Source organism: Tenrec ecaudatus, chromosome 3, assembly GCF_050624435.1.
Source record: "Tenrec ecaudatus isolate mTenEca1 chromosome 3, mTenEca1.hap1, whole genome shotgun sequence".
NCBI lineage: Eukaryota > Metazoa > Chordata > Mammalia > Afrosoricida > Tenrecidae > Tenrec > Tenrec ecaudatus.
The window spans coordinates 119,234,910-119,379,088 of record NC_134532.1 but is presented as its reverse complement, the minus strand read 5'-3'; the positions used below and the strand labels follow the sequence as shown (position 1 = coordinate 119,379,088).

The window sequence follows — 144,179 nt, the reverse complement described above, 5'->3', positions numbered from 1 at the left end:
TTTCTCACATCTTATATTTTAAAAATCCTAATTTAAAGATGATTTCAAAAATTATATTAATCAGTAGTTTCCCTTATTTTCATCAAAGTAAGTGGTAATCAGGTATTTTCTGATCCATTTCAACTGTGTACAGCCAGAAAAGCCAGTTGTTCATGCTGCCCTCTGCACCACAGAACAAAGCACTGCCCAAGCCCAAGCCATCCTCACAATGGCTCTTATGTTTGAACCAATTGTTGCAGCCACGGTTTCAATTCATGGTCTCAAGGGCCTTCCTCTTTTATTGCTGCCCCTCTTTCTACCAAGCATAATGCCCTTCTCTGGGGATTGGTCTCTCCTGATAACATGCTCAAAGTACAGGAAGCCACACCATCCTTGTCTCTAAGGAACATTCTGACTCGACTTCTTCCAACACAGTACCTTCAATGCTCTTTGTCAGCATGATCATTTAAATGCATAAATTCTTCTTCAATATTCCTTACTCAATGTCCAACTTCCACATACATATGAGGCAACTGAAAGTACCATTGTTGGGGTCAGACACACCTTAGTCCTCAAAATGACCTCTTTGCTTCTCAGTCCTTCAAATATCTGCCCAATGTAGCACATCCTTTGATCTCCTCCATGCCACTTCCATAGGCACTGATTGTGGATCCAAGCAAGATGGAAACCCTGACTGCTTCAACCTTCTATCATAATTTAGCTACTGATCCAGTTGTGAGGATTTTTATATTCTTTACATTAAGTTGAAATCCACACTGAACGCTGCAATCTTTGATCTTAATTGAAAAGTGAGTCAAGTCCTCTTTCCTTTCAACAAGCAAGATTGGATTATATGCATACCATAGGTGTTTTTAATAAGTCTCTTCCAACCCTGGTGCTGTGTTCTTCACATAATCCAGGTTGTCTGATTATTTGCTCAGCATACAGTTTGAAGAACAATGTTGAGAGTACAAGTAGGTACCACCCCAAAATTGAATTTTTTCCCAAAACCATGAATGTATTTGTTTGTTTGTTTGTTTGTTTGTTTTTACAAAACAACCTTATCACCTTTAAAGTACTCTCCATTATACTTAATACCTTTGTCAAATTTGTGATTCATTCTGGGAAACATTTTACAAACTCATCAGTTTGGATGACAGCACGTCCCTCATTTTTTCCTTCACCTATCCTATGTTGTCAATTTGCTGTCCTTCCATGACCCTCTTCACTCTCAGAAACAAAAAGAAGTCACATGAAGCGAGGTCAGGTGAGTCAGGTGTATGGGGCAAGAGAGGCATGCTGGTTTGATTTTTTTTTTTTTTTGCCAAAAACTGGAGCACTGAGATGGTTGTGTGAACAGGTGTATTGTTGTGATAGCAAAACCAGTCCCTGATCTGCCACAAACCAGGCTTTTTTTTGTCACACTATTACACAATATTTTCACAACCTCTAAATCAGCGGTTCTCAACCTGTGGGTAGGGACTCCTTTAGGGGTTGAGCAACCCTTCACAAGGGTCACTCAATTCATAACAGTAGCAGAATTACAGTTACAAAGTATCAATGAAAATAATTTTATGGTTGGGGGGTCACCACAACATGAGGAACATCTGTTAAAGGGTCACGGCATTAGGAAGGTTAAGAACTGCTGCTCTAAATAAAAAGTTTTATTAACAGTTTGACCTAGTGGACCAAATGCACTATGAGTCAATATTTTTATCTGCTTGGGAAGTTGACAAACATCCAGAACAAGGTTAGTCATTAACAAATTTTTCCTTTTTTGAAATGAGAAAAACACTCATACACTTGAGTTTTTCCCATAGTGCTGTCCTTGTAAAATATGTTCAACATCACAACAGTGTCTGCAGCATTTTTCCAGAGCAGGAAATGCAATCCGCCATTACAAAAAATGAGGTTCAAATGAAACTGCTTTTACAAAAATTCACTGTGACCAGAGAGAACCTTCCCAATCACTGAGTGCACTAACTCAGAGCAAGTTACTTCATGCTCATCACTATAAAAGAACTGCTCTTCCCAGCACAATTCCGTTTTTTTGTTGGGTACCCCCTAGTATACAAGCCTGACACACCCCTTTCCTGATTTTAAGCCATGCAGGATGCCCTTGTTCTGTTCTCACACCTGCCTCTTGATTTGTGTGCAAGTTCAAAATGAGCACAGTGTAGTGTTCTTGAATTCCTGTTCTTCTCGGGGGTATCCATAGTTCATTATGATCTACACACACAGTCAATCACCACTTGTCTGTTAGTTTGTCATACTGTGGTGGCTGTGTGTTGCTATGATTCTGGAAGACATATCACTGGTATTTCAAAAACCAGGAGAGTAACCCAATGTAAGCAGTTTTCAGCATAGTTTCCGGACGAAGAACGGACTACTAAGAAGTAATTGGCTATCCAACGTAGAAGAATTTGCCATTGAAAACTTTACAGAAAGCATCAAAATATTCTCAGATACTAGTGTGCAAATGCCTAGAATTAGAAAAACTGAAAGGAAGAATACAGTCAACATATCTTGAACTGAAAGTTCTAAGGAAATAAGGCAAGCCTTGATACACAATATTGAACTATTCTAAGGGGAAAATATTGAATGACCAAGGGAAGATGGAAAACATACACAGAGTCGCTGTAGCAAAAAGAAGGATTTGACATTCCATCATTTCAAGAGGTAACAAAGGAAAGCATTAGTCAAAACAAGGTCCAGAAATTGATGGAAAATCAATTGAAATGTGTCAAAAAGTTGATGAAGTGCTTGACCAACTGACTGGAAGAGAGCCATATTTGTACCAATTAAAAGGAAAGGTGACTGAACAGAATGTGCATATTATAGAACAATATTCTTGTTGCTACATGCAAGCAAATTTTTTTCTGAAGAATCATCCAGCAACAGTGACAGCATTATATTGATAAGGAGATTTAAAAGATTCAGGCTGGATTCTGGAGAGGACGTGGAACAAAAGATACCATTGCTAATGTCAGATGGATCACCATAGTATATGTATATATAGGCTATATGGGGAAAGCTAGGCATCTTCATAATTAATAGATGCCAAGTCATATTGCACAGTAAGGGATTTAGCATCCATCTATGAAACTCTAGGTTCAATGAGAATAGAGACCGGACATTTGCATCCTTAGTGCTAAAAACCAACTCTGTCATGGAATCAATGCTCATCCATAGTGACCCTACAGGACGGGCGAACTGCTCCTGCGAATTTGCAAGACTGCCCTTCTTTGTGGGAGCAGAAAGCCCCATCTTTCTCCCAAGGAGAGGCTGGTGGTTTCAAACTGCCTACCCTGAGGATCACAGCTCAATGAGTAACAGTATGCCACCAGGGCTCTTATTAGTGCTAAGAGAACCAAAAAAAATTTTTTTTAAATACATTTCTGAATTGAAATGAAATTAGAAGTACCATAATGTCCTAGTACTCACGACCGGCCTCCCTCAATAATTACTTTTATTTATGGTAATTACTTATTCTTCTTCTCTATACAGCTTAACTTTAGCCATTCCTAAAATCATATTTCCCAATTGAGTCAATCATAACTCACTTCAGTCTCGTATGTTAAAGGGTAGAACTCAACCATGGAGTTTCCTTGGCTATAATCTTTACAGCAAGCAGATCACTAGATCTTTCTTCCATGACTCCACCATGTGTGTTTGTACTACCAACTTGTAGGTTAGCAGTCCAACACAAGTTCAGGTGCCTTCAAAGTCAATACCCAAAACCAAACTGGTTGTCATTGAGTAGATTTTTTTGCTCATAACAACTCTCTTTAACCACCCCTGCCATTGAGTCATTTCTGAATCATAATGGTCCTATATAGGGTTTCTGAAGCTATAAATCTTTTGTGAGAAAATAGTTTCATCTTTTTCCTACATGGAAACTGGTGAATTTGCACTACTGACCTGGTAGTTAACAGGTCAGGTCATACAAGACTGCACCAGCACAGCCTCTTAACAAGCTCAGGACATAGACATATATTTATGATCATTCTTAGTAAAGCAGAGGTTTAAGAATTTCCCTGTGACTCTCGTAATAGCTTTATATGACCCTACCTGTCCGTCTCTGATCTGGCACAATTTTAAAATGAGTCACTTTTATTGCATTCAAGAGATAAAATGATGGTTTTTCAGAATTCCTAAGAAAGATTAATTTACCCTTCATTTTCTTTTCAAGGTGCTGGTAACAAAAAATGTGACAAAACAGGTCAAAAAACTTGATCATATTGACTGTGCTCTATAACCCAGTAATCTTACAAAACAAAATGGCAAGATGATCACAGGCCTTTGGTGACAAGACTTATTATATTAAAGAGCAATTTAGCAGGAGAGAATAGTTCATCTTGTTCGGTGAATGGAAAATGTCAGAATTTAATAGCCATCATTTTTATAGCATCTGTAGCCTACTATAAGGATTGTTGTTTTTTTTTTTAAGAGTTTAAATCCAGGTGATAATTTATTTTTATAGAAAATTGTTATATAAGTACTTAAAATTTTTAATTTTAAGGAACTGAACACACCCCTCCTCTGCCAAAACTATGCCTTTTCACTTTTGAAAAATTTGGTAAGGAATGGGGGGAGCAGAAAAGACTAAGAGGAATATGAGTATTAATAAGCAACTACTTCCTCCCTGCACTGATTCTGAATAGATTTTAGAGTCCAATTGTATCTGGAAGCAAAGAAATTTGCGTTAAATATATGGAAGATAATCCTTGATCTTGAAGAAAATAAAAGATTCTTTGAACTGGTTGTGAGCTTAGACGCAATCACAAGATCAATTCTTTAGAGCAGCCTAAAGTAACTTCTGCATGGTCAAATGGTAATGGGCGGTGCAAAGGCCAGGCCGACTCCAATCTCTAGAGACAGGAATAGAACAGGAAATGGTGCAAACTTCTACAGGATGATTAGGGCTTCTTACAGTACCTACACCCGATGATGTCATTTTTTACTTTCATAAAATCACCCAATCAATATTTTAAACAAGAGTAGAAATGAAAACTCATGAAGAAAAGAGGACAGTCAATGTGGACTGCAAGCTTATCACACAAACCCTCCAATCATTGATGCCTGAATGCCTGAAAACAAAGTCTTCATTCCCCACCGCATCGCCAGCTATGGCAGCTGAGGACACTACAAACTCCTCCAAAGCTCACCATCCCCATGATTTAAGAAGAGATAAGTATGCCTATTCATAAGGTTGAATTAAATTTTCCTAAGATTGTGTATGTAAAGTTTTCCTCAAGGACTTACAGTCACGAAATGTGTGAGTCTGGGTAGACTAGAGAAACAAATTCATAGCACTCATATGTGTATAAGAAAGAACTGTATATCAAAGAGTAATTGTATATTAAGAAAACATTCCAGCCCAGTCCAGATAAGTCCACAAGTACAATATTAGCCCATGTGTCTGATATTAGTCTGTAAATTCCTCTTCAGACTCATGTAACACATGTAATGATGCCAAATTCAGGAAGATCACAGACCGATGGGTGGAAAGTCTTGTGGATCCGTGGTGGTGGCGGCATCTCAGCACTGACATGGGTCTCCATCTGGCTCTTCCAGCTCCAAGGTCTGGCTCCATCAGTGTAGCTCCATGTGACTGGTCAACAGGAATGTGTTGCCAGGAGAGAGCATGTGTCCCACCTCCAGGGAGGAAGACAAGAGTTCCCAGAATCCTCAGGAGATGGCCATGCCCACACAGAGGCCTCATTAGCTATGACCTGATGGACAGGCTAGACTCCATCCCTTCCTCAAGTTGACAGTAGATTATGCAACTGCCACACTCTATACTCAAGAAATAATACTAACTATTATGATACTTAGAATCACGGTCTATATTCCATCTTACAAATAAGCACTTTTGACATTTTAGTGTGTCGTTTTTCATCTTGTTCTCCATGCATATGCTTGCACATATTTTATATAATACCAAGATCACACTATGGCTAATATTTAGAGTGTGCTTTTTAAAAAGCAATTGCCAGTATATTATGAGTATCTTTCTATCTAAATAAAGTTCCACAAAATCATTTGCAATGACTGCTCAATCATCTCTTTTATATCTCTAAAATCATGTGTTTAACTGATCTTCCTAGAGCTGAGCATTTAGGATGTGCCTAATTTCCAATGTTATTTTAAAGTGCTATGATAAATAACCTTGTACATAAATACTTCCATGTGGTTCTCATTAGATTAAGTTCCTAGATGTAAAATCACTGGGTCAAACAATGTATATTTGTATTTTCCCCCAGATTTTTAAACATATTTTGACAAATTTTCTTTGAGAAAAGTGTCCCACTGTGTATTATGATTTAACATTCAAAATAAAACTTTGAAAATATAACAGGAGTGACAAGCTGTTATACTGATGCAAAAGTATGATAAAAGCATTTTGAAGACTAATTGAAATCTTCTAATTGCTATTTTTCAGCTGAAGTATATTCTAGAGTAGAGACCAGGAACAAAGGTTTATAAGTCGAATCTGGCCATCATCAAGTTTTGTAGTCTGTACACTGAGAACCATTTTAATGATGAACATTTAATCTCTGGTGATACAGGTTACGATTTAATGATGCAAGGAACACTAATTTGAATTGCAATTAAGTGAAGTTTTATTTAATTCAATTCTCATTAGCTAATTCATATTACACAAATGTGTGCTCAATTATTTGTATAATATTTTAAATTTCATCCAAAAAATGGTCAGAGGACAGGTGGGCACATATGTTGACTGCTGAATGGTAGTCATGTGGAATTGGGGTGAGGTCCCCCAGAGAGGGAGGCAGGGAGGCGGCTGAGTCAAAAGGATGAGGCTTGCTGATGGGAGGGGCAGTCCAGGAGAGACCACAGGGAATGGTCAAGTGTGGGCGGACATAGGTGCTTGTCTGTGGAGAGGAGGGGAAGGAAAGCTGACTGCCAGGCAGATGAAGGAGAGACTGAGAATGCTCTTGATATCACCAGGTGGGAGGGACTTTAGTGATGTGTAGCAGGAGGCCCGAATTGACCTAGGTCATCGAGGGGGAGCCTGCAAACCCAGGCAGGGTGCCACAGAACCCTGGGACACAGAATCCTAGATCTTTGGGGTGCACATCGTGCTACAGAGGCTGCAACTATGAGACCCCCAAATGGGATCTCCACTGGGTAAGTTGGACGCCACCACAGACACACCTGTAACCCGAGGCTTTGAGCCAGAACACACACAGTGTCTGAGGGAGACGATGGCAGTGGTACCAAGAGCAGTGGACTGTTGGTTGGTGAACAAGCAAGTTCTTGGTACATCAATACGCTGTATTCTGTATTCAGATACTTATTTTCTATATCCCCATCATTATAAATTATTACATTTACATATATAGGTGTATGTGCATATATGTGTGTATGTTAAATTATTAAGGTAGCAGGCAGACTTTGGGCTTCTACTAAAATACTTCCTCAACACAAGAACACTTTGTTCAAATAACAGCACTCTCTGACACTCACCTTCCCAACACAATCACTGAAGACAAAATAAGTGCAAAAGCAAATGTGATGAAGAAAGCAGATGATGCCTGGCTATCAAAAGATTAAAAAGCATCTGGGGTCTTAAAGGCTTGAAGTTAAACAAGTGGCCATCTAGCAGGGAAGCAACAAAGTCCACATGGAAGAAGCACACCAGCCTGTGTAATCACAAGGTGTCCATGGGATCAGGTATCCATGGAATACCAAAAATAGACTTTGGGGTCAGGCCTTGGAAGCCCATCAAACTTGACCGGAAAACGCCCCTAAAGTCCAATAAACAATCCTTGAACTAACTACAAGCTTTTCTCTTTTGTTATTGTTGTTCTGTGGGTTTTCTTTGCTTTTATATCATTGGCTTTTTGTTGTTGTTGTTCCTGGTTTTTTGCTTTCTTTTGTTGCTTGGTTTTTCTCTATCTTGTTTTTGTGCATGTTATTATCACCACAGGTCTGTCTAAATAAGATTGGCTGGATAAACAATCTGAAGGAGAAAACAACAGGACCGACAGGGGGACATGGGAGAGAGAGAGGAGTGGGGAAAGGAAGCGGTGTTAACAAACCCAGGGACAAGGGAAAAACAAGTGATCCATATCGGTGGTGAGGAGGGTGTAGGAGACCTAGAAGGGCCTGATCAAGGGTAATGTTACTGAAAAGAATTACTGTAATTGAAATGAAGGCTGAACATGATAGTGGGGCAAGAGGAAAGTAAAAGGAAGTAGAGGAAAGAGCTAGGAGGCAAAGGGCATTTTTGGGGTCTAAATAAAGGCATGTACATATGTAAATATATTTATATATGAGGGTGGGGAAATAGATTTATGTGCATATATTTATAGGTTTAGTATTAAAGTAGCAGATGGACATTTGGCCACCACTCCAAGTACTCCCTCAATGCCCGAATAGTTTGTTCTTTTAAACTGGCATTCCATGATGCACACTTTCCCGACAAGATCGCTGAAGACAAAGGGGTGCATAAGCAAATGTTGTGATGAAAGCTGATGGTGCCTGACTATCAAAAGATATAGTATCTGCGGTCTTAAAGGCTTGAAGGCAAACAAGCAGCCATCCAGCTCAAAAGCAACAAAGGCCACATGGAAGAAGCACACCAGCCTGTGTGATCTGAGGTGTTGAAGGGATGAGGTATCAGGCATCAAAGAACAAAAAATCATATCATTATGAATGAGGGGGAGTGCAGAGTGGGAACCAAAATGCCATGTGTAGGCAACTGGACATCTCCTTACAGAAGGGTCATGGGGAGGAGACGAGCCAGTCAGCGTGCAGTGTAGCAACAATGAAATATACAACTTTCCTCTAGTCCCTAAATGCTTCCTCCCCACCTGCTATGATGATCCCAATTTTACCTTACAAATCTGGCTAGACCAGAGGATGTACCCTGCTACAGATAGGAACTGGAAACACAGGGAATACAGGACGGATGATCCCTTCTGGACCAGTGGTGAGAGTAGTGATACTGGGAGGGTGGAGGGAGGGTGGGGTAGAGAAGGGGAATCAATTACAGGGATCTACATGTAACCTCCTCTCTGGGGATTGGACAACAGAAAAGTTGGTGAAGGGAGACATCAGACAGTGTAAGATATAAAAAGAGGGTTCATGGGGGGTGTAGCAGGGATGGAGGGGAAAAATGAGGAGTTGATGCCAGGGGCTTACGTGGACATGAGGTGTTTTGAAAATAATGAGGGTAAGGGATGTACAAATGTGCTTTATGCAATCGATGTATTTATGGATTGTGATAAGCATCGAAGAGCCCCCAATAAAATGATTTTTAAAAAGAAAAAGAGAGCTGAAACCAAGGGCTCAAATAAAAAGAAAATGCTTTGAAAATGATGATGGCAACATATGTACATGAGTGCTTGACACAATGGATGGATGGATTGTTAAAAGAGTTGTAAGAGCCCCCAGTAAAATGATTTATTAAAATAAAAAAATTCGAATATGATGAGGAAAAAAGCAAAAATTATGAATACCCAATTTGTGGAGGTCTAAGGGGGATGGGGAGAGCCTAAAACCCATCTGCAAAATTTCTAGTCAGACTGAGCCACTGACAGATTCACTGTAACCAAGGCAAGCGTCTCGAACAGCCTTACTGTCAGGCAGAGACCATAGTAGTCTTGATTTTGCTTCATCGAACTCGTGGCCAGTTGACCTCCCTATAGACCCGACCTGAACTTGTTGTGGGTGCAAATATCTCTTACTGCTTCCATGACAGAAATTTGTTCCCTGACTTTTTGTGTGTTGTTGATATTTTCCTTCTTACTTTACTTGTACTTTTGTCTGTATACGATTATGTTGTTAACCTTACCACCTTAGTGCAATTTTGTGTGTTATTGTTTTGTGTCGGGTCTCCCAGCTATGAAGCACAAGAGGAGTGAATGCATAATAGTAATAATTAGTACAAGGGGATACAGGGAAAACAAGGGTAAAGGGTGATAGGGAATTTCAGGAGTAAGTAATGAAGAGGGTGGGGGAGGGGGCACTAGAACAGATTGTGGTTGCACAACTCACTTTAAGGCAACTTAACCATGGGGGGTGGGGGGCAGGTCCTCTAAAATTGATGTGAGACATGGCTAATGACTGACCAAAATAAAGGTAACTTGGTATCAGTAAGTTTTTTCTTTTCAGATGTAAACTAATCTGGAGTCACACAAACTATTTAGAATCTCGGAATAATGTATTGGCACAGCAACTGCAACAAGAGACTGAAACATAGCATTGTGCGGATGACAAGGGCTGGGCTGTATTCCCTTCTATTGTCCGCAGTGTCACCATCAGTCAGAACTCAGTTGACAGCACAGAACAACAGCAGCATTTACCGCTTGATGATTTTGAACAAGTCATATCCCCACGGTAAAGGAGGAAAAAGACCAAAGGTAAAACCTAATAGGCCTAGACCAGAATCTGTTGTCCTAACTTTCCCCGCACTTTTCTGAGCCATTTATTTAGAACAAGTTTACGGCAAAGCTATTTCTTCAGTCTGTTGCAAAATCTAATGGAATGGTTAGGAGGGGAAAACAAATCCAGGAAAAAAGATGGGCTGTTTTTTCCATTAACCGTGACTTGCTTGATGATTACACATTTCCAGAAGGTTTAACATAATTGCTTCTTCTCCTTCCTGAAGCTCATTTAGATATATCCTGACACAGTCCCACACAGCAAAGCTCTTCGACACAGCAATTCCAGTGTGGCAGAGAAATTCTTTCAAATAAACAAGAAAGAAAGCAGGCTGCTTTTTATGGGTTATGTGCTATGCAAAATTAATAGCAAAGTAACTTCTCAATTCTATAACAGGAACCCTGGGCACTAGAATTTAAGCTTTTATCAAGAGTTCATAACAAAGTTATCCTCATATCTGGGATCAGGTAAATCAATATAATGAGAATATAAATTTTAAAATTAGCAAATAATACCAACGGCAATTAAAATATTCAGTTTGTCGTGCTGTGGTGGCTTGTGTGTTGCTGTGATTCTGAAAGTTATGTCACTGGTATATTTCAAATGCCACCAAAATCACCCAAAATAACAGGTTTCAGCAGAGCTTCCAGACTCAGAACAGACAAGGAACAAAGACTAGGCTCCCCACTTCAAAGGAAGAGCTGCTGAAAGCATTGTGTGTAGCTTTGAAAAGTTGTCACTTACTGAGAGCCTAAACAAAGGAGGCGGAACACTGCCAAAGATAGTGCTAGAGGGCTGGCCCCTCAGGCCCAAAGTTAGTGAAATGTGAAGGCAGAGGAACTGAGTCCTTGGAAGGGAAGTGACATGGTGATATGAGTAGGGTAGAACCTATGGAAGAGTCGAGACTTCAGGATCTTAATTTGCTGATGGGCCATGACTCAAGATAAGAAGAAACAGCTGAAAAATTTTTTCTGATGATCAAAATTTGGAATGTGCACAGTCTAAATTTAGGAAAACTGAAAGTGGTCGAAAATGAAATGGGATGCATAAGATCAAAGTCCTAGACATTACTGAGCTAAAATAACTGGTATTTGCCATTTCAAATCAGAAAATCACATAGTTCACTGTGCTGGATATAGCACAATCAAGAATAATGGAGTGGCATTCATTGTCAAAAAGGATCTTGCTAAATCCATCATGAAGCACAATGCTGCCTTTGGTAGGAATATATCTAGCTGTCCTCAGGGAAATCCAATCAATGTAATTAGTGTTCAACTTTATGAACTAACCGCAAAAGCTAGTGAGGAGAAATTGAAGAATTCTACCAACAACTTAAGTTTGAAATTCATCAAACATGCAATCAAGATGCATTGATAATTATTGGCAATTGGAATGCAAAAGTTGGAAACAAAGAGGAAGGACAGTAGTTGGAAAATATGGATGTAATGGTAGGAATGACGTTGGTGATTGCATGATAGACATTTTGCAAAACCAATGACTTGTTCATAGCAAACGCCTTAAAAAAAAAAAAGGCAACTCTACAAATGGACTTTTCCAGATAGAATATACAGAAATCAAATTGCCTACATCTATGGGAAGAGATTCTGGAGAAGCTTCATATCAGCAGTGAAAATCAAACAAGCTTCCAACTGAGGAACAAACCATTAATTGCATATGCAAAATCAGGATAAAACTACAGAAAATTAAAACAAGTCCACAAGAGCCAATATGTAATCTTGACTCTATCTCACCTGAATTTCAAGAAAATCTCAAGAACACATTGGATGCATTGAGCACTAATAACAGAAGACCAGATGAACTGTGGGAGAACATCAAGACCATCATTCAGGAAGAAAGCAAAAAATCACTAAAACACAAGAAAAATGTAAAAGATCAAAGTTGGTACAAGAAGATACACTGAAACTTGCTCTTAATAGTAGAGTAGCTAAAGCAAATGGAAGAAAGACTGAAGTCAAAGAGCTGAATAGAAAATCTCAAAGGGAATACGGAGAAGACAGAGCTAAATATTATCATGAATATTGAATGATTCAGAAAGTGTCATGAGAAGATGGAAAGAATACACAGTCCTGTACCACAAAGAACTAGTTCACCATTTCAGGAGGTAGCAGATAATCAAGAATCAATGGTGCTGAAGGAAGTTAGAACCGTACTGAATGCATTAGACAGAAGCACGGCTCCACATACTGATAGACTACCAATTGAAATGTTTCAGAAAGTTGAAGAAGCCCTAGAAGCACTCAATCATCTATGCCAGGAAATTTGGAAGACAGCTACTTGGCCAACTGACTAGAAGAGATCCATGTTTGTGCATATTGCAAAGAAAGGCGACCCAAAAGAATGCTCAATCTATAAAACCATATCACTGAAATCACATGCAAGTAAAATTTTGCCTAATATCATCCAACGATGGTTGCAGCAGTACATTAACAGAGAACTGCCAGAAGTCCAAGCCAGATTCAGAAGAGAGATATCATTTCTGATATCAGATGGACCTTGCTCAAAGGAGAGAATTCCAGAACGATGTTTACTTGTGTTTCATTGACGCTTCCAAGACATTCCACTGAGTGGACCACAAGGAACTGTGAATAGCCTTGAGAAGAGTAGGAATTCCACAACACTGCCTTGCGCTCATACGAACTCGTGCATGGATCCAGGGGCAGTTGTGGGGGGAGGGAGGAATACTGTGGTTTAAAATCAGGAAATGTACTTGTCAGGGTTGAATCCACTCACCATACTTGTTCAAACTGTATGCTGAGGAAATCCTCAGTAGTTGGTTATAAAGAGAATGTGGCATAAGGAATGGAGGAAGACGTATTAACAACCTGAGATATGCAGATGATACAACCTTACTTGCTGAGAGTGCAGAGGACTTGAAGTACTTGCTGATGAAGATCAAGGATTGCAGCTCTCAGTGTGGATTGCAACTCAGTGTCAAGAACATCAAAATTTTCACAACTGGACCAATAGGTAACGTTATGATAAATGGAGAAACATTTGAAGTTGTCAAGGATTTTATCTTTCTTGGATCCATAATCAACGCTCATGGAAGTAGCAATCAAGCGAGCTGATGTAATATATGAGGAAAGGCTGATAAAGGCAGGACCTCTTTAGAGCAGTAAAGAATGAGGATGTTACTTTGAGAACTAAGCTGTGCCTAGAAGTAGAAGTGGAAGAGGAACAGGAGGAAAAAAGGCCTCAATGTAATGGATTGACATGGTTACTGTATTGATAGGCTCAGTCATAGGAACAATTGTGAGGATGGCATAGAACCACGCAGTGTTTCCTTCTATTGTCCATTGGTCTCCATGGACAGGAGCCAAGTTGACATAACCACAACATGCGCCATATCTAACAAGCAGGACGTTGTCAGACATAGTGCCAGAAGATGAGCCCCTTGGGTTGGAAGGCACTCAAACTATGACTGAGGAAGAGCTGCCATCTTTACCTCAGGGAAATCATAAAGACATGAATGCAGTAAAGCCTTCAGGAGTAAAGCCATTGGTACCTTGATTAACTGATGGGGCAGGGCTCAAAAGAAGAAACAGGTGCAAACATCAATTAATAATTAGAACTTGGAATGTACTTAATATACATATAGGAAAATTAGAAGTGATAAAAATGAAGTAAATGTATAAAAGTCAATATTCTAGATATTAGTGAAATAGAATGAATGCACTCATATTGGCCATTTTGAATCAGAGAGCCATATAATGAATTATGCTGGGAGTGACAAACTCAAGAGAAATGGAGTTTTCTAATGTCTTTCATACACTGAAGTTAACCTCCAAAGAAAGACTATCATGTACAATTTTTTCCTAAACTTTTCTGAACAGCAACCTTTGTTCCAAGAAAGATGTTAACATTTTGTAGAGCACCCATTTTCTATGGAACATAGTTTTATAATGTGTTAATAAAACTTTATTCTTCCATGGTATATAACCGGCAGAATATGTTGCTAAGAGAGTTTTATTGTATGTCTTGGATATGCACATCTATATATACTTACATGTAAAACAGTACTGCAAATCTTTTTTTTAAAAAAAAACAGGTCTCTTCTTTGCTAAGTTGTAATGTGATCCATATGCAGGACAATGAAAACTAGGAGTGCATTTCATTAACTCAAAGGATAGAATGGACTATAGGCAAAGGTGGGTACGTACGACTGCTGTCTGGTGAGAAATGTGATCATGTTCCTCAGAGATGCAAAGCATACCAAGACCCCCCCCCAAAAAATTTGGAACCAACTGTACTTTACAATAAAAGTAATCTTTGCAAAGGTGAAAGTAATGACAAATTCCAGACACCATTGTGATTTCAGATGCATTACAATTTCTCTGGAGCTTGCTTTCTCTAATATGAATTATGAAGACAATATCCTTTATCCCATCTACTGTGGGGACTTAATATGAAAAATAAATTATATTACACACAGAGAGAAGCTTTGATACCATTAAAAACAATCAAATCTATTGCCAACAAGTTGATTTCAGCTCACAGCAGTACAGTACATTTCCAAATTGAATTGCTTCGTAGGGTTTTCTTGGTTGTACGCTTTTACGGAAGGAGTTCTCGTGGTGTGATGGTTAAGCTCTCGGTTGTTAAGCAACGGGCCAGCAGTTCAACCCCTCAGAGGTTTCACTGGAAGAAAGACCTAGCTGTTTGTTCCCCAAAAGATTGCAGAGTGGTCCCCCTCACATCTGTGGGATCACTGTGAATTGAGTGGAAGGCACACAACAATAATGCTTAAGAAAGCAGATCACCAGGCTTTTCTGCTGAGAAAGTACTGGGTGGAACCAAATAATCAAGCTTTTGGTTAGCAACTAAGTGTAAAGCCTTTGTGCCACCCAGGAATCTGGTGAACCCATAGTGTAATGTAGATATAAGAACTGATGTTATTATTTTGGTAAGATTAAATCATATTTTTCTACCAAGATAGGCAATATAGGAAAAGGTATAGGGTGCATTTTGAGATTTTTTAGGTGAGTCTGAAGATACAAGCTACAAAGAAAAATTAGGAAATCTTCAAAGATGAACTGAAATCAAAGGAAAATTCTCTGTTAGGCAAGCTCAAGATGATAATTAACTAATTTGATGAATGCATCTAATGTGCACAGAAAGTCTACTGATCTTAATTGCTGAGTAGAAACCCTCAATATATCAAGATAAATGGTGTTTCAGTACTGATCTTTAAGGTACTATTGAGAAAGGAATCGGTAATGGCTGCTAGGTAGCTAGCACAGAAGAGCCCCTCTGAGAAACCAGAAAGAACCTAGCAGGCAAGGGGCCTTGCTTTTTGCATCCAGGCACTAGACATGAAAGCTAAGTGTACCAAGTTTTTTTGTTTTCTTGGATTTTGTTTGTTTGTTTGTTTGTTTGTTTTCCCTCTTTCTTTCCTGAGAAGGTCAGGACTCAGCAACCCAAACTGAGCATTTCTGACTCTCACCATTGGGTGGCATCCGTGGCTGCTTCAGAGTGCTCTACTGTCCTCCTCTAGTGGGAGTTGATCTGTCACAAGTCCCTACCCAGCTACACCCTGGGACTACCTGCTGGTCCCCAGGACTGCTGCATGAGGACGGTCTCTGTGAACAGCCTGGTGAACAGCCTGGTGAGGACTCTCTCACAGGTCAAATAATAAAACTTGCCACTTGTTAGATTTCTACCTTCCCTTCCCCTTCTTCCCCTCGGCACTCTTCCCCTCATGCTGCTTCTTCCCTCTCCCACCTGGTTTATGGGTCCCTGTTCCATGCGAGCCCCCAAAATTGGGAGCTCTCACCCAAACCAGGAGGATTATTTTTGCTCCTCAGCCTCTGAATTCTACTTTTATTTTATACCAAATTGGTCTCCCATATAAACTCATGTATAAGCCGAATTTTTCAGCACATTTTTATGCAGCTTTTTGTAGTAAAATTAGGTGCCTCGGCTGATATTCTGGTTGGTTTATACTCGAGTATACAGGTATATCCTTTTTTGGCTCCATGACTGCTCATCCCATGGCTCAACCCCCTTCGCTGGCAAACACAGGCAGACCATACCAACTCCAACCAGATTCCTTTCTTTCAGAGTTCACTGATATCTACTCCCCTATCACTGACTGGCAGCCTGAGCTACCGCAGAGCACAACAAGGCCACCCCAACCTACACAGGCAAGGCTCTCATCTTGCCAACTCTTGAGAACCCTGTGTAGATAGCATACTGCTGGGGAAGCCTGGAACAGACTCCCCCACTGGCCAGGGAAACCCAGGAATGTGAGGACACAGGACCACCCAGTGGTCCCATAACAGCAGAACTCCTTAACAACACCCATTGTGTCTGGGAGGCAGTCCTATCCAATACTCGGGTCTATGTTTGTTTGTTTCTAGGTTTTTGCATTCTATTTTTATTTTATTGCAAAGCAACCCACATCCCTTTTTGGCTCCCCAAACCTCTCTACACATGGCCCCAGCCCCCTGGGAACTGCATGCACCTCCCAGGCAGACATGGGCAAACCAAACCCACCCCTACCAGATTCCTTTATTTCAAGCAGGAGTTTACTAGCATCTCCTACCCCACACCTGATCAGCAAGCCTAGATGCTTCAGACCACACTTCTCCCTCTTCAAGGACATTACTATCCCAAACTCTGTCCAACTACACACAGCCAAATCCCTCACCTCACTGCCCTCTGGAAGTGCTAGGTAGATGGTGGAATACTTGGCCTGGCACAGACTCCCACATAACTGAAGCAAAGCCTGTTGCTACTAGGCCACCTTCTTCTATACTTACTCTATCTATTCTCCCTTGTTAACCCCCTCTCTGACCAGGTCTGCCCACCTGTAGGAAAAAAATGCTTTCCAAATAGACACAGGCAAAGCCAGTTCCCTAAGGGCACAGACTAATCTACGTGTATGCTCTCATAACAACAAAAAGTCTTAAATACATTCAATACAAGCCCCTATCTTTTTTTTCACCTTTCACTTTCCTCTCTTCTCTTGTGTCCCTTGCCTTCTCATGCTTCCCTTCTTTGCTAGCTTTCCTTTCTCTATCTCTTCCCTGCTTCAAATACATTATAAACAAACATGTATACAGATACACAACACACACACACACACCATGATTGTCTGGGTGGACTAGAGAAACATTCATGGACACTCATTTGTGTATAAGAAAAAGTTTTATATATAAGAGTAATTGTACATTAAGAAAACAACCCAGACCAGTCCAGATCAAGTCCATAAGCCAATTTTAGCCCATATCTCCTATACCAGTCTATAAAGTCCTCTTCAGCTTCATGAAATATATGCAATGACACCAAATACAAGAAGATCAAAGGCAAGTGGGTGAAAATTCTTGTAAATCCAGTGGCCTGGAAGCATCTCAGCGATGGCATGGATCTCCAGATAGCTCCTCCAGGTTCCAGGGCTCTGGCTGCATCAGTGTTGCTCCATCAGGCTTGTCATCAGTAACGTATCCCAGGGAGTGATGTGTGTCCCACCTACAGGGAGCTATTTATCTCCTTAGCTGCTCCAAATGAGGTCATCAAGCTGGGACTTGAATGAAAGGCCAAACTCCACCCCTTCACTCTTGTCTCAAATGGACAACAGATATGCAACTACTGCAGCACGCCCCTTGTTAATTTGACATTTCACACAAATCTTTAACCATATATGATTGTCAAGCAAACAATAATAGAATTATATCTGTCCTTAACAGGGTAAGACTAAAATGCATACAATTCAATATGTGCCACCCTCATTTAACATAAAACTCTATAAGTGAACAAAAAAATATCCTATGCCTACTAATTTCAGTTAAATGACACCTACATCTTAATCCTATAATCCTATGAATAGAGACCCCTCACTTATGAAAGTCTGTAAACCAGCCGCGTTTGCCTTTATCCACCCAATTTTGGGTATCCAATTTCTATACTGCCCACTTACATCAACCCAGTGCTCTGAGGAGACCATCACATTCTTTGATGTGAAGAATCTTGATTCCAGTTGGAACCTTGTGAACTTCACATCCATAAGCAAAGTCAAATCGGGATGGGCCATCGATAAAGTCAACAACATTATGTACCAATTCCCCGGCTCAAAAATTTTCTCATCTGGTCAGATTCTAGTCAACTCAATGTGGGCTGCCTCACTTAGCCTCACCAGGGTGCCAATTGGTCGCCTTGCCTTTAGACCATGACCCCATTACAAATTTTCAACAACTCTATCGCCCTTGTGCTAGGTCATGAACTTCAGACTAGTCAACCCACTCTTGTCTTCTCCTCTAGAGCCTTTATCCAGGTCCACAGGCGTCAGTGACCAGATTTAAGCTGTCTCTTTATTGCTGCCTTTATACCAACAAATGGATGCAGGTAGTCACCGAGAAAGCATTTCAGCCTGCACATAGGATTCCTTTAATGTTCAGTGCTAGAGAGGACTTTATTCCCTTACTTCATGCTCTCCACTTTTCTCACCTCTCTGTTCCGTTCCCTAATTCATTTTATTCCTACTATATTATTTCCAGCTGCCATTAACCCTGTCTCCAATTGCACCCAATCACCAACTACCCCCACACAACCCAGTAGCCCACACACCACTAACAAGAAAATGAAATCAAACAACTGAAAATCAACCAAGCCCAAAAGAAGACTCTGAAAAAGAGCCCCTGGAGCTAGCAGAACTATAATTTAAAAGAATGGACTTAAGGATCCTTCAAGAGCTCAGGGGAACACTCGTGAAAACAACTGTAAAAACTGAGAAGCTTTAAACCTCATGCTCATATGAATCCAAGAAAATAAACAATGAAATTACATAAATAACACACAGAGTAAATGACCTAAGAAACAGAAGATAGGAAAGTTGAATCTGTGAACTAAAAGACAATCACACTGACTACAGGTGATGAGAGAAATAATCAGTCAAAAAAGCATAGGAATTTTAAGGAAGCCTGAGAATGATGTGGAACTCTATGAAGAGAAACAAATTATATCTCATTTGGCTAGCAGTGAAAGAATAAAGGAGTATATATATGAAATAGTATGAGAATTTATGGAAGAAATTTTCCTTAATATTGCAAAGGAGGAAAAAATAACTATTCAAGAAGCTGAGAGAACCCCAATTATGATAGATACCAGAAGATAAACATTGAGACATATTAAAGTCAAATTATCTAAGTTAAAGGAAAATTAGAGAATTCTGAGGGTAGCTAGAGAAAAAAGAACAGTCACCTACATAGGAAAATCTATAAGGGTGAATTCAGATTTTGCAGCAGCAACTATACAGGCAAGAAAACAATGGAACGGCATACATAAAATTCTGGGGAAAACACCTACAATCCAAGAATTCTATATCCAGCAAAATTATCTATCAAATACAAGAGAGAAATAAGGGATTTCAAAAAAAAGAACAACTAAAAGATTCGTAACAACAAGGCCAGCATTACAGAATATATTAACTGATCACTCAGGACAAATAAATAGCAATGACAGAACACAAGTCTGAGAGCATCACAGAACCCTACGAATACAATGAAAACAGCATCCCGAACAACATAGCATTATAGGAGAAACAAACACACCAATTAACCCATACATGAATAATAATAATAAAGGGCAAAGGGATCATAAACAACTACAACAAAATGACAGCAACAGATGCACATTTATTAATAATACTGAATAACAATGACTAAATGCACTAATCAAAAGAGAGAGTAACTGAGATATTTTATTGTGCCAGCCTGGCCTATAAACACATGTGGAATTAATTGAAGGGCAGAGAGATAAATGGCTCAGTGAGCCTCGCCTTTCTTGTCTCTTGCTCTTTAATCATCGGACCAGTGTGCGGCTGGCTTGCTTTTCCTTTGCCTCAATTTACAAGTTACATTACATGTGGGACACCTAACCTGTGGACTATGTCGCTGTAATTTGAGGTTCCTTCAAGACCTGCTTCACCGCATAATTGGAATTTACATCTCTTGAGCTGGGGACTGACTGTTGGTGACCTGACTATTGGTGAACTGGCTGACTGTTGGTGACTTGCCTTGGTGTTTGGTGCCTGTGCCAGGATAGCCTGAATCTCTCTAAAGAGGACTACCTGGTGGCCCTCAAGAATTGAAGGACTGCCAGTGTCTCATAACTCTCTCACGGAAGTGAGTTGCACTGAGCCATTTGTACTGCTTTATAATTTAACTGTTCATTTCTTATGTTACATATCTACCTGCATATATATATATATATATATATATATATATATATATATATATATATATATATATATAATTATTAGCAATCTGGTTTGTCTCTCTAAAGAACCCTGTCTAACACAGTAACAAACTAGGAAAGCAATACCTTTCAATAGGCTACCTACAAGACACATATCTTAAGCTCAATGATTAAAACAGACTAAAATTTATAGTATGGTAAACAATCTACTAAGCAAACCAAAACAAAAAACAAAAAACAAAAAACCACAACATCAAATCAAGGCCAACTCATAGCAACTTTATTAGGCAAGATAGAACTACCCCTGTGAGTTTCCAGACTGTAACTTTTTAATTTAAACATTTTAATAGGGGCTCATACAACTCTTATCACAATCCATACATACATCAATTGTCAGACTGTAACTTTTTATATGAGTAGGAAATCCCATTTTTCTCCCATGAAGTGACCAGCGGTTTCAAACTACAGACCCTGCATATTGCAGGCCAAGAGAGGTATATTAATATTTGATAAAATAGACTTAAAAGCAAATAACATGAGAGAAAAGGAAAAAATGCTACATAATAATTGAGGCATCAATAGACTGGGAACATAGCTCCATAATTAATATAGATACACCAAATGAAAGACCCTCAGAATACATCGGCCAGGACTCCAGCAAGATGGTGACCGAGTAACACATACCAGAGGGACTCCATAGAAATCATCACAGGAGACCAACTGAGAGGGAAATTCCATGCTGCCAAGTCACAGGAGAAATACCATAAAGATAAGTAGCAAAGATCTACTAGGTATTGAGGAGTTGTGGGTTTTTCTTACCACTGTGGAGGCCAGCTAAGGCTTAACCTTAGCCCTGCCACAGTCTAAGCCAGAGCGGGGCATCTTTGGCTGACCCAAGGATTTTACTTCAACACGGCCACAGTGTGCTTCCGCCTCTGGACAGGGTTTAAACCCTTTAACCTCACAGCCAAGTAATCAGGTCTCAGTGATATCTGCACTTTTGGTTCTCTCTCTTCTCTCTTTCTCTTTCTCTTTCTCTTTCTCTCCAGAGTCTCAACAGGCTTGAGTTTGGGCTTTTTTTCTCTCCTCTTTCCTCTCTCATAAACCACTGCCAGCCTCCAGGTGACTCCCCTTAGTCTAGGGTAATTATGCCCACCCACCACCCAGTTGTGGGAGCTCTGCCTTACAGTTGTTGGCAGAGGATGGCAGGACTTTATTCCAAAATCCCAATGGTCTACACTGTGATGCACCAATAGGGGTCTGTCAGAAACTCCACACTGCATCTTTATCTACAACTGACACTTCTAGCACCATTGGATCAGCTGGATCATAAAGATGCAGTGTGGAATCTTTGGCAGACATATATTGGTGATTCACAGAATAGCCCATTGGGATTTTGGAATAAAGTCCTACCCTCCCTCTACAGACAGCTATTCCAATAAGAACAAAAACTGCTCCCTCCATGATGAAAGTGGTCCTATGTAATCAACCTTCCACCAAGTTGCTGGTTGATCGCCCCTAGAAATGGACCCATTTCTTGGACTCAGCAGTGGCAGTGGTCAAGTGAGTCGTGAGTTGAAGTCCATGTTGCTGTGCCAATGCATAATCTCCATCCCTGACATCATGCCCACTTTGTTCTTGAGCCCTTTGAGGAAAGAGGAAGATCAGTCTAATTTCTCCTTGGTAATCAGGATCAATTATACCACTCAGTACAGTGACACCCTTCCTGACGAGTTGATCCAAAGGCATTAGAAGCCCAAAGTGGCCCGAGGGCATTCTCAGCTGCCAGATGATTGGAATCCGTGCTGTGTTTCCAAGTGTGAGAGGTCCCAGGACCTCCAGGTCTGAAGTGCATACGGTTGCTTGGACAGGAAACAAAAATGCTGCAAGTGGATCACTAGGAGTAATAGTGAGACATGCCGTCCCTTACTAGCCCAGGGCCCTAAGGGAGACAACACTGGAGACTCAGGGCCGGGACTGGCCCAGACTGACCCTGTGACACCGAGGCAAACCACTAAAAGCATGCAGCAGAGCAACTGTGGGAGCAGAGCAGGGAGCCCCCGAGGGAGTACAAAGGACAAACCCTGGGGCCAAAGCATGGACCTGACTGAAAGACACGCCTAGAGATCCAAAATAAGACCTTGATCTATTTGCAGGTTTTCCTTTCTTTAAATTTTTTTCTTTTAATTGATTTATTCTTCTATGAGTAATTGGTTTCCTTTTTTGTTATCATAGCTGTGTTCTCACTAATCATCTATCATGTTATGGCTTGTTTTGGTACATATTATTATCTCTAAAGATCCATCTAGATAAGATAGACTGGATGAATAGTCTGGAGGAGAAAACAATGGGACCAATGGTTCCAGGGGGACATGGGAGAATGGGAGGTGGTAGTAAGGAGATGGCACCGACCAACCCAGTGACAGGGGAGCAACAAGTGATCAAAAATCAGTGGCAAGGAGGGTGTGAGAGGCGTGGTAGGGATTCAACAAGGGCAATGTAACCGAGAGAAATTACTGAAACCCAAATGAAGGCTAAGCAGGATAGTAGGACAAGAGGAAAGTAAACGGAAATAGAGGAAAGAACTAGGTGACAAAGGGTATTTATAGAGGTCTAAAGACTGGAATGTCCACATGTAAAAATACTTATATAAGAGTGTGGGGAAACAGATCAATGAACATTTTTATAGGGTTAGTATTAAGGCAGCTGATGGACATTGGGCCTCCACTCAGGCACTTAATTCACAAATACGTTGTTCCATTAAATTGGCATTCCAGGACGCACATCTTCGCAACACGTTTGCTGAATAAAAATGTGTGCATAAGCAAATATGGTGAAGAAAGCTGACAGTGCCCAGCTATCAAAAGATATAGCATCCGGGGTCTTAAAGGCTTGAAGATAAACAAGCGGCCATCTAGCTGAGAAGCATCCTAGCCCACATGGAAGAAGCACACCAGCCTGTGTGATCACAAGCTGTCGAAGGAATCAGGTATCAAGCATCAATGAACAAAAAATCATGTCATTGTAAATGTGGGGGAGTTCAGAGTGGAGACTCAAAGCCTATCGGTAGGCAACTGGACACCCCTTTCTGAAGGGTTGTGGGGCAGAGATGAGCCAAAGTGTAGGGTAGCAATGATGAAAAATATAACTTTCCTCTAGTTCTTAAATACTTCCTCCCCACTACTATCATGATCCCAATTCTACCTTACAAATCTGACTAGACCAGAGGATATACATTGGCATAGATAGCAACTGGAAACACAGGAAATCTAGGACAGATGACTCCTTCAGAACCAGTGGTGAGAGTAGTGATCCTGGAGGGTGGAGGAAATGTGTGGTAGAAAGGGGGAACCAATTACAAGAATCTATGTATAGCCACTTCCCTGGGGGATGGACAGCAGAGAGGAGGGAGGGAAGAGATGTTGGACAGTGTAACATATGACAAAATAATAATAATTTATGAATGATGAAGGGTTCATGAGGTAGGGAGAAGTGGGGAGGGAGGGAGGAAATGAGGAGCTGATATTAAGGGCTCAAGTAGATGGCAAATGTTTTAAGAATGATGATGGCAACCAATGTACAAATGTGCTTGACACAATGGATGTATGTATGGATTGTGATAAGAATTGTACGAGCCCCAAATAAAATGATTTTTTTAAAGGAAAAAAACCTGTGGTACATACATACAATGGAGTACTACACATTCCTAAAGAGTAGTGATGAACACGTGAAGCACATCGCTGCATGGGAAGAACTGGAGGAAATTATGCTAAGTGAAGTAAGCCAAGCACAAAACGACAAGTACCTCATGAGTCTGCTGAGGTAAGCTTAAAAATTCAAAAGAGGAATAGGGAAAAAGCTACTGTGTATATATATATATATATATATATATATATATATATATATATATATATATATATATATATATATATATATATATATATTCCTGGAGTGAGGTGGAAGGGGCCATACCCAATCCAGGAATATCTATGGGAGCTAACTAAAAAGAGGGGAAAAGTTGGGGGGGGGGGATGACATGGTTAGCAGGGGAACAGGACACTAACCCACCCAAGGGGAGTGTGTTGTTCACATCGTCACAGGAGAGGGAGTGGTCAGACTTCAACCCAGTGTGCCAAGACTAGAATGCAACTTATCGACATGAAGCAGGGAATCAATAGGGAGGTCTTAGGGGCCGGCCCCAATCCAAACTCTATGGATGGCCCCCCACCTCCCCCCAAAAGGATTCATTTCTGAGGACAGCACTAAAGCTATAGCTCAGGGAGAGGGACAACATCCGATCAGATCATGCACGTGAATACAAAGAGGGAAGGAGAGAGAGTGGAACACATTCTAAACCACCAAGCCCTGAGGATAGTATTCCTGCTCAGAGCAGCCAATGGACAGAGAGGTCCATAGGGCCAGCCCCACCACAAGACAAGATTTCCCTCACTGACCCATAGCATTTTGAGGGACAGCACTGGAGGCACAGTGTGGCAATTTTGCCTGACCTGACCCCAAGACACCAAGGCGAAACACTAAGGGTGTGCAACAGAACAGCAAGGCGAGCAAAGCAATGAAGTCCATGAAAAATGAAAAAGATAGAATTTGGGGCCAGGGCATGGCACACCATCAGTCTTGACCAGAAAACACTTCTAAAGGCCAACAAACATACCTTGAACTATTTTAGGCTTTTCTTTTTGTTGTTTTGTTTTGCTCTGTCTTGTTTTAGGACTTATTATTGTCACTGCATGTTTATCTAGATAAGATAAGCGTGATAAACAATGCAGAGGAGAAAACAATGGGGCCGACTGTTCCTGGGGGTTACAGAAAAGGGGGAGAAGCAGAAAAGAAAGTGGATGTTAACAAACCCAGGGCCAAGCAAATAATAAGTTATCTAAAATCGATGGTGAGGAAGGTGTAAGAAGCCTGGTAGGGCTTGATCAAGGGCAAAGTAACTGAGAGAAATTACTGACACCAAATGAAGGTTGAACATGATAGTGGGACAAGAGGAATGTAAAAGGAAATAGAGGAAAGAACTAGGAGGCAAATGGCATTTATAACAGTCTAAATACAGGCATGTACATATATAAATATATTTATATATAACAATAGGGAACTAGATCTATGTACATATGTTTATAGGTTTAGTATTAAGGTAGCAGATGGACATTGGGCCTCTACTCAAGTACTCCCTCAAGTCAAGAACACTTTTTTCTAATAGCCTGGCATTCTGTGATGCTCACCTCCACGATACAATCCCTGAAGACAAAATAGGTGCATGAACAAATGTGGCGAAGAAAGCTAACAGTGCCCAGCTATCAACAGATATAGCATCTGGGATCTTAAAAGCTTGACGATAAACAAGCAGCCATATAGCTCACAAGAAACAAAGGCCTCATGGAAGAAACACACCAGCCTGTGTGATAATGAGGTATCCAAAGGATCAGGTGTCCGACATCAGACTCAGAACAAAAAAATCGAATCATTGTGAATGACGGGGTGTGCAGAGTAGAGACCCATAGCCCATCTGTAGACAATTGTACATCTCCTTACAGAAGGCTCACAAGGAACAGACGAGCTAATCAGTGTGCAGTATAGCATCGATGAAACATGCAACAATCATTTGGGTTTTTTTTAATGCTTCCAATCCCCACTATCATAATTTCAATTCTACCTTACAAATCTGGATAGATCAGAGCATGTACACAGGTACAGATAAGAACTGGAATCAGGGAATCCAGGACAGATAAACCCCTCAGGACCAATATTGAGAGTATTAATAACAGGAGGGTGGAAAGGTGGAGGAGAAAGGGGCGACTGACCACAATGATGTATATATAACCACTATCCGAGGGGGACAGACAACAGAAAAGTGGGTGAAGGTAGACATCAGAGAGTATAAGACATGAAATAATAATAATTTATAAATTATCAAGGGTTCATGATGGAGGAAGGGTGGGGGGAGAGGAATATATGAAGAGCTGATATCAAGGACTCAAGTAGAAAGAAAATGCTTTGAAAATTATGATGGCAGCAAATGTACAAATGTGCTTGACACAATGGATTGTGATAAGAGTTGTAGATGCCCCCAATAAAATGATAAGGAAAATACATCAGCCAAATGCTCACAGAGTTGGGGAGAGAAATCAGCAGCTTGATAATAATTGTGGGGGACTTTAATACACCTCTCTCAAGGAAAGAGAGCTCATCAGGATGAAACTCAATAAAGAAATGGGAGACAAAAGATTCAAACAACTCGACTTCCTAGATATATACTGAGCACTCTAACAATAATGCAGATGTTCTTCTCCAGTGCACAGGGCACATACTCTCTGCTAGGCCACAAAGTAAGACTTAAGCCATTTTCTCATATCACAGTGCTACATAACTGAAAATCAACACTAAAAATAATGATTAAAATGCCCATTAGTTGAAGAAAGCATATAGAAACTGGTACAGACACACAATGAAATACTATGGATTCCTTAAAAAAAAAGTACTGAAACATCTCATGACATTGAGGGATCTGGAAATCATCATGCTGAGTGAAGTTAATCATCTAAATATTATGAGTGCACGATTAGAAGGCTAACAACAAAGAGCTATGTATACAAGGTCTAGTTCCCAGACAACATCGTTTCTTAATTTGCCACCCCTTCCCAAGCAACATGGCAGTGAACCTATCTAGTTCCCATAAATTATATGCCACCCCTCATTAAAACACCTAAAAACCTACCTCACCAGAGGTGACCTCACCACAAATGGGATCAACCCACATAGGAGATTGGGGAAAGAGAAGGAAACGACCAATTAATTCTTTCAATAGGGCAGTGTTCTACAGTAACCCCCAATTAAGGAAACGTCCCTAAAGAGCAATTAGTGAATTTCACTTGAACTTTAGATCAAGAGAAGGGGAGAGGTTTTGTTTGTATTGGAGAGGACAATGGTACCACAGGCCCTCTGTAAAAGAAAGAAGATGCTTTCTGATCCCTTCAAGAGTTAAAGAAACCCACAAGGGAAGTTCTACCCTGTCCCATCAGATTGCTGGGGGTCAGACAATGGCAGTGAGTTTGGGTGTTTTTCTGGAAAGCTTTCTTAGAAGACTCCAATCCAAGTATCACTGGATTTATTTCTCTGGAGAACCCTACATAATAGTAATATTCCTGATATACTTATATGTGCTTTCAAAAAAAGCAAATCCGATTAACTGTGGGACCTTAAAAAATAACAAATTAAAATTGTTGGTACATGTTAATGGTCCCTGTGAAGTTCAAACAGTTTGCATTCAACTACTGACCTGAAAGTTCATGGTTTGACCCAACCCAACACTTTAGGAAAACGTCTGGCAGTTTGTTTCCATAAAAATTATAGCCAAGAAAACTCTAAAGAGCAAATTACTCTGTAGTATGTGAGGTAGCCATGAGTATGACTCAACTCAACAGAACAAAACAACCATATAAATAACAACAATGTTGTGACCTTCCCATAAAATAGAAAGCATTCTCAATCCCAAATGCTAGTCAGAGGGGGGAAAAAAAGGTGTATAAAATAATATGAGTTAATGTCTAAACCCAAGGAGCCCTGGTGGCGCACAGGTGAAGCACTGGGCTGCTGGCAGAACGGTGGGCAGTTATCAAATAATAGCTGATCTGCCCCTAAAACCCTTTCCCTTTGAATATGTCTTTCCTTTCTCTAATCAAAACAAAAGAAAACGGATCATTTTAATTAATAAAGCTATATCTGAAAATAATCTTAGAGTCAATTTTCAGAGGAAATGACTTCTATTGCTAGTTTGGAATTCATTTTTATAACATACATAGGAGACATTTTAAAAGGAAAATTACTTTGAATAGATATGCAACTTTTTTTGAAAGTGGCAGAATAAGGGGTAAATGAAAGAAATAACTGTATTATAATTAAAAATAGCAGAAGCACTTAGTGGCTAAAACTTATTGATTGATTGACAACAGAGCAGTGCTAAAAACTACAGGTTTTATATTTAATAAAAAGTTCTCTGCTCAATATTATCTATTTTTATACTGCTCTTGAAATAGCAAAAGCAAGATCTGTACTGTGAAACCAGGTTAAAGGATGATCTAGTTTCTTTGCACCCTCAGAGTCCTTTTTAATAGTTTTTTTTCTTTTCTGTAACTTCCATAAGTTCTGTAAAAATAGCTCACAAGCTATTAATTTCAGTTGTGATAAAAAAAACAGATGAGGTAGTATCCTTACTCATTATTCTTCTGCAGAAGGAAAGGGGGAAAAAATCACCTTGAAAAATATTTTCCCTGAAAACCAGTTGATGAGTAAATAAGATCAGAACTCAGACACATTAGAATAATAATACTAAAGATTTGTGTGAGGAATCCCTCAAGTCCCTGATTTACCATGAAAATGGGAGCAGAACTACTGAATTAGAAGTATAAGCTGGAACCAAATACTTTATGTGAATAATCAAAGCAACCTGTCTCATGTGTACTTATGGCATTGACTACTTAACCACGGCATCCCCCAGAGTTAAATACATGGGAAAGCTATGAAATATTTACGTCATGTATACAGGTGGAAGAATGGTAGATCAGGTGAACAGAAGAATAGAGAGTCAGGTTCACTCAATCAATTCCAAGAGCAGAGCCAGTGTACAGACCCATGACCCCTTGAATGAAGAACCTGAAAGGACCCTGATACCTCAATGAAGGTTTATACTGCTAGTCTTTCTTCTAGCCTTCCCCAAAGGGGCCCGTAGCTTTTTACAGGAGTGACTGTTAATTTGGGGAAATGAAATAATCAAACTTTTCAGGGATTACTGGACACTGGCTCTGAACTAACATTAATTCCAGGAGACGCAAAATGTATCAAAGGCCTGCCAGTCATAGTGGGGCAGATGGAGCAAGTTATTGCTAGAGTTTGACCCCTACTCTGCCCCACTGTAGATCTAATGGGCCCTGGACCCATCCTGTGGTTATTTCCCCAGTTCCAGAATGCATCATTGGAATAGACATACTTAGTAACTGGCAGAACCCCCATATTGGATTCCTGAAAGGTGGAATAAGGGCTATCATGGTAGGAAAGGCCAAGTGGACACCATTAGAACTGCCATTACCTAGGAAAATAGTAAACCAAAAGCAGTACCACATTCCTGGAGATCGATGCCACCATCAAAGACTTGAAAGGTGCAGGGGTGGTGATTCCTACTACATCCCCATTTAACTCACCTATTTGGCTTGTAAGGAAGACAGATGGATCCTGGAGAATGACAGTGGATTATCGTAAACTTAACCAGGTGGTGACTCTAATTGCAGCTGCCGTTCCAAATATGATTACATTGCTTGAGCAAATTAATACTTCTCCTGGTACTTGGCATGCAACTATTGATCTATCCAATGCCTTCTTATCAATACCAGTCTCAAAGGGCCACCAGAAACAACTCTTCCCCAGGGGTACATCAACTCTTCTGCCCTGTGCCATAATTTAGTCTGGAGGGACCTTGATTACCTGTCTATTCTGCAAAATGTCACACTGGTCCATGATATTGATGACATTACTAATTGGACACACTAAAGAGATATGTATCAAAGACTCTAGATTCATTGGTACAACATCTGCATGCAAGAGGTTGGTAAATTAACCCAACAAAGTTTCTGGCACCCTCCATCTCAATAAAATGTGTAGGGGCCCAGTGGTGTGGACCATGTTGAGACATTTCTACTAAAGTAAAGAATAAACTATTGCATCTGCCCCACCCCAAGAACTAAACAGGAGGCACAATGCATAGTGGGCCTCTGCGGATTTGGGAGGCAACATATCCCTCACTTGGTTGTTCTATTTTGACCTATTTATCAAGTGACACGAAAGGCCTCCAATTTTGAGTGGGGCCCAGAACAAGGAAAGGCTCTGCAACAGGTTCAGGCTGCCGTGCAAGCTGCTTTGCCACTGGGACCACATGATGCAGCTGACCTGATGGTGCTAGAGGTGTAAGTTGTAGATAAAGATGCAGTGTGGAGTCTTTGGCAGGCCCCTATTGGTGAATCAAAGGGTAGACCGTTAGTATTTGGGAGTTAAGTCCTGCCATCCTCTGAAGACAATTACTGCCGCTTTGAAAAACAGCTGATGGCCTGTTACTTGACCATGGTGGAGACTGAACACCTCACCATGGACCACCATGTCACCATGAGACCTGAGCTGCCCATCATGAACTGGGTATTGTCTGACCCACAGGGTCATAAATTTGGATGTGCACAGCAACACTTCATTGTGAAATGGAAGCAGTATATATGAGATCAAGGGCCTGAAGGAACAAGTAAGCATGAAGAAGTAACCCAAATGTCCATAGTCTCCACTCCTGTCACAGTACTTTCCTTCTCCAGTCTGTATCTATGGCTTCCTTGGGAATTCCTTATGATAATTTAACTGAAGAACAGAAAACTTATGCTTGGTTTACGGATGGCGCCGCATGATATGCAGGTGCCACTCGTAAATGGACAGCAGCAGCACCTCAGGCCCTTTCTGGTATCTCCCTAAAGGACAGTGGTGAAGGGAAATCCTCCCAATGGGCAGAACTTTGAGCAGTGCACCTCGCCATTCAGTTTGTCTGCAAGGAGAAATGGCCAGATGTAAGACTGTATACTGATTCAACAATTGTGGCTAATGGCTTGGCCAGATGGTCAGGAAACTGGAAGGAACATGATTGGAAAATGGTGACACGGAGGTGTGGGAAAGAGGTATGTGAATAGATGTCTCTGAATGGACCAATAAAGTAAATTGTATCTCACGTGAACACTCACCAAAGGATTACCTCTGAAGAGGAGGACTTTAATAATCAAGTGAATAAGATGACATTCACTGTAGAGTATGCTCCTCCTCTTTCCTCTGCCACTCCTGTCATCGCCCAATGGGCACATGAACAAAGTGGACATGGTGGCAGGGATGGAGGTTATGCATGGGCACAGCAACAACGACTTCCTCTCACCTAGGCTCACTTGGCCACTGTCACTGCTCAGTGCCCCAACTGCCAGCCGCACAAACCAACATTAAGTCCAAGATATGGGACCATTCCTCAGGGAGATCAACTGGTAACTTGGTGGCAGGTTGATTACATAGAACCACATCCATCATGGAGGGGGCAGCCTTTTGTTCTTACTGGAAAAGACACCTATCTGGATATAGATTTTCCTTCCCTGCATACAAAACTGCAATTTGTGGACTACAGAATGCCTCATCCATGGGCATGGCATCCCACATAGCATTGCTTCAGATTAAGGAACTCACTTCACAGCAAATGCAGTGCAGCAATGGACCCATGTCCATGGAATCCACTGGTCGTATCATATTTTTCACCATCCTGAAGCAACTGGCTTGATAAAATGAAGAATGGGCTCCTAAAGACACAATTATGACGCCAACTAGGTGGCACACTTGTGGGGCTTGGACAATGTTCTCCAGGAGGTTGTGTACATTCTAAGCCAGTGGCCAATATATGGTACTGTGTCTTCAATATCCAGAATTCATGGTTCCAGGATCAAAGGGGTAGAAGCTGGAGGGCATCATTCACTATTACTCCTAGTGATCCACTTGCAGCATTTATGCTTCCTGCCCCAGCAACCCTGTGTTCCTCAGGTCTGGAGGTCCTGGTCCCGAAGGAAGGTATTCTCCCACCTGGAAACACAGCATGGATTCCACTGAACTGGCACCTGAGAATGCCCCCTGGCCACTTTGGGCTTCTAATGCCTTTGGATCAACAGGTTTTGGAAGGATGTCACTGCACTGAATGGTGTGATTGATCCTGATTACCAAGGAGAAATTGGACTGGTGCTACATAATGGGGGTAAAGAAGAATATGTCTGGAATCCAGGAGATCCCGTAGGCCATCTCTTAGTACTACCATGCCCTGTGATTAAAGTAAATGGTAAATTACAGCAACCCAATCATGACAGCACATCTAATGACCCAGACACCTCAGGAATGAAGGTCTGGGTCATCCCACCAGGGAAAAAAAGGCAGCGAGCTGAGTTCCTTGCCAAGGGCAAAGGTAATACAGAATGGATAGTAGAAGAAGGTAGTTCTATCTATCAGTTATGACCACATGATAAATTGCAAAAGTGAGGTTTGTGATTGTCAGCTTATTTTCTTTATATGTGCTTATTGGATATCCTTCCTTTGTTCATGTATGATGTATCAGATACAATTAGACTCAGTGTGTTTTCATTTATATGTATGATAGATGTTTGATGTTAAGTATTTTATGTCTGGAAATTATATATATAGCTAAAGAATTGTGTATAGGTGCCAAGTTGGCAAGGGGTGGATTGTGATAGGAAGGATTATTGTGCCAGCCTGGCAAATAAATACATGTGAGGTTAATCAGATTGCAGTTTATTTGAAGGGCAAAGAGATAAATGGCTCAGTGAACCTTTACTTTCTGTCTCTTGCTCTCTAATGATTGGGCCAGGGTGTGGCACCTTAGCTAATTCTCTGCCACAACTTGTGAGCTACACTACCTGTGGGACACCCAACCCGTGGACTGTGTCTCTATAATTTGATGTTCTTACAAGACCTGCTTCGCCACACTTCTGGTGTATTCATCACTTGAGCTAGGGACTGTAGAACCCTTTCATCTGGCTGACTGTTGGTGACTTGCCCTGCTGTTTGCTGCCTGTGGCTGGACTGCCTGTATTACTCTGCAAAATACTCAGCTATCTGCTTCCTTGACTTGTACCCAGCAGCCCCCCTGAACTAAAGGACTGCCGGTGTATTAACTGTCTCAGAGAAGTAAGTTTAACTGAGCCATTTGTACTGCTCTGTGGACTAATTAGCTGTATATACACACATACACACATATATACATATATAAAAAATCCTAAGTATCCTGATTTTGTTTCTCTAGAGAACCTTGTCTAACACAATGTTCTTCTCCAGAAAATTATCATTCTGATAACATGCCCAAAGTCTATGAGACAAAGTCTCCTTATACTCACTTCTGAGGAGCATTCTTGCTGCACTTCTGCCAAGACAGATTTTTTTTTTTTTGTTTCTCTGGGAGTTCAGCATCCTTTCACTAATCTTCATTAACCTATTTAAAATACTTAACATACTTCAAATACTTCAACATACTTCAAATGGGCCATAATATAGCTTGTGTCAGGCACACCTTAGTCCTCACAGTGACACTTTTTCGTTTTAACATTTTAGAGAGGATTTTTGCAGTAGATTTTGCCTGATGCAATGTGTCATTTGATTTCTTGATTATTGCTTCCATGAGCAATGATTGTGCATCTAAATAAAATAAAATCCCTGAAAATTTTAATCTTTTGTTGATTTATCATGGTGTTCTTTATTCATCCAGTTGTGAAGATTTTGTTTTCTTTTTGTGGGTTTGTATTCCATACTGAAGTATTCAACCTTCATCAGTAAGTACTTAAAGTTCTTTAACTTTAAGCAAGCAAGGTTGTGTCATTTGCATTTCTCTGGATGTTAGCAAGTCTTCCTCCACTCCTGCTACCACGGTCTTCTTCCTATAATGCAACTACTCTTATTAATTGCTCAATTTATAAATTGAATGGTGGTGTTGTTAGGTGCTGCCCAGAAATCTCTGACTTATTGCAGCCATGTGCACAACAGACCATCACAATACCTCACACTACGCCACACTCACAATTGCTGTGGTTTAAGACCACTGTTGCAGCCACTGTATCAGTGCATCTCCTGGAGGCACTTCCTCTTTTCACTGAGCCTACACATTACAATCATGATGTCTTTTTCCAGAAATGGGTCTCTCCTGATAACATGTCTAAAATATGTTATACAAAGCCACTGTATCTTTGTTTCTAAGACCATTCTGGCTCAACTTTGTCCTAGATGGATTTGTTCTCTGTGTAATCATGGTAATTTCATTCTTCTTTGCCAAAACTATAATTCAAATGCATCACTTCTGCTGTGATCTTTATTCATTGTACAGATTTCACCTGCATCTTAACCAAGTGAAAATACCACAACTTGGGTTGGGCACACAAGCTTATATCGCTGCTCTTTAATGCTTTAGTAAGTTTTTATGCAGCTGATTTGCAAACGTTATTGAAAAACAAGTATTTGTAATGAACACATGTTTACTCTTGAAAAATTATATCACGTGACCTCCAGCTTTATTTTTCTTACCATATGTCCACCCTTCCTCTTTATTCCAACTTTTACATTCCAATCACCAGTAATTATAAATGCATCTTGATACTATGCTTGGTCAACTTCAGACTGCAGGACTTAGCAGAATTCTTCAGTTTCCTCATCTTTTGTTTTGGTGGCTGGCACATGCATTTGAATAACAACGCTATTAATAGGTCTTCCTTTCAGGGGTATAAATATTATTTTATCATAGATAACATTGTACTTCAATAAAGATCTGGTAAACATTCTGTTTTCAATTAGTCATTCCTGGAAAAACAAACAATATGGTTTTCTGACTCAAAATGACCAATAAAAGTCCGATTCAGCTCACTAATGCCTAGGATTTAAAATCACGGACGCTGTGTGACAGGGTTTTATCTTCTCACCATATTTATTCAATCTATATGCTGAGAAAACCATCAGAAGCTGGCTTATATGAAGTTCAGTATAAGGTTTGGAAGAAGGCTTATTAAAAACCTTCAGTACGCAGATGACATAGCCTTGCCAGCTGGAACTGAGGAAGACTTGAGCCCCTTGCTGATGAAGGTCAAGGATTGCACCCTTCAGTATGGATGGAAACTCGATGTAAAGAACATAAAAATTCCCATAATTGGACCACTAGGTAACAATTGGTAGCATTCATCATGATAAATGGAGAAAAGATTCAAGTCAAGAATTTCATCTTACTTGGACCCACAATCAATAATCACGGGAGCAGCAGTCAAGAGACCCAAAGACACATTGCACTGGGTAAATCTGCTGTATCTGGGATCTTTAGGGTAATGAAAATCTAAGAGGTTACTTTGAGGACTAAGGTATGCAACCCAAGCCATGGCATTTTCAATTACCTCACATGAATGTGAAAGTTGGTCTTTGAATAAAGAAGACCAAACAAGAATGAATGCATTTGAATTATGGGGCTGGTGAAGAATATTGAAAGGAAAGATGATGGACAACTAAAAACCAGAAAAGTCTATGGACAAACAAATCTGTCTTGTAAGAAGTATGGCCAGAGTTTTCCTTTGGATGGCAAGACTGTGTCTCATGAACTGTGCTGGAAGGGATCAGTCCCTGGACATCATGCTTGGTAAAGTCTAAGGGCAATGAAAGAGAAGAAGGCCTTCAAAGAGCTGAATTGACACAGAAGCTGCACAAAGGTTCTCAAGCATAGAATCCATTGTGAGGATGGTGCAGGACATGCAGTACTCTGTTCTGTTGTGTCTAGGGTCTCTCTGGTTCAGAATTGACTTGATGGTACCTAACAACAACAATGCCTAAAATAGCAATCTTTGTGCATTCCATTTCATTTTTAATAACTTCCAATTTTCCTAGATTCATACATTATACATTTTATGGTCAACTTTCAATGGATGTTTACAGCTGCTTCTTCTATTTTTTATTATTATCCTAAAGGCAAATGAAACTCTTGAAAGCTTTACCCCATCCATGCAAAATTGTACATGTTGTCACCAGTGTCAATCCACCTCAGCAAGGGCTTTTCTCCTCTTCCCTGCCCCTCCGCTCAACCAAGTGCAATGTCCTTCTCCAGGGATATGTCTCTCCTGATAGCATGTCCAAAGTAAGACAAAAGCTCAACTTACTTGCTTCTAAGAACACTCTGGCCTTACTTATTCCAAGACAAATCTGTTTGTTATTTTGTCCGTCCATGGTACTTTCTTCTTCTTCTTTTTAAAATAATTTAATTGGGGACTCATACAACCCTTACCACAATCCATCCATCCACCCATTGTGTCAAGCACATTTTTACATTTCTTTCCATCATCATTTTCAAAACATAGTACTTCTACTTGAGTCCTTGGTATCAGCTGCTCATTCCCCCCTCCCCCACCCTCCCTTCCTCAGGAACCCTTGATAATTTATAAATTTTTATTATTTTTTCATGTCTTACACTGACCAATGTCTCTCCTCACCCACTTTGTCCACCCCCCTGAGAGGGGGTAGATCATTGTGATCGGTTCCCCCTTTCTTTCAATATTCAATACACTTGTATGTGTATATATGCATAGAAAGAAATTTATATCAAGAAATGACTTATATAGTTGTAGAAGTAGGTAAGTAGAGTTCAGCTTAAGTCTGTAAGTCAGATATAGACTGAATATTTGTTTGTCTAATGTAGACACAGAAGCTGAAGAACAGGAAGCAGGAAGAAAAAGCAAGAGGGCCACAAGCTGGTGAAAGTTGAGGTCAATGAATCAATGTCAATCAAATAAAGCACAGGCTGACAATCCACGAATGACTCCTGGGATCAGCAGGCAACACAACACGAGATGAAAGAGCTAGACAGGACCATATCCAGCAGAAGGTCAAGGGGCAAAGAAACTTGCATCTACTCAGGGTTTTTCTCTTATACCGAAGGTCACACTCCCAAGAAGGGGTCATCAGACTGCAACCTGAGTCATAGACCAGACTTCACTGCTACCTTCAGCCAAGTATGTCTAATTGACATAAACTCTAACAATGACAGTCTCTATGAAGCAGAATTGCCTCAGGGCCAACAGAATTGCCAACAATGCCATAACATCATATTAATAAATATTGTATGTGATTGTTATATATTTATATATATACACACAAATTAAGACCCTGATGTACATATTGCTCAGTAGCCAGCATTTATCAATAATATTAATTTTTTATTTCATATTCCCTTTCTCACTCTTATAGTGGTAGGAAATATATAAACTACAATGCTTTACCTTCAGTACAAATTTACAGTCTACTATTATCTTCTAATATCATAATTACAAGTGAGTTTCATTTGAAGTAAGTCGTAGGTAATCTCTTGGTCTGAGGTCAGGGGTTTGTTTTCATGTATGGATTAGACACGATTCACTAACACTAAAAGCAAATATACTAATACTGCTTCTTTGGTGACACAATGCTTAACTGACTTCTGCTCTACCCTCAACTGTAACTGTGTATTAATTTTTAAATCCTAAAGCATGTGGTTTGTAAATGGATGTGGTCAACAGTTGAAACACTAGCTTCATTTTTATTCAATTTAGCCATAAATTCAGTCTCCGTATGAGTTCTGTCTGACCATTAATTAACATTGTGCCCACTTTGTCCTCAAGCCAAGAGTGCTGAAGCATAGATTACATGAATTCCTGATCAAGCCAGAGGAGAGGGTTCTGGCCCGCAGGGAACTTGCCTTAGCGTGTCCCTAATGATTTTCACAAATATATCACCTAAGAGTTGGGATACTGGCAGATATGACAATGCTGAATGCCATGAAGTCACACATGACAACTAAGTAGCCAAATGGCCAAAAAGCCCCAGGATACATCCTGTAAGCTTTTCTAATCCTCAACTGTGTACATATCCCACTCATAGTCCTTTCCCAGTTTCTACCGTGCAGATTTTAAAGGTGATGAATTGATCTGCTGCCAATCATGGTGCTGTGATGGTCTCCTCTGCCTTGCATTGTCTATATATACAGCCCAGAGGTCATGCATTCTTTGAACACCAGGATAGCCTCTGCTGATTCACCTCATCCAGATGTTTTGCCTTTCGCTTGTCTTCATCCTATTTAAGGGTTACTAAAGGGATTTGTATAAATCACATTTGAACTTGGGGTCTGTTTTCCCCTAGAACTGCTGTCAAGTGTGTCTCCTCTATTTCTACCTTTCTGACCATGTGAGAACCCAATCCTAAGAATAACCAACTATCCTAGACCAAAAGGGCAGTATCAGAACAGAGGTCAGAAGAAAGACAAACAGAAACAAACCCAAGGGAAATGTGAGATGGGTGTTGATGCATCGAAGGGATGAAACTAAGGTCACAGTAGAAAATATGTTCAAATTGTTGACTGTGCACTGTAAACCTTCATTTAACATATATGAGTCATAATGCTATTGGTTATTTACTTGACTACATCCATACAGTGCCCTTGAAATCAGGGTTGATCTCTGATTTATCCTTGTAAGTTTAAAGATCGAGTATCAGTGGATAGGCAAGATATATTTTATAGCTTGTAATTCACTCATTCACAGAACAAGTTTAGATTTTGTTTGCTTTTTTCTCTCTCGTGTTCTGAAATAGTTAAGCTGATTTAAAAAGAGGCAAGGTTTGAATGGTTAATTTTTGAAGTATTCCTTGGTGGGGGGGGGAGAGAAATGCAATTATTCCAACAATAACCTGGATATTATGCTTAAGCATCAGTGAGGTATGCTCCTAAAAAAGCCTGGTGTCTACAAAAATCAAACAATAACTTGACAACCAGGTGATGGTTGCTAAGGAACTGCATTATGCTGTGAACACATGACATATGAAGCATGGCCTAGATTCATATCCTACATTAAATATCTTCCTTGGAGTTACCTAAAAAGTCTGATTTTGTATGACTTGTCAAGGTATATAAGTTACTCCCTCAGCTATCCTGTTCCTGATATTAAAAAAATCATATTGTTCTATACATAGAATGTTATTTCCATGCCTTCATCTATTCTGGACCTCAGGCTATCTAGATTACAGACAGAGCCTCCCATTGGCTTGAAAACATTTCAGTGATATCAAATGTTACTTCACACAGCGTCACCACTAAGGAGCAGTTCACTTCTGATGCACTGACAATGCTAAACACAAAAATTAAAATATCTGCAGTGCTTCTATGTATTCTCCAAGAGTTAAAAATGAATTGGAGATCAGCTGCAAGTTTTGATCCCAAAGTGGTGCAAAAGGGGACATGCTCAGCTACCAGCCAAAGACGGGGCACTATGAACTCATTCAGCGACCTCAGCAGACAGGCCTCCTGTTAGGCTTCACAAAGGTTGGAGACTTGAAAGCCCGATGAAGCAATCTGACCTTTCGCCTGTGGTGTCATCATGACTTGGAATTGACTCGTTGGCAACTAACAACAAAAACCGTGGCTCATAGTGATTATTTTGCTATTTTCTAACTAAGTTGACCCCAAACCTTTACAAAATGAGATGCAAAACATGCTGAAGGATTGTGCTACATTCAAGCATCAGGAATTGTGACTGAAATAAATTTGTCAATATTTACTTGCTGCATCAATTATAAATGTTTTATTTTATAACCTCCCCCCAATCAAATCAACAAAAGCCTCTTGCATCTCATCCAAAAAGGCGAAAACAAAGATAGTGCAACAACTCACAAAATTGAAAAACCCACAAAACAATAGAAGTGTACTCATTTCTATTGCCAAAGATTTGAACCACAACCAACACAATTCTTTCTTCACCCTAACCTCCATCCATATGGTCTACATCTCTCTGAGTCTCACTCGCATTTCCTCCAGTATTTTTCGTGTGTCAGAGATGTCACCATAGCATCCAAGAAGCAAGAACTGTGGCTTTCCATCTTCAATTTGCAGAGTTCTGTGGGGAAATGGATAGACTCCACCTGGAGGACTTTTCTAGCACACGGCACGGGGTAAATTAAGAGATGTGATTGGCACGCCCTCCAGACCAACCACTTCTCAGAGTACGGAGAAAGCTATTTAAATAAAAATGGCTGCCGTTATGATCATCAGATAGGCATTACGCTAACCTTGTTTAGCAATGGTTTTAACAGCAAGCAACCTCACTAGTTTGTCACTATGAAATTATAACAAAAATCTAATCTGTCTATTTAATGTCACCTCTAATACTCATTGTTATAAAATGTCTTAGATGTCTTCACCTTAAAACCCCACTAGAGCTCTATGATAGCATAGGAGATGGGTTTCTCATGCTTTCTTCGGGAAAAAAAAATCAGAGAAAGGTACATATCCGAAGTACTTTCCTCTCCATTCTAAGAGTTCTATAATCAGTGATTCCTAGTTCATTAACAATCTATTATTTAATTATAAGAGTAACAGCATTAATACTAACAAATATAATCACTCCCAAAAGAAACACGATGGTGAATTAAAGTTGCGTATTGCAAATACACAGAATCTCCCTGACCTATGTTTCTACGATGGAGTTCCTGGTTGTTATAAGCAGATATGCCTCATAAAAATGTACAGATGTGCTTTACACAATTGATGTATGTATGGATTGTGATGAGTTGTATGAGTCCCTAATAAAATGTTTTTTTAATGTATAGCATATTTTAAATTAAGGTGTGTGACCCAAAGTTATATCAATATGGAGAAAATGATCACAAGGCACAAGGTGATTGTTAAAGAAGAATTTATAGAAATATAGTCACACTCTCCACCTAGAAAATTATGCCTTTAGCATGATGGAACTATTTAAGTGTATGATATAGGAATTATATGTCAATAAAACTATTTTTAAAAGACAAAATGCAGACCATGCCTAGAAGAAAATAATATATGTCTGTTTCAAAAGCAAGTGAGGCATAAAACTTATGGAAGTATTTTCACACAGATAATTGGACACTTTAATCTATCCATAGACATTTTTTCTGTCAAAAGTGAGGTAAATCCACTGATAATTAGGGTTTTGGAATACCCTATTTTCTGTTGGAATCGTTACTCTTGAAAATGAAGCTGACCCAATTCCGTCCAGTTAACCTAACAACACTGAACACTGCTGATCATTTTTCAGCTTCTAATCACCTCCCATAAAACCAGTGAATCCTGGGTCCATTCTGACTCGTGACGACCACGAATCCCGGAGTAGACGTGTCCTCCAGACAGGACGCAGTGGCTGTGTTCTTACCTTCATGCTCATTTAGAACGTGTCCATAAATCAAAAGGCAATCTTTAACAGAACACAGGACATTACATAGCTTAAAATGAGGAAATCCATGTGCCCGGTTGTACCCTTTGACCATACTTATTCAATCTGGATGTACGCTGAGCAAATACCCTGAAGACTGTGAATACTCAAAGAGCATAGAACAGAGGACGCTTCACTAACCACTGCTTCTAACAGGTGACATGACCTTGCTTGCAGAAGTAACCCTGAAAACACTTATGAACAAAGATGGAATGATACCTCAGCACACAGGAGACTAAAAGCTACTTAACTTGACTAATAGACATCATGAAAAAAAGAAGATAATGTGAAATTGTCAAGAATCTCATGTTAGGTTTACCCACAACCAACTACCCTGGAAGCAGCAGTGAATGAACTAAACAACTTAATTTTGTTAAGCAGTCGGATGGGGTGCTACACTCTGCCTCCAAAGTCTATTTTTGGCATTCCCTGGGGATTTCATCACTCTGCTCCCTTGCTGCTCTATTGCTTGCTGCTATCTTAATGGTTGGTGGTTCAAATCCACTCAGAAGAAACTCTGAAATAAAGGCCGGGTAAGCTACTTTTTTTTGGGGGGGGGGGGAAATCAGCCTTTAAAAACCCAGTGGAACACCACAGGGGTGACCACAGTCAAAAGCCATTTGCCTATAACTTTTACAAATAAAGTTTGAACAAGCTTCAAATTTATCATACTATTACTTGGTAATCTCTCTGTACAAGAAAGCTTCAAAGGGTTTGTGGGAAAATGTAATTAAAAAATAATGGAATCTTCACCGCAATTGTAAGAGCCCCTCTTACCTATCCTAAGTAAATAAAGTTCAGATTTACCCTCAACAGCAGCCCATTTCATGACATACAAAAACCAGGTCGCAAAGAATATGACCAACTCCAACTTTTTTGTGTGTCAGTAGCTCTAATAACCCATAGAGAGAAGAGAAAGTTATATAATTGGTTTTCTCCGTTTATTTTTGTTCCAATTCGTGTTAATAGTATTTAGTCTGACAGTTGTAGGTGTATGTGTAGTATTAGGAGAGTTTTAAATCAAAGAAGACTAATTACCTAAAGACCATGGAATTGTCACACCAACCCTGAAAATCACTTCTCAGACATTTTTATGAGAAAGATAGCAACCCCTATATGTTTACAGGGTCCCTCTGAGTCCACAACAACTCAAATGCAGGGAGTTAAGTTCTTTCTATTGCACATGGGATCGTGAGGAGTCAGGAATGTCTCCACAGCACCTAACAACTTTATCAGGAGTCACTGGATGGCTAATATGTTCAACTGCTGGCCTGAGGATTGGAGGTTCAAGTCCACCCAGAGGCACTTCCAAAGGTCTGGAAATCTACTTTCAAGGGGAAAAATCAGCCATGGAAACCCCTATAGTGTATAGGTATACACTGTGATACGTTGAGTTGCTAAAATTCATAGTCCACTCCACAGAAACAAGATTTGGGGTTTTCTTCCCTGTGTGTGGTAAATTCTTGTCAAATATTAAATACAATGATATTGGATATTCTTGACCTTACCAAATTTCAACAGGAGGTTTTCATTTCCATATGATATGCTCAACAGTGCTACCTGGTTGACAATGATCGCAGTATGTAACTTGGAAATGTTAAACTACTAGAATAAATGTGTGTCTTGGAATTGCTAGAGCAACTATATGGTGCTTATCTTAGTTTACCTAAAATTTTGAAAATTAAATCAATGATCCAGGGATTAAACAGCAGACACTGCCCAGAAAGAATGCTAAGGAAAAGGCAATCTAACACAGATATTGCAACCACAATTGAATCAACTATCAGTGAGAAAGAAGCTGTCGTAACATTCACAAGCAAACCCAATGCCCAGTAACAGAAGCAGAAGATCCACTGTTTTGAACTCTCACTTAATTTGAACCCATACTCTAAAAAGGATTATGTGACCCTGTTCCGTACTTGCCCTCATGAAGTGATCACTGAAGACAGAGGTGCTATAACAAAGTGTGGTGAAGCCATAAGATGATGCCAAGCTATCAGAAAGAATAGCATCTGGGCTCCTAAAGGCTGATCTTAAAACAAGCAGCTATTTAAGTGTGGTGTCAACTAAGTCTATTTGAGGAAGCACACCAGCCTGTGTGATCAAAAGAGTGTTAACAATAAAATCCAATCTCAGAAAGGGAGTTGTATTAGACAGAGCTTACATTCAGAACACTTGGTTTGCAGAAGGTTCTGGATGACAGTGAAAACCCAAAGTATATTTATAGAGTCCCCACATGCACTAAGCTTCCAGTGAATGTACTCCATCTAAGCCCCAGACAGAAAGCACTGGAAAATGGATTACTGTTGATGTGCTTATGTTAAAATTTAACTACATTTTATTATGTTTTCCCTTTTGACCCAGTTTAACTTATGCTACTTTGTATTACTTCCGGCTAATTTTGAATTGAGATTTTTGTTATTAGTTATTGGATTTATTAAACAATTATTTATATATGACACTCAGGACAGCAAATCTGTGGTGGCAGTGACTAGATTAATAGTTTCTTAGGGTTATAATGGGGGACACTGGTGGGAAATGGAGAACTAACAATAATGGGCACAAAAATGAAGAAAATGTTCTAAAATTGATTGTGGTGAAGGATGTACAAATCACCGTAATCTATGTAAATCAATAAATCATATGATACATGAAGATTATGACAATAAAACTGTTCAATAACTGCCACAAAGTCCTTTTCCACTCTTAATGACCCTGTATGACAGAGTATAACTGCCCCTAGTATTTCCAAGACTATAACCCTTACAGAACCAGATTGCCACATCTTTCTCCCAGGGAGCAGCTGATGAATTTGAACTATCAACCTTTCCATTAATAGCTGAGCAATTTACCCACAGCACCACCAGGGCCCCTCAGAGTCCCATTAGTGCTCCAACCTAGTGAAGTTAATTATTACAGGGTCAAGAACCTTTTGTACTACGATGGACTTTAAGTAAACAAAGAAGGAGTCTGCCTACTGATAACAACCAAACCGAGACCCACAGGAAAATGCTGCAACCAGAGCATAGAAACTTGCCTGTCAGTTAACATCCCCCTGGCACAGACCATCAGTAAGGAGCTTTGTTAATACACCTACACTAATAATTGGGTAAACTCAGAGTGCTGTCTTTGTTCTTCTCAATTCATTAAAAAAACTTAACTCCCACTTAAAGAAATCCTTCTAGATGTGGCAAATCAGAAAGACTCAATTCAGGAATGTCTTCCTAACTGTCCAGAGATTTTATAATAATGATACTTAGGGATGATTTTATAATGGTCCAGTTTAGGTAAACTGAACAATTTTTATAGAAAATGAACCGTGGCTAGGTTATACCTACAAACTGGATCGGATTATCCTTCCTGAGGATGAACCAGTATTGCTTCCACATAATTACATAACCACACAGAATAATCGATATTGGTAATGGAAAGAAAATAAAATACTCATTAAAAATTAGAGATATAAAAATAAATAAATAAATAAATTAGAGATATTATGAGTATAAGCATCAGAAAACAGATGACTCTGGAAACTTCTGATAAATTATATATATATGTATATATATAATATTCTACTAGATAAACCAAGGGGACATAGGGGTTTCAGTGGTAGAATTCTTATCATCTCAATAGAACACCTTTCTCATGTTCCAGTGGGAGACCTGATTTGCATTCCTTGCCAATGGACCTCATGTGCAGCCACATCTGTCTGACAGCGGTTCATTGTATGTTGTGATGATGATGAATAAGTTTCAGCAGTGTTTCCAGCATAAGATGAACTGCGAAGAAAGGCTGGAAGATCTACTTTGAAACTTTAGCCAATGGACACCCTATGAATCACAATATCCAATCTGTAATGGGTCATAGGAATGATGTGGGACAGGGAAATCCTTCCTTCCACTGTCCATGGAGTAACCATTAGCAGGAGCCCACTCAGTAGTAGCTAACAACAAAAACAAGAGAGAAAATGAAAGAATACTAGCAAGACTACTTGTGGCAGATTAAATTAGTGTGTACTTCTTCACTCTCTCCCTTTCTTAGATGTCTACATTCATGTCCTTTGCCATGTGACTTTGCAGCAGCTCCCAATACAGTGCCTATAGGACCTACAACTGGAAGCAAAGTCACCCAGCAGAACCCAGGCTAGAGCAGCTGAACACCAATCATGAGAATAATACCCTGCTGTTGTGAGCCTCAAGCTTTTGGGGGTATTTTGCTATCCAGGAGCAGTAAATCAGCGTTTACTGATTCCTGATAGACTACTCAGTGCATGGCAGCTGTTACTGGGCATTGTTAAAGAATTAATGATGCAAGCACAAAACCAGATGCTTCCATATAGAATGCATTGAAGTCTTTCTGGATTTGTTACAATAACTTTCATTTCCAAAAATATAGAAAGCAACTATTTTCCCTTTCCGGAACAGGCTTACTGTTTGGAGAGAAACTGATGGAATCTCAAAGACTATGTGCTGTCTCCCTTCATGTTATCTACAACAAAGCTCACTCACATGGCTCAGATTTCAGCCAAACAATAGACAGGCGTACAGAGAGAACAGTAACACTCGTGAGGAATGCACACCTTACAATAAACAACCATGTGAGATCAAGAGATCAAAAGGGCAGTTTTCACCCAAGGGCAACACTTAGAAGGGCTAGGGAAAAAAGACTAAAGAGAAATATAAAACACAGACAGGAAGTAGGATCAGTGACATTACATGGAAGGTATTGCAATGAATGAGATGAAACCAAATGGGCATAAATTGTTTAATGCACCACTGATCATGTGCGCTGTAAGCCTTCTTCAATGCACAATAAAAGTTATTTTTACAAAATATTAAAGAATATTCAACTGGTGTAAGTATATTTTGACAGATAGGTTCACACTTTTTTCAAGTAAAAGGTATGCAGGAAAAATTGTAATTTAATCGTGATTTTCCATTCCCTCATTTTACTTACATCCATAGCCTCCAAAAATGTATCAAATGTTGTCTTGCTTCTCACATCTTCATGCTCTATTGCATGTTTACTCATTGTTGAAGGAAATGACCAGAAGGTAAACAAATAGCACGGGTAGCAAGAAGGACATGAGCAATCCACATACAGAGTCTGTCAGTTTGTTGTGCAGTCCTGAGTCTTGTGCTACTGTGAGGCAGGAAGCTAGATCACTGGTATCTCACAGGCCGGCAGGGTCAACCTAAGTGCATAGGATTAGGGGGTGCTTACAAACTCAGAAGAGACTAAAAAGAGGAGATAGGTGACCCCCTTCAAAGGACTTAGTCATTGAAAACCTCATGGACAGCATGGTTGGGACTGAAAGCTTCAAGCATAGAAGCAGAACATTATCAGCAAAAGGGTCAGAAGTGAGTCCATCAGGTTGGAAGGCCTTCTAAGAATGCTGCCTTCTCAAAACAGATCAAACGTAATGATGGGGATGGGACCACGCCTTTGGAAATCATCATTTGTTGAAGGGACATGACTCAAAATGAGAAGAAATGTTGCAGATATTATGAAAAAATGTAAATTGAAATGTATGAATCTAGGAAAATCAGAAGTCACCAAAAATGAATTGGAATGCATAAAGATTCTCTAGGCATTGGTGAGCTGAAATGGATAGATATTGGCCATTTAATCATAAAATAATGCAGTTTAGTATGCAAGGAAAGACAGATAAGAGAAACAACATTTCAGTCGTTGTCAAAAAGGCCATTTCAAGATCCATCTTGAGGTTCAATGCTGTCTGTGATAGAATTATATCTATGTGCACACAAGGAAAACCAGTCATATAATTACTATTCAAATTTATGCACCAACCCCTAAAGCTAGTGATGGATGCAGAAATGGAAGAAGTGTACCAATGTCTTCAGTCTGAAATTGATCAAACATGCAATCAAGATACATTGATCTCAATGGTTACTAGTATTAAGCCGTTGGAAACAAAAGGAAGGAATGGTAGCTGGAAATATGGACTTGGTGATATAAATGAAGCTCAAGATATCCTGGCAGAGTTTTTGCAAGACCAACTACATACTCATATCAAATACCCTTTCTCAACAACACAAAAGTTCATACACATGAACGTCTCAACTTGGGATACACATACATCAAATTGCCTACATCTGTTGGAAGAGATTTTGAAAAAGATCAATATCAGCAACTAAAATCAAGCCTAGGGACAACTGTGGAACAGACCTTTCATTAATGCCTCATTTGTAAATTCAAAGTGAAGGTGAAGAAAATGAAAATAAATACACCGTATCTAAAATATGATCTTAATTACACCCCACTTGAATTTGGAGGACACCACGTATATAATGAATGCTAATGAGCTGAACCGAAAATTTCAAAGGGCAGCTTGAGAAGACAAAATCAAATAACATAATGAAATGTGCAAAGATGTAGAATTAGAAAACCAAAAAGAAAGAACATGCTCAGTATCTCTGAAATTTAAAGAACTAAAGAAAAAAATTAAGACTCAAGTTACAATATTGAAAGATTCTATGGGCAAAGTATTGAATGATGCAGGAAGCATCAAGGAAATGTGGAAAAAATATAAAGGGTCACTGTACCCAAAAGCGCTAGTTGACATTCCACCATTTTAAGGGGTAGCACACGAACAAGAACCAATGGTGCTGAGAGAACAAGTTCAGGCTGCTCTGAAAGCAAGAGTCAAAAACATGAATCCAGAACATGATAGAATACCAATTGAAATGTTTCAACAAACTGATGAAGCATTGGAAGCGCTCACTTATTTATGCTAGAAAATTCAGAAGGCAACGCCTTGGCCAACTGACAGGAAGTGATCCCTATTTGTATCCATCACAGAGAAAGACTCCGCACAGAATGCTCAAATAATAGAGCAATGCCTTTGTTATCATATACAAGGACAATGTTGCTGAAAACCAGGGGACTGGCAGAGGTTCAGGCCAGACTCAGGACGTGGATAAGGGATATCACTGCTGATGTCAGGTAGATCTTGGCTGAAAGCAGAGAGTACCAGAAAGATGTTTGCATCTTATTGACGCTACAAAGCCTTTTGACTGTATGGGTCATAAACTCTGGGTAACCTTGAGGAGACTGGAAAAGCTAGAACAGTTCATTGTGCTCCTGCGGAACCTGCCCATGGGAGAAGAGGCAGTTTTGCCTGACAGAACAAAGAAATGCTGCGTGGTTTAAAATCCGAAGTGTGTGCCAGGATTGTTTCCTGTCACCATATTTTTTCGTCTGTATGATGTGAGGAAATAATCAGTTTGCACAACAGGAAGAGGCATCGAGATCGGAGGAAGGCTTATCAACAAACTGTCATACGCAGATGACACAACCTGGCTTCCTGAAAGTGAGGGGGGCCTGAAACACTTGCTGATGAAGATCAAGAATGGAAACCTTCAGGATAGATTACAAGTCCATTTAAAATTGGCAAAAATCCTAGCAAATGGGCCAACAAGGAAGTCATGGTAAACAGAGTCCAGTTGTCAAGGATTTCGTCGTATGGACTCAGCAGCGAAGGCATGAAACAATGCACTGCTTTGGGTAAACCTGCTTCACCGAACCTCTTTAAAGTGCTGAAAAGCAAGAACGCGACTTTGAGAACTAAGGTGCACCTGACGCATGCCATGGTATTTCCAGTCGCCTCTTCTGTGTGTAATAGTAGGACACTGAATAACAAAGACCCAAGAAGGATCACTCCATTTGAATTATGATGCTGAGAAATATATTAAAAGTTCTATCGTTCCGTTTACTAAATTTTGTGAATAATTATACATCTTTACAGTATTCACTTATTGAATAGCTTTGAAATAAACACATCATTAGTTTCCTATTTATCTCAAATAAAGAAACAAAATCAACAAGAAACTACATTGTCTGCCACCAAGTTCATTCTATCTCAGAGCAACCCAGGAGAATCGGGTAGAACTGGACCAGTGTATCCTTTTTATCAGAGTAGAAAGCCTGATCTACTGCGTAGTGGCTGGTGGTTTCAAACTGTTCACCTTGCAGTTAGCGGCCCAACTTGTCGTCCACTACACCACCCGGGCTCCTCATCATTCCCAGTATCTATGATAGGCATTCCAGAGAATACATAATACAGGAATAATAAATAACGCAAGTCATGATTTCAAAGGCATTTACTATTTGGTCAAAATATTTTTAATTGTCAGTCATAACACAAAATATACATGAACATACATGTTAAATGCTTATCAGATATCCATTACTGTCATGTGAAGCATTTCATGGCTCATGGGGCAATGTAATTCCTGAGATCATTTTTGGCTTTTACCCATTAGTTTCCTGATTACCAAATCTCTTTCCCTAATTTGGGATGATAAATTCAGGTTAGGATGTTCAAATTTAGACCAGGTTCCTGTATCTGCTGAGTTAACATAGGAACCACAGGGTCCAATACACAATCGGTCGTGTTGATGGTCCAGTAGTGGGTATCCTTTCATTCCTTGTAGAGAGAGTTGCCCTGAGCTGGAGCCAATCCCAAGGTGTCTAATAACAATTCCAAAAGATATAGTCCCAACTTCCCCACGCACAGTTATATCAAATAGGAAAAATGTAGACAGAACACACAATAAGCCTTTTATAAACTTCTCCCAATCCCCATAAGGAATGTATGCTGTCTAATTAATCAGTTCTGGGTACACAGCAACCCAGCTGTTGCTTTGCATTGATTGAAAACAACGAAAACAAAAACAACCTTTGCTAAATAATTGCGCTCATCTTTAAAAGTAGATTGCTTAAAAAGGCATTCCATTTCTTTCAACATACCACCATAGTCTACCCCTTTATAAATCAACTACATCCACCAGCGTGCCATCATATTTGCTACTTGCAATGACTGCAACCATCACGTAAGTGGAGAGGAACAAAGCCCTTTCTAGTAAAGTTTGCTGGAGGTCACACAAAGCCTCAGATGAAGTCTGAACTTAGTAGGACTTTAACATTTTATTGGCTCATACTTTTATCAGATGGTTTCCAAAACAATCCTGTGGATCTCTCACTGAAATGCATATAAAACAATAAAAGCGAAACCATGTTTCTCTCTTAGGTCCCTTATGGCCTGAAATCATTTGCATCTGTGCTGTATACCCTTAGTTCCTCGTACACAGCCTGATGAACTTGTCCTTGAAAGCATTAGAACACAGTCCTTCTCAATCAAATAGAACTCCTGGGAAACCACTTGGACCTGTGCTCCTATCTTGTGTTTTTCTCTGGCTTTTGATGTTGGTATAATTATCAAATGCATGTCCCTTGCTTCATAATGGTTTTTTAATAGTCTTTAGTGTAGCATTAGAAAAGTGGGCATTTACCAAAAGTCTGTATACCAACCACTTCAAACTGGAACTACAAACCTTTTGAAACACTTTCAACTACAAATAAAAATGTCATTGACCTAAAAGCAATCATTGTTTTTCTTTAGCTACAATTGAAAACAAAATTTTCTTTTAACTAAGTAGGACCAGTTTAACAATCCCTTTTGAGATGTTTTTGTTGATTAAAGGCCTCCGTTAACAGCACCAGGTTCCATTTCCTAATATTCCAATTCAATGTCCCCTGCAAACAAGGTGATGAGAAGAATGGCTATGAATCCAGTTAACATTCCAGCGTTCTGAATCATGAAGAAGGTGAAATCTGTTTTTCTCCCTGTTACTTTTTCTCTCAACATATCGTTCATCTCTGGAAACTAGAAGAAAGATAGATTATTAGATCACTGTTGCCATCTTGTGGTAGAACGTGAAATAGTCATTTATAGATTTCTGTGCAGGTAACTTGATCATTGATCTTAGATGTTAAATTTTTTAGCATAAAGAACACTTTGTTCTAACAAACTGGCATTCTGTGATGCTCACCCTCCCGGCACGATCACTGAAGACAAAATGGGTGCATAAGCAAATGTGGTGAAGAAAGCAGATGGTGCCTGGCTATCAAAAGTTATATCATCTGGGGTCTTTAAAGGCTTGAAGATAAGCAAGCAGTCGTCTAGCTCAGAAGCAACAAGCCCACATGGAAAAAGCACAACAGCCGGTGTGATTAAGAGATGTCATTGGGATTGGGTAACAGGAATCAGAAGATCCAAACAAACAAAAAAACCATATTGTTGAGTACCAGGGAGCAGAGACCCAAAGCCATGTAGACAATGGGACATCACCTCAAAGAGGGGTCACAGGGAAGGGATGAGTCAACAACCATGGTGCAATAAAGCACTGATGAAACACAATATTCTTCTGATTCCTTGAGGCTTCCTCAACACCCCCCGCCCCGCCCCATCATGACTCTAGTGTTGCCTTTCACTGTGGGGTAGACCAGAGCATGTGCACAGGTACAGATATGAGATAAGAGCTCACAACACATGGAATCCAGGAACAGGAATGGGAATACTGACACCAGAAGTGTTGAGGGAAGGTGGGGACAAGAGAGAAGGAAGGGGGAACTGATCACAATGGTCGACATCTAACCACACACACATCCTCCAGGGGGACAAACAACAGAAACTATGGGGGAAAGGAGACAGCAGTCAGGTAAGATATAAAAATGATACTAATTTGGGGTGGGAATCACATCACCATGAATGAGGGGGAGTGGGTGATGGGGACCCAATGCCCATCTGTAGACAGCTGGACATTCCTTCCAGAGGGGTAGTGGGGAGGAGATGAGTCACTCAGGGTTCAGTGTAGCAACAATGAAACTCAAAACCTTCCTGTAATTCTTGAACGCTTCCTCCCCTCCCAATTATCATGGTCCCAATTCTACCTTGTGGACCTGGTTATACCAGAGGATGTACAGCGGTGTAGTAGGGATCTGGAAACAGGGAATCTAGGATGGATGAACCCCTCAACACCAGCGGTAGGAGTGGCAACACCAGGAGGGAGGGGGGTGGAGAAAGGGAGAACCGATCTTGGAGATCTATGTGTAACCTCCTCTCTGGGAGATGGGCAATGGGAAGGTGGGTAAGGGGAGATGCCGGGCAGTGTAAGATAAGATAAAATAATTATTTATAAACTATTAAGGAAGCAGGGGGAAGGGCGGAGCGGGAAGGTAAGGGGAGGGGGAAAAAAGGAAATCGAGCTGATTCCAGGAACCCAAGTGGAAGGCGAATTTTGAGAATAACGAGTGCAACGAATGTATAAAGGGGCTTTGCTCAATTGATGTATGTATGGATTGTGATAAAAGTTGTATGAGCCCCAATAAAAAGATTCATTAATAAAAAATTTTAAATGATAATAATTTATAAGTTATCAAGTGGTCTCAGGGGATGGGGTGGGAAGAAGAGTTGATACCAAGGGTTCAGTAGAAAGTAAATATCTAAAAGGAATGATGGCAACATATGTAAAAATATGCTTGATACAATTGATTTATGGATTGTTAAAAGAGTTGTAAAAGCCCCCAATAAAATGATATTTTAATTAATATATATAAGCAAAGATAACATAATAAGGAAATCTATCCCTATCATCAATAAATTTGGTAGAGGAATATCTAAAAACAGTTGTTAATTGAATACTTTTTGAAATCATTATGTGTGTGATCTCTTCCATTTTATTCCTTTCTGCGTGTTCTACCCTCACAAAAACATTCAGTTTTTCAATATCTCATGTACTGGGATTGAAAATGGTCATTTTGTTAGAGTGACAGCAACTAAAACCCAAAGCCCTTTACCTAAAATCCACCTTTGCTCAGCAGAGAACGTCTCCTGGAAAGGCTGTGCGCAAAGACCTCTAAGTAACGCCTCTGCAAAATGCATTCTGAAAGTGTTTGCTCTATAGATTGAATTGCGCTGCACTTTGTTAATTATCTTAGAGCTTCGCCAAATCCACCGTCAATTCATGTGCCTGGCTTTAGGAAACTGTTGCTAGGACAAAATGAGTGAGGGATGTGCCGCCATTTTTAAAAGTGCACAACTGCTCTCCAGGTGCACAGCATCCTTTATTGTGGCTGCTTCCTCAGACTGGATAACCACAGCAGGTCCTGTCCTTTGTGAGAAAGAAATAGTGACTCTGCATAAAGATGGAATGAAACAGTGATTGTGCAGAAAACCAGCATGATAGCAGTGATTTGAACAAATAAAGTCCTTCCTCTCAGGACCGGCTTCACAGACAAATGGAGGGTGGCAGCCCCCAGCTGCAGCCAAGAATGAAGGTGCAGGAAATTGAGTCATTGAACTATGTATGTAGTACCTAGTCCATTCCAAATACAAAGGAAACCTCCTGTGATGTTCACGTTCTTTCACTTTCATACACCTTATATTTTCATGTTCCAGAAAACTGTCCATAAGTCAATTCTGTTGCTAATCTACAGGACCATTGATAGGACTTCATAACGCAGACACACACAAAGGACCATCAGATACAATACCTCTCTTACATACACACATACATTCAGATACAAGAAAGGATAGACGCCACACGGGCATAAACATAGATATAGATGTATAATCATCCAGATCAACTTTGCCCAGTTTTAATTTTACAAATGTGGTTTACCAGTTTTAGGTTAGCCCAAGAGGCCTCACTCTTTAGATGCTTTAAAAAATAATAACGTTCTATCTGCTCTTCTGAATGTGGTATCCTCACAAAAGGCAAGGGGAAATCCTTTAGAGACACATGGCCACAGAAGACAAGTGCATCGGCTGTTTAGATGTAGGAGACCTGGGTTGGAGTCCAGGTCAATGCACCTCGTGCATAAGCACCATCTAGGAGGTAGTCATGGACTGCATGTTGCTCTATACTGAGCAGATTTCAGCAGAGCCTTCAGCCGAACACGGAGTAGGAGAAAAATCCTAGTGGCGTTGGATCAAAAATTAGTCAATAAAACCCTATGGTCCTCAACAGTCTGATCTGTCATGGGGCTAACACAGGACTGGGTGGGGAGGGGTGGGGGTGGCTCCATTATAAATGGGATTCCTTTGAGTCAGGGGCTGGCTCAGAGGCTGCTGGCAACCAGACAATAGAAAATACGGTTTATCCTACCATCAGGCCAAAGGACTCACGGAAAAGTCTCTCTAATTCTACAAAAATCAATCATTTCTTCATGAATCAGTAAGAAAGTAGGCTAAGAAACCACAGAAAGTAATTTTTTAAACTACGCAGTGCAAACTACTCCAAAAAGGGTAACTATTGAACTGAGAATTTTTTTAATTACAAAAAAACAAAGACCCGGTACATTGTGAAAATCAGAATACTCCAGATGCGCCTGTCTAAGCTTTAAATTAAAGAGAAGTAAAAGCGTTTCATATCCTACCATGTCTGCCAGGGAAATGTAGAGGAACATGCCTCCAGCCAGTGCAAAGATGATATTGGGAGCAAAGTTGTTGCCCACCAAAATGCCAAAAGCCAGACCGAGGTAGCAGGAGCACGCAGAGAGGAAGTTGAACAGCAAAGCCTGCCGAGTGCTCATTCCCGCGTTGAGGAGGATCACAAAGTCGCCTGCGAGAAGAAGAAACTATCAGGTGAACTTTGTTCCGACTTTTCATGAGATCAATTATGACCATTTGAATCCCACAAGTGCTCCTTCACTGTCATACACCAGCAAGACTCGGAGAACTTGCCCCCTGAAGTACAAGAGGGCCTTTAATTAAATACTCGTAGACAGAGTGCAATTCAACGGTCATGGGCTGAGAGTCAGTAACTAGACGTGTCTCTTATTCCAAAGTCAACTGCCGCCTTCCATCTTCACAAGACTGCCCATCATCCGTGCCGGAAACTTGTCGTGCTAGGTGGCCTGCTGCTTTCACAAAAGGTGACCTGAACGCAATTCCTGAACATCTCATGGCCGTTTGTCTCTGGGCATCTGCCCGGCTGCTCCCACGGTGCCATCGGTGGCACAACCACCTGTGGTGCGTGGCGACCAGACTTCCTTTTCAAGTGCTGATCGTGGAGAGTCAAGTCATGGAGCACATACACGTGAGACACTCGTCTGTCATTTCAGTGACACTATTCAACCAGCAGGGGGAGGGACCGTAACAAAATGTTCCACAAACTTTCTGGAGCCCTCTCAAAACCCACTGCACTCAAGGCACGAAGCAGCGACTCTTACCCAGCTCGTGAGGAAACTCTTCGCAGAGGATCGCTATGGACGTGCTGAGTCCCTGAAGCAGAGACAAGGTAAAGGAGGCTCCGATCGCCAGGCCATCAATGAAGTTGTGGAGGGCATCACTAAGTGTGATCATCCAAGCAATTGTCCCTATTTCTGACAGCTTGGGTCCCTTCAAGCAGGTACATGAACTTGACTCCCTCTTTCCATCCTGTAAGACAGCAGAAAATTCATTAACATGATTATCACTTTCTTGAAGGATTAAGAGGTACAGAGAAGTTGGAGATGGTAAGAAAGACAAATAGCTGTCATTTAAGTCTTCCACAGTGGAACATATCCCTGAATGATGTATAACAGCAAAAAGCAACTATGGTAAGGAGAAAGGAAATCTAACCATTGATAACCCCAGTACAAGCCACTTATTGATAGTTTAATTATCCTTAAAAATATCTTATTTGAACAAAAATTCTTAGTATTCTCTTTCTAAAATGTATTAAATGTTAACCTAAAACTTACTTATTCAAAGAAATAATGTCTTTTCTATATTGAAGTTTTACTGGGAAATTCATATTGAAGGCATGGTGAAAAATTTTAATCTCTTCTATGCCATTGTGTACAAGTCCTGGTGGCCCAGTGGTTACACATGTGGTCTGCAAGTTTGGCAGTTTGAAACCACCAGCAGCTCCTTGGGAGAAACACAGGGCTTTCTACGCTCCTATATAGTCACAGTATGAAACTCACAAAGGCCTGTAAGGTTGCTATGAATCGGCATCTCCTAGATGGCAGTGAATTTGGCTTGGGTTTGGTATGCCATTGTGCATGCAATGTCCACCTTTCCCAGGCATCTGAGATTACTGAAAATACGAAGGCTTGGGTCAGGTGCAACTTTGCCCTCCAAGTCGCATCCTTGCTTTGCAAGACTATAGAGAGGGCTTGTGCAGCAGATCTACCCAATATGATGTTCCTCAGCTCCCCCGACTGCTCCTTCCATGACCATTGACTATAGATCCAAGCAAGATGAAATCCTTAACTTCAATCTTTCTCCATTTATCATGATTCCGTCGCAAACCTACTGGTTACGTTGTGAAGATGTTGGGCTTCTTTATAATAATTGGTAAGCCATATTAAGGGCTGAAATCCTTGATCTTCATCAGCAAGTGCTTCGAGTCCTCCTCACTTTCAGAAAGTGAGGTTGTATCATCTGCATATGCCAGGATATTAATAAGCCTTGCTCTAATCCTGATGCCACATTCTTCATATAATCCAGTTTTTCTAATGATTTTCTCAGCACACAGATTGAATAAATATGGTGAGAGGATACAACCCTGACACATAACTTTTTTAATTTTAACCATGCAGTATTCCCTGGTGCTATTTGGACAGTCACCTCTTTATCTACGCACAGGTTCCAAATGAGCAAAGTGAAGTGTTCTGGACTTCATCTTCCTCCCAAGTCTATCCATTTCAATATCACCTCACATGCATGTGAAAGAAGAATACTGACTTCAGAAGACAGAAGTAGAATGGGTGCTTTTGAATGATGCTCGAGAAGAATACTGAACGTACCAAGAACTGCCAAAAGAACAGACAAATGCATCCTGAAGGAGCCGAGGCTCCTGAGAAGCAAGGATGGGTGACGTTGTCTCACATATGTTGAACATGTTCTCAGCAGAGAACGTTCTTGGAAAAGAACATCAGACTTGATCAAGTAGAGGAACAGCTAAAAACAGGAAGCCCCTCCTCCACAAGATGAACTGACACAGTGGTTGCAACCCAGGATTCAACCTTAACAATTGTGAGAATGACGCAGGACAAGGCAATGTTCCATTACCCCGTACAAAGGATCACTAAGAGTCGGAACCAACTCAAAACCCCTAGCAACATACCATGGCATGGCTATAAACAAAGTATCTTCAATTTTTAAATGGAAACATATATTAAATGGTTATTTTATTTCTGAACAATTTATTAATTTCTCGATGTTTTATGGGTCCTGTGCTGTGTGTTTAGGCTACAACAACATGGTCCCAACTTATTCTATCTTTCAATGTTTGATTTAGCAAAATTCAAATGGATGATTAGAATAGACCTGTCTTTACACTAATCATTATTTCCACTTAAAAAGTAATAACAATCTTTAAAAAATCCAATAACAGATCCCTGTAGGAATTTAGAATCCACTAATATTTACAAAATTGTGGACAAATTTCCAACATATGTATATCCCAGAAAGGAGAGGAAAATATAAGTTAAGTTGAAGTCATTTAGCAGTTTGCAATTAATCAACTAGGGAACATTTTCTTCCTACTTTTCCTCCCCTCAACACTAGAGCCAATCAGCATAAAGAGGACAAGGCGGAGAAAGACAAACAGAGCAACAGGCAGGGGGAGCGCAGACAAAGAAACAAGCTGGATGTTCTTTAATGTAGATCATATGAGTCATAGCAAGGAAGTAGGGTAAAAGAGGTGATGGATAATTTTCTGCATGTCCAAGAGTGCCAAGGTAAATCTATAGAGACAGATAATTGTAGGTATAGCTGTGGACATGGGCTTCAGAAAAACCAAACTCGATGCCCTTGAGTCAATGCTGACGCACAGTGACTCCCTGTGGAATTTCTGAGACTATAACTGGTTATGAGAGTAGAGGGCCCAATCTTCCTCCCGCGGAGCTGCTGGTGGTTTCGAACTACCGACCATGTGGCGTGCAGCCCAGCGCATAACCACGACACCATTAGGGATCCCTATGCGGTTCAAACGATTCATGGAATTAAGATTATCTTTTAATTCCATTTTTTTCATGAACTTTTTGAAGTCCTCTCAAATACACAGCATTATCTATTGGACATCTTTTTGGTAAAAATGATAGTTATTCTTATAATTAAATGACAGTCAATGCCAATCATACCTGTTAAGTGTCATATACACAAAAATGCTGATCATCATTCTCTCTGGTAATACCATGATCATCTTTTTTCCCACCTTTTCCAAAATTTTTATTTATTTCCTTCTTGTTTTGTTTTGGTGGGTTTTTCCTCCCCCGCCCCTCCTTATTTATTATATTAGTGCACCAGAAACAACAGAATAAAATCATGGGGAAGCAGGTGAGGGAAGCGAACCTGTGAAGACATGGGAGTTATCTTTATGGAACCAAGTGATGCCAGAGAAGCAGGGGATTGGCAAGACTTGATTTGCAGCCTTCTTCCAAGAAAGTGCTTTGTCTCATTGAAATGACTCATTTTTGTTTATGTGTTTAATGGCTCTGGAAAGCAGCAGGAACACAGTCGAATGCTCTTCTGGACTAAGAGAGGGTGAGCTATGATTAGTGAAAAGGCATTTAGATTTATTCTCTTTATGCTTTATTGATCAGAAGGCAAAAGCAAACAACCATGGCAAAGATAAGTCCAATTTCACACGCCATGTGGCAAACAGAAAGAAATGTGCAAAAGGAAGGAAGAGTCCTGTTAAAATACAAGAAGTATTCAAGCAAAAATAAACAGTAGCAGTCCACCAAAAAAGATGTCAAAGATGGAACAATGAAATATAAATGTTAGTGAATAGATGTGTGTGCAAAGTATATGTAAATAACTATAAAATGCATGCCCACAGTGAGAAATTAATGTAATATAAAACAAAATAATAAAATGGGTCAAAGGGCTGCAAATTAATAGGGATATGACAAAGAACACAGAATTTGAAGACATACACGCTAAACTATTAGAGAGAACAAGCCTTAGCATTAGGTGAATCTGAGTTTGAAAAATGGCTCTTCCACTTAAGAGCTCTGTGCCTTTGAAAAAGTCACTAGGCATACCTGAGCTCCAGAGCCCACACATGTAAAATGGAGGTTGTAATAGTACCACCTTCACCGAACTGTTGAAGTAACTAAATAAGAGTATCATTATTATCCCATGAGTCTTATATCTTCAAACACTTTTAAATAACATAGCATCATGAAAAAGAGTATAAACAAAAGTGCCTACAGAAAAAGTTTTTATAGAAAATAATTATCAAATTCATCATCTTGGATCCTCAGGCCATCCACTACACATGTGCACATTCAAGCTACAAAAAATCTATGAAGGAAAACTATGACCTTGAGCAAATCCCATCAGAAATTAGAGACTAGATCAAGAGTAGATTTGATTCATAAATAACAATGCCCAGACAAGTTGTGTGATGACTTAAAAAATATTACACATGAAGTCATTAAAAAGGCAAGAAATAAAGTGTGATAGATATGTTGAGGGCCAGGATTCTCAGTGGGTTGGCAGTTAAGGCCTAGTGACGGACCCCCCATGATGTGCTCTCACACAATACAAGCAACTGCAAAATGGGATCTGTGTGAGTCTCCAAGCAGTTAAAGAAGATTGGGGTGGATGCAACCCCTTCCTTGAGTCACAGCCCCGATGCACCCCAAAGGCAGTTGCCTCAGAGGTGTGGGGCTACTTCTTGTAAAAGCAGATTCTTTGTTGCTTTTTGCTGGGACTAGATCTTGCATCTGGTTTATCTACCTCTAGTTCTTTGGATTTGAGCCAATGACCTTCCATATTGCCTGAAACCATCAGAAGCCTATCATCTGACCTGCCATCTGACATGCCAACCTTGAATCCATGTGCCTCTGTAGTCACCAGCTTGAATTACTGACCTTGGATTCATCTTCCCCTGCAGTCACTACCCTGTGGGATTCCTGTCCATCAGCTCGTGAAGTCAGGAGAAGCCTCAAGTTGAACATCTGACCAAAGGCTGGGCACCCACTGGGGCTCAGTCACAACTTGCCGACTTCTACACCAGTGTGAGTCTTTCCCTTGATATGAATTTGTATGCATGTGCCACTCTTTTTGCTTCTCTAAAGAAGCCAGTCTAACACAGAAAGACCAAAAGAGACATGAGAATAGACTTGTTCTTAAACACAGAAAAATTAAAGTGGATGAAAAGATGAAGTGAAAGAGCTGAACAAAAGATTTCAAAGGGCAGCTGAGAAGGCAGAGTAACATGTTATACTAAAATTGGCTATGATCTCTAGTCTGAAACCCCAAAGGAAAAAGTACCCAAGGGTAGTTCTCAAGCTCAAAGAACTGAAAACAATAAATAAAAACCACGAGCTTCCAGTTGTGATACTGAATGATTCTATTGGCGAAATATTTAATTATGCAAGAAGCAGCTAAAGAAAAAGAAAGGCATACAGTCACTGGACCAAATAAATAATTGGTGGACGCTCAATCACTTCAGGAGGCACACATGATCAAGAACTGGAGGTTCAGAAAGGAGAGGTCCAAGATGCACTGAAGATATTGGGGGGAGGGGAATCGAAATATAAATGAGGCCCAGGAGTTGACAGAATACAAATTTAAATTTTTCAACAAACAGATGCCACACTGGAGGCGGATACTTGTCTGTGCCAAGTCATTTGGAGGACAGTTACTGGTTAACCCAGTTTTTTTTGTCTAATCCTAAGAAAAATACCCCAACAGAATGCAGGGATTATTGAACAATATTATTAATATTTCATGTAATTAACATTTTGCCGAAGATAATTCAAAAACAGTTGCAGGAGTACATCAAGAGAATGTCCAGAAATTCAAGTCAAATTCAAAAGAGAACATATAAGATATATCATTGCTGATGTTATATGAATCTTAGCTGAAAGGAGAGAATACCAAAAATATGTTTACTTGATTATTCAAAGGCATTCGGCCATGTGTATCATGACAAATTACAGAAAACATCGAGAGGAATGGGTATTCCAGAGCACTTAATTGTACTCAAGCAGAACCTGTACATAAGCCAAGAGGCTTACCATCAAGGACTGTGTGCATCAAGGTCGTCTTTCTGTTTTTTCTACTTATTCAATCTATGTGCTGACCATATCATCTGAGAAGCTGGATTCTATTTGCAAAGAATGCAATCGAGTTTGCTGAATGTGAAAAGGGCCTGAAGTTCTGATTGTCGAAAATCAAAGGCTGAAGTCTTCAGTAGGGATTACAACTCAGTATGAAAGAAACAACAATCTCCACAATTGAACCAATAAGCAACATCGTGACACACAGAATATTGAATCTGTCAACTATTTCATTTTGTAGGCTCCACATTTAATGGTCCTAATAGCTGCAGTCAATAAACCAAACATAAGGGGAAATCCTTTGCAAATGATCTCCCAAAAGTGTTCAAGATCAAAGCTGCCACCTTGAAGACTAAGGTCTGCCAAACCCAAATCATATTTTCAGTGGGCCAGAAGTGATGTGAAACCTGAACAAATGAAGAAGGAAAACTGAAAAAGAATCGATGCCTTTGAATTAGGGTGCTGGCAAAGAAGATTGAATATACGGGGAACCGCCAGACGAACAAATAAAGATGTCTTGGAAGAAGTACATCCAGAACACCCCTAAAAAGTGAGCATGGGCAGACTTTGATGCACATGCTTGGGTCGTGTTATCAGGAGGATCCAAGACCTGGGGAGGGCGCTGTGCTTGGCAGAGGAGAGGGCAGCAGAGAGGAGGATGCCTCTCGGCAAGATGAAGGGACACAAGTAGCACGGTGGCTTCGACAATGGGCTCGGAAATTGCAACCACTGTGGGGATGGCACAGTGTTACCTTCTGTCGTACATGGAGTCAATATGAAGCCGACCTGACCAGGGGGTCTTTAACAACATCAATTGACAATATAGTAGGATAAAAGGAGGAGAAAATTAAATCTACAAAGAAAAAGCTTTGGAAAATCAGGGAGTATCAGAGAAGTGCAAAAGAACAATTAAGAACAAATTTAATAAGGATAGACAAGTTCAGGCATAAATATGTTCTTGGAGAAAGTCCAACTTCTGAAGCTCAACGTTGTATAAAAGAGCCAAGAGATTAATTAGTCAGAAAGAAAACCCTCTGTGAAAAGTATGAAACCCAAGTTAATAGGTTTATATGAATCATATAGTGGATGGGAATAAGAGGGAAGTAACTTTAAAGTAAAGTAAAGTTAGTAATGTAGTGTGTATGTATAGCCCTTCAAAGTTTTCAAAGCACCTCCAGCTGTTAACTTCTTCACTTTCTTTTGACCTTTACAATATCCTCATGAATGTGACAGGATGGAGGCTGGTATCTCAATTTTAGAAATGAGGCAAAGGACAACCCAAGAATACAAGTGATTGCTCAAAGTCACACAGAGGTGTTGGGGTTAGACTAAATTATTTACTGAGCACCTATTTTGAAGCAGGCTGGAACCATGCTAAGAATATATGAATATATAATAATCTTCATCTTGTTCAAATTCATACTCCAGAAAAGAATCTCTAAAATTCCAACTTCAGGTCTATGATAAATAATTCCCATTTGCCCACACAGAATAGTCTCCACCCCTTCTCCCCACTGATCTCTCCCTGAGGTTGTCCTGAGTGAATCACCTCTACAGGTTCCTTGTCCTCTGGTTTCCACTTGGAATTGACCTATGCCTCTGATCTCCCTTCACAGACTTCCTTCAGTCTTCTGTGACCTTCAAATGAAGGACATAGTTCCTCTCAACACAATTCTGTCCATTTGCCCTTCCTCCACTCTTTGGATTTAGGCGTGGCCACAGCTTTGACCTTCCCAGTTCCTGCTCCATGCACTGTCCCTAATAACTCTCTTATAATCAACTCACACCTTTTAAATGAACCCTCCTCAAATTAATTTAGGGTGCTACATCTAACACACTGTTATGAAATCCAAAATTTAGAAGTGCAAGTCTAGTCAGAGGTTCCTCAGGAGAAAGATCCGGTGTTCAACCTTCAAAACGTCCACAATGTGAAAACCTGTAGAACACAGTTCTGCTCGAACATACATAGAACAGCCACAAGTCGGGCTCAACCTGATAGCCCCTGGCTGCAAATTATGATCATTGGAATGTGCCTTCTGTTTTTTATTAGGATCCTACCAGATGCAACAATGATGTGGGAAGTGGCCATAGGACATAGACTCCGAAAATGGAATACTTTAATTGGTGTTCTCATATGGGATTTGGGCTACATGTAAAGTGGCCTGTATTTCTGAATGAAGCCCAGACCACAAAACAGCTCCAAAAGGTCCAGGCTGTGTTGCAAGCTTCCTTTGCACATGACTCTTTTGATCTATCAAAGTCAATTAAACTTCACAATTCCAAGGCAGATAATCTAGAGGCACCTCTGGCAAAACCTAATCAGAGAATCACAGCACAGCCTCCTAGGTATTTCAAGTAAAGCCACATCCTCTTCTGCATTTATTATCCTCTTTTCCAAAAGTAATTCCTGCTCCTGGGTAACCAGAGAGAGTAGTGTGAAGTGACTTTGGGATCTAGACAGACCAACATGAACTGGATGCCTGCATAACATAAAACTGATGTTCAAGGAAACATTACACTATTAAACAAAATAGCAGGTTAAACCCGAGTTAGCACATAAAATTAACCATCCCAGTGGCCACAGGGAACGCCTCATAAAATTGGAGGAAGAGAAGAACAAATTAAGATTAGATACCATGAAAGTCTAGATCCGCTACCATTGCAATGTCCCCATGCATCAAGGCCAGCCTTACTCTGCTCTTCACCTAAGAATGCATTGGCGTAGCAACATTAAAGAAAGCCGAGGCTGATGCTGAGTCCACCCCCCACCCCCAAAACCCACCATTGTCTAATGGGCTGGTGGGAAGGGAGACCAGATGGATTTGCGAGGCAGCAGGATGATTCTTACGTGGTAGTCTATTGAGTTCCTCCATCCATACATCTAGATTCCCAAATATATGTACATATTCTATGGCTTCCCTGTTTAGGTAATTCTGTTAGGGCTATCATTCATAGACTTAGTAAATCTGCTTTCTGACCAAAGTATCCTACGCAAACTGCCTTTGAACCATTTTTCATAAAAGAGAAATGATAAAACTGTTTGTATAGAATTTATTGGTCATATCATTGTCCTGCATGGATACAGCTACATGAATTTAATTGAAACATCCTGCGAAAGGTTCAGTCAAGGTAGAAGCCAAGAAATAAGACCTTAAGTGGTTGGATTTCTGTCTGAAGTATGTAGATATATGATTTCAATAAGCATCCAAATATATGGTATTATCTCTCTGCAGAAGGGTTACAGGTCTAGGAACCAAAAGATAGAGAGCTAAGGGTGCCCCATCTCAACTTTATACCTAATAATCCACTGGAAGGCTTCTGTTAATCTGTCTCCAAGACCATGGGCTTGGTGAGTTTGGCAGTCCTAATATCAGAAAATATATTGAAAATACCCCTGCAAACATAATAATAAGGGCATGGAATATATGAAGGATGGATTTTAGGAAATTTGAGTGGAAAAAAAGAAATGCATAAAGATTGGTATCCTTGGCATTATTGAACTGAAATGCTGTTATTGGCCATTTTTAATCATAGGGCTTATAATGACAACTTCAAGAAGAATGGTGTAACATTCATTGTCAAAGAAATTTTTTTTCAAAAAAAAGAAAATTTTTTTTCAAGAACAGCTTAAAGTGCAATGTTGTCTACAGTAGAACAATATTTATAGACCTATAAGGAAGACCAGTTACTACAACTATTTTTCAAATGTATGCACCAACCACTAAAGCCAGTGATGAAGAGACTGAAGAATTCGACCACTCATTCGCCCTAAAATTGATCAAACATGGGATCAGGATGCATTGATAATTACTGGTAACTGAAATGTGACATTTAGAAACAAAGAATAAGGAAGAGCAGTTGTGCAATATGGTGGGCAGAAATGAAGCTGGCGATGGCAGGAAAGAACCTTGCAAGACCGATGCCTTCTTCATGGAAAAGACCCTTTCCCAACAGCCAACGGCAACTCTACACCTGGACAAAGGAATGAATATCAAAGTAACTGTATCTGCTAGAAGAGCCAATAGAGAAATAATCAATATCGTTCACCAAAACGGGGACCAGCTATGAAACAGTTGTTCACATACACTTTCAGAAATGGAAAAAAGTTAATGAAAGCCAAAACACAACCTAAATTATATCATTCATGAATTTAGAGATGATCGTAAGTACAACGTTGTCACATTAACTACTAATGCCCAAAGACAAGATGAGACTTGCTCTTGAATGAAGAGTGTCTACAGCAAATGGAAGGAATAATGAAGTAAAATGGCAGAACACACAATCTCAAAGGTAGCGCAAAGTCAAAGTAAAGCATGATAAGGAAATGTACAAAGATCTGGAGCTAGAAACAAAATGGGAAGACTCTCTCTAAGTGAAAGAACTGAAGAAATCATTAAACCTCCAATTGAACTACTGAAGGGTTTATGGATAGATGTCGAATGACAAAAGAAATATTTTAAAAGGTGGAAGGAAAACAGAGTCTTTGGACCAAAAAGGTTTGGTCATTGTTCCATCACATCAAGAGATACCATATGATAAGAATCAGTGACATTGAAGGACACAGTCAAAGCTGCATGGAAGTCATCAATGACAAACCAGGCTCCATTTCACTTAATCTCAGCCCTAATCTAAGAATAATTAATTTCTGTGATGTGTCCCTAATTGATAGCTGACCTCATGAAAAGATCAGTGAAGATATGGGTGCTATAGCAAAGTATGATGAAGAAATTAGATGATGTCCAGTTATCAGAAAGAATATCACATGGAGTCTTAAAGTCTTGTCTTAAAACAATGGTTTTCAACCTGTGGGTCACAACCCCTCTGGGGGTCAAATGACCATTTCACAGGGGTCGTTTGATTGATAACAGTAGCAAAATTATAGTTATGAAGTAGCAGCAAAAATAATTTTTTAGTTGGACGGGTCACTACAACATGAGGAATTATATTAAAGAGTCACAGCGTTAGGAAGGTTGAGAACCACTGTTCTAAAACAAGTAGCCATCTAAGGTAGATGTCAACTAAGTCCACACAAAAGAATTGTAAATAATAAAATCAAAGACCAGAGGAGGGAATGGCATTAGAATTTATACTCTGAGCAACCATTTGCAGAGATCATGGGTGACAGTGAAAGCCCCAAATCCATTTGCAGGGTTCCCATGTGGATTAATCCTCCAGGGAATTTCCTCTGACAATTGAGAACGGCAAGGGATGCGGATAGCTTGCTCTCAGAGTCCTTTAGAAAGTGGGTTATTGTAGATGTCGTCTGGTTAAAAGTTAACATCTTGTCATTCAAGCTCCCTTTTGATCCATTTTAAATTTGCTGCGATTTTTTAATGTTTTCTCCTTTTTTCCTATTGCTTTTCTATAATTTTTCTAGTTTACTTTGTTACCAGTGGTGAGGCTTTTTGGTTTTGTTCTTGTCTTTGTTTTCTGTGTATGAAATCCAGGATAGGTGAATCTATAGAGACAGTTCCTGGATTAGTAGTTACTTAGGGGGGTGCCGGGGAGGTTGGGGGATATGGCAGTTACCTAATCCCCTGTCAATTTAATGCCAAGAGGTGTTGTCTAGCCGGTCAACCAGATCACAGCTAATGGTGCTAATGTGTGGACATGGACTTTTCCTAAGGACATACAGTCTCTCTGCTTGGAATTCCTGTTGACAAGCCACATAGAGCCAAGCTGATGGAGCCAGAGCCCTGGAGCTGGAGGAGCCATATGGAGACCCATGCAAGCACTGAGATGCTTCCACAAGATTTTTCACCCACTGGCCTGTGATCTTCCTGTTTTCAGCATCATTGCATTTGCTGTGCGAGTCTGTAGAAGAATGTATGGAATAATATCAGGCATATGGGCTAATATCGGACTTATAGGATAATATTGAACTTAGGAACTTGATCTGGTCTGGGCCAGGATGTTTTCTTAATATGCAATTCCATTGGATATAAAACTCTCTGACACATATGTGAATGTCAATGAATTTATTTCTCTAGTCTACCTGAACTGACACAGGGGAGGAATGTGAAGCTAATAACGATGAGTAAAAAAAAATGAGAAAATGTTTTAAAATCAGTTGTAGTCATGATTGCACAACTATTTTAATATTATTGAAATATTTCATTATATGATATGTCAATAAAAATTTTAAAGACTCCAAGAATTGATGGAATACCAATTGAAAAATCACAACAAACTGATTTGAAAGACAGCTTTCTGTCCAATTGACTGTGCATCTACTTCAAACTAAGGTGATCTAGCAGAACTAAAAATTATTAAACAATATAATTAATATCACATGCAAGTAAATTTTGATAATTTAAAAATTCATGCAACAGTACATCAACAAAGAGCTGCTATAAATTCAAGGTAGATTTCAAAGAGGATGAGGAACAAGAAATACAATTTCTCATGTCTGATGGTCCTTGGCTAAATGTAGAAAATACAAGAAAGATGTTTTCATGTATTTTATTGGCTATGAATAGGCCGTGGACTGTACGGATCATAAAAAACTATGGCTAATGTTGTGAAGAATGGAAATTCCAGAAGACGGTATTGTACTCATGCAGAACCTGTACATAGACAGCAGTTCAAACAGAACAAGAAGAAGCTATATGATTTAAGTCAAGAAAAGTGTCCAAAAGGATTTTGTCTTTTCACCATAATTCTTTAATCTGTATGCTGAGCAAATAATCCAAGAATCTAGAATATATGAAGGAAACACACAGTATCAAGATTAGAGGAAGTCTCGTTAGCACCCTGAAAGACTCAGACAAAACAACCCAACCTGGATGAAAGTGAAGAGGATGCTGAAGCACTTACTGATGAAGAACAAAGACTACACCCTCCAGTTTGGACTATGGCTCAAAGGGAAGAAAACCCAAAGCTTCACTGTGGAACCAAGAGACTTTGCGATAAACAGAGCAAAGATTGATTTTGTCCAAGGTTTCACTCTGCTTGAATTCAAAATCAACAGTCACAGAAGCAGCAGTCAAAAATATCAAATATTATATTTCATTGGACAAATCCACTGCACAAGGCCTATTTATAGCATTATAGACCAAAGATATCATTAGAAGACTAACGTGTGCCTGACCCAAGCCGGGCTATTTTCCATCACCTCATCTGCATGTGAAAGCTGTACGGGGAAGAAAGAAAACTGGAGAAAACTAGATGCATTAGAATTATAGTTTTAAAGAGGAATATTGGAAATATCATGAACTGTTGGAAGGACACGCACATGCATCTTGGAGAAAGCACAGACAGAATTCTCCTTGTAAGTGCAGATGTTGAGATTTGACCTCGTGTATTAGTGGCAAACTATCAGGACAAATCAGTCTGGGGAAAGGACGTCATGCTTGGTGACGTCGAGAGTCAGCGAAAAAGAGGGGAGACCCTAACTGAGACAGACCGACATCATGGCTGTGAAAACAGGCAGTCATGAAGCTCTAATAGTGATCAGGGCGTGGGGCGGCCAATGTTTTGCTCTGTTGTATATAGGGTCATTATGAATGGGCACAACACCTAACAATAACAATGATAAACGTAACACACAGGACTAAATCGATATAAGAGGATTGTAAAGAAGCAAAGTCGCTCTACAGATGTAAAATTGTATTATGCTTTGCTTTTATGGATATATTTTCTGGTGATTCCAATGATTATATATGGTGATTCTTGATTCTTCACTTTAGCCATGAAAAGACATTTTCTGCTCACAATGAAAAAAACTCTGTAACCATCTGAGAGCAGCAAAATTAGTTTTATTTTAGTGCGCATGACTAGACATGATTTAAATGTATTTAGTTTCTACTCATTTGGTTTTAGAAAAATCCCATACGTATTCCCCAAACTCTTTCTGCTAATGAAAGTAACCATTAGCAGGAAAATAACAACTTCCAGAAACCTTGAAAATCATTTCCTTTCTCGCCAACCCTCTGCGGAATGTGAATAAAGTTGTTTTGGTCTTTGGAAGCTGGAATAATTACCTTTTATTTTCAGAATGGGACTACATTATTTTACTGCCTTAAAAAAACAATAATTTAAAGCAGTGGTTCTCAACTTTCCTAATGCCACGACCGTTTAATACAGCTCCTCATGTTGTGGTGACCCCCCAACCATAAAATTATTTTTGTTGCTACTTTATCACTGTCATTTTGCTACTACTATGAATCAGGCGACCCCTGTGAAAGGGTTGTTCGGCCCCCAAAGGGGCCACGACCCACAGGTTGAGAATGGCTGATTTAAAGGAAACCTGAGAGATTTGCAAGAAAGGAGCTACTATTTTGCCAGCAAAATTTTAAATATACACTAATTAAATATTTACAGTTTCCTAATGGACTGTTTACACCACTCTGAAAGGTTGTCACCGCTTCCTCCAGTTGAGGCTAGCATCTGTGCATTTGTGCATCCGTGCATTCATGCATTCGTGCATTAGTACACTGGGAAAACAGGCTATAATGTACTCCTGGAGTCACACAACTCTCATGGCTACTCTCCCACACACTGCCACGGAGTTGATTCCACATCATAGCAACTATTAGCAAAGAAGACAGCTTCACCTTTTGTCCTGGGGCAGCTCCTTGGTCTAAAACACTGACTTTGTGGTCAGCAGCCCAGTCATTACCCGACAGCACCCCCCAGGACTCGTTAGGTAAGGAGAGGCCCCAGGAATTTGGTGAAGATTAAATTTGAATTGAAGAAATTGATTTCCAGGATGTGAAAAAGCAGTATTCTCCACAGATAAGAGTATCTACATTTCTTCCTTACTTTTTCTTTCTTTCTTTTCTTTTTTTTGATATTAGGGCTTTCAGAATAATTCAGACGAGGAAACAAGCTGGATGGGGTGGATGGAGGATGGAGGAACTGTTCTCAAGCAATATCCATCTATTATGCACTTCCTATTTGAGATGAACTGTGTCAAGATCTGAACAACTACAAAGAGAATATCCAATGGCCACCAAACACATGAAAAGATGTTCAATGTCGTTAGCTACCAGAGTAATGTAAATCACAACCACCATGAGTAACCACTGAATTCCACCTGCATAGCTAAGGTAAAATGAACAGAAAATAGCACATGTGAGCGAGGATGTGGCAAAACTGGAACCCATATCCATTGCTGGAAGGACGGCCACGTGACACATCTGTGACGGAAAACAATGTGGTCATTCCTCAAAAAACTGGAATTGCAACTACCATATAACAGCACTTCCACTGGTTCTGCTCGCAAAAGTCTTGAAACCCAAGACTCGTATAAGCACCAGTATTTTCTGTAGCACTACGCACAATCGCCAGGAGGGGAAACAACCTATAGTAGTCATATTCTCTGTTGTCAATCTGATACTTAAGATTGAAGGGGTGCAGTTTACCTGTCAATAAGGTCACAGCTTGATGACCTCATTTGGAGGCAGTAAGGAGATAAAATGGCTCCCTAGGTGGGACACACACTGACTCCCTGTGACACGTTCTTGTTGAGAAGACACATGGAGCTACGCTAAAGCCCTGGAGTTGAAGGAGCCAAGTAGAGACCCCTGCTAATGCTGAGATGCTGCTACTGCCACTGGATCCACAAGACCTTCCGTCCACTGGCCTGTGATCTTCCTGCACCTGGCGTTATAGCACATACTTTGTGAGTCTGAAGAGGAAATTATAGATTAGTATCAGACATATGGGCTAATATCTGACTTATGTACTTGATCTGGACCGGGCTGGGATGTTTTTCTCAATATTCAATTGCTCTTGTATATATTATACAGCTCTTTCTTATACGTATATGAGTCTCCCTGAATTTGTTTCTCTAGTCTACCCTGACTAACACACAACCTGTGTCCACCAACAGATAGAATAAACAAAAGTGATACTGACCTACAAGAAAACACTACTCAATAAGTAGAAGAAAGGAAGTCTTGATGTATACTACAGCACCGAGCAAACTTGACAGTGCTGTGATGAATAAAATAAAGCAATCACAAAAAGGTAAATATTGTATAATCTCCCTTATATAAAAGATAAGAAACAGAGAATATGGGCCAAGTTTTGCCTTGTTTTGCTTTACTTTTGTGGTTACCAGGGGCAGGAAGGAAGAAGGTGACAGTAATTTTTTTTAAATCTCATTCGTTACGGGCTCAGTTGCATAGTCAATAATTGCAAGCACTGTCAGTAAGCAGTATAGTGGGCTGTACATGGTGAGACTGTTGAACTGGGATAGGTTTTACTGTGTAAATTCATAACAACAAAATGAAGAAGAATTGGACAGAAGATGTACGTCCAATGGAGTACAGGCTGTGGATTAATCCTGCTTGATCATGGGCAGGTAAGATCTAGAAACATTAGCCTTTGAGGGTTAGGAGCTTGGAGAAAGTGTTACGAGCTAAGGATGATTGAGGGAAGAGAACAAGGAGTGTCAGTAGAATCGGGTGACAGAGTTGGCCATTAGAACCCTAATAGAGGTGGCAAGACATAGGCAGTCTGCCAACAGAGAAGAAAGGTGGCAACCGACATATGAATAATAAACTATTCTCTTCGAGGAGGCAGCCAGCACCATGGTCTGTACTTAAGTCATGCAGGAAAACAGAGACCATCTCTACTTTGTATGAGGATGTGCTGTGTGGGGTTACAGAGAGAACCAGGGTATGGTCATCTTAACCCCTCTGCAGGTGTCACTGTGACCTTCTGAGTATTTGTTGACTAGTTTACGAATATATGTTTCACAGTAGGAAACTGAGCAGCAAGGGTACAGAGAAGTAATCATAACAACGACAGCTCGAATCGCATGTCCTCACAGCACACTCTGGATGCTCCTGGCAGTCTTCTAAGCATTTCACATCTGTCACATAACTTAATTCTTACAACAACCCTGTATGGGTGTAACTCCAATATGGGGAAGTGAGAAAACTTCAGAGTAGAGAGAATATAAAGGCCTTGCCTGCCTGAAACCATGTTCCAGAAAGAAACAGAACAGAATTTAAATTGCACAGCATAATCAACTACATGACAAGACCTGCTATGAGCATCCATCAGTTGTAAGAAAATTAGGGTGCAATGTGACCCCTTCCTCAGATCACAACCCAGAGCTGTGGAAAGGGAGCTTTCTCAGGGGTGTGTCCTATGTCCTATGTCGGGACTCTGTGGGAAAGCTTGCTTGCTTTTTGCTGGGTCTGTACATGGCTCGCCTATTTCTGGAAATATTGTTCCAAAATGGATGAAAAATGTTCTCACATCAGTTAATTCCAGTGAAGCATGCAGCCTGATGACATATGATTTCAAATTCTATTCATAGAATTAGCATGCGAGGACATGATTTTATCTGAGGTTATGCTATTTGGGTGATCAAGGATAGCCTCTTTGAGGAACACACATGTGGCATGTGACAGGTGATCTTTAGATAGATGGTGAATGGATTAATGAAAGAATATATGCCTGAATAACATCTTCCTGTCCTTTAATTACCTTCACTGGTTTGACTTATGGGTCAAAATGTCATACTGAGCACAAAACATTAATTCAAAAGAGGCATCATCCAAATCTGATTTAAAATAATCATTATTGGGAGCGGGGAGGGAGGGGGAAAAGAAAAGGAGGACCTGATGCAAAGGGCTTAAGTGGAGAGCAAATGCTTTGAAAATAATTAGGGCAAAGAATGTACGGATGTGCTTTATACAATTGATGTATGTATATGTGTGGATTGTGATAAGAGTTGTATGACCCCCTAATAAAATGTAAAAAAAATGATTAGGGCAAAGAATGCACAGATGTGCTTTACACAATTAATGTATGTATATGTATGGATTGTGATAAGAGCTGTATGAGCCCCTAATAAAATGTTTTTAAAAAAAGAACTCCCAATAAAAGTATTTCATTTTAAAAATGAAAAAAAAATAAAATAATCATTATTTTATATCAATATTATACAACTGATGTGTTGGTCAGCGTAAGAAATATTAAAGTAATTCAGAAAACAATATTAGCTATTTCTAATAAAAATCCTAGCTTCCCTGTAAAAGTTTGTTCAAGTTCTTTCCAAATGTAAAGCATTCTCTAGACTTGAGTGTTTGGTTTTCAAGCTAGAAATATATTAATAATCATGCTCACATCAGTTCTTCTGACATGTGTTTTATACCCTAGAAGGTCTAGTAAAGTCACATTCATGTTTCTCTGATATTCCTAAGTAGAAGATGATTCAAAAAAATTAAATCTGTCCTTTTTTTCTTTGAATAGTCTGATACGTGATGACAGAAATGAGAAGCAAATGATAGTCCAAACACTTTTACAAATAATTGGCTCACGTATTTATCTTTCCTTCCTACTGAGAACTCAAACTAACATTATTTCTAAATTAACTAGGTCACTGATTAGTATGGTGAACAAAGTTCAAGACAGGAGAAAATCACCATTTAATTAAAATAAATGAGGAGTCATTCATTTAAGTAAATTGAGATCCCAGGGAAGGGATTAAAAGCCCTTCTCTTCAAAGCAGACATACAGTAAAATTAAGTTTTACCATCCAATCACTGATCTCTATTCTCATCCGAAGATACAGCTAGTAAGAGTGAGCAATTAATTTGGCCTTCGTATCCTTAACTCCTTTTCTTTAGTTCACTAACAATTAAGTATTAATAGTGATACAAGCGATGGTTGTGACCTCAACTGCATAAGACATACTCTGTGGGTATAAAAATAAATGAATACAGATAGGTGGTTCTGTGAGACAATCTGCCTATATTCTTAATACATTTGTGTCAAACTCAAAAAGCATTTTGGCAAGACACCATATCATTTTCGAGATGTTTTTCAACTTTTTGGTCTTTCTTGTTTAGGATCTGTATTCTGGGTTTTAGTAAAACAAAGAAAACATAGAATACTGTATGGGATAAATTCTGCCGCCCATGTGCATCTCTCTAGGGTAGGTATTTCATTTATTACAACTATAAAACACGTCATGCTTTGACAAATTCTCCATCATGCATTCCACCGAATCACAATTACTTACCAAGTCTTGGTCCAGAATTCCGAAACTGCAGAATGTAGCATTTGAAAGATAAAGCACTATATAAGTATTTTTAAAAGAGCAAATAACAGAAGCCAAGGGAAATAAAAGAGGCCTATTTTGCCAAGGGCCATAATCATGTCATGGCCGTTTATAAAACAAAATGGGGGGAAAAGATGAATCCAAACCTTCAAATGCTGACATGGAAGACACAGCAGCAAGAGACCCTATTTATAAAAAGTTCCATTATGTTTGCGGCTGTGCAACAGGACTTTCTACAAAATAAGACGAAACGACCCGTCCTAATGCTCAGAATAATTCACTTGAACCTCCGATGTTTTCCCCCTCTTTTTGCAAGAGAAAAATGTGTTGACATTTCAGTTTTTTGTATCAATCAGCATGCATAACCGAGCAACACAGCAATTCTTCATTATACTAATGGGGAAAAATTAACTTGACATCAAGCCTAATTGAGTAAAACCTCACTAATTCTTCTAAATTGAGATCAGTCCTGCTTGATTAGTGGAAGCAATTTACAACAGAAAATGTTTAGATAAATGCACTTTTGTTGTTTTCAGGCACTCCCACTAACCAACTGGGCTCCAGCAACAAGCCCACTGTGCGCTAAAGATCCCAGAAAAACTACCACAGCGTATGGATACAATTAATTGAGCTTACCGGTTATGGAACAGCCGTTTGGTATTTCCTTATGTAATACGAAACTCAGGTGCTACATCATCTACAAATTGTTTCAACATTTTATATATGCCTCCCAAGAAACTCTGCAGGCGTGTCAATAAGCAGCTTTCTCGTTGTGTGTAAAAGTATAGATAATGCAATATCTGCCCATTCTATATTGGTCACGTGCAGTTCTAGGAAACTGAGCACAGCAATCATATGACACAGCCGTCACCAATACCCATTCTCTGAGCAAAATTAGGTGGCACACGTTTACTTACTATGACAAATTAATAGAATCAAAATTAATAAGATTTAACCCTTCAGACAATCCTCAACTCCATCCTCAAGTTGTAGTCACACCTACCTGTTAAAAATAAGAACTGATTATATAACTATTCCAATAGAAAGGTTGTGGCATATAAATGGAATAAGCATGGTCTTGAGATGCAAGATCCTAGGAAGAAGTTTGTTACTTCAATGATCTGAGTCTCGGTTTACTGATCTGTAAATCGATCCATATCTATTTTTATAAGGCTGTTGTAGAAATTGTTTAGATCTAAGTGCCTAGCACTGTGCTCTCTATTCTTGTACATACCACCTCCCCCCGCCCCCCCAGCATTTACAGATTTCCCTGCATCTGAGAATGTTAGATGGGAGGCAGTAGAAGAGCTTCCATAGATTCGTGAGGCTCATTTGAATTATACACAAAACTTGGTGGGTTTCTCTATTCTTCTGGTGCAAAGTCAATAGGTTCCATCAAAGGGTTTCCTAAGGAAGATAATTAAGAATGATTGCTTTATAGGGATTCGTCCCTTAAATTTTTCCAAATTGGAACTGGCCAAATGTTTAAAAATAGTCATCACAAGTATCCTTTTCCAAGAGTTAGATGAGTGATTAGGTTGCTGTTTCACTTAGTCTTATTTACCTAGCAACTTCCTGTCATTCTTAACAACCTACACAGGCAAGGAAGGTCAAGCTAGACTCTCGATAGGGAGAAGATAAAGCAAGGAGCAGGTGAAGGGTAAAGTACTGAGAGGAGGAGGGTACATTGATTAGTCGTTTAAATTAATAAATAGGTAGATGATCTGAAATGTAAATCCTCATCTACTTTACAATGAAAAGTAAAAGCATTAACCTGTGTAAACTCATCTGAGAGTAAAGCACCCACAATCACTTTGCCTGTATCATCTCCCTCCCCGTCTTTGACACATTTTTGCCACCGCAGTAGCTTGATCACGCTCTTGGCTACAGTGGCCCATCACACTGTACCACAACTACTTTTTTACATGTCTACAAGGGGCGGGGTGGTTAAATACTTGGCTGCTAATTGAAAGCTTGGTGATGTGAATCCACCCAGACTCTAGTGACTAAAGACCTAATGATCTGCTTCTGTTATGAGAATAGCCTAAAAACCAGTCACTGCTTCTACAGAGTAACCTAGCTTGGATTTCACATATAGAAAAGCAATAAATAAAAACCCTGCAATAATAACTAGCAAGAATAATAAAGTGAAACATTTAAAACCTCAATTGAAAAGAAAATAGAAAAATTAACAAAAAAATTTAAATGGATAAGGAAGATCTAAGGGTAGCATGCTAAATTTTAACATAATTGCATCTGCAATAATCCGCTTTCCAAAGAATTCTGCATATTAACAAGTCTACTCACATCCTTGGTGCGTGGTCAGTGGGAATTCCCCAGGAGTTTAATCCACATGTATTTCCCCTCCACGTTTTTTTAATTGAAACAACTTTAAATTGGGTCAAAGGGAGATAAGATGATTTCACATGTTGACCTAACTATTTCTGCCATAATTGACATGATAATTCTGTCTGGTAACAGACTATTCGCACCCCTCAACTGTGAATAAGAGGGGTTCACCAGAGGCTAAATCTATGTGTGGACCCAACAAATGGATTTAGGGCTTCCACTGTCATCCAGAACCTTCTGCAAACTAGAGGTTAACAATTTAAGCTCTGATCCCATTCCCTCCTTCAGGTATGTTATTTACAATCCTTGGATCACTCAGACTGGTGTGCTTCTTCCATGTGGACTTCGTTAGATGGATGCTTGTTCGAAAACAAGTCTCACTTAAATGAATGCTTGTTTGAAAACAAGTCTTTAAGACCCCAGATGCTATACTTTCTGATAGCCAAGAAACATGTAGTTTCATAAACACAAATTGTTCTTGCACTGGGGCTAAATTAAGAGCAAGTCCAAAATCTATTCACGCACAATACCTCTTTTCTGAAGTAGATAACCGGGGATTTCTTCAAAGTTATCTTTGGGTAAATTCAAACCATCGACCTTTTAATTAAACAAGCACTTAACTGTTTGGCCACACAGAAGCTCCAATACCAAACAGAACCTCTTTCTAATTAACATTTAGACGTCTCATCTTGCCCTCGGATGTCCAATAATCAGGGCGGTTTCTTCCAATCCCTCTTCCTTGAAAGTTCTTTCAAAAGTTCTTCCCACAACTCAATAGCTGTCCGCCATCAAATAAGCTCGCTCTTGTGAAAGATGATCTATTACTCTCATCAGTTTATCTGTGCATGGGCAACGCAAACCAAGACAGCTCTTCTCAGGGTGGCTCCATTCACGCTGGAAACCACATGCGCTTGTTGTGTTGGTAACTCTTTTCTATTCACAGCTAGAAACAGGGCACCCGCCCATCCGCCTTCGCCCAGATCCTGCCAGGCCAACTTAGCCTCCTTTTCTTTCAGTGACACGGTGACACCCATTGTCTAGATGACGGACTTTAACCACCAAAATCTCCTCTAATTTGGGATTTTCTTCTACGGGGAAAGTGGACCCACCTCAAAATTCAAGCCGACTGCCTTCATAGTCTTTATTCAAATGTGTCATTAGATTTGTTTCTTCAAAACTTCCATGGAAGCTTCATTCCCCTCATCCACCTCTAGAAGCTTGTATCAATGTAACTCTGTCAGTGGTTCTCAACCTGTGGGCCACGACCCCTTTGGGGGTCGAACGACCCTTTCACAGGGGTCGCCCGATTCATAATAGTATCAAAATTACAATTATGAAGTAGAAACAAAGATCATTTGTGATTGGGGAGTCACCACCACATGAGGCTGAGAACCACTGCTAAGTTATAAATGCTCCTGCTCTGAGTTCATCTCCTTCCGAATCTTGAAAGTGCGCTCCCCATGCCTTCCCAGGAAATTCACTGGGTCAAATGGCTTCCTTTTTCTAGTTAAGACATGCTTCTCGGTCGGATACAAGACTCGACAGCTTCTCACCAGGTTTTCTGCTCTTTCATGAGAGGCTCGACATTCTGCCATTGAAACAGAGACCTCTGTGGCTGGTGGTTCTTGCTCTCACTCCCCTCACTCCATCAGTTCTTAAGAACACCAGGTGATGGTTGATGGTGGTCACAGTCATAGCACTCAATATTTACTGAGGATTCATTCCTCTTAAGACACCGCTCAAGTTAATCCTCATAATAATCCTATCTGGTAAATACTTTTTTTTACCAATTCAAACATTGAGAGTGAATTTTAGAGAAGCAAAATTAACCAGATTAGTTCTTAACCTTTTTATACTTGGATCCATTTGACTCAAGTTGATTTGACAAACTTATGCTTCTTTAATTTTCATGTCATTCATCAATTAATCCCCAATGAATAAGACTACAAATTAGAAATGACAAAATTTTTGAGAAAAAAATCTATTTTTCATTTAGTCTTTTGCTCCTCCTAAAGATTCTCAATCCTAAAAGTAGGCAAATTGACCAAGCATAGCTTGCTTATTCTTGGTTAGCGTGTAAGGGGGAAAATGTCAGTCAGAGGTTGCATGGAGGGATCCCCCTAGCTAATGCTGGATACCATGAAATTGTAAGGAAGGTTCAGCGGCAGGCAGTGCGTCCTCCTGTTATAAACATATTCACTATGAGTCGGAACCAACTCAATGGCACCTGACAAAAACAAAAATGCTGAATATTAAATGTTCCTTAATCTGATTTAATGTATCTATTATTTCAAAAAAAACTCAATCAAACACACTTCTGAATTTTGAAAAATTCACATCAAAGTTAGAAATAAGGCAAAATACCAGCAATAATTAGTTCTCTTCAGTATTGTTCTGTTTGTCAATGCAACAAGGTAAGAAAATAAATGTTACGAAAAACAGAAAGGTAGAAAAAATGTGCTTCATTCTTTGAATTCTACATAGAGAATCCAAATGAGTAATCCAACTATAAGCTATATTAAGAGAGTTCAGCAAACTTCAAGATACAAAATCAATAGGCTGAAATCGATGTACTCCTACCCAGCAGTAATAACAAGAAAACATGATTAAGATAAAGACATCATTTATAATAGCTTCAAAACAAAAACATAATTAGGAATAAATTTAATAGAATATGTTCAAGATGTTTGCATAGACATTATAAAACTAAGACAATCCAAAATATAATCAAATTGGCAGCTGAGCCCTCAATTATTCTGCGTATTAAATGCACTACCAATCAAAATCTCAGCAGTAATAGCCATAGAGAAGAACAAAGACAAATGTGAATGAAAAAATAATTTTAAAACAAGATAAGATTGGTCTAAGGAGAGTCAGCGTTTGTCAAACATTAAGATAGTGTTGTATTTGGACAGATTTTTTTAAGAGCAAATTAAAGGTAGCAAAAAACCTAGCTAGAGCTTTGTGGTAGTTACATAATCTGGTGTCAATCTGGTACTTGAGAGGATTAAGAGTGAAGGGTGGAGTCTAGTGTGTCAATTGGATCATATCCAATGAGGCCTCTGTAAGGGCCTTCTCCTGAGAATTCTGGGAAATCCAGTATTTCCTCTTTAGAAGCAGGAGACACCTCTCCCTCTCTGCTCACTCCCTGGGAGACATTGCAGCTGACAAGGCACATGGAACTATGCTAGTGTCCTGAGCTGGAGAAGCTACATGGACCTACCTTGATGCAACCAGATCTCTGAAGCCAGAGAAGCCATGTTGAGACCCCTGCCAGCGCTGAGACACTTACAACACCACTGAATCCAAAGACTTTCTACCCACTGGCCTGTGACTGTCCTGCATTCGGCATCATTTAATGTGTTTCGTGAGTCTGAAGAAGACTTTATAGATTGGTATCAGACCTATGAGGTTATATCAGACCTATGGGCTTGGACTGGACTGGGTTGGGATGCTTTCTTAATGTACAATTATCCTTTATCTAAAACTCTCTGTTACACACATATGCGTGTTTGTGAATTTGTTTCTCTAGTCCATCAAGACTAACACACGATTCATTGATGCATAGAAACTTAAAACATGCAAAAGTGAAATCCTCTATAAAATAAGGACAACAAATTTTCCTTACAGAAAATAACTGAATCCCTAACATATAATGCATGCAAAAATAAATTCCCAGTGCAAAACAAAACTCTGAAGAACACATAGAATAATATCCTTTTGAAAACAGGCATGATTTCTTAATAAGACACAGAAAATATAGGTTAAGAAAATATTGATGCATTTGACTACATGAAAGTTAAAACCACTTTAAGATAAAAGATACTATAAACATCACAAAAAGATACTTCATGGACTTGCAGAACACATCTGTGTGTTGTTTAATTAATAATAAAAAGAAGCATTCAGAATAAATAGGACTTCCACAAATCAAAAGGAAAAAAAAGAAATCAAGACAAATGTGCAAAATATCTAACAAGAAATGAATAAAAACAAGCTTGTGACCACTCATCATATAAACAGATATTATAACTTCCTGGTAAACAGAAACATAAAAAGCAAATAATAAAAAGATACCATTTCATATTCATGGAGAAAATGTAAATGAAGAAAGTATAAGTAAGTTTAATAGTTTGGATAGAAATGTGTTGGTAAAATTACATCTGTAACTACTTCATGGCCCCTTCTCAGAGTTCCAGCTATATATCCCAACCTTTCTCACCAGAAGTTTAGTAAGACAATTGCTCCAAAGTCCTTACAATATCCATTATACATAATTGATTAGTTAATCTTCTGTCTATGCTAAATGGCAACATATGACCCATTAAAGAAAAAAGAAAATAGTCATTCAAGTTGCTGTCTGTGAAATTTATTTGTCTCACAGAACTCCAGTTAAGAAAAGCTCTAGATCAATATTTGGAACCTGAAATTACAGCTTACCCAGAGGCATTTAGAAATGCAAAAGTAATGGGTGTTTTTTAGCTGTTATTAATGACCCAAATGGTGCTCCTGACAGATTGTACACCAGGAGTCATAAATGCTTAATATCCTCCTATGCCCTGGACAAAGAATTGATCTACCCAAGATGCCCGTGGCACCTGGCCTCAGCCTTAGCGAACTCGGACACCAGCACGAAGAGCAGAATGTCAATGGAGCACTGTTTGTAACAGTAAAAAGCTGGAAAGAAATCAAGTAGCATTATCCAGGGAAATGGATAAAAACATGGTAAATCCATGCAGGTAATCTAAACGAATGTCAACTGCAAGTAGTAAAATATGGACCCCCAAAAAGTAAGTTGCATAATAAAAGGTCCACTATAATAATTTTTTAAAGGCTCAGAACTGCAGGATAATTTACTGTGTGTGAGTACATAGGTAAATCATGTTAAAAGAAATATGAATCGCTATGGTTGAGTGAAATTCTTGAGGACACTGATGAGGTATAGCCAAACAATGAGTGGCTACACAGCATGGAAAATGGGGGAGCTACTAGAAGAGCAACATACATGAATCTACAAGCAAAATGATACGTGAATGAAACTTGACCCAAGTTCTTTCTGGGAAAACTATGCTACCCTGTGATAATTCATGGTGGTAATTAACGTTTGTGGGGAAAAGACATAATCACTGGGAGTGGGGGAAACAGGGAAGGAGAAACAAAGGGGAAACCTCAGAAGTGTGGGCTATATTCTTTGAAAAAAATGTACCATATACTTTGAAATACAGTATCTACTGTGAAAAATCCACAGAGGCATATCATAATGCCATTTGTGTACTTTTCTGCATTCAGTTTTGTCTCAATCAAAAAGTCCACTTAGAATGTAATCGCTGTTCCCACAATTCCCTCTTTCTACTACTCACTTGAATATTCCCCCACAGAACCCAGCTCAGCTCCTCAGAGGCATTTTTCGTCACTCTTGTCTTCTTTCTAAACCCCAGCAGACCAATTCTAGCCAAGAGCCATCCATACTCATTTAAACTTTTATCAAGTTCAACTTTCGTTCTTCTTTACTACCAACAGAAAACAAACTCTCTCTTTTCTCCCTTTCCTGGTGTTTCTGTAAAACAAGTTAGTAACAAAGATGTTTTGGGAGTCTTACTCAGTCTTACAAAAGGCTTCTGTCCACTTCAAGTGGGGCACTGAGAACGGCCATTTAAAGATCCTTCAGTAATCGAAACGTGGGAGAGACGCCAGTCAGAATTTCTTCGATTAAATCCTGACTGATGTTTTTAAGGTAGTTCTTTACTCAACATAAATTAAATATGAGCAAGGTGATCCACAAATGGCAAAGAAAGGCCTCATCTGCTTTGAATTCTATCCCATAACTCAGTTTCCCAATATTGAAATTCTGTTTGCATAGGTCTAACAGCACATAACACTGGATTAAAAATTATAAACTTCCACAAAAATATCCACCTTTTCCATACTGCATTTCTATATGAAGTTTCAGGCTCCAGTTCCATCTAAGAACAGCAAAAGTAGTTTGGAAAGGAGGGATCCCCTTTCAGGCCAGTTCCTTTGGCACAGCGCAAGACTCGGTTCCAGATCCGACTTCCCATCGGAGATGGGAACTAGCTCGGCGGTGTGATCTCTTCACTGTGCTCCAGCTCATCATGCCGATGACCATGTTCACATTGTGTGACATGTAATTTTTCATAGTGATAATCTCAATAACATTTCCAAAATCAGATTTTAAAAGTCACAGCAGTAACTGCAACCTTGAGTTCACCATTAAGAGATTTTTATGAGACCCAATTATTTCAATGTATTCAATTCTTTTGATTATTTTAATTATGCATGACAATACATTTATACATAATTAAAACTTTAGTATTTCAATGGCCTTTCAGATGAACTGACCGTGTCCAGTTGTGACAGAGCCAGCTGGCTGTACTGGGTGCAAAGTTGAACAGCTAACTGTTAAAAGAATCAGTGGTGCAAGACTGATGATATCATCATTTCAATGGCAAACTGAATGGGGCTTTACAGTTCTGTACCGTTGACGGAGAGCAAATGTTTCAACTTCTCTTAGTCTCTCTGGCAGATGGTAAATGGCAGGCTTGCAGGTATTTACATTAGAAGGCTGTCTTTATTACCAAATGGCTCACACGCATTAAAGATTAAGTTTTCATTTCTTGGAAAACTAGGGAAATGGTTTTCAAAGGAGTAAGGGCATATCAAAAAGATGAGAAAGCATGAAATTCTATTGTATTTATTTTCATTATACTATTGTAAAATATTGGGAAAATATACAAACATGTACAAAAGCCTATTTTTGTTTAATATTTTTAAAATATTTTTCTTAATAATGATGAACATAATGAAGCCTATGGATTTGGAGGTTATCCCAAGAGAAACGAAAGTCTAAACAATGTTTAAGGGTTCAATGAGGTCACTGGAATAAAATTTTAAAAGAGAAAAGAAATTTCATATTTTTTACAAAAGGAGTCATTAATATTTATCACATGCTTACAATGTGTCAGACACAATAGTATGTACTCGACCCAAATTAAATTAATTTTCACAAAATTTCAGAAAGGATGGATTTTTCACTCTTCATTTAACATATGAGCAAACAAAGGCTCAGGGATGTGTTTTAATTTTCTTAAAATCACACAATTAGCATGTTTTATTGTTATGACATGAACAATAGCTTTTGAGACTCGTAAGTTCTAGCTTTTTCCTCCACCCAGAGCTCCTGCCATGACGGAAAGAATTTCAGAGAAAATACTAGAAAAGTGTCAGCTAAATGTCAGTGGAATAAGGGTAGTATTATGCAGCTGAAACAACCTGATGAAAATCTTAAATGGAAGGGAATGCGATCAAATAAAAAAATCTGCCTTAATATTTCTACATTTTAACTTAGCATTTTGCCTAAAATACAGAAATCCCCCAGGGTCTGGGAAAATAAAAGAAGGATGGGCATTGGGAATATAACAGCATGCCTAGAAAAACCATGTATGTCATTCCAGAAAGAATTTTTGGAGAATAGGCTAATGTTTTTAAAATAATATGTCAGTAAGTACTGGGCAGGTGTTCAGGTGGCAGAGGGAGAACATGAAGATGAGGGAGCACGTGCAGAGAGCAGGCAGTGTGCTTGAACTGTTGTCAGCATGGCCCCGGGAGCCGGAGTGCCGAGGCATCAGTCTGACTCAGTGCCTGTGTGGTGTTGGGTAAGTGACTTCTTTGTCTATCCTCTCTGCAGTGAAGATGAAAATCATACATGCATCTGAGGGTTGTTGCTATAGGATTAAATGAATTAGTAAGTACAAAGCACTTAAGATCATGTCTGAGGCATAGCTGAGTGTTTGCCAGTCTTGGGACAAGCTAGGCAATGTAGGGATGGGGATGTTTTAAAAAGAAGCTGAGGGATGTCCAGGTCAGGAAAAAAGAAAATACCGTATATACACAAATATAAGCCAACCCGAGTATAAGCTGAGGTACCTAATTATTACCTGGGAAAACAGAAAAAAACTGATTGTCTCAAGTATAAGCCTAGGGTGGAAAATTCAGAAGCTAGTGGTGAGTTTCAATAATCAAAACAAATGAAAATAATATTACTAAAGATTGAGACATCAGTGGGGTAATGTATTTAAATATTCATTTTAAATAAAAACATAAATAAAAGGACAAGTCATTTAACATTAGTAAACCAGCACAGTAAGTGGAAAACCGGTTCAACAAAAACAATAAGGTATCAACAATGATACCTTAAGAGTACTATTCCCTGAGCTCAATCAGCAACCAAGCTAAAATGTAAAGAGTTAAAATCCTTCAAAACTGGATTCCTCATCATCATCTGTGTCCCAATGCAGAGCTTCAGCTGATGTGAGGTCATCACAGATGCTGTCCTCACTGAGATCGCCATCATCACCATCACTGCTGTCATTTTCATACAAAGTGCAGTCTTCACTGCCATCCATAGCATTACTAATACTACATTTCTGAAAGGCATGTCGCACCATGTCTTCTGGGATGTCTTCCCATGCATCTCGAACTCACTTTGCTATGAACTCTATGTCAGGCTTCATGAGATTTCCTCCTTTTCTTAGTCGGGCTTGACCAGATGACATCCATTCATGCCACATCCTTCACATGCGGTCTTTAAAAGGCTTTTTCAAACATACATCCAGAGGCTGCAGTACAGAAGTAAGCCCACCTGGAATAACGGCTAAAGTAACCTTACTAGATTTTGCCAATTTTTTTTTTTATGTCATCCGATAGGTGGGCTCTGAACATATCCCAAACAAGTAACGATGGCTTTTTCTTTAAGGCTGCTCATAGTCGTCGGTTCCAAATTTCTTCCAGCCATTTTTTTTATTCCATCTTCATCCATCTAGCCTTTAACATGTACATGCACAGTAATTCTTGATGGGAAATTGATCTTTTTAGGCAAGGTCTTTCTTTTAAAAATAATGACAGGACACAGCTTAGTTCTACTAGCCAAACATGATAGAACAACTGTAAAGTGTTTTTTTTTCCCCATTCCCTGTGGTTTTGAGAAAAATGGCTTTTTCTCCTAAACTTGCCATAGTTCTGTTGCTTGGAAGATCAAAAGTCATGGCAGTTTCTTCCATATTCCCAATATTTGCCAGATCATAACTATAAATCCTTCTTTGTTTTATAATAAATGACTGGAATGACATGATTTCTCTTCAAGGTCTTGTGACAATTTCTGGAAAATCTTTGTTCTTTGTCGCAAACATAGTAGGTCAAATTTATTCATGAAGCGGTTACACCATCCTGCTGACCCAGCAAATTTTTCAGTGCCTGGTGCTTTATATTTGTCATCCTTAGTCATATGCTGAAAAACTGGGGTTCGGTTTACACAGGGGTCAGTGGTACCCCAGCGAGGTGTAACATCTCACAGGTGATTGCCATTTCTCCACTGTTCATTCAAAGCCCCACTGACACTGCAGGGCTTTGAATGTTTGTTTACTCACATCCAACCAATCAGAGCCGTCCTATGATGTGTACGGCTCCAGTTCGCAGAAGCACCTGTAGTGATTCCCTTATGCCGACAGCTGAACTGGTAAGGATGTGTCTGTGGCTTCGCTCTGTCTCTCCCCTCTGATCTCTGTGTTAATTCACACCCTGCATCCCCTGCCCACATGGACTCCCCCCACCCCTCTCTGCTAACACGTTGCGGGGGGGCGGGCGGCGGCATTACCATAAAAGTTCTTTTTCAAAGTCTTGTTTTTTTATCCTATTAGAAATGGATACTTTTGAACCAAAACAAAAATGCCGCGGTCATATGAGGCTGGTTTCAAAATGAAGGTTGTGTCAAGAGCAGAGGAGAGCAATAATAGTATTGCAAGCAGGGAATTCTGTGTTGATGAAAAGCAAGTGAGGGAATGGTGGAAAATGAAGGCTGACTTGGAACAGATTCCAAAAGCTAAAAAAGCTCGTCGTGGTTTAATGTCTTTTTATGGGACTCTAGAGATTGAATTGCATAAATGGGCTATGGAGTGTCATCAAAATGGTTATCGTGTAACAAGCATGGTGATCATAATGAAATGATAAGCTGAATTCACAGTGGATTCAAGTACCCACTTTCATGATATGAATTCACAGACTAGAGCCTGACAGAATGGCCTGTAGGCGGCGGGGTGGGGGGCTGGGGGGGTGGGGGGTTCACTGATATACAGTTTATTCCGAATCATAGGAACCTAAAGGGCAGGGTAGAACTGCCTCCTGAGGGTTTCTGAAACTGTAATAATTCTTTATAGGAGTAGAAAAGTCTCATCTTTCCCCAGTGGAGTCACTGATGGTTTCAAACTGCTGACCTTGAGGTTAGCAGTCCAATGTGCAACCCACTGCACCACCAGTGTTGAGGATATCTCACCAACAACCAAAACATCAAGACATACCCAGAATTCCTCTACAGGGTTATCTAGCTACCTGGTCTGCCTTCATTTAAGCCAGCTTTTCTATATGCACTAATCAATCAAGATCAATAAAAGCCACTTCTCATATAAATTTATTTCTTCTATAGTTTAAAAGCACTTGTTAATGAACAGCATAAAGTGAAATAACTTATTTCTGTTTTTAAATATTTTGATGTTCATAAATGATATGATTTAAAATTTCAAATAATCCTTTGCTGAAATATAGCAAAGTGGACACATGTACTTATTTCTGCTCCCCACTGCAATTCCCTAAAATAAAGGAATAAAAAAAGCCATAAAGTCACAGGCCCACAAAGGAAGATACATAACACCACAAGTACAAAATGCACGAGCAGTGACAGGGCAGCAAAGAGGGATTTCTTTCAGAAGATAGAGACGAAGGAGACCCGCCTACCCTGACGGACACAGGGGTGAAATCCCAGGAAAGACACTATGGAAGACCTGAGCGTGCTTACAGATGTGGGAAAAGGAGGGCTCTAGAAAAATAAAAGGGGACTGGAAGAAGGATGGGGAAGACTAGCGCATTGCAAACGTGTTCAGGAGCGACAGGGGTCAAATACCTCCACCGGTGAAGGTAAACAGTAGGCCTACATTTTTGTGAAGAAACAAAGCCATTGCAACTCGAGAGAACAAGTCAAATTCAGGATCCCTGTTCCCAAGCACCCTTGCTGGTGATGACTAGGTGTTTACTCTTGGGAGGAATCAAACCTGAGCGACCCACTATTGAGAGCCACCGCGGTCAAGGGCAATACTGAAGATAAGTGGCCAGGTAGTTCTCCCTTCTCATATACAGGAAGGTATTAAAGAAAACAACCACAGGGGGCGGGGGGAGGGGAGGAGAATTAACCCCACTAAAAGCTTCCCAATAATTTTTTGAAATTCAATTTTTGTAAAAACTAATAATTACTTTCCAATTTCTCTGAAAAATATGGTATATTTTGTTTATGTTTTGGAAAAGCAGAAATGTCTTTTTGTCCCCAATGCCTAGAACATTGTAAAATTAACTACTGTATGACAACTTACTGAATAAATGAAGTATATTTCAAATCTGTTAGATTACCATCGGGACCCAAGCACTTCAAAATGTTATCTTTATATTTGTGGATTTATCACTTTGTATCTGTCACTAACCAAGTAATTCTCCCCAAATTAATGCAACTTAATTCCACTTCAGTATACCTCAATATTAAAGGGTAAAATTAACAAGTCAATCTCTCTTACTAGGAAAATAAGCATATCACTTTATTTTTATTAGATAATGTTTCTAAATGGAATTCTTAAATGCAAACACGGAGATTTCATTTAGAAAAAAAGAGACAGGTCTTACACCACTGGAAAAAAAATTAGCTAGATGGTCCCTCTAGTGGTCATGAAGAACTAACACAGGTCCCAAACTCAAGAGAGAGAGAGAGAGAGAGAGAGAGAAAACTTTATATGTTTAAGGATTCAAGACCATCTTTCTAAAGCTGTGGGCTTGGGGGCAAGGTGCAAAGGGCAGCAGATAGAGACCTCCAAGCTTCATAATACTGAGTAAGTACTGAATGATCCGCATGTCAACACAGAAACAGTGAGAAAAGAACAAGGGGGTGCGGTAAGTCTTACCTAGAGGCAATAACTGGAGAAAGGCATCCGGGTGGCGTAGGAGGTTAGGAATTGGGTACAAACCATTAGGCTCAGCCGTTCAAACCCACTAGCTACTACATGATAGAAAGATGAGCCTTCTCACTCTCATATAAAGGTTTACAGGAAACACACCTGGGCAGATCTACTCAGCCCTGCAGGGTTGCTATGAGTCCGAATCCACTAGGTGGCAGTGAGTTTACATGAATGACCTTTTCTCACCACTCAATTCCTTGCTGGCCCTTTGAGAAACCTTTGCTGAACAACCAATCAAAAAAACAAAACAAAAACCTCTATGTCATTCTCACCTTGTTTTATTTTCATGGACGTATTTACTGCTACCTGGTAGCTTCGTGTCTCACTTTTTTCTATTGTCTGTCTCTGCTAGATATACCAAAAGATCCATAGTGTTTGCTTCTGAATTCTCTTTGCCAAGGATCAAGTCAGCATACAGCAGGTACTCAATAAATATTGACATTGGGCACCTATCTGGAGAGACCAATCCCTGAAGAGGGAAATTGCGCTTGGTAAAACGGAGGGTCAGTGAAGGAGAGGAAAACCCTCCACGTGATGATGACATTGTGACTGCAACGGTGCATTGAAGCTTCACAGCGATTGGGAGGATGGCGCAGGGTGGGGCAGTGTTTCATTCAGCTGTGCATACAGTTGCTATGAGCCGTTGCCAGCTTGAGGACACCACCAAGAGCAATAAGTCTGTATTGAATGCAATAATAAAAGCCTACACTCCAGCGCGACTGCAGGAAGTGGAGTAAGAATGGATTCTAGATTGACACACATTCATCTTTTGTCATGATATAGACTGTACACATGTCTTCTCGCCATAGCAAATCTAGAATCTGAAGAGTGATTCATTAATGTTTAAATCTGCAACACAATTGATTAGCACTCCTTGAATCACTAGTCCCCAAATTAAACCACAATTTTCCCATTATCTATTATTTAACTAAATTTTGCATAAGGCGATGAAAATCTTGTTATACAATTTAAGGACAATTTTTAATTTATATCTAACTATGTCCTTGCATTAAGTTATAGCATCAGAAAACAATGGCTTTTGACCAAGATTTCTTCAACATTGACCAAATATTTATCATGTCAGTGCCATTATATGTCTCTAATAAAGCAATGCCATGAAGAATACAATTCAGCAAAGTATGGAAGGGCACAGATGACCTTGGTGAAATCTAAGCTTCACTACTTAGAAATGATGTGTCCTTAGGTTGATAATTGAAGCTGTCCAACCCACAATCTTCTAATTAGAACTGTAATACTCCCTAATGAATTATGCAGATCAAAAGAAGCAATTTATCTCAAGTCTTTAATACATGATGATTATTTTTAAAACATAGCTAAAATTATTTATTTGAACATTTCTACATTTTTGCACACTATTGACTGAAAGCATCATTTAGTATATTCTAAAAAAAAGAAATTCCTTAATCAATTGTGAAGAATTATATGACCACTTAAATTTTCTTTCCAGAAAGAAACCCAAGTCACAATCATTAATTATAATAACATCTTTTCCGCTTTTCCCCTAAAAGCTAGCTTTCCTTTGGAATTTACATACTTTTTCTCTTTTATAATGTTTACCTCTATAATGTATAATTCTGCCATTTACCAGAACAGTGTCCAGTAGCCTTGTAGAAGCCATTTGACATTTAAAGTTTCTTTTTTTTCCCATCTGTTAAATGGGTATTGTTGTAAACACTAAAGCCACTCATCCCAGTATCGCTTTTTAAGTAACCACGCCTCTGCTCCATCTGTAAGGAGCCTGGTGCTTCGGGGCCACGTGTTTGCCTGTGAACTGCAGATGGAGGATGAGGTTTTCTGCTCAGGCAAAGATGTACAAGCTCAGAACCCGCAAAGCAGCCATTCTACCCAGTCCTGGGGGACCGCTAGGAGTCAGAATCAACTCTATGGCAGTGGGAAGGAGAATCCTTTGAGAGTCATAAAAGGGACCCAATCTTCTAAACATTTATGAATTATCTTTGGTCTGGAAAAAAACATTTCAAAGGAATTTCTGGTTTAGTACTGAGTGAGTCTGTTCATTTTTTTCCAGGGACAGAACATGTACAACATAAATCTCAGGAGTTGCTGTTAGTACTGATTCTGCTGATGGCATGAGTGGTCCAGAGGGGGAGAAAGAGGGAAGAGAAGTTCTTGAGAGAAGAGAAGACCCAGTCTCAATAGCGGTATTGATTGTGTGGTCTTGCTCTTTCAGTCTGCTGTTCCCATCAGACACTCGCGATCCTTCTAATAAGGCCATGTTTGATAAATAATTTGATTTCCACCACAGCACCAAACTAGTTCTAATATGAAGAAAACAATTCCTACTTTAAGTAGTTGTTATTAAAATATGAAGTAAAATCATTAAATGACTAGCATATTAAACTCAAAAAATGAAACCCATTACCCTCAAGTTAATTCTGATTCATAAGGACCCCAGAGAATAGAATAAGCGTTCTGAGGCTGTAATCTTCATGGAAGCAGACTGGGACAAATGTCTTCTGTGGAATTGCAGCCGACAGTTGGAAATCACCAAACTTTTGGTTAGCACCCAAGTGTTTTAACTAGTGAGTCACCAGGTCTCCTCCAGGCATATTAACTGATAGATTGCATTTGCTGTGGGAAAATGTATCTATTAAAATCATTTTGGAGATGGGAATACAATTTCTAAATCTGTTAATGGGCACAGTTCGGGTGGCCTGAAAAATCTCCTTTCTCTTTGAAGTTTCAAAATCACCTAAAGGGCTTCTTTGGTTGTGAATGTCGAAAGACTTGCAATAGATGAGAAATGTTATGAGTTAATTCTGCTATATAGCACTGCATAATTTTGAGATATTCTTCAATAGTTAAACATCCTGAGAAAGTAGTGAAGCTCCAGGCCCAGAGAGACACAATTTCTTGCTTAAAGTACACATACAGGAGGGAAAGCAGGAAATTATGCCCATTTTGTGCCATTTACCATATTTACTGAAGTATAATAGAACCTGAATATCAACCAAGGCACCTAATTTTACCACACAAAAAAAAACACACTAAAAATGTGCTGAAAACCGCGACTTATGCACAAGTAGATATGGGGTACCCCAAATATCCAAGAATAAATCTGATGTATGTACGTATACATACATGTATTTAATGTGAAAAATATTGCTTTGGCTGCATTTGTAGGATTTTATACGGTACAGAAAGCCTGGTGTGGTCATGGGTTAAGTGTTTGGCTACTAACCAGAAGGTGAGCACTTCAAACCGACTGGACCGTCCGCGGGAGAAATAAGGGGCTGTGTGTTCCTGTCCACAATTCGAGCTCCAAAAATCCAAAGGAGCTATTCTAGTCTTGCCTACGAAGTCGCTACGAGTCAGAAATGTACTCGCTGGCAGTGGGGTTTCCACAGTGGAGAACATGTAGTATAGTTTAACAAAAGTGACACCAGCATACCTGTAGAGATACTATATTGACAGTATCGAAATGGATGTGTCCATTAGGCTCTGTGACAGCAGGATTTGCATAGCATGTCACACCGTTGATGGCAGGTAATGCTTTGGGTTGATGATTTTTTTCTTGAGAAGGACCAAAGTCGTCATTTGCAAAGTGAGTATGATCGTTCTACATGGGAGGGAGAAAGCAGGGGTTATAGAAGTAAAAAATAACATATGATTAGCAGAGATAAGACAATATAATTTACTCCTTTTTATTTGGGAGAGGAAAGTGTTATGCTTATTCGATATATGCCACCTTTTTATACTTATGAAATTTCTCTTCTTTTGAGTATATTGTCACTTAATAGCATCTGTTGATTCCTCTTTCTTATTAGGTTAATTATATGAAAGAATAAAGATTATGCATATCTATCATTTGATACTAAATACTTGTCGAAATCTATACTGTAGTCAAATAATTTTCTTATACTTGTCAGTTCAAGGAGGATTCAAAAAGTTCATGGAAAAATGTCACTTTTTAATGTGGAATACTTTTATTATGAGTTAGGAAGGTTTACAAAGCTTATACAGTTTTTGCATTCCATTGTTCCACAAAGTTCTTGAAGCTCCCTCATATATTGAGTCATTTCTTCCTCCTCCAACTCACAAATCTAATAACTGTACCATTCACATAGCCTAGACTAAAATCTGGGCCTCTATGTGCCCACACAAAGTCACTCTTGTTTGTAAAATTTCAAACAAAGTAAGTCTACTTACTTGGCCATATGTCTTCAGTAACATCTTAAGCATTCTCTCAACAAAGAAAAATATGTAAAACCCACCAAACACAGCAGCTGCTTTTTCAACATAGTTGTCAACTTTGGGATTGAATCCAAATGCCTACGGAAAGAAACAATGGTAATTCGGGTAAAACCAGACGACTTAACTTGATTACTGGAAAATCATACCATATGTTCTCGGTGTCCATTTTTACCAAAGCCCTCACCCCATCTTCATATCCTAGTAATATTAAGTTTACTTGCCAGAATCACAAAACAACAACTCTGAACTTTGAAGACTGTAAGGAAGAGCCAGGGGCCCTACAGAGAAAGTCTCATGAAACTAAGCCACAAAAGGACGTCCTAACCAAGTGCACAGGGTTAGGAAAGGAGAAGGCATGAGACAGGCAACATGGGACAGAAGGAGAATAAGTGGTGGCAGCTATCGTGAGGGTATTGCAATGATGAGTTGAAGCAAAATGTGTAGGAAAGATTGTCAAATTGTTGATCTGTTCTGTACACCTTCCCCTAATTCACCGTGAAAATGTAAGTAAAGGCTCTTCTAGTGTCCTAGGGATGGCACCGGGAGGGATGTTGCAGGAAAAAACAAACTTGCAACAGCAAATGAACACCACTCATTCCCATCTTCAGAAGATGGGATTCGATCTAGGTAATGAAGAGAAATAAGGTGGAAATGACTCACTTTCTCTAAAAGTAATGTACTGGCCTGTCATTTCCTGGATCAGTATTTTTACATAAATATGACACGCCATTGGGATAGCTGTTTGCCCAAGACGGGTCCTCTTATATCTAGTTGATCCTGGTACGTCCTAAAGAGATCAAGGACGGCACTCGAGAATAAAAAAAGGAGACTGGACTGATCTCACACACACAAACACACACATACACACACACACACTCACTATAAAAAGGAACTAATCCATTTTTATAAGGGCAAATGGGCTAGAGATGGAGTTTGGGGTTATAAAGAGATGAGATGTTTCTCGTGGACAAGGAAAAAGACCTAATATAACTAAGACTAATATCCACTATCGCACCCACTCTAAGGCTCCCCTTAGGGCAGCATCCAGAGAAAGCATGCCTAGGTTCTTGTTCCATGTCTGCTTCTGGTCAGACCTCATGGCCAAATATCCATGCAGTGCAAAAACGGCATAAAATGTTTCTATCACATATATCAGAAAGCTTCAAAAAGTTGGTGGAAAAATCTCATCGTCTTTTCATTTTGTTTTTCCATGAACTTTTTGAAAGCCTCTTCTATTAAACATAAATTATGAAATAAAATGAAACAACACAAAGGAAAAACTTTTACCAAAGGAAGAGAAAGAATTCTGCATGGAAATTTGAGAATTATTATAGAGTGTGGATTTTTAGTATTTATGTAATTCTCTGTTCACATCTATGACTCCTTAATTATCATAAAAAGGCAAAAGCACATCCACAAATGCTTTTGAACAGAGTTCTTATTTTCCTGATAGACATTTGCAACAAAATAATCAACCTCAAAACAGTAGCAGTAGGCTTTCCAGTCTATGAACGGCATCCGTTTAAGTGGCCTACAAATCCCATATGAGAAAGATACACACACATATGTGATTGAATACATGAAATTATATTAAATGCAGTATATTCATGAGTACATGGTACAGACTACATGTTTTTATATCAGAAAGCACGTGTTATAGCCTCCATCTTGATTACTGGATAATTACACGATTATAAACAAGTCACCTAACCACCAGGACTTGAATTTCTCTTCTCTAAAAGTAAGGGCTTGACGTGAGCGAGTGTTCTTTGTGGTCCTTTCTGCATGACATAAGAAGGGCCCTGCCTAAGAAAGTGGAGGCCCACTCTAGCAGACAACTGTGGAGCCTGAACGACATTGTATTTGTAATTCTCTAAAACCTGTGAGATGAGGTAGGGCTCCCATTTTGACATTCTATTTCACTCCTGGCTCAGGGGATGTCTCCATGTGTGGGTGTCCGCATAGTCCCCTCGGAGGCTTCTCCTATCAATGTCTCATTCTCCTCAGCAGCATCTTTCCCGCTCTTTGTGCCTCACCCACTCGCCTTCCTCTGTTTCCACTCCTCCCTAAGAAGCCAACAGCTGAGAAGCCCACAGCTGAGATTTTGAATAAAACACACATGTGATTTGCTGATTAATTGAGGAGTGGACTGTAGTCAATGTCAGATCATTAACGTGTTTTATCAAAGCAAAAATAAAACTGAGTTACTGTTTATTTTTTGGACCTAAATTGATTGTTCCCCACCCACCCCCAACAAAGAAAAGAAAAGGTGTCTCAATCATTCTTTAATCGATTCCCCAGCCTTTTAGAGTGGCAGTCAATTCATGAGGCGATTCTTGTGGTATAGAATCAGTAAAATTGACATTGTGTTGTCTTCAGGAAATAGATAGTGAAAAACTGTGTGTAGAAAAATTAAATGTGCCAAATGCAAAGCAGAATAAAGTTTTAAGGCTCTCGGTGGCGACCCAGCGCTGTCTGAGCACGTACTGCGGCCGGCCTTCTAGAATGTTAAATTTGTCTCCAACACTGACATCTGCAGCAGCTTGGGACAAGCTCTTAAATGGGCGGTGATTCAGCATTCTCTTATTCAAAACACTATAAACCAGGTCATAAAATGCTATGAGAATTATGGAGGCTGAAAATGTACTCAAACGTTTAGACAGAAAAAGAGTTATGACTATTATTATTCACACAAAATAACACCCTTACCTCGGGAATAAGTTGGAAAATCGCATTTGAAAACAGGGTCCCGATAGCCAGCCCCACAAAGTAGGTCAAAACCTTAGGGAAATAAGGTTTCTTTATCAATGGCGTCAAGACCAATCCGAGGAGAGATGCCAAATTAATAATCGTCACTGACAGGAATCCATAGCCCCAAACTGTGCCGGGAAGAAAAATAGAATAGACATCAGTCAGCACTGATTACTCCTTACTGTACATTAATCCTTACTGTACATTACTCCTTACTATACATTACTCCTTACTGTACATTGAACTTGTACACAAATCCTCATTGCACATTAAACGTGACACAAAAGTCTTCCTCAAACAACAGTCTTCTCCAGGAAAATCATAAAGCAAAGGAAGAATATGAATATTGCATAGTAAAAGCATCACAAGAAATACCTGAGCTTTAATCAATCTTAATCATCATTGTGGAATCAGGACATGATAACTAAAAGAGATTTTGGAGAAAAATCTAGAATCTCGACCAGCCATCTTCAGCCACAGGTTCCAAACTATAGTCACCTACCTAGAGTCCTCTTAGCTCAAGGCCTGGTTTAAAGCTCTGTCTACCAGAGGAATATAGAGACAGGGCTAGTTTCTACCGCGTGGCATGATGTTTGGATGGTAGAGGTAAAGATGGGGAAGGATGAGTTATCTTCAAGTTGGCCAGAGCTGCTTACACGGAGCTTGTCATAAGCACTTCGCTGCAGGCACCAGCATCCAGCACTTCCTAGGGAGGGGCAGCCACTTAGCCCCCCGTTGAGACCTCAGCCCAAGGCAATGAACACGCCAGAAGTGAGCATGTGTGGGAAGGAAGAAGCAGTTCATACTGTGGGGCCCAAGCTAAGGGAGAGGGCAGCCTGGTGACAGCGGAACCTTTTACCTCTCTATTCCCCGAGCCTGGCCCTCAATAGCTACTCAATAGAGGTTGCTTTGAATGAAGTGAATGATTTCTGTCCTACGGTTGACAGCAGTGCTATGTGGGGCCGGTGGCCTTGGCGCTCCGTTTGCCCCTCACTATCAGGAACGCCTGCATTCAGTAGTTGCCATCGGTGGATACCAACTGATGTCAACACCATGTGTGTTAAAGTAGAATGTGCTTCAACGGGTTTTCAACGGCTGATTTTTCAGAAGTAGGTTGGCAGGTCTTTCTTCTGTGGAAACGAGAGGCAATCTTGAGCTTCGAGTCTTTTGGTTAACAGACAGGCACATTAATTATTTGCACCACTCAGGAACTCCCTCGGTATCATATAGAGGGGTTGATGTAAGGATGAGATGGACATGCAAATGGAACTGACTGTTGGACTCTTGGACATCTGCCTATAGCATGGTGCAGGCGGACATCCAATGTGGCCTCTGGGATTGTGCAATAACCATGTGGTTTTGCCTATGGCCCTGCACACTGGGCACAAAGTACAATATGGAAGATTAGAAATCTGACTCTGCATTCCCACGGCTTTCAAATGCCCTGGAAATGTTTTCAAAATTAAAGTCACTTAACAATACCACCTAATCATGGACTATCCAGTGATATCTAACACACAGTGAGTGTTTGCCAGGTATTCGGGCATATAATTAATGGGTATGGATTCATTTGATCCACACAAAAACCCTTAAGAGGTAGGAATGATTTTTCCCTCCTTCCTACACTTGAGGAAATCAGAGGCTATGGAGTGTAAATGGGGTCACAAAGACAGCTGGACTTTGAATCCGGGACTTCTGGCTCCAGTGCCCACGCTCTTCAGCAACATGATTTATGACTTCTGTGGAGTTGACCTGACCGCAAACACAGGCCCAAGACACTCAACAAAACTGTGGACACTTTATCCTGAATTGTACTTCATGAGTACCAAGTTGCTCTTATCTGAGTCTGCCTACAAATAAACATAGCAAGTTCTCATAAAACACAGGATGTGAACTAATCTATAGTTCCTGACAAGGAGTTTATGACTGAGGAGCTGCTGGGAAACCCAAGCACCAACCCAGAGTAGCATATGCTAAGAACCCAAGGAAAAGCACAGATAACTTTTACTATGAAATCCCCCAGTCATCACAACCCCAACCGAGTCTTTATCGTCGCCCGACACCTTCCTATCAGCTCCAAACTCCTGACCCTACCCTACAAAGTCATCCTGCAGTCCACCTCCCCTGTATTTATCAGGACCTGTTCACCAGAACAATGCTACCCAGCCTCTCAACCTTTCAACCCCTCCTCTTCCCCCATTGGGGATCCACATGTGGTTTCTTGTTTAATTCTTGTTGCAAGTGTATTGTTCATGAAGATTAAAACTAGCAAAAGGCATCAGTGATGAACACACCACACAATCGCTAAAGTTTAGATGCAAGAAAATGCAAATATGATGCTAGCTATATTTTCATAAGGAGTCCGGGTGGAGTCGTGGCTTAGGCCTTGGACTGTTAGCCACAAAGTAAGCCATTCAAAACCAACTGCACCTTTGCAGGAGACGTTCTTCTCCTGTTGATTGACAATCCTGTCCTATAGAGGCACGATCAATCAGCATTGACTTAGTGGTAGAGAATTGGGCGTGAGTGATATTTTCACAATTTTTTTATAAAATCACAAATGAGCTGAAAGAATTAAACTATTTTTAAAGAAAGATATATAGTGAATAGCTCTTGTACAATACTTCTTGATATGACTGAACTACTGAATGGTACGGTACCTGGATTATGTCCTAATAAAAGGGTTTTTTTCCTTTATTTGGATTTTTGTTGTGTTTTTTTAATAGTAAGTGCACCATGATATGAATTTAGTTCGTTTAGTTGCTATAAAGTGTAACAAACCAAAAACTAGCAGTCAGGAGCCCAGGGCTTTTCCCCCAAATCCAGTATCTTTCCTATAAGCAGTCTCTATCTCTCGGAAGCTTGCATTTATTTATATCTTTAGCTGTATTGAGGAATTGGAAAATATGATCTCAGAGGAAGTACCAAACTATATTATAATTATACATATTTTAATTAAATTGTATTTTGTGACCTCTTGTATTTTAAAAAAGGCTAGACAGCCTTGAGAACTTCATTTACTATCCATTTTTTTCAGACATCAATGTGAGTTACACATCTGAAAGGCAACTCCATAATCATAGACTCTAAAGTTCCTGTGACATAAGACTGCTCCCTCCTCCCACTGAAACATCAAGGTAAATGTTTTCCTGAAATCTGTACCATGATTCCTTTAGATTGTTTTGATTTTGATTTTCAGTTGCCATGAATGGACTCAAAAGTGACTCTATCAAATGAATACTTATACCAAAAACCCAGCGCTTTTAATTATTTTCAAAAATCATATCCTTACGGAGAAAAATAGGTTTACATGGGTTGAGAGCATGAAATAAAACTGTTAACACATTTGTCATAAGAGCACAAAAGTGTGTTTTTCCTACTCTATGCCAGGCTGTTTGAGGCACTTAAATATATTAACCTATTTGATAATCTCACTCCTTATGTAAGAAGGTTATACTATCATCCATCTTTTACACGGAGACATCTAAAACACAGTAAAAAAAGTCTTCGATCCCTACTATATATCTTAAGAGTCACTTTTGTCTTTATCAGGCCTCCTTGGTGATGTCACTGAGTGGAGACCACACTAGATGACACTGTGAGCGACCGCGAGGCATAGTATATAGAGGAATTTACAAAAGTTATGTGAACTGCTTTTAAAAAAATTTGGCATTTTATTAAAAATATCCCTGTATGGAATTATAATGTCAAGATGTGTTCATAAGCTCAGCTTACATTTACATATACCTGTAAGGCATGAGCGCCACACTAATTTACTTTCTGAGCCTTCTAAGGTGCTTTGGTCACAGCGGTCATTGTTACGCAACTACAATGATGCTTTGAATCGCCTGGTTTCATTTGCACAGTGCTACTGGCATATGCTATAATTTTTGTTGCTGTCGATGTTTTTATAGTTGCTGCTGTCAAATATTACCGACAGTGTTGTAGTGATTAGTATTTGTGAACTTATGTCAATATCTTTTTCATAATAAAACAATTATTAAGCAAAAAAAGAGAAATTGTAAAGTTACTAAATATTGTAATTCACTGTAGGAAAGTTTTTCAAACTGACTTTGCTATCATTCATATAATGCAAGAAATATTACATTTAATCTATTTTCCATTGCATCTATCACCTCTTATTTAAGAATTGGCATTAATAATAAACATTTCCAAGGATTTGCGGCGGCCTGTTAGTGGAGGAGCTTCAAGGAGGGATGAGAGACACCACAAGGTAGCCATGAGGCAACACCAAACCTTAGAATGCCGCAGGGTCTTCTGTCCAAATACTTGGTGTCTTACTGGTATTTTTTAAAAATCATTTTATTGGGGGCTCATACAATTCTTATCACAATCCATACATACATCCATTGTGTCAAGAACATATGTACATTTGTTGCCATTATCATTCTCAAAACATTTGCCTTCTACTTGAGCCCTTAATATCGGCTGCTCATTTCCCCCCTCCCTCCCATCTCCCCCCCACCTCATGAACCCTTCGTCAATCATAAATTATTATTATTTTGTCATACGTTACACTGTCCGATGTCTCCCCCCTCCTTCTTCTCTGCTGCCCATCCCCCAGGGAGGAGGCTATACCTAGATTATTGTAATCAGTTCCCCCTTTCTATCCCACATTCTCTCCACCCTCCAGGCATCGCCACTCTCACCACTGGTCCTGAAGGAGTCATCTGTCCTGGATTACCTGTGTTTCCAGTTGCTATCTGTACCTATGTACATCCTCTGGTCTAGTCAGATTTGTAAAGTAGAATTGGGATCATTATAGTGGGGGGCGGGGTAAGCATTTAAGAGCTAGAGAAAAGTTATATGTTTCGTCGTTGCTACCCTGCACCCTGATTGACTCATCTCCTCCCCACAACTCTTCAGTAAGGGGGTGTCCAGTTGCCTACCAATGGGCTTTGAGTCTCCACTCTGCGTTCACACTCATTTACAATGATATAGTTTTTTGATGCTTGATACCTGATCCCTTCAACAGTTCATGGTCACACAGGCTGGTGTGTTTCTTTCATGTGGGCTTTGTTGCTTCTGAACTAGATGGCCACTTGTTTATCTTCGAACTTTTAGGACCCCAGACGCTATATCTTTTGATAGCCGGCACCATCAGCTTTCTTCACCACATTTGCTTATGCACGCGTTTGTCTTCATTGATCGTATCAGGGAGGTGGGCACCCATTGATATGATTTTTAGTTCTTTGATGTCTGATAACTGGTCTCTTCTACACCTCGTGGTCAGACAGGCTGGTGTGCTTCTTCCATGTGGGCTTGATGCTTCTCAGCTAGATGGCCACTTGTTTACCTTCAAGCCTTTAAGACCCCAGATGCTATATCTTTTGATAGCTGGGCACCATTAGTTTTCTTCACCACATTTGCTTATGCACACGTTTGTCTTCATTGTATCGTATATGATCGTATCAGGAAGGTGGGCATCCTCTGATAAGATTTTTAGTTCTTTGATGTATTAAATTTAGAGTTGTTGACATTCCCGTTTTATGACTTTGCAGTGTTGACCCTAGAATTCTCTCCAACATTTCCTGCTTATCAGTTCTGTGTTTCCACTGCCCAAAGCCCACCTACTTCCACCTCTTAAGTCACATTTAGTTCCTGAGTAAATTGGACACATAGGGATAAAACCCAATTTGAGTGTCAATAATTAACCAGTACAGAGTCAAGCTGCTTTTTTCTTAAGCCCCATTTCCTGAACTCAGAATTATGTATATGTTAGATATATTTTATATAAAAGGCCCAGTGTGACAAGATGCCTTACGTGCACTACCAGAACCCAGTAATTTAATCATATTATGAACCTTTTGTTTGTTGTTGTTAGTTGCTGTGAGTCAACTTCCACTCATTGCAACCTTGTATATAAGAGACTGAAACATTCTCTGCCCAGTACTGTCTGGGTGTGTTTGAGGCTATTGTTACAATTAATATGTCAACGGTATGAGAGACATCATGTGTCTACCTATAAGAAAGGTACTACTGTAATAGCCAGGCTAGTGAAAAATCTCCTGCAGAAAGAGGACAAGTCACATGTCCTACATATCTAGGAAATGACCAGCTGTGTTTGGACACAGGTAGTTGATGTCAGAATCTATGTTTTCACTATCTTTGGTTATTAGCAAATGTTAATATACGTCACCAGTCGCTAAGTTGAGTTTTTAATATAAAACATATCATCGTTAAGTAGTTATAGAAATCTCAACATATTCTCATTTAATACACACACTGGAAAGTATTTTCTTAAACCACTAGCCTGGAAAGTAATTCCATTCACTAAAATGGATACTTACATGTATCATATTGTCCTTGGTGTTTTTCCTTCTCTGCACATATTAATAAGGAATATAAAGGAGAACACAAAATCTGAAATTGAAATCGCCTCCTTTGGTGAAAATGACCTTAACATTTATGTGGCTTGGTTTCTTAACTCATAGAAGTGTATGAAGTTAATACAAGGGGGGCCCAGAAAGCTCATGGAAGAATCCTTTTTGATTATCTTTCAATTCCATTTTTCAACAAACTTTTAAAGTCTCATATATGTAAAGTATTCGGAAGAGTGCCTGGTATATTAAAATGCATAATAAGCACTGACTGATATCATTGTTATTTTTGCTGATATATATGTATGTTTGTATATATTCATATATACACAAAGGAATCCAAAAGTGTGTACAGTGGCCACTTCCTTTCCTGGCCTCTCCCTTTGCTTCTTTATTTATATTCTCGTCAGAAACTTAACCCATAAATCCATTCAGTGGGATGACATCTATTCAGCCTCAATCTCTCATCTGAGCTCCAAATATGTACGTTACTACTCCCCACCTGACCCCACTGATGTATCTATGTCAATCACTGACTGCCTCAAAAATGCTACTCCTGGTCTTCCCTTTCTCCTTTCCAGCCGGCAAACCGCTCCCCTCCAATCTTCTCTATCTCAGCAACCATCTACCTGCTTTCTCTTGCTCAAACCTTGACACATCCCTTCTTCCCCCAATCCAATCCAGAGGCAACTTCAGCATTCCCTCCAAAAAATTACCCTGCGCCTAATCACATCTCCCCAATTCAGTCCCTCCCATCTTAATCCAACTCACTAACATTTCTAGCCTTAACCTTAGCAAAAATTTCTTGACCAATGTCTTTGCACCTTACCCCATGCCCTATTAAAATCTATTCTTCAAAGCATATATAGAGACATATATAAACAAATCAAAACCTAGAGTAGCTTCATACCATATTTAGAATAAAATCCAGTTAACCCTTCCTACACTCTAGAGCTCACCTCCCCACACCATCCTTCCTGCCCATTCTCTTCACACACAGGCCTTCTGGCTTTGCATACCCAGACCAAGCCCATTCCTAAACTTATGAGGACATATTTACTCCCCCCACCCCAAAGCACGAAATAAAACCTTTTTTTTTTTTTTACAAAATAGCATTATCACCATCAAAATATTCTCCATTGCACTTAATACATTTTTCAAATCTGCGATCACATTGTTGGAAACATTTTCAAGCTCATTGATTTGGATGGCTGACAGCACTTGCCTCTTGTTTTTTCCTCACCGCTTCTACGTCATTAAATCGCTGTCCCCATGTGCCACAAATCAGGCCTTTTGGGGTGTCACACACTGTTACGCAATCTTTTCAGAATCTTTAAGTAGAAAGCTTAACAGTCTGGCCTCGTGGAACAAACTCCAACATTTTTTACCGTTCTGGAACTTGATGAACATCCAGATTGAGGTTTGTCATCAATCAATATTTTGCCTTTTTTTGAAATGAGAAAACCACTTGTACCCTTGTGTTTTTCCCACAGCACTGTCTTGTAAGCTGTCTTCAACATCACAACAGTTTCTGGGGCGTTTTGCCCCAAGCAGGAAACAAATTTTCACCGAGCTACTCGCCCATCACACAAAAAGCGAGGTTCCAGCGAAACTGCTTTTACGAAAACGTTCACTGTGACCAGAGAGAACCTTCCCAGGTGAGGCCCAGGGTCGCTCTAACTCAGAGGGACTTGCTCACGCTCCCTCAAGGGGAAAATGCGTATCACATGCCACGAGAGCTCCGCACCTGCACCATGCCAGGATCTTATGGTTTTCTCTCAGCCAAGAATGTTCCTGCCATTCTCCTTTCCCTCAATCAGAATCCTGCTCAAATGCTGTCAGCAGAAAGGCGCTCTTTGACCTGTCTATAGCCATGCTAAGCCAGCACCTTCTAGCACACTGGAGCTCTATTAACATTTACTTGTTTGTTACAATGTTTATTGTCTCTCTTCTCTGCTACATTGTAAATCCTCAAAGCAGAAGGAATTTCTTCTTATTTCTTAATGAATACCGAATGCATAGGCAATTGATTGCCATGTAATTCAATGAAAATATGATACATAAAATATCCATGTGAGTTAAGTTAATTTCAGTACTCATCCATGCAAACATGCATAACTAGCAAACAGGCCCCTTAAGCAACAACTGGTTTATTTCATTGTGAAAAGTATACTTCTCCAGGTTTACATACATATGAATTTTATACCAAACACAGGCTTGTTTTCTTACTTTTTTTTTCCTCATTTTTTAAAAAATTTTTTACATTTTATTAGGGGCTCATACAACTCTTATCACAATCCATACATATACATATACATACATCAATTGTATAAAGCACATCCGTACATTCTTTGCCCTAATCATTTTCTTTCTTTTTTTTTAAAAATCTTTTTATTGGGGCTCATAAGGCTCTTATCACAATCTGTGCATACATCAAATGAGCAAAGCACCCTTATACATTCGTTGCACTCGTCACTCTCATAATTCACCTTCCACTTGGGTTCCTGGAATCAGCTCGGTTTCCCTTTTTTTTCCCCCATCCCCCTCCCTCCCCGATCCCACCCCTGGTCCCTTGATAGTTTATAAATAATTATTATATCTTATCTTACACTCCCCGGCGTCTCCCCTCACCCGCCTCCCCCTTGACAATCTCCCAGAGAGGAGGTTACACATAGATCTCCGAGATCGGTTCTCCCTTTCTACATGCCCTTCCCTCCTGGTGTCGCCTCTCCCACCGCTGGTGTTGAAGGGTTCGTCTGTCCTAGATTCCCTGTGCCTCCAGGGACATTACATTTTAATGTCTTACTGTAAAGGCACTAACATCTAAGGAAAGGAACATGTGTTTCATTCTGTTGTGTCTCAGGTTGCTATGAGTCAGGGTTTCGTTCTGTTGTGTACCGGGTTGCTGTGGGTCAGAATCAGATTAATGACAGCCAGCAACAGCACCTTAATAATTACACTTAATAAGTTTGGGGATTTTCTTTAAATTATGAAAATTGAAGCAATTCAATGTTTTAAGATTTACTCTACCAATATGTTGTTTCTTGACAAACCCACTGATAATTATAATTTTAAATACTATGATAAGAAAAGGTTAATATAGGTTAAATGATCAATTATGAGCCAAATGTTTAATGTGCAATCAATATGAACACCATAATGTGTATAGTATTTAAAATCAGGAATTAAATTTTATTTACATTTCCAAGGTATTGCAAATATAATTTTGATTCTTCAAATGAGAAAGGGCATAATTTCTAAAGCTTCAGTGGTTTCTGATAGTTCTTATTCCAAATACTTTCAGAATATAAATATTTTTAACCAGAAATTCTGGTAACTTCATGGTTATACATTGGTCAGCAATTTGAAACCGTGAAGCTCTCCACTGCCATAGTAAAGACTTAGCGTCTCAGAAACGGCCCTCCTGTCCTACAAGGTCAATCTGAGTCTCAATCAACTAGATGGCAATGAGTTTGGTTGATTGTTTGTTTGTTTAATCTATATAGACTAATTCAAATCAGAAAAAGAGACATGCTAGGTTCACTTCAATCTGAGCAATAAAATTTTCAATCAAATAGGAGGGGGGAAATAACTCAACATACCTTCTGAAAGACCTGGTTTTGTTTGGTGCTTCAGCCTAGCCTCACAAGGGTGAAAGCTCAATTGCTGTAAGACTGCTGGACAGATGATAGAGAAATTAGAGCTGGTTATCTGGGTAGAATTTGAAAAGCCATGAAGGATGAAGATGTCTTCAGCAGATAAACACTGAAAGAATAAACAAAGTAAAATAAAAATGTTAATATCATTAATATCCAAGCAAAAACTGTTAGAAAAGACTATTGTATCTTAACAAACATCATTTAATTTTTATACAAAAATCCACGACATTAAAATATATGGGCCTCTATTTTAGCAAATAGTGAATCTGGAGAAGTCTCCAGTCTGCAACCTAACCTATTGACTTGGGACCTGCCAGCCTTCATAACTACATGATCATTTCCTTGGAACAAATTGGTAGTCCAAGGCCACCAGTCACTCCCTGGGAGAACGATCAAGCAACCTACCTCCAGAAAGATTACAGCCTATAAACCCAGTTGGGCAGTTCTATACTGTCCTATAGGGTCCCTGCAAAGCAGAATCATCTTGACAGCAATGAGTTTGTTGTTGTTGTTGCTGCTCCTCCTGCTGTTGTTAATGGTAGTCTATTACCTTAGCTATGAATTGTGTTGATAATTCCAAAGTTGATGATCATGGTTTCAAAATGTAAAAAGGAAAAATATACTATTGCCTTCTAATTGATTCTGATTCCTGGCAACCCCAATAGTAGAAAAGAAATACCATTGCCTTCAATTAGTTTTTAATCATTTTATTGGGGGATCTTACAGCTCTTATAACATTCCATACATCAATTGTATCCAGCATATTTATACATATATTTCCATCAACATTTCAAAAACATTTTCTACTTGAGCCCTTGGTATAAGCTCCTCTTTTTTTCTCCTCCCCCCCACACCCTCCCACCCTTGTGAATCCTTGATCAATTATATATTGTTATTATTATTTTCATATCTTACACTGTCCATTGTCTCCCTTCACCCACATTTCTGTTATTCATCCCCTTTGGGGGGAGGGGACAATATATCCAATCTTGTGATGGATTCCACCTTTCTCTCCCTTTCCCCTCCATGGCCATTCCCCTATCCTCATGATAGTGCTGCTCCCACCATTGTCCCTGAGGGGTTTTTCTTTCCTGAATTCCATGTGTTCAGAGCTCTTATCTGCACCAAGGTGTGTTCTCCAGTTTAGCCAGACTTCTAAGGTAGAACTGGGTCATGATAGTGGGGGTGGGAGGGTGGGGGAGGAAGTATTCAGGAACTAGAGGAATGATGTGTGATTCATCGGTGCTACACTACACCTTCATCAAATCATCCTTTCCTTATAACCCTTCTGTGGAGGGATATCCAATTGTCTACAGATGTGCTTTGGGTCTCCACTCCAACCCTTCTCGTTCGCATAGATATAGTTGTTTGTTTGTTTGTTTCGGATCTTTTGATACCTGATACCTGATCCCATTGACACCTCATGATCACACAGCCTAGTGTGTTTCTTTCATGTGGGCTTATTTACTTCCCTGCTAGATGGCTGCTTGTTTGACTTCAAGCCTTTAAGTCCCCAGATGTTATATCTTTTGATAGCCGAGCACCAGCCACTCTCTTCACCACATTTGCTTATACACCCATTATGTCTTTGACAATTATGTTGGGAAGGTGATTATCAAAGAGTGTCAGGTTACCAGAACAAAGTGTTCCTGTGTTAAGGGAGACCTTAAGTAGAGGCCCAAAAGCCTTCTGCTATCATTGTACTTAACATATAAATATATGTACATTGGCCTCTATCCCTTTCACTATATATTTACATATATACATGCCTATAGCTATACTCTATAAATAGCTTTTTCCTCCCATTTCTTTTCTCTATTTCCTTTCACCTTCCTTTTCTCTCACTATCATGCTCATCCTCCATTTGCCTCTCAGTATTTCCTCTCAGATACATTACACTGGCTCAAACCCCATCAGGCCTTATACACCCTCCTCACTAATCTTAGATTTCTAATTGTTCCCTTATGTCTGAGTTTGTTGGATCTCCACTTCCCTTCCCTGTCCCCTACTTACCCATGTCATGTCCCCCTGGAACTGTCAGTCCCATTGTATTTTCCTCAGGATTGTTCATCCTGCCTGTCTTATATAGATAGACATAGGTCTACTGCCTTCAAATTGATTCTGATCCCTGGTGTACTGGACTGGATATGTGCTCCACTGGGTTTTCAGTGGCTGGCTTCCAGAAATAGATCACCAGCCTTTCTCCTTCAGTGTATATGGGCAGACTCAAACCTCTACCCTTAAAGTTAGCAGCCAATCATGCTGACCACCCAGAGATAAACAATTTTGGCTTCAGGAGATCATTACTGCCAATAAAGGTGAAAAGAACATAAGACACACCAAGATGTATGCAGATGTCAAAAACAAATATGACAACCTTAGGGAAAATGAATATGCAAGACCTGTTCCTAATGCCTAACCACAAACCTAAAAACACAATTTCCTATTGAACCTACTCCCTTTGGGGTTCAGGGTAATGAGTGCTATGTTCCACCAGAAGGAGGGAGCAGCAGACACAGTGGCCTGTGGGCAGTATTTCTTCAGGCCTGCCATAAAGGATAAGAAAGTAATGGAGAGAGAAAACAGGTCTCTATAAAACAGAGACGAGAAGGTGGGTATAGGTATCCATCACCATAAATCCACCGAGGAGCATAATTGCTATGATCAAAAATTGCGCGGCGGATTTGGGTTGCCTGCCCATCACCTGATTCCAAGAAGAAATAGGTATAATAGTCCCAAGGCAAAGCATTACTCTTGCCTGTAAGAAAGGCTTAACCTACTTGGACTTTAAGTTCCTCCAACTGAAAAATTGAAGGTAAAGAGCAGGATGCCTGGATTATTTCCAAAGTCTTCTCCAAATGTGTCATTCTAAGACTTGCTAAAAGTTGATGACGCTTCTGCAGTTCTTATCAGACTCAAGCTGTGTGGCCCATTAGCAACTCATGAGATCTCTTTAATAAACCACAGAAAAAATGTTTATGAAGTACATTAAAATATAACAGAAATTCTAGAGGGCACTGCATCTAGAATAGATCGAACTTTATAAACATACTTGCACATATATGAAATGACCCCATGTAAAATGTCTTTCTCTATATAAAGCCAGTCAAGAGTTGGAACAATCCTTCGGCAGAGTAAAGACACTGTTCTACAAAGAGGCGGAGGAATGAAGGGGGTGGGAGGCAGTGTGGTCAAAAGAGCAAATAATCAGTACTAACGACAGCACTGCGTCCAGTCCTGGCTGAACTGCGCAACGTGGGTGTGGAGCAGGAGGCTGTGGCTGCGCAGGCACCACCGCCCCACACCAGGAAGAGCACACAAGTGAAGAAGGAACAAAATGCAGGCCCTCGCTTTCTGCTCAGAGGAAGCGAATGGAATACTAACTCATTCCCAGACCTAACTCACCGTCATGGCGTTGATTCCCGACTGCAGACATGAATTGAATTAATGGTAGGCCTGCTTTATCTAAGTGATCTATGAAGAACTGCCTATTTTTGCTTCAAACATTCTTTATTTTAATTATCCCTTGACTTAACACCCTTGAACCTGAAACAAAAGGCCGTTGTTGAAGAAAGGGCGGTGTTTCCCACATGGGGACAAAATGGATGAGAGCCCGGTGCCTCAAGAGTGAGAGTCACGAGGGAACCGGTTCAACCACTACCCCAGGAAGTCCAACCACCGGACAAGAGGTCTCCCTCACCTCGACTGCAAACAATGGACCAGCAGGAGCACCAAGTGCTTCTTGGAAATGACTTCAGGGTGCTGACACTGACACTGGAGTAGGTGCCTGCATGGGACTCAGCGTCCTCCCCAGCTCTCTCACAAGAGAGCAGGAGCAGGTTTTTCCTCTTTGCCTCTGTTTGATTTCCACTACGTTCTTTCTTCCTCAAGGGTGGCATCTGAGGCTCGCTGTGGCCTTTTGAGCTTTCGTGCTGTCAGACTTCTCTCCAGCCTGCAGATCCCTAACATTAAGGGGATTGTCTCTTTTTCTAAAGACTTCTTGCTAAACGTTGAGTTAAACTCCTGTTTGCTACTTATTTTCTTGCTGTAGTAAGGTCATCTCAAATGGCCTTTCTATACATCTCTGAAAGGAAGGTAGTAGTAGAGATAAGAAAGCACAAACGCACTCGATAAATAAGATACCAAATTGTTTTAGCAAGCAGCGCCACTTATGTCTTCTGCTGCCTCTCCGGCTCTTTGCTACCTCAGCAGTTCTGACTAGCTAGGTTTCTCTGCTTCTTTTTGGTTATGTTTGTGCAAATGCTGGAGAGTAGTATAAGGAGAGAACAGGCAGACGATTGGGTAACTTAGGAAAGTTCTTCTCTCAGCAGTTTCGTACAGTTGAAGCCTGTTTATAATCAGTGTCAAAGTTCATGACAAGATGTGAAAGCAGACACCTTGGATGCCATGCGTGAGCATGTAAGTATGCTAAACAGTGTCATCAAGTCGATTCCCACTCGCGGGGATCCCGCCTATTGTAGAGCAGAAATGGATTCCATAGGGCTGTTAGGGCTGCCACCTTTCAGAAGAAACCAATCCATCCTTTCATCTAAGGCACACAGGGGTGGCTTCAAACGGCCAACCTTTTGGTTAGAAGTCGTGTGCTTAACCAGCTGTGTTACATAATGCCTCCTGGGATGACACTACCCAACACTGGTCTGTTTCCTCCACTCAACAGATATTTACTGGCCACAAAAATCCTGGCATGAGGGCTTGGTGCCCCAACAGTCTGGGCTCAAAAACACTCCTGAAGGTCAACAAACATTCCTTGAACTAACTACAAGCTTTTCTTTCTTGTTGTATTTGGTCTTCTTTTTTTGTCATTGGTTTGTTGTGGCGGTGGTTATTTTGTTGTATATTGTTGCTTGGTTTTGATCTGTCTTATCTTTGTGGATGTTATTATCTCCACAGGTCTGAAAACAATGGGAGCGACAGTTCCGAGGAGACATGGGAGATGGGGAGGTGGGGGAAAAGGTAGTGGTGTTAATGAACCCAGGGACAAGGGAACAAGTGATCCAAATAGGTGGTGAGGAGGGTGTAGGAAGCCTGGTCGGGCGTGATCAAGGGTAATGTAACCAAGAGGAATTACTGAAACTCAAATGAAGACTGAGCATGATGGTGGGACAAGAGGAAAGTCAAAGGAAATAGAGGAAAGAGCTAGGAGGCAAAGGGAATTTATAGAGGTCTAAATAAAGCAAGTACATATGCAAATATATTTATATATGAGGAGGGGGAAATAGATCTATGCGTATGTATTTATAGGTTTAGTATTAAGGTAGCAGATGGACATTGGGCCTCCACTCAAGTACTCCCTCAATGCAAGAATACTTTGTTCTATTAAATTGGCATTCTATGATGCTCACCTTCCTGACACAATTTCTGAAGACAAAGAGGGTTAATAAGAAAATGTGGTCAAGAAAGCTGATGGTGCCCGACTATCAAAAGATATAGCGCCTGGGGTCTTAAAGGCATGAACGTGAACAAGCGGCCATCTAGCTCAGAAGCAACAAAGCCCATATGGAATAAGCACACCAGTCTGTGCAATCACAAGGTGCAGAAGGGATCAGATATCAGGCATTATCAGAACAAAAAAATAATATCATTGTGAATGAGGGGGTGGAGTGAGGAGTGGAGACCAAAAGCCCATTTGTAGGCCACTGGATATCCCCTTACAGAAGAGTCTCGGGGAGGAGATGAGCCAGTCAGTGTACGATGTATCAACAATGAAATATACAACTTTCCTCTAGTTCCTAAATGATTCCTCCCCGCCCACTATCATGATCCCAAATCAACCTTACAAATCTGGCTAGACCAGAGGATGTACACTGATACAGACAGAACTAGAAACACAGGGAATCCAGGGTGGATGATCCCTTCAGGATCCGTGGTGAGAGTGGCGGTACTGGGAGGGTGGAGGATGGGTGGGTTGGAAAGGGGGAACTGCTCACAAGGATCTACATATAACCTCCTCCATGGGGAACGGACAACAGAAAAGTGGGTGAAGGGAGACGTCAGACAGTACAAGGTATGACAAAATAATAATTTATAAATTATCAAGGGTTCATAAGGAAGGGGGAGCAAAGAGGGAGGAAAAAAATGAGGACCTGATGCCAGCGGCTTAGGTAGAAAGCAAATATTTTGGGAATGATGGGGGCAATGAATGTACAAATGTGCTTTACACGATTGATGTATGTATGGATTGTGATTAGAGTTGTATGAGCCCCTAATAAAATGACAAAATTAAAAATCCTGGCACTAGTGACAGCCAAAGTGGAAGGTGGGGAGAGTTGAAGGATGACAACAAAGACAGAAATAGGGCAAAGATAAATAATGCACAGATCTTCCATCAGAAGGCTTCACTACTATCTATAAAAGTGGAGCGAACATGGTAAGGTAACGATAGACACAATGACAAAGTACTATGGGCATTCAGGAAGAAAAGGGGGTAGGCCAAAAAAAAAATGACCCTGATTATAGAACTCTGAGATCATAGAAAGAGGACGGGTTTCCTGGTGTGATGTGGCACCTGAGGGAGAGGAAGCAATTAGAGGTAGAAGGACAGCCCTGGAGATTTTAAGTCCCAATGCCATGCCAGGGAACACGGAGATGAAATGACCAGTGAAATTTATCTGCCCAAGGTTGAGGTCAGAAATGCGGGTGCTAGTCTTCTGCAAAACAGAATAGCTAAGTGGGAGGAAGGACAACATCAGAAGGGAAATTTTAAGAACTGCAAGCAAAAGAGTTGGGACTACTCCCATCATCGTTTGTGCATAAGTTGGAAGAAAAGGAGAGAGTGAAATGAAAAGCAGGGAGCAATGTCAGCTAGTAAACTGTAGTGGATACCTAGCCTAAGATCCCTACCCCTTCACCCACTAACAGGCCACCTCATTTCCTGGGAGATGCTTTCTGTATGAGTACGGGAGATAAGAGGGGCAATTGACCAGGGAACACATAATGCAGACTTATCCCCTCTCTGGTAAAGCTATGGAAGAAGTCCAATCTGATAGGTCATGAGCCTGGGGCACCTTGGCCACTCATTGTCACCATGTGAAAGGAGGCTGACTAAGAAACAGAGCAAGACAGATTCCCATAGCTCCAGGAATCCATCCCCGGCATACAGCACACCTACAGCTAAGTCCGTCCCTCGGTTCTTCAGTTCCCGGAGTCAAAGAGGCCCTTGCTGACTCGGGCAAGTTAAAACTGAGGTGCTGTCACTGACAAATGAAAAAGGCCTGTTCCCCACAGAACTGAATATGCAAAGAGAGTTTCTGTGTCTTACTCGAAAGCTGGGAGCTCAGGTCCAACCAGAGGTACCTCCCACGACAAGACTGGTGACATGCTTCCAAAGGGTCACAGTCTTGAAAACCCTCTGGAGCAGTTCCACTCTGCGCCTGGTGCATCGCCTTCGGGTTGGGCTACTACACCTGGTTCATCACCTTCCTGAGACATCGACTGAGGGCCTCACTCACCACCTAGATTCGTTCAGCTTTGCATTCACTAGCCTGTGGTGTTCCTGGTTCATCCTCCTGCTTCCTGCTTATCAGCCCCTGGAGCTACCTGAGTGAGGAGAAGCTTCTAGCTGACATCTGACCCCCAGACTTAAAGCAAACAGGACTTCCCCATGCCTACAACTCTGCGGGCCATGTCCCCGATCTAAGTGTCTTTCGGGATGCATACACATGCACGCATCGCTGGGTTGGCTTCTCTAGAGCATTCAGGCCAACACAGGGGCATAGTAGTCTAACTGGGGGATTGTTCATTTTTGCCACTGGGTATGAAAGTGAGCCCTTTCAGAAACAGTGTCAGAGGAATCCCAAGACCATTAAGAAAAAAAAGAGCCAAGAAGGAATGTGTGAGAGATCTGCCTAAAGCAGCAGCAGCAGCAGAGGCCAGAGCACCAAGACCATGAGACACAACAAAGGAATAGCATCAAGACTTGGAAGCACTTCCCAGACCACAGAACTCGAGCGGCTGAGTGCCATCAGGCAGGGGACTGGCTTGTCAAGGGGCATGCCCTTTGGACATTTATGGATGCTAATGGAGCTTTGAAACTCTTTCCCAGGCAGGGCAGAGGCCTGGGAGCTATGTGGCTGAGAGGCAGGGAACCAGAGAGAGAAGTGTCTGCAAGCAAAGATCAAGGCAAAAGAAGTACATCCTTCCCATTTTATTACCTGTTCATGTCCCTATTAAGCTCCATAGTCGGGAGTATTGCTGTGGGTTCTGTGTTGCCACAGTGATGGACTACTGAACCCAGCAGCGAAGTGAAATGCCATGGGAGGGACTGTTGACAACAGAATCGGTCAGATGAAGGAGGTTAGAGGTTTGTCAAACCGCTGCATCCTAGGAATCATTCTTGGGCAGATATGCAGTTGAATTCTTCTTCCTGCTTGTATAAGTGGAGGTGCTGGTCAGACGTGATCCCTACGCCATTTCTTAAAGACACTGCTAGGTATAGAGTTAAAAAGCTAGGTAGACGGGAGCTGCTTACAAGACTCAGTGTCAACCAACATGGTAATGAAACAACAAATCCGGGCAGATTTCCTAGCCTGTAAAATAATGGAGCCACCCAATCTGTCAATTCTGCTGCAAAGTCCAAAGGGGAACCAGTGGCCAAAAAATAAAATAAAAAGGAATGGGGGTGGGGGGAGGGGTTCTAGAATGCAAGTCCAAAGGAGTACTACTTAGCCTCTGTTTGCTGGATGACTGGTCTGCCCTGTCCTCCTCTGCTGCTGATTGTTCCAGCGTCTACAGGAACTGCCCTCTCCTCCTAGAAACCGGCCATATATGCCCCAGAAGATGAAAGCTGTATAGCCTGCGCTTCCCCCACACTACAGGCAAGTGACAGGTTTGCCTTCATGAAGAGGTGTCACAGGTAAGAGGTCTAATGAAAACCCATCTTCATCTATTCAGCTCTCACTGCTTGCTGGCTCTATTCATCTATTCCTTCACCAGACATGCAGTGGTTACAATTTGTTTGGACCGGGTGTTCTGGAAAGTGCTGAGAATGAAATATAGTTACAGCCTTCTACAAGCATACCATTCCCAAGAGAAAATAGATGCACAAGCAAGCAAGCTAATGCAGTGTGAAAACTGGGCACTTTAGGCATTTTGAGATAAGAGAGGAGTCATCAAGGAAGGCTTCCTAGAGTTCTTGATACATGCGATGAGCTTGAAATGTTAAGAGATTTTGATGGCTAGGGAAATAAGGTAATTTATGACCCTCATAATTAAATAAAGAAGAAATTAGTAATGCAAGAAGCACTAATGTAACTGACAAATGAATTTATAAACAACAGTTATTATAGGAGTTCTGAGAAGCCTATGTAGTAGGGATCATAATATACACTTGACATGTATCCTCTCCTAATTTCCACACCATCTGTTAAAGTGGATCTGAGGAGACATCTAAGATGAAAAACTTCATGGCTTAGAAATATGTTTCCCAAAAGAGAAAAACATACATTATTTACAGAATTCAAATCCAGATTTTCACATGTCTTCTGGCTTCTATGTCCGTGCTCTTGCTGCTACACCCCTAGGAGTTAGATAGTTGAACACGAAGACAAACTCAGATAATGAAGAAAAATATTTAGGCCGGAATAAAGAATGTATTATGTTGCTTCTAAAAGTAGTTAGTGTTATGGAATTTAAGTACTCTTAGATCATATTTAGGATCCTACCCACAAGCAATTCTAAAATTCAGACAGCAGTCAAGTTTTCTCACCATGGTGAGAATTACTCATGGTCATGATTCTCTTTCTCCCACTGTGCCCTTCTATCCATCACCCAGTCAGGGAAACGTCACACTAATGGGCAACAGCCGCATACAAGCCAGAGAAACTAACAGACCAGAACTGAGCCCAGCACTCTCAGCCACATACCCAGGGCTCTGCCATTGCCAGAACGGCCTCCTGTAACAGGGGTGCCATCTTGATTGGTTGACACAAGGAATGATTTGTTTCACTATTTGTTGTTTTAAACCCAGAGTTTTGGGGGCTCAGAAAAGTCGAGTTTTGGATTCATCAACCTGAGCTATTGTCACCAAACCACGAGACCAACACGGCTGGCCACAGATGGTTAGGAATGAGAGGGGACGGTTCAGAGTGACTAACAGGATGGGAAAGAACTCTCTGGGATCCTTAAACACACATATGCATTAGTGTTTGGTAATGTTAACACTGTGTGCCTGGCAGGATGCATTGCTCAATAAATATTTGCTGAATGACTAAATCGTTCACTGTTTTTATAACATTTTAAAAAATCAACTTGCAAAAAGACATTGAGTTTATATTAGCAGCCTAACATGAGAAATCAAAATAAAAGAAGCACAAAACTTTCATATACATAAAATATACATGAGAGCGTCACATATATAACTAGCTGGCCCATGAGCTCATGAAAAACCTTCAAATGTTTAAATTTTAAAAGCCCATTTGAGCATAACAATTGAGAGGTCATTTCTAACGTGTGAAACCAATGAAAAATTACACCAAAATAATGTTATAAAACTGGAGATTTACGTGTTTCAAACCGGTAATGAGGCCATTCGAAGGAGGAGAGATGAAGGAAATCTCTTCCAGATTTGTCATTGATGCAATAACCAAACTACATAACTTTAGTGAGGAGAAATTTAAATGACATTTCCAAAACCTCTCTCCATATTGAGGTAAATATGTATATCTGCAAGTACAGCTAATTACCATCGAGTTGATGCCACTTCGTGGCATGTCCATGTATGTCAGACTAGAACTGTGCTCCCTAGGGCTCTTCAGTGACTGGGTTTTCAGAAGGACATCGCCAGGCCTTTCTTCAGCGGTGCCTCTGCATGGACACCACCCTCCAGCCTTTGGGTTAGCAGCCTAGCGCATTAACCATTACACCACGCCGGGACTCCGTGCATCCTGAATCACCATCTTCTCCCAAGCTTCTCTGGAAATCACCACTCTTAAATTGGTCTTCAAAGTTAACCCTTCATTATCTTATGACGGTAAAATGAGGAATTTTCTACGGTTTCAGTAAATGAATACTCTAGAAAAATAATCTCCAGATTCAAGGAGAGTTTTAATTTCAAGTGATCCAATCTCTATTTCTGTTGGGTTCATTTTTCCCTTTGGTTTTCTTATATGTCTTGCTGGTGTCACTGATACTGATACATAAGCAAGCCCAACTCTCTCTCTCTCTCTCTCTCTCTCTCTCTCTCTCTCTCTCTCTCTCTCTCTCTCTCTCTCACACACACACACACACACACACACACTCAAAGCTCTTCTTCAAGGGAACAAAATATTCCCTTTGCTAGATATATTATGCAAAAGAGAAAATGCTGTCATTTTTATATATTTACAAGGGGGAAATCTTATTCTGGAACAAAATGTATGGAATGACATCGCTGGTGTGAATAAGGTTAAATGCAATCCATAGAGATACGCTGTACAATCTTATCTCTGAATGGCAACATCATGAGTGATCCTTATGTCGACCTTTCTGCTTCGTTCCATTTTCCAAAGTTCTAGACAATATACATTAATTCCTATCTCAATTAGGGGAAATTTTTTTAATTGTGGGTTTTTTTCTTAATAACCTTTTCTGGGTACGCTTAGCACATACACATAAAAATGTGTGGAATGCTTAAGAGTTTACAAAGCAAAGAGTAAAATAAAATGCTGAACGCTGCAGGAGACTTTTTAAAAGAGGCTTTAAAAGTTTTATGGCTTTATCATAGCTATTGAGGAGTTTACCGGTCCTGTCTCATTCCACATTCAATTTCTCAATGGCTTCTGACTTCAAAAAGCTTGGTAAGTGTCACTCCATCTGGATTCCTAACTTCCTGTCTCTCACCTGCATCCAAATGGCACTCAAGAGATGGTCTCCCAGGCCATCTATTTGCTGCCAAGCTCAGAATGCCTTTTGGTCTCTGCTCACTGAAGATCCTTACTCACTCCCTCTTGAGATGAGGTGTGGAGAGCGCACCTCTTCCAAAATCGGAGGATTGGGTACGTACCACCAAGGATAGCTCATGCACCACAGGCCCAATGGCCCAGAGATTATCAAAATATAGCCTATGAACTGCTGGGATGCCCAAGATTCTTCTAACGCCTAGGGAAAGTCAAAATAATTTTCATAATACGACTAATATTGTGTTTGTCTCTTTCCTTTTTCTTCATTCACAAATTTTAAAAAATCATTTTATTGTGGGCTCATACAATTCTTATCACAATCCATACACACATCAATTGTGTCAAACACATAGGTACATTTGTTGCCATCATCATTCTCAAAACATTTGCCTTCTACTTGAGCCCTTAATTTAGGCTCCTCATTTTCCCCCTCCCTCCCCACTACCCCCTCCCTCATGAACCCTTCATAACCTATAAATTATTATTATTTTGTCATATGTTACACTGTCTGACAACTCCCCCCGCCCTCTTCTCTGTTGTCCATCCCCCAGGGAGGAGGCCATACATAGATTATTGTAATCGGTTCCCACTTTGCACCCCACATTCCCTCCACCCTCCAGGCATCACCACTCTCACCACTGGTCCTGAAGGGGTCCTCTGTCCTGGTTTCCCTGTGTTTCCAGTTGCTATCTGTACCAACGTACATCTTCTGGCCTAGCCAGATTTGTAAGGTAGAATTGGGATCATGACAGTGGGGAGGGGGGGGAGAAGCATTTAAGAACTAGAGGAAAGTTATATCTGTTTCACCGTTGCTACCCTGCACCCTGACTGGCTCATCTCCTCCCCACAACTCTTCAATTAGGGGTGTCCAGTTGCCTACAAATGGGATTTGAATCTCCACTCTCCATTCACCCTCATTTACAATGATATGGGGTGGTTTTTTTTCTTTGATGCTTGATACCTGATCCCTTGACAGCTCATGGTCACATAGGCTGGTGTGCTTCTTCCATATGGGCTTTGTTGCTTCTGAGCTAGATGACCACTTGTTCATCTTCAAGCCTTTAAGACCACAGACGCTATTTCTTTTGGTACCCAGACACCATCAGCTTTCTTCTCCATATTTGCTTATGCACATATTTGCTTCAGTGATCGTATCAGAAAGGTAGGCACCCCCCAATATGATTTTTTTGTTCTTTGATGTCTGATAACTGGTCCCTTCTACACCTCGTGGTCACACAGGCTGGTGTGCTTCTTCCATGTGGGCTTTGATGCTTTTTAGCTAGATGGCGGCTTATTTATCTCCAAGCCTTTAATACCCCAGATGCTATATCTTTTGATAGCAGGGCACCATCAGCTATCTCCATCACATTGCTTATGCACACATTTTTCTTCATCAATCGTGTCAGGAAGCTGTGCATCATGGAATGCCAATTTAATAGAACAACGTGTTCTTGCATTGAGTAAGTACTTCACTCACAAATTTTAAGCAGCGTTTTCTCAAGGTTGCATAAATGTCTTCAATAATTTTTAAGAGTAAAAAGTGTACCATGGATGGCTAAAATACTAAACAAATCCGTGTTGGGAGAAATATGGCAGGAATGCTTTTTCGAGGCAATGATAGCGAGACTTTGTCTTACATTCTCTAGGCATATTATCAGGAGAGACCAATTGCTGAAGAAGGGCATCATGCTTGATAAAGTAGTAGGGCAGTAAAAAAGGGGAAGGCCCTCGACAAGATGGATGACACAATGGTGACTAGAAGGGGCTCAAGCACAGGAACAATTGCAAAGATGTTGCAGGACTAGGCAGTATTAGGTCTTTTGTGTACAGGGTTGCTATAACTTGGAACCAATTCAGTGTCATCTAATAATAATATAATTTTAAAAGTATACTTGAGCTCTATTGTGGCCGCATTGTTCTCATATGTCTTGTATTTTCCCTTCATTAGGACTACTTTCCCTAGAATTCTGATACTCCGCCTCTCAGCCAAGCTAACCAACAACGGGCAGCATTTCCTTCTGTTGTATGATGGGGTCGCCCCAAGTTAGGGCTCATTTGAGGACATCTAACAACAATAATGAGGCACCAACAGAGTACAGCGATGTGATAATAAATCAGAGCTTTGACCTAAGAGCAATGCACGAGATGAAAAGAGTGTCAGAAAAGACGGCAGGTACCCTGGTGCCGCAACACAGCAGACATTTCGTGAGCACGTTAGGCATGCCAGGCACAAGACTGACTAATGAGACCCATTATCTGATTTAATTTCCACCATTATCCCATGATGTGGGTATCATCTCCCCCATTACACAAACTAGAATGCTGGAGTTTGAGCGGTTGCATGTACACTGGTACATATGAGGGCTGGAGGCACAGGGAATCCAGGGTGGATGATACCTTCAGGACCAAGGGTATGAGGGGCAATGCTGGGAGAGTGGAGGGTGAGTGGTTTGGAAAGGGGGAACTGATTACAAGGATCCACATGTGACCTCCCCCCAGGGAGATGGACAGCATTGAAGGGGGGAAGGGAGACTCCAGATAGAGCAAGATATGACAAAATAACGATGTATAAATTACAAAGGGCACATGAGGGAGGGGTTAGCGGGGAGGGAGGGAAAAAAAAGAGGACCTGATGCAAAGGGCTTAAGTGGAGAGCAAATGCTATGAGAATGATTGGGGCGGGGAATGTATGGATGTACTTTATACAATTGATGTATGTTTATGTATGGATTGTGATAAGAGTTGTATGAGTCCCTAATAAAATGTAAAAAAAGAAAAGAGGAGAAAAAAAAGAAAATGATTAGGGCAAAGCTAGTACAGATGTGCTTTATACAATTGATGTATGTATATGTATGGACTGTGATAAGAGTTGTATGAGCCCCTAATATAAATTGTTAAAAAAAAAAAAAGAAGAGAGATTTAGAAATCATTGCAATGGGATAAATTGAGGAACGTGCCATAAGAAGCCACAGAGGATGAAAGCGCGTCATCACGGCTCGTTGGTGCCATCAAGAGCCACCTCCTTTGTCAGAGACCAGGAGAACAGGATGTTTCCTAGCTGCTATGACTGAACGTTTTGATCCGAGATTCTACAGGGAAAAAATGCAGAACACAATTTCCAATTCCAATGGAATGCAGACTTTACGGATGCTGTCATGATTGCTGGATGAATCCCCAAAACTATTGCTGACATCATTCTTAAATCTTATGCCTAAAACCAATAATATCCTCCTGACGTCTTCTTTTAACTACATGACAATGTAGCTGTAGCTAGTGAAGAAAACCTATAGTGAGCATCGTGCTCTTTTAAGAGTTACCTATGCGGAAACGAACTGATGACAGCAACTAGAAAGATTAGATAGGAAACCTAGGGGCAATGAGTTCATTAGGAAGGAATGGTTTGGAAAAGAAAGCTGGGAGCAGCTGCACAAATCAAAGTATGTAACTACTGTCACTGAACTGTACATACAGGACACACAGATCTCCCGTGTATGACCTCAACAACAGAAAACAAAACAAAACGGTGTAAATTAGAATAAAGAAAAACATCCAGTTTCTCGGCTTGGTCTATCAAGCAAGTGGAAATGTCGATTACTAAAACTGGCAAAACAGGGTAACTAGGAGATTTGATGGTAACAGAAGATGGAGTTGATGATGAGGCCCATTGGGAAGACTTAGATCTGTGTGGAAGGGGTGATTGAACGGCAATAGGCAGCCAGATGAGTTAGGCTAAAGGTCAGAAGAGAAGGAGGAATCAAGCTAACTGACTGAGAAAGCCTCTGCAGCTCGATGACTCTTTAGTCATAAAAGTGAATGAGGTTGTACAGGAAATGCATACCATCAGAAGAAAGAAGAACGGAGACAGAGCCCTAAAAAGAACCAAACGCACGGCCATCGAGTGGATGCAGAGAGACCCTGCAGGAGAGAGTAGACTTCCCTGTGGACTTCCTAGAACTGTCACTCTTTATGGGAGTAGAAAGCCCCATTTTCGTCCAGATGAGCAGCTGCTGGCTTTGAATGCGCCCTCGCGGAACCCAGCCCAATGTGTACTGACTGCCCCAGCAGGGCTCCGTTTAAAGGATAAATAAATCAGATTGCAAAGAAGCAGTTGAGAGATGAGAAGATTGACGAAGGCCAGGAGAGGGTATGTTTCAGTAGAATGTGCTCAACATGGTCAAAATGAAGAGAATTGGGATCTGAAAAGCATGACTGCATTCAGCAATAAGATGTCTGGGTAACTTTGTGGAGAGTAACTTCAAGGAAGTGGTAGGGACAGAAGAGAGACTATAATCGCTTGAAGAGTGAATGGGAGGTAAGGCAGTAGAATAGCAATTGCCACACTTACAGCTAGCTACAGAGTGTGGGACACGAAAACCTTGGAATGTTCAGGGGATTCACAGCACAGCACACAACCACCAGTGCAACATCTGCTTACAGCAGAGCAACAGAGGAAAACTGGGAACTGAAAATCAGAACATCTGTCTAAATAAGAACACTTTGACTTTTGCCAAATGATTTTGTTGTGCCTCAATTTCTAGGCAAACTGATATGTCCTGATTCTCCCATAATATTGTTCTAAATATCAAATGTTAATATTACTTTATGAGGTTATGTAAGGTTATAATATAGGAAATAACTTTACAAGGTTGAAAATAGCTTGTGGAGAAATTAGTAACAAGTTTTAGAGTTAGCTTTGCCTATTTAAAGACAGCTTCAGCAATAGCCAAACCCACTCTGAATCAATTCTGACTCGTGGCACAGGGTAGAATTACCCGTGTAGGTTTCCCAGACTTTGCCTTACCTTCCTTCCACTGAGCAACTGGTGGTTTCGATCTGCTGATCTCATGGTTCGCAGCCCAACATGGAATCACTTGACCATCAGGGCTTTTTTTTTTAACTCTAATAAGATAAGAACATGAGCAGAAAACACATTCTTCCTCCAAATGATGGTACAACAGCCAGTGGCTTTAAGGAACTGGCTTCAATGTAATGTCTAGGTCTACAGAAAGCATTTGGCCTTTAGGAAAATAAACTAGACCCTCTAGGTCAGGGGTGTCAAACTGAGGCCACATGCAGCCCCTGAGGTAATTTTTGTGGCCCATGATGCTCTGAAATAAAATGAAAATTTTAAAAAATTGTTATGAAGAAAATAGCCCCTAGGGGAGATCGAGGCAATACCGTTCCCACAATTCCCTCCTGACATTTTATTTCAGAGCATCGTGGGCCACAAAAAATTACCTCGGGGGCTGCATGTGGCCCGCAGGCTGCCAAGTTGACACCCCTGCTCTAGGCGAGACTATTCTTCCCCATGAGAAACTACAGTGCAAGAAGCCAAGTGTTTTTGAAAGCCCAGTTGCCCCGTAGTTGAAGCTCACTTGGCAATTCACGGTCTTTGTGACTTTGAGTCCGTTACTTGACCTATTTAAGGCTAGATAGCCACATAAAAGTAACCAGGTTTGTTTGTTTGATTGGTTTTTTGTTTGTTTGTTTGTTTTTTGGGGGGAGGGTTCTAAGGACAAAGAGTGCAAGAAAGCAGCAGATGCTCCGAAATGGACTGGGGAGATGATTCGACAACCCTCCTTAGTATGATTCAACGGCTGCATCACATGCTTTGGGACTAGGCCACTAAAACCCTTACATAAAAGAGACACCGACGGAATAACAAGAGTATTTCCCCTATGGGATGAGGACAACTGAAAGGATGTTATCTAATGAAAGCACTAAGAACAACGTTTGCCACGCAATAAGCACTCCCTAAATGTTGGCCGTCATTCTTACGAGGAGAGGCCTGTTTCCTGCCCACAGCATTTGCTTAAATGACATTTGTCCCACCACAAGGGACCGTTTCCCGATATAACTTTCCACAAGGAGGCTTCAAAAAGTTCATGGAGTGATGGAATTAAAAAATAGTGGAATTTTTCCATGAACATTTTGAAGTGACCAAAGAACTTAGGTCACGTTTGAAAGCTCTGCTCCTAAAGACAACTGACCCGCATCCTTATTCGATATGCAAACACTAGTATTCCCAATCTCCCGCCTAGCTTAAGGCCCCTGGGTGGTCATACACAGAGGCTCACTCTTCACATGGAGCGGCTCTACTGCCCAGTGCAGGACTGGCCTGCTCCGCTCCAGACCTCACAGTCCTCGACAGCTCACAGAGCAGACCACTGAACATCAGTTTCAATGTCATCTCCATGTTTGTTTCACCAATGGAAACACTAAAGATTAACGGGTGTAAATCGCTTCCCTTTGATTCCCTAGCTCGTAGGGGACAGCATTAGAATTCAGCGCAGAGGTCAAATTAGAAACCATTATATCATATTCGCTGATGTTGTTGGAAATCTAAAAGCTCACCAAACAAATTGTTGACTCAGAATTACTTCTGAACTAGTTTCATAAAATTAAACACTCGAGGTCTTATTTGTGCTCAATTTATTTAATTTTTCCTCTAAGAATTCAGTTATCAAGAAGGGAAAGCGTTAAATATCTGGACGCGGAAGGCACACAATGACTTTTCAGCTTCACATCTTTGATCTAGATTCACAGATTTTTGTTTTTGTTCCTCTAAACTTCAGGCCAAGAAAAATAACAGAGGATCTTTGGAAGAAGATAGAAACCAAGTGAAACAAGGCTCTTTTCTGAAGTTTTCCTTTTGTTACCTAACTCAGCCACTGAAAAGGTAATATAATGATAGTTTCATTTCTTTATAAAATAAGTCTCAAGACTCAATGAACCCATTTGGCTACTGAAACATGGAATTGGGAATAGTTTCAAATAAATTGTTTCAATTACAAACAGGAATCTACTGTTATCTGGCGCTGCAAATGAGAAAACTACATAGCTCCTTAGGTTATCTGTTGTTTAGTAACATTCTTTCTGTTTTTCCAATAAATTACATTGCAAATAATCCTAACACCATTTGCAATTATGTTCACTCTTCCCAGAGGAAATGCCAATCTATGCACAAGGAACATGAAAGCTCTTATTACCAACTACATTAAGCTGCCTTCATTTGAAGTTGCTTCTCTTTCGCCTGAGGCATGTCAATCCTTTTCCACTTCAGGCCTCCTTTTCCAACCCCAATTATATCCCCTTCTTCCCCTCTCTTAACCCCATCACCACCCAAAGAGCTTGATAACAGAGAATTCAAAACGACACTAAATTTAAAGAATAGACCTATAAACTACAGCCGTGGTTAGCAACAATTGTTAGGATGACAGAATTGGGCAGTGTTGTGTTCTTCTGTCCAGAGGATTACACAACAGAATGAAATAGTGCAATGCACAATCAACAGGACAGCACCTAATCACACAGTGATGGGTAAAAAGCAATAGGTTTTTATGATGCAGAAGCTGAGTCCTTGCTCCAAAACATCTCTCACGGAGGGTTTAATAGGGAAACCGGAATAGTGTGTGAACCATGAAAACCACGAGAGTTGTGGAGCGTACATCCAGTTCCCCTCCTTGGTACATCCCCAGAAAGGAACAAAAGGGGGGGGGGTCCAATTAAGGTACATTTCTTCTCATCTCTGGGTTACTGTGCTACCCCATAGCAATGTCCTGCCTACAAATCTAAATCACGGCCACTGAGTCAATGCTGACTCGAGGCAACCTTGTGGACAGCACAGAACTGCTCCTGTGAGTGTCTGACACCATAAACCTCTCAAGCAGAAAGCCTCAGCTTTCTCCCGAGGAGCAGCTGGAGAGTTTGAACTGCTGGCTTGACGGTTAGCACCCCAAACTCATAACTCATAACCACCTACAATCAAGAGTTAGTAATTCAGGAAATAGCCTCTGCTCATCTACATTTCCTCGTTCCTTGAACTCATTCCTCAACATGTAAGCACAAACCACCACGTCTCTCCAGTTTCCCACAGCCACGAATGTACTTGCCTCAAGGGCATGGTCTCCAAGGGTTTTCCACCCTTTACAGTACCAGAAGAGCACATGGCTTCATTGGCAATGAACTTCCAGGGTAACCGTGAGACCAAAGCTGAAAGTTTCACAGTACACAAGGGTGTTTCATTCATGACTGAAATTGACACCTAGGTTGATTACACTTCTGAAGCTCAAAATTAGAAAAACTTGTTGCTCAAAATATTTTCTCTGAGAAAGATACACACACACACACACACACACACACACACACACACACGGATGTCAAAAAAGCTCATGGAAGATTTCCCTTATCTTTTGAATTCCACTTTTAAAGAAACCTTCATATATAAAGGAAAAGGAAGCAGTATACTGCAAAAGAGGTTTCCTATCACACACAGGACACTCTATGGTGTGATTAAAAGAACATAGGCATTTGGTATGTACAAGTGTTCACTAAGTAAATATTTTAAAAACCAAATGCGATACTCTCCCAAAACAAAAAGAATGGACTGAGCTGTAACTCCCTCATGTGGTACTTCCAGTGCAAAAAGATCTCTCCCCCTTTTTAAACGAGTAGAATATCTTATCTATAATATTCATTTGACATTTAATCATAAACAGCCTTTTGCTATTTCATGTAACATTAGCTCTGAGATGATTTAACTACTGCAATTTGACCTTGCATGGCCACTTTTCTCAAGTTTCTGTCTTATTTCTTCATTACATTATAAACTCTCTAAAGATGGGGACAACTTCAAGTTGTCAAGAATTTAGTCTTGCTTGAATTCACAATCAATGCTCATGGAAACTGCCTTCAAGAGATCAAAAGGTGCCTGGCATTAGGTAAATGTGGGGACTAAGGTGACCTGACCCAAGCCATGGTGTTTTCAATGATGTCATATGCATGCGGAAGTAGGGCACTGACTAAGGAAGACCAAAGAAGAATTGATGCATTTGAATTGTGGGGCTGGTAAACGAAAAACTTTGAAAGGATGGTGTGCTGCTAAAAGGACAAGCCCATCTGTCTGTCTCGGAAGAAAGACAGGCAGGGTGCTCTTAAGAGGCTAGGATGGAGAGAGTTTGTCTTCCGTACTTTGGGCATGTTGTCATCAGGAGAGATCAGTCCCTGGAGAAGGATGCCATGTTTGGAAAAGTAAAGGGGCAGCAAACAAGAGGAAACCATTCAATGTGATAGATGGACACGGTGGCTACACCCATGCGCTCAACCACAGGAGCAACTGTGAGAATAGGGCAGGGCTGAGCACAAGTCACCATGGGTCAGAACTGCATCGATGGCATCTGACAACAACAAGGACGGGGACATTGATCCCATTATAGGTTCTATAACCTTGGCCCCATTCCAGAGACTTGACTAAGCAACAGAGGGAAATAAAGAACTGGTGATTAGAAACTCCTGTCCATAGTTCAAAACCTGATGTAGTAATTATTGTTCGGTGCCGTTTGAATCAGCTACAACACACAGCCACTCTCTGTACAACACATGAAACACTGGCCAGTCCTGCTCCATCCTCACAATCGTACTTTTGCTTGCGGCCATTATTAGAGCCACAGTGTGGTATACCGAGCATAATGTCCCCAGCAAACTGATATCATGGCCAAAGAACTTGAGACCACGTCCTGCCACTTTAGCTGGAATGGGGTTACTCTGGCTGTTGTTCTTCTAAGACAAATGTGATAGTTTTTCCTGGAAGTCGCTGGAATAGTCAATATTCTACCCCAATACAAAAACCAAATTCTTCTTTTGTCTTCCTCGTTTCCTGTCCAGTGTGTTAATGGAGATGAGGTGATGAAGTGAGTCTGGTGCACCAAAGTCCTCAAAGTGACATCTTCGCTTTTTCACATTTGATAGAGGTCTTTTGCAGCAGAGTTGACCGATGCAATATGTCATTCGATCTCTTGCTTGGACGTTTCTGGCATAACAATACAATACCACTGCACAACACAACCACTAGCCGACCAGCACAGCCACTGCGGTACCACAAACCAAGTCTCACTCGGTGGCCCTACAGGCCTGACTACCCCTTGGGGTTTCCTAAGCTGTACACTTTCACAGGAGCAGAAAGCCTCAACTTTCTCCCCCAGAGGGGCTGAGCTCGCAGTTAGCAGCCAAACAGATAAACGACTACATGACCAGGAAGGGTTCCTGGAGGTAAGAGAAGCCCTGGGTAAACAAAGTAATTGTGTTCATTTGTATTGATTGTATTTTCTAAAATATCTTTCAACATAAGCACTGCAGCATAATGGTTAAGGTTGCTCGGGCTCAATCATTTAGTGCATGACATTGTCCAACTTTCATAACTTCTCTGTCCAACATTTCCCTCTGGATAAAATGAAGGTACTGAAAATACCTTTAACATCAAAGTCTCGGGAGAATGAAATGTAGTAACATATATAATGTTATTAAGAGAGCTTATGTCACATAGTAAAAGATCAACAAATCCTTATTATAATGATTTCTATTATCAACAAAAAGGTCTATGTGACTCCCAGGATAGTGAGTAAAGACATAGATTGGAGAGTTAGCTATGCAAAGAATGAACACCCGTTTCACATATGAGTATCCATCATGCCTGGATTTTAGGCAAATTAAGCTCTTAACATCACAGTCAAATGAATTATGAATGTCGCTCCCCTCTTGGAAATAAGGGTTACAGCAAACACAATCAACTTATGTGAAGAAATAGAACAGACAAAAATAGGTCCATTGTCTCACAGGGTACACAAGTCAACCTCACCCTCTGTCCCACCCTCAGAGCTTGACCTGAACAAACAGGTTGGAAGGCATTCCTGCTAGATTTACTGCATGATTTCAGGGCACACAGATGCCATCCCAAAACACACACACACACACATCATGGGAGCAGATGTTCTTTATCTTCTCCAACCCCAATCAGTGCTTCCCAGAACCTCCCTAATCTAACCCCACCATTAACCCAACAACAAGAGAAGTGTAACACTTCATAGCAAACAATGAATACATTTATTCCATGACCACACACACACACACATATTTTATTGCTATACTTCACAAGCCTGGCCATTCATTGATTTGCCAAGGTTTTACCCACTGATTCACCTCTCTCATTATAGGCCAAGAATTAACAAAGAACAATATCTAGCAATAGGCAAATGGACACTACAGTCAAAAGACTGGAAGCGATGACATTTCTCTCTGGAGCCGTGTCTTCACCTTTCCTCCACGGCTGTCCTTCCTGAAGTCGCTGGAAGCAGAGGGGTGTGTGCACGTTTCTGACTCACTCTAGTGCATATACGAAGAAACATAGTCGGCCCCCTGGTCTCAACCCATAATACAGCCTAAGCACTCATGTCCGATTAATTGTCCAAAGACACAAATAGGATTCCACCCCACTTTTGTTTATAATTCTTTAACTAGATTGATAATATTTGGGGTAGTCAGATATTATGTCAACGAGACACCAGGCTAGGGGAGGAGTTCACCAGGTCAATCAAGTCATGGCTTCATGAAATCTCCTTGGGGGTGCAGCCTTTATGTACAATCAAGATCAAACAAAGGCATGCTGCTCTGCCACTTCACCTTTTTCCTTCCTTGGATTTCCTTGGGGCTCTGTGTCTGCCTCCAGGGGCAGCCCCAGGTGGGCCACCGAGAGCTGTCAGCACTCTGCCATGTCCCCCTCCCCCACCCCGGACCTTGGATCACTGGGTTGTGATCTCTGTGTTCTGCTTCACCTTTGGGCATCCTCAGCCTGGGGTTACTTGAGTCGGAAGAAGGCCCCAGCTAGCATGGGGGCTATGGACTTGAGTTAGCCTGGGTTAAAGTGCCTTCTTGATGTAAAGTTGCTTCCTGATAGAAAGTTAGTTATTGTACGTGGATGAGTGTCACTGGCTTGTTTGTCACTGGTTTGTTTCTCTAACACATATTCTATGTTGCCTTTATAATAATATGGATATAAATATTACTTCTCTTTCGATAAATTATAAAGTCAAATGAGGGCCCAAATTATGTGATCCATCTTAAGCAATCTTCACTCATGAATTCAAAACACACCTAATGAATGTATATTATACACCAAACACTACAACAAAGTCAAGTCCCTGTATGATGCAAACAGTTAACACTCTCTACTGCTAACTGAAAGGTCAGAAGTTCAAGGACACTGAGGGGAAAATCAGAAGAAAGGCCTGGTAATGGATTTCCAAAATCCCAGTAATTACAACAAACAAACAAACAAACATGAACACAGTTGAAGTAGAGTTCCTCTCTGACCTATTATGAGGTCACCATGACTTGGAATCAGTTTGGTGCCAGCTGGTTTGTGGTTACCAGGGATTACACTAGCCCCACGCTAAATACGTCCAGCTGCTCGCTGCAGCTAAAACGGGTTAAAATGCAATACAGCCATGTAAGCAGGAGATTCTGTCACATCTTAAATTATGTATAAAGTGTAGTACAATTTCTGTATGTAACAATGTGATGAGCACAATGTGATGTAACAATGTGTATAAGCACATTTTAATCTAGTATCCCATTGAAATGACACATAATAAACTCTTGATCAGATCCAGAAAGAGTTCTCAGGATAAGTGATATCCAAACTGAAAGCAGAGGTCTAAACCGGTATGTATGGAGAACCGTTTAGATAAGAGTGATGGTGAACAATAAGGCTGAGAAATATATAAAGATCAGATCATGAAAAGGGCTTTTCAGTCATATGACAGAGTTTGCAGTTTACCTTGAAGGCAATGAACTGTTTTAAGAAGATGAGCCATATACTTTTATTTTAAATGACCCCCCTACTTACTGTGCTCACAATGTCTATTGAATGTATGAATTCATAAGAGATGCTTGCATAAGAACAAATATTTTTTTTAATTTAAAGGAGATAAAGCAGTGAGTCAGTACTGGCCTAATGCCCCAGAAGCGTTTGATGGAGGAGTTTAACTTGACTCTTGAAATGAAGGATTCTGATTGGGTGATTCTAGGTAGAGAACTCCATTCCAGGCGGGAGATAGCAACAGTTCAAGAAAGATAACGAGTTAAGATGCTGTGGAGCAGGAATCGAAATGAATTCGGAGAAGGATGAAGGGCTCCGTTCCATTGTGCTAGATCTGGAGCTCTAGATGAGCAAGGAAACCCAAGCCCTTCAAGATTTAGGTCCGCCAGATTAGAGCAAGCTCTTGAAAGCGCTCTGCAACAAAGGGAACCTATGCTTTAGAAATAGTGCATATAAATGGAGGGGCCTTATTGGCCTGGTAAGAGGTCAGGTGCTAGCCAATGTGTCAGCTTTTTTCAAGTTTCTTTTAAAAGGGTGAATTGGGTCACAGTTAATGGAGCAGATCAGTCTCCAACAACAATTCAGACAGTTTGTTTCAAATAACTGAGTGCAGTTACCACAATGTAACATCTCTTATCTCACTTCCTCCAGGTACTTCTCATTTCCATTTATCCATTTTTCCTCATCCTTCTGAACTTTGTGCTTGCTTGGGCAAATAGTACTCTGTTGAGTTTCAATGGTGCTTGTTCTAAGGTGTGTGCGTGAGTGAAGTGAAACTAATTATGTATGGCTCTCTGTAGTGCCCACAAATAATTGGGTGGGACCGTCCTAATAAGGTGCAGAAAATTCTATCTCAGGGATCTCTCTGTTTTGCCATTGCTCTGGCTATAAGAGAGCCATCTGAGGAGCAGAAACAGAGGGAAGAAAGAAACAGAGAGGAGTCTAGAAGACTTCATTCAAGATGCCTGCCTGAAGTGACACAGGCAGGAGAGGTCCGGGGAAACAGAGAATAAGTTAGCTTTTCAAATCGACCAGTAGTGCCTTGATGGAAAAGACCTAGTAACGTGCGCCCCTAAAGATTACCGCCAAGGAAACCTACGGGACAGTTCCACTCAGTCATGTGGGGTTGGAATCCACCTGACATGCAATAATAACAATATGAAGGGACAGAGATTAAAACCTGGTTTCAGGCACCATATAGGAGGAGCTCCCTGAGAAAGCTCAGGTTATAGTCAGGTATGGAGATCACAGAACACACGTGGTTCGGAGGGGGCCCTTCCTAGGCTGTGTGTGTTCCCTCATCAGCTCATGGCATCTTCGGTAACCATGTGGAACAAACCAATACACTCCATCATTCTACTGACTCCAGTTGGAGCTCAGGTCACCTTGGTCTTCCAAAGCAAGACATTTTTTAATAGTACTTAGGAATATTTTCTTAACATACAGACCTTTCCATACTTTTTAACAGGCCTGCTGGATAGAGTCACCCTAACCTAGTAAATACCATAGCCTTCATGCAAAAGAAGAATGTCATTTTAGACTGACCTTTAGAAAATTCAACAAATCCTTGTCCAAAGAAACTATTTCTCTTTGCTTAGTCTTTTGCTGAGTCACAAAAAGCAAGCTGCTCCCAGAGGCCCAGACATTGTCGCTTCTACTTTGCTGCAGGTGAGGAAACTAAGGCTGCTTTCCTTAAAGCACGGGAGCATTTATCATGCTAAAATACACTGCAAACGAAAGGTTTTCGGTGCTGGAGCAAATATCAATGCACTCACTAAATCCAGCAATTACCAGCAAATTAATGGATTCTTCTGGGTTGGCATTCCACTTGTCCTCACTGAACTGATGATTGTTGTTTTCATTGGGGCTTTTTAGAACATCAAATAGATGTTTGTTAGGCCTGATTGAGTGATAAATTGTCTTTGACTTCCCTTTGTTTCCAAGCTAGTTATGAGCTTTATCTTGTCTCTCTGTGAGGCCCACAGAGCTGGTATACAGGTAATTAAATATGAAGAAGAAACATGGTGTCATCACAATGATAATAGATACAACTTATCTATTAAGGTATTCTAATCTGTGCATCGACTGAGAATCAAATTGCTGCATGACTGTAACCAATTTTCCTAGAGAAATTAGGGATATTTGCCAGTGCCTATGGCTTGAGAGTCCTTTCCATCTCCAGAGAATGCAAGCTAAGGAGATAAGTTCAGTCATATGCAGGATACAGATTTGTAACTTCAAGCCAAGCTTCCTTCTAACCATATGCTGACACTATTCCTACCCAGAAACACAAGAGGCAGCTCAGCCATTTCCCCTCCTTGGACGAAAAGGAGACAGCAACCAGCCAGAAAGTACACAGAAAATTGTTTGTTTTGGGTTTATTTTCTAACATATTAATATAATATGTGGACACTTTTCCCCCAACCTATTTGGGACTACAGGTGAGTAAAACACTCACAAAGAAGCCATAAAGCCTTTCTGGATCAAAGGAAATATTTCATGGCATCGGATGGTTCCCCTTCTTGGGTTGAGAGTATTTGGAGGTTAGACATTTCTAACAAACGGAACACCAAAGTTACCTGTAATCGTCTTAGCCAGGAATTTATCTGACCAGAGTTTTCCTTTGTAATTGCAATTGGACATCAACCACATTCAGAAATCCTAAATTTCCTAGTGAGGAATATGATATGCAGAATTTCTCAAACATCTTACACCACGAAACTCTCTCACACATAAACATCCCCTTGAAGTGCAAGACAAAATGGGTAATACTGTCTTCTGCTCTTTGCCAGGAGTTGTGAATAACGGACACTGGGGCGAGAGAAGAAGAGAGAGAGCCACCTAGACACTGGAGGAACTCTGCCGAAGATAAAGAAGGCTGGCCACCCAACAGGGAGGGGCGTGGGAGTGCTGAAAGCATGCTTTGTCTGCTTCACGTTTTTAAGAACCACCCAATGCTAGAACGTTCATCCAGAAAATAACTAAAAATACATGGTGTACTTTTAACACTTGACTTGTATGTCTCTCAATATCCATACTGTTTATTCAACTGTGCCCAGAGCAGGGGTTGGCAAACCTTTGAGAGGAAAGAGCCGATGGTGTCTGGCACAACCATTTAAAAGGTCTTTAAGAGCCATACACCTATGTCTACAAACAGATGAAGTTGTCATTATCTGAATTATATCCTTAATTGTTTTTTCATTTTACTTCAGACTCACAGGTACGTACAAGAGCTGCATAGTACTCCCTAGAGTTCTAGGAGCTTGTGTATCCTTAAATTTAGGTGATAGTGTGTGTGTGTGTGTGTGTGTGTGTGTGTTGGGAGGAGGCAGGAAGCATACTGCCATTGAGTTGATTTGGCCCCCCAGTACCCTTAGTAACCCTACAGAACTGCCCCGCTAGGTTTCTGGGCTTATAAATCTTTATGACTACAGGAACCCTCATCTTCTTACTGTGACTACGTCATTGGAACCAAACACTTAACCTAACCTGACCCAGGAGTAGAAACGAGGCCTAATCATGTTAGTTTTGTCAGCGAGTATTGATTGCTTGTACAGGGGGTGGCTTAGTGGGTTGTAAATTCTGCTGCTACCAGTTAAGTTAGCAATTTGGACCCACCAGCCTCTCGCTGAGCCGGCAAGCAGGGGGCAACAGGACTCTCTTCTCCATAAGGATTAGCAGTCTCCTCGGAAGCCAGGAGAGCAGTGCTGCTCTGTCCTAAAGGGTCCTCCGGTCCTTCTACTCTGTCTCACAGGGTTCCTCTCAGTGAATAACTGCTCTCAAAGTCCCGCCCAGCCGTCCAGTCCACGCTGACTCGTAGTGACTCCCGTGCGTTTCCAAGACTGTAACTGTTTACTGGAGTAGAAAGCCCAGTCTTTCTCCCGGGGAGCTGCTGGGGGTTTGGAACTGTCAGCCATGCTGACCACAGCCCAACGGGGTACCCACTACACCACCAGGGCTCCAAGGCCACCTCCGTTTCCCCCTCTGAGCCACAAGGGCCCTTTGGTTCTAAATGTCCACTGCCCTGTGCTCGAAGGCAGAACACTCTCTGGGTTTTAAATGGCAGGAGCCACCGGCAGTCAAGAGTTGAGGGTCTATGATTTCTTCCCAGTCGGGAGTGTAGCGAATGGGCCTTACAAGCCACTGTCTTTCTGGAAAGATCCTGTATATCTTTCCCACCTAAAAGACAACCCTGCCCTGCAACGCCACGAAACACTTTATAAGCAGGTCTATGAAATCTTCTACCGCGAGAGTCTGGGTTCTCTGCTCATGGGGCAGAAAAGTGCCGTTTTCTGCAGCGAACGTTAGTTCTTTGATGTTCACAAGGCCTAAGGGTCCAATGGCAATCTAGTGCCCCCAGTTAGCCCATCGTCCTTGAAACACTTGAATTCTTCCTCAGCGTTCCTTTGGGCGCCCCCCTTAAGGCGGACCCCCGCGCGCCTCACCTGATTGTAGTGCAGCTGCCCTGGCTCAGGCCTCGGGGCGCCTTCCCCGGGGGCGGCTCCCAGCAGCTCCAGCAGGCGCCCCAGCTGCGCCGCCGACAGGCTCCGATTCGCCCCGAACACGCTCAGCACATCCTCGCTGAAGGCCAGCCCCGGGCCCGCCGCCGCCTCCCCAAGGCCCGCCGCCGCCAGCAGAAGGAGCCCCGCCACCGCCTGGCCGGGGGCCATCCCGATCGGAGGTGCGGGGCGCCGAGGGCCCGCGGCCGGCTCGTGCGCTCCGGGACCCGCGGGGCGCGCCGAGGGGGAGTCCAAGGGCGCGCGGTCAGGCAGCTGCGCCGGCCGGAGGGAGCGGGGCCACGGGGCGCTCCTGGTGCTCGGCTGCCTTGGAAAGCACGGCGGCCCGTGACCTGCAGGGCATGGAAGAGGCTGCCGGGCCGAGCGGGAGCGATAGGCAGAGCGGGCCCCCCTGGGCCTCCTGGAGAGCCTGAGATAAAGGGGACAAAAGGGGACAGAGATAAATGTCACCGGCCCGGCCAGCGAGCGCTGCGTGGCCCGAGCCCTCCAACGCCAGGCCGGGCATGGTTCCAGGTGGCCCGGAGGCGAGTTGACAAACGCCCCGGGATTTGCTTAGCGTGTGCTTACAGCACCCCGCCAGGCCGCCGTGGGGGGAAACCGAAAGCGCCCCGGGCTGCGGCCCCACCGCCCCTTCCTGCCTCTCGGCGCGGGCCCCGGCGGCAGACTGAGAAGCGGGACGCGGCAGAGACACGCGCTCCCGCACGGGCCTCCCCTCTCTCCCGAGCGTCCCTGGGCTGGGGAAGCGGCTGGGGGAGGAGGGGGGTCCTCACTAGCCTCTCTCGGCCTCGGCCTGCGCTGCTGTTATGTGTTTGTTTCTGGGTCTTTCTCTCGCTGCGCCTGCAGGGCACTCACTCTAGTCTGCCTCTCTGTTCCTGTGGCCACTTTAGCTCTGGCAGCTCCACTGTCAAACTCCAGGATCACCCGCGCCGGCACAGATAAGAGGAGCGGGCCCTATCCCCGCCTCTAGGGCACGTGGTGGCAAACTCCCCGGCGGGACGGCGGGGCGGGGCGGGGCCAGGCCCGGGCGGGAGCTCCGGACGCCCGCCGGGCGGGGCAATTCGTGCCTCCCCCCTGCCCGCCCCCCCCCCTGCCCCCGCGCAGCGGCGGGCGCACCCTGCTCACTGGGCCTGGCCTTGGGCGGGTTCCCTGCACGCTGGCACCACTTTGGGATGAAGCCCCTCGCCTCCTCGCTGCCCCGGGTGGTCCACCTCCCGGTGACAGCTTCCTGGCATGGAGTCTGGGACCTTTGGCATTGTCTAAGAGACTAACATATTTTTAATTTTATTATTAATATTACAATTGCTATTTTTTTTAGTCTAGCTTCTTAAAATCAGAGGAGAAAGGGGAAATCAAATCTATAGCGTGGGTTTGCTTAGTCAGAGCAGCCCAAGGCGGCCCTTCCGGACGCGGCACAGGATATCCGTGGATCAGAATGAATGTTTGTTCAGATGAGAGTTCAAGAAAAAGCTAATTTAGGTGTGAAGTCAACAAGTTTGAGTCAAGCGGTGTTTGAGGGCAAAGGTCGTGTCTACTGGATGTGATCGTTCAGAAATAAAGTGACACCGTGGTTCACTGTGACCCAGCTATGGATGACATAATAACGAGGCATTCAAGCGCTGTTCTTACCTGGAAGGACCCCCTGGTGGTGCGGTGCTAGGACTGCTGAGGCAGAGAGAACTCTGGGCACTGGGGGAAAGAGACGTGGCAGGCTGCTTCCGTAGAGATTACAGGTTTAGAAACTTTGGGGAGCGGTTCGACTCTGCCCTACAGGGCTGGCTGGAGCTGCGCCAAACAATAAGTACCCTGACGGGCAATGGGTTTTTGATTTCTGCCTTTCACTGCAGGAGTGCACGTTTACCTCATAAGGATGACTCAATTGCTAAAAACATGATTTCTTTAATAAATCGTTTTACTGGGGGTCTTACCGGTCTTATAACAATCCATACAGCCATGGGTCAAGCACATTTGTACATATGTTGCCATCATCCTTTTCACAACATTTTCTTGGTATCAGCTCCTCATAGGAGAGGAGTGAGGGGATGCCACACCACAGAAGAGACCGCGAGAGAAATACTCCAGAGGATGAAAATGCAGGTGGACACAGTTGAAGGTCTGGCTCCTAGGAGAATGGGGGATGGAAAATAAACCAATAAGCAGGTCAGGTGGCAAGCCAAAGAATTTGGCAGGCTGGAATTTCAAATGTCAGCGGACAGGTGACAAGAATACAGGGTGAAGAGAGACTGAGCACTGGCACAATGTGCCTTCCCGTGCTGGAGGCGCAGCACGCCTTCCAAGACAAGTTGAATGTCTCGTGCAATCGTGGGGCCTGGTCATTCTCAAATCGGTAGGTCAGGCAGTGCATGGCTCTTTACCCTTGTTGTTCGGTGCTGGGGAGTCGGTTCTGACTCACAGCGACCCTGTGTACAACAGAGCGAAACACGGCTGGTTCTGAGGCATCCTCTCGGTTGCCCTCATGTTTTAGCCGGTCGCTGTCATCACTGCCGATCCATCCTGTGGAGGGCCTTCGTCTTTTTCACTACCCCTCTCCGTTACCAAGCATGATGCCCGTTTTTGTTCATATGCTCGTATATGTGGGTTTATTATATTTAATAAAGATAGCAGCTATATAAATATGAATCAGGGGACTTCAAGAAGTCAATAAAAATGGGATAGAAATATAATGAAATTGAACTTTTGGAAGATCTCATGTGAGACTGCATGCATGCCCATGCACCTAGCTCATTGATTTTATTCTTTACAAACTTAGATGATTAGTCAACATAGGGGGGCTTATTAAAGAAGTAAGTGTAGAAAACATAGTAAGAGCCAGTTGGCATCCTATAGAAGTTGCAAGGTCATATCTATGCAATCATCTGTGTAAATATGAAAGTTGACTAATGAAAAAAGAAGATAAAGAATTGATTCATTTGAACATGGTGTCGACAATGAAAATTGACTATACCTGAACTTCCTAGATAAGGAACAAATCAGTCTAAAGGAAAAACAACCAAAACGCTACCTAGATGCAAGAATGAAGAGGCTTCAACTAACTTCCTTTGGATATCAAGAGGGGAAAAATGCTAGAAAAGGAAATATGCTTGGTAAAGCTGAGGGCCAAGAAAATTAAAAGAAACCCTAAATGAGGTAGACTGATACCATATGATAGTTATGTAGTTGTTCGTCAATTTGAGGATTAAGAGTGAAGGGGTGAAGTCTAGCCTGTCAATCAGGTGAGAGCTAATGATGCCTCTGTGTGGACATGGCCTTCTCCAGGGGATTCTGGGAACTCCTGTATTCCTCCTTGGAAGCGGGAGATACTTGCTCTCCCACTCCCTTGAAGACTCTCTGCTGACAAGGCTGACTCCATGCGAGACATTCCTGTGGAGAAGACACATGGAGAGAGGCCAATGGAGCCAGACCTCTGGAACCAGAGAAGCCACCTGAAGACCCTTGCCAGCGCTGAGATGCTTACAATGCCACTGGATTCACAAGACTTCCAGCCCACTGGTCTGTGATCTTACTCAGCATCACTGCATGTGTTTCGTGAGCCTGAAGAGGACTTTATAGATTGGTATTGGAAATATGGGCTAATATTGGACTTATGGACTTGATCTGGACGGGGCAGGGCTGTTTTCTCAATATTCAACTGGTCTTGTATAAAGCTCTTTCTTATATACATATGAGTGTCTATAAATTTGTTTCTCTAGTCTACCCAGACTAACACACCAATCATAACAATGGTGTCAAACATGCCAATGATCATGAAAATGGAGCAAGACCTGGTAATGTTTTATTCTGTTATGCATAATATTACCATGTGTGAGGGACAATTTTACAGCAAGTAATAGCAAAGAATGGCCCTTAGATTGTTGGGTTGGAATTGTAGCTATCAATGTAAATTCAGGGTTCTCAGGGTAGGTAAATAAATATGGCGGTGACAGATGTCAGATAACTGTGAGAGACAGGAAAGATAGGAATGTATGCAGTTCTAAATAGCCCTGTTTGCAGTAGCACTCAGTAATAAAGAGAATGCCAAAGCAAGGGCATTCACAGGGAAAGTGGGGAGAGGAGAGCATCAGGTCAGCAATTTACTTTCAAATGCTTTGGGGGAGGAAACCATCTTTGTGCTTTGTATTTGCAACTTTTCTGTTAATTTGCAATTACTTTTGTCTTTAATCTGGATACTAATAAGGAAAGAAGAAAGTCCCTGTAGAAAATTACATAAAATTGAAACTAAAATTTTGCTTAAAAAGAAAATTGATAGCTTTCAGTAAAAATTTAATTTTCCTTTCAACACATATGTGTTCTCTCAACACACATTTGTGCCGCAGTCCATGATGTATGAGAATAAGCATGGAGACATGTCTCTTATTTCATGCTATTGTTGCTGCAGAGAAGAGAGTTAAGGTGATTGGAATGTGTATATTTTAAAAGTGGAGGGGGGAGATAGGAGCGCCTCTTTCAACAGGACACACTGAGCAAAGAACTCATGGAGTAGCTAACGGTTGCACTGGAAGGATTAGGGGGAGTTTGACAGAAGAATTAAAAAGTGAAGCTCAGTTCAGGATGAAGAAATGCAATCTACAGAGTTCCCAAAGGCCTGAGAATGCCAGGAGAATTGCCGGAGACTCCGTGCAGCTGGCTGGCAAATCTGGAACGGAAGAAAGAATCTAAAGGAACATTCTTAACGTTCCACCAGATCAAAGAGATCTTCCTTGTTTGTACTCCAAAAAACATTTCCAAATCATTACAGGAAAAATGACCTGTTTTTTTAAATCTCCTTTTTACGTGTCTTGTAGGTAACAAATAATATTCACTAGTATGACTTATACCGTACATAAAATTCTCAAGAGCATATGAAGAAAAGGGGCACAGGAAGAAGTTACTGTATGCATACATTCCTGAGGTGAGGTCCAGGTAGTATGGCGGGGCCAGACCAAAGCCAGGGATACATATGGCAGCCAACTAAAAAGGAGGGGGAAAAAGAGAAGAAGAAGAAGAAGAAAGACCTGCGTAGCAGGGGAACAAAGCACTAACCCAGCCAAGTGTTATTTATATCTCCACAGGGGAAAAGGTACCAGACTTCAATCCGGTGAGCCACATACCAGCATGAAGCAGGGAACCAGTAGAGAGGTCTGAGGGGCCGGCCCCAATCCCAATGACAAGGACAGCCCCGCTCCCCCCAGAAGAATTCACTTCAGAGGACAGCACTAAAGCTACAGCTCCGGGAGAGGGACACTTCTGATCAGAGCACACAGGAGCAAACAAAGAGGGAAGGAGAGAGAGTGGAGCACATCCTGGCCCCCCAAACCCCAAGGACGATATTCCTACTCAGAGCAGCCAATACACAGAGAGGAACACAGGGCTACCAGCCACACCATAAGACACGATGTCCCTCACTGACCCATAGCTCTACAGGGGACAACACTGGAGACAGAGTGCGGCAGTTGTGCCCGATCAGACTCCACCACACCAGGGGGAAACACTAAAGGCATGCAACAGAATAGCAAGGGGAGCAAATTAATGAAGTCCCCTGTGAATACCAAAATTAGACTGTGGGGGCAGGGTGTGACGCCCCATCAGACTCGATGGGAAAACACTCCTAAAGGTCAGTAAATGGACCTTGAACTATTTCTAGGCTTTTCTCTTTTCGGTTTTGGTTTTTGTTGTTATTTTGCTTCTTTTATTGCTTTGCTTTTGCTCTGTCTTGTTTTTGTGCATATGATGGTCTCTGCACGTCCATCTAGATAAGAGAGGGGGGTGAGGAATCCAGAGGAGAAAACAACAGGGCTGATGGTTTGGGGGTAGTGGGGCACAGGAGGTGGGGAGGCAGGGGAGAGGAAGTGGGTATAACAAACCCAGTGAAAGAGGAACAATAAGTGATATAACATCGATGTCTAGGAGGGCATAGGATGGATGCCTGGTAGAGCCTGATCAAGGGCAAGGTAACTGAGAAGAATTACTGAAACCCAAATGAAGACCAAACATGATAGTGTGACAAGAGGGAAGTAAAAGGAAATAAAAGAAATAACTAGAGGCAAAGGCCATTAATCAAGGTCTAAATACAGACATGAACATATGTAAATATATTTTATACAAGGATAAGGAAATAAATCTATGTACATATATTTATAGGTTAAGTATTAGGGTAGCAGATGGACATTGGGCCTCTACTCAAGTACTCCCTCAACACAAGAACAATTTGTTCTAATAACCTGGCATTCCGTGATGCTCACCTTCCCCACACGATCTCTGAAGACAAAATGAGTGCATAAGCAAATGTGATGAAGAAAGTTGATGGTTCCAGGCTATCAAAAGATATAGCATCTGGGGTCTGAAAGGCTTGAAGATAAACAAACAGCTATCTAGTTCAGAAGCAACAAAACCTACATGGAAGACGCACACCAGCCTGTGTGATCATGAGTTGTCAAAAGGATCAGGTATCAGGCATCAAAGACCCATAACCAAAAAAAAAAAATCATTAAGAATGAGGAGGAGTACAGAGGGGATACTGAAAGTCCATCTGTAGGCAATTGGACATCCCGTTACAGAAGGGTGACGGGGAGGAGACAAGCCAGTCAGGGTGCAGTATAGCACCACTGAAACATACAACTTTCCTCTAGTTCTTTTTTTTAAAGCTTTTATTGTGGCTTAGCAGAAGATTTACAAAGCAGATTATCATATTTACAATCAGCAATTTACATCAGCAATTTACACTCACTTTGTTTCACCACATCCATTTTAATCCCCTCAAATTCTTATACACATTGAAAACTTTTCATAAAGATTTCTTAGATGCAAAATAAGAAAGGTCCAAGTGGCTCGAAATTGTCAAAATACTATACTAAAATCACACCCCTAGTGTAAGCCTAGTTTTAGTGTAAACCTAGTTTGTTTTTTAAGGCTCTATAATAACACCAACTTAATTTTTTAACAATTTAGCCAAATGTACAAATGGAAAAAATACAACAGCTTATATATTCTATGGCTTCTAAAATTTAGCTGATGGGTTTCCCCAGTTCTAATGAAATTAGACAATTGGTAGATGGTTTAGAGAGGCTTGACCTACCTGCCTGAGTCCAAAACATTTTGCATAGTTTAAGTCCTAGTTTAATCCTAGTGCTTATTGCAATTTTTAAAAATCATTTTATTGGGGTCTCATACAACTCATCACAATCTAAACATACATCCATTGTGTCAAACACATTTGTACATTTGTTGCCTTCATCTTTCTCAAAACATTTGCTTTCTACTTGAGCCCTTGATATCAGCTTCTCATTTTCCCCGTTCCCTCCCACTCGTGAACCCTTAATAATTTGTAAATTATTATTATTATGTCATATCTTACACTGTCTGACATCTCCCTTGACCCACTTTTCTTTTGCCCATCCCTCAGGGAGGAAGTTATATGTAGATCCTGGTAATTGGTTCCCACTTTCTATGCCACTTTCCCATCCCTGTCCCATATCGCCACTCTCACCACTGGTCCTGAAGAGATCATCTGTCCTGGATTCCCTGTGTTTCCAGTTCCTATCTGTACCAGGGTACATCCTCTGGTCTAGTCAGATTTTTAAGGTAGAATTGGGATCATGATAGTGGGGTGGGGGGATGAGAGGAAGCATTTAAGAACTAGAGGAAAGTTGTATGTTTCATTGTTGCTACCCTGCACCCTGACTGGCTTGTCCCCCTGCCCCCAGAGACCCTTCTGTAAGAGGGTATCCAGTTGCCTACAGATGGGCTTTGGGTCTGCACTCTGCACTCCCCCTCATTTACAATGATATGATGTTTTGTTCTTTGATGCCTGATACTGGTCCCTTCTACACCTCGTGGCCACACAGGCTGGTATGCTTCTTCCATGTGGGCTTTGTTGCTTCTAAGCTGGATGGCTATTTGTTTATGTGCAAGCCTTTAAGACCCCAGACGCGCACACATTTGTCTTCAGTGATCATGGCGGGGAGGTGTGCATTCTGGAATGCCAATTTAATAGAACAAAATGTTCTTGCATTGAGTAAGTACTTGAGCAGAGGCCCAATGTCCATCTGCTGCTTTAACACTAAACCTATAAATATAGGGATTCAGCAAGGGCAATGTAACTGAGAGGAATTACTGAAACCCAAATGAAGGCTGAGCATGATATTGGGACAAAAGGAAAATAGATGGAAATACAGGAAAGAACTAGGAGGCAAAGGGCATTTGTAGAGGTCTAAATACAGTCATGTACATAGGTAAATATATTTATATAGGATGGTGGGGAAATAGATCTACGTAAATGATTTTTTAATGATTAAGAAAAATAAAAGCACTTTATCTGAATCACATACCCACAAGAGATCATAGAGATAGAAATCCAATTCCTGCAAGACCTTTCTAAACTCAAAATTGGGGATTAAAATAATATCTGCTCAATGTACGTCACTGAGTCACTGTGAAAGTCAGATGAGATAAGGTATGTGAAGGTCCTTTATAAACTGTAAAAAAGTATAGATGTATTTTGCTAAGCTGAAGCGGGTAGAGTAATGTGATCTAGACAATGAGCCTAGCAAACTGCCATTGGAAAGGGGACAAAAACAACACAAAAACACACTGGAACAAAGACTACTTTATGCCTAAGAACATTCTTGATTTTTTTTTCATGAAACTAAAGCACTAAACAAAAAACAGGAAAGTAACCATAAACATTATGTTGTCTAATCTGATCATCTTTCAAGGAAGAAAAAGAAAGCTCAGGAGAAGTAGGTGATGTGATAGTAACCCATTTGGGAGTGGAACATGGGTCCAAATCAATCTCTATTTCACAACCCAAATAGACGCCAACCAATGCTCCAGGAATAATATATTTTATGATATTAATTAGATTAAGTGGGTCACTTGAAATTATATTAATATTTGCTTTCTGTAGCTCTTTCCCCATTTTATTTTATCATTTGCTAATAGCTCCCTTTGCACCATTCATGGACTCAGCGTTGCTTCACTATGTCTGCACGGTTAAGTTCCATCACATTTGTTAGACTGGCTTTGATTTGGGGAAAACTTATTTGTATTATTAACATGAAAATAATTAATCAATGAAAACCGGGAAAGAATATGCGGCAAAATATGAACAACATTGTGTGTGTGTGTTTGCACTTACTTAAACAAAAATCTTGGGAAAATGAGGAGTCCCCGAGTGATACAAACAGGGGAACACTCAGCTACAACCCAAAAGGCTGACCAGCCAGAGACACCTGGCAAGAAAGGTGCTTATCCACATCCCAAAGGGACAGGCATTGAAACCCTGTGGATTGCAGTTCTGCTCTGAAACACCTGGATTGTCATACATTTCAGTCACTGGCAACTGATAGG

At 40.7% G+C, this 144,179-nt stretch overlaps 1 protein-coding gene across 1 annotated transcript; it reads right to left on the bottom strand.

Annotated features, from left to right (window-relative positions):
• Positions 1–49,586: 49,586 nt before the first annotated feature.
• Positions 49,587–135,813, bottom strand: SLC39A8 (solute carrier family 39 member 8). The gene is made up of 9 exons (XM_075543987.1): positions 135,690–135,813; positions 134,766–135,246; positions 105,718–105,880; positions 95,733–95,902; positions 92,979–93,101; positions 92,221–92,388; positions 55,518–55,725; positions 54,723–54,907; positions 49,587–51,168 (listed from the first exon to the last, which is right to left on the bottom strand). Exons 2-9 carry the CDS (start codon positions 134,988–134,990, stop codon positions 51,016–51,018), a joined length of 1,395 nt encoding a protein of 464 aa, XP_075400102.1. The 5' UTR covers positions 134,991–135,246; positions 135,690–135,813; the 3' UTR covers positions 49,587–51,015.
• Between the last annotated feature and the right edge of the window lie 8,366 nt (positions 135,814–144,179).

Bases quoted from the DNA above. Each gene is read 5' to 3' on its own strand.
- SLC39A8 (XM_075543987.1), bottom strand. From the start codon at position 134,990: ATGGCCCCCGGCCAGGCGGTGGCGGGGCTCCTTCTGCTGGCGGCGGCG. The intron at 105,881-134,765 runs GTGAGGCGCGCG...TTATTCTTTCAG, and splicing joins GGCAGCTGCACTACAATCAG to TGTTTATCTGCTGAAGACAT. The intron at 55,726-92,220 runs GTATGCTGGTGT...GCTGTCTTACAG, and splicing joins TCAATATAGTATCTCTACAG to GATGGAAAGAGGGAGTCAAG.